The sequence below is a fragment of the Rhinopithecus bieti genome, unplaced genomic scaffold (assembly GCF_001698545.2).
Source record: "Rhinopithecus bieti isolate Rb0 unplaced genomic scaffold, ASM169854v2 scaffold_61533, whole genome shotgun sequence".
Classification (NCBI taxonomy): domain Eukaryota; kingdom Metazoa; phylum Chordata; class Mammalia; order Primates; family Cercopithecidae; genus Rhinopithecus; species Rhinopithecus bieti.
Genome location: NW_016823925.1, coordinates 1,372,326 through 1,516,504, shown reverse-complemented (window position 1 = coordinate 1,516,504; position 144,179 = coordinate 1,372,326). Strand labels below are relative to the sequence as shown.

The 144,179-nt window shown below is 38.8% G+C and overlaps 1 protein-coding gene and 1 long non-coding RNA gene across 2 annotated transcripts; one reads left to right on the top strand and one right to left on the bottom strand.

Moving 5' to 3' along the window:
- Nucleotides 1–54,212: 54,212 nt before the first annotated feature.
- Nucleotides 54,213–118,948, top strand: HTR2A (5-hydroxytryptamine receptor 2A). The gene is made up of 4 exons (XM_017862063.1): nt 54,213–54,615; nt 55,051–55,794; nt 58,686–58,886; nt 114,845–118,948. Exons 2-4 carry the CDS (start codon nt 55,383–55,385, stop codon nt 115,648–115,650), a joined length of 1,419 nt encoding a protein of 472 aa, XP_017717552.1. The 5' UTR covers nt 54,213–54,615; nt 55,051–55,382; the 3' UTR covers nt 115,651–118,948.
- Nucleotides 92,778–96,924, bottom strand: LOC108521969 (uncharacterized). The gene is made up of 3 exons (XR_001883322.1): nt 96,840–96,924; nt 94,979–95,120; nt 92,778–92,983 (listed from the first exon to the last, which is right to left on the bottom strand). It is a non-coding gene; the product is annotated as an uncharacterized LOC108521969 (long non-coding RNA).
- Nucleotides 118,949–144,179: the final 25,231 nt, after the last annotated feature.

Genomic DNA, 144,179 nt, shown 5'->3' with positions numbered 1-144,179 from the left:
CTAATAGGAAACAATTTATAGGGATTATGAAATGAAGGTAGAAAACCAACAGTCCTTGGATGAAATTTAAGAATGACTGAAATAAGGGAATGGATCCTGAAGACAGGCCAATTCCTAAAACAGACAATGCTTTGTGTTCTGTTCAGAAAATCAAATACTCTATTCTAATAATATACTACATAGTAGTATTATGTGATATTCAAAGTATATACTAGAAGTAGATTATGCATCATTACTCTTTATCATCTCATTTTATTGAAGAGGAAGACCTTCCTCACAGGAACATCCTGAATAGGGATATCGCTACCACAAGGTACTCCATTAGAAAGTGGGGAATTATGGCCTATCTCAGGGCATCATGTATCTCCAATAAGAATTTTAAACTTCCTTATCTCTATCCTCTTCCATGTTTTTTTGTATGAGTTGTATTAGTTAAAGAATGTCATGCTTTCTTGGAGAAAAGAATATCACAAAGTGCAGGATAGTTAAGTAATTCCAGAAGGTTTTTTAATTCTAAATTTAGTCTCCCTCTTACATATTCCTGAGAGTTTCTGGCATAGCAAATTTTTAAAAATACAACAGTAGTCTTTAGCTCTCATCAGCTCTTCATTTATTTAATTGTTGGTTCAATGTCTTTTCTCTTTAACTAAATAATAGCCTATCTCATGAAAAGGACTTCTCATTGCTATATTTCAAATGCTTAGCACATAACAGAAAATCAATATATCTTTATTAAATAAATGAATTAAAAAATTAATAATCAATGCAGTCATGAAAAACTCAGTCCAGAAGTCACTTCTGACTTAGTCTGAGAATCCTCAGGCTTTTCTTACATAAATGTCAAATAACATTGATTCTCTTCCTTACAATATCTATATTATAATATCCAAGCACCTCCTTTGGGCAGTTGTACCTCTCTCTGAAGCTCCCAAGAAACGCACGTCCTGGCCAAATATAGTTCCCCTCCTGAGCACAGATACAGCTCATCTTAGCACTGTGGATATTTCTCATTTGTCCATGTGACATGTTCTAACACCAAATATGCGGAAGTTTTCCCACACCAAACAATTCTAATTCTCCGACTCCAAATGAGCATCTAACAATTCTGTTCTGATATCATCTCCTGGGGTTAGTTCAGACCCCATGAATTAAGAGCTCAATCATGCCAGACTGCGACTCGTATTTCTGCTCAGTCAACTATAAGTTTGAGGGTTCCTACAACCTTCCTCTCAGGTGTGATAATATGCTGTAATGACTCACAGAACTCAGGTAAGCACTTTATTATTACCCCTTTATTATAAAGAAACACTCAGGAACAATCAAACAGAAGAGATGCACAGGGCAAGGTATGGGGAGGCAGGCACAGTGCTTCCACGTCCTTTCCAGCTATACCATTCTTTCAGAATTTCAATGTCTTCACCTACCTGGAAGCTCCCCAGACCCCACTATTTAAAGGACTTTATGGAAGTTTCATTATGTAGGCATAATTAAAACGTTGGCCATTGTTGATTGAGCTCATTACCCAGACCCTCTCCCCTTCCTAGAGGTTAGGAGGTGGGGCTGAAACTTCCAAGCTTCAAATCAATGTTTGTTCTTCCTGGTGACCAACCCCATCCAGAAGCTAATTAGAAGTCTACCAGGAGCTGAATAAATAATGAATAAATGCTAATTTATTCATTAGCATAAATTCAGGTACGGTTGAAATGGACTTATTGTGAATAACAGAAGGCGCTCCTATCTCCCTTATTGCTCAGGAAATTAAGGGTTTTAATAAGAGCTTTGTGGGGAAAGATCAAATATTTTGTCTTATTTTACCATACCATGATTGTCACTTTTCAACTTCCTCTTACCTGTAGTACACTGAAAGGGGAAATATGATCCCCTATTTGTGCTGAAATCCACTATTAAGCTATAGCATAGAGCATTATCGGGCTCCTGGATACCAACATGGCCTTAACGCTATACATGGCTCATTAACATGGCTCACTAGAGACCCAGTATAGCCCCACCCCAGGAACCTGGTCTGATTTCCCTAGCAAGAATTTTTCTGGAAGATAATTTATTAAGAAATCATACATCATGTGTTCCACGTTTTCCCCTTCAAATTCCCACCAAATGACTATAAACAAGACTTATACATCCTGACTCTATCCACCTTATGACAAGCTCTTTGCCTATCTAGGCCTATCCTTCTTGGTTGAAACAGCCCTGAATGCAGCCCATGAGTATCCTTGGGCATTTCTGGTTTTTTTTTTTTTTTTTAGCATAGCTAAAACTTAAATAGTATCTACTACATGCCAGGCACTGTACCCAATGTTTTACTGATACCAAATCAACCTTTAATGAGGAAAGAGAGAGACCCTCTCATATTGTTCTATATTGTTTTATGCTCAGTACCTGTTTTAAGAAAAAACAATGAAGTAAAACCAAGGACACGCAGCCCAGCGCCAGGCATGGAACCAGGCCTGGGTCTGCCTGGCCTAAATCCAGTAGTTAAAAATCAACTCATGACTTAGAAACTGATGTTGCTGACATTGTATAGAAGAGCATTGTGAAACTCCCTGCCCTGTTCTGTTTCACTCTGACCACTAGTACATGCAGCCCCTGTCATGTACCCCCTGCTTGCTCAAATCAATCACGACACTTTCATGTGAAATCTTTAGTGTTGTGAGCCCTTAAAAGGGACAGAAATTGTGCACTCAGAGAGCTCGGATTTTAAGGCAGTAGCTTGCGGATCCTCCCAGCTGAATAAAGCCCTTCCTTCTACAACTCGATGTCTAAGAGGTTTTGTCTGCGGTTCGTCCTGCTACATTACAACAGTCCTTTGAGGTAGGCACCATTATTTTCTCTATTTTCCAGATAAGTAAAATGAGACACAAATTCGTTAAGTAACTTGTCCAAAGTAACACAGGTAGTGAGTAGGGGAGGCAAGGTTCAAATCCTGGCAGTCTGGCAGCAGAATCCAAGCTCCTAACTACTAAGGTAGTAGACCAGGTTCTACTATGGGGATCGTTGCACTTGCAAGCAAATTAAATCTTCCATATTCTACTGAGTGGTTGTAAGAAGGAAACTCAGGCTTGTTTTCTCTTGCCCAGATTCCCATTGAAGGAACCTAGAGGACTATACCTTACAAACCATAAAAATCTCGTTAGATAGGTTTTTTTTTATGAACCCAATCTTACTGACTTACTTTGCAATCTGACTCTGATGTAACATCACACCACAAATAAAGACCCTGATTATTCTTTTGATTATTTGTTCCTGATTTATTTTCAAATGGTTGCCTCAAGGCCAACAGACTGAAATGGGCTTGCAAACCTGGCTTTTGTGAAGGAAATTTGCATCTGTAAAGAATCTCCATTAATGTAGCCATGACTTCCCTTACTAGGCCTTTCCTAGATCTAGGGGAGATTGAGTCTGACACCTTTCAATGTCTGAAAAGAGACATTCACCATCTGTTCTCTCTGAGGGCTGCTGCCTATGAGGATTCATCTACATAACAAGGCCACCATTGCTAGCCAAGCCTCTTCCTTTCTCCTTCCCATAACTCTTCTTGCCACTAAAACCTGTTTTGGGCCATGATCTGAGCTTGCATTTATTCTGTAACCTCAGGATGATATATAAGCTTTTGAACCTCATTGACAGGTGGTGTTTTCATTCTGAAGGCTGTGTACACATTAATAGGAAAAAAAGGCATACAAATTTATTTAATCAATCTATCTCATGTCAGTGATTTTCAGCAAATGTTCAGAGGGTCAAAGGACCCTATAGTCCCATTAACTCAAATCAAGCACACTTTTCTGCTGACTTCAAGTCTTTAGATAATAACTCAACTCTCTCAACCAATTGTCAACTGAAGGATTCCTACCTATGACTTGTAAGACCTTGCTTTGAAATGCCCTGCCTTTTCCATTCAAACCAATGTATAGCTTCCATGTATTGATTTATTATTTTACCTATAATACCTGTCTCCTTGAAATGTATGTAAACCAAAGATGTGAGAGAAGTCTCAATCAACTTAGAAAGTTTATCTTGCCAAGGTTAAAGATGTGCCCATGACACAGCCTCAGGAGATTCTGATGACATGTACCCAAAGTGGCCGGGGTACAGCTTGCTTTTATACAATTTAGGGAGACAAACACATCAATACATGTAAGATTCACATTGGTTTCATCTGGAAGTGCAGGACAACTCAAAGCAGGGGCTTCTAGGTCATAGGTAGATTAAAACATATTCTGATTGGCAATTGGTTGAAAGAGTTATAGTAGAAAGGAATGTCTGGTTTATGCCAAGGGGTTATGGAGACCTAGGTTTTATCATGCAGATGAAGCCTCCAAGTAGCAGGCTTTAGAGAATAAACAGTAAATATTTCTTATGAGACTTAAGGTTTGTGTTGATGTTAATGCTGGAGGGGTATAATGAGGCATGTCCAATCCCCAGTTCCCATCATGGACTTAACCAGTCTTTCACATTAAATTTTAGAGTGCCCTGGCCAAGAATGGAGTTCATTCAGATGGTTAAAGGGGGCCTTTAAATTTTATTTTTGGTTTACATGTATAAAATGAAACTGTATCCTGATCACCTCAGGGGCACTTCCTCAGGACCTCTTGAAACTGTGTAACCCCAAGCCATGGTAATTCATATTGGTTCAGAATAAACCTCTTTTTTAAACCTTTTTCTTGTTTAGAAAAACTAAAGTACAGCTCACTGCCAGTGGTCATTTAATTTTACATAAACACACTCTGAAGCAAATCTGACTGATTTTCAATGTAAAAATAAAACATAAAAAATTGTGCTTAGAGTTATTTCTAAACAGAACATCAGAATCATCTGAATCATCAGAATCATCTATTTCAGAAAGATCAGATTCATCAAATGAACCTTGGTGATATGGTTTGGCTGTGTCCCCACCCAAATCTCATCTTGAATTGTAGCTTCCATAATTCCCATGTGTTGTGGAAGGGACTCAGTGGGAGATAATTGAATCATAGGGGTAGTTCCCCCATACTGTTCTCATAGTAGTAAATCTCAAGAGATCTGATGGTTATACAGGGTTTTCCTTTTTGCTTGGTTCTTATTCTCTCTTGTCTGCCCCCATGTAAAATGTGCCTTCCACCTTCTGCCATGATTGTGAGGCCTCCCCAGCCATATGGAACTGAGTCCATTAACCTTGTTTTCTTTACAAATTACCCAGTCTCAGGTATGTCTTTATAAGCAGCATGAAAATGGACTAATACATTAAATTGGTACTGGGTAATGGGGTGCTGCTGTAAAGATATCTGAAAATGTGGAAGCGACTTTGGAACTGGGTAACAGGCAGAGGTTGGAATTGTTTGGAGAGCTCAGAAGAAGACAGAAAAACCTGGGAAAGTTTGGAACTTCCCAGAGACTTGGAGGGCTCAGAAGACAGAAAGATGTGAGAAAGTTTGGAGCTTCCTGAGACTTGTTAAATGGTTTTGCCCAAAATGCTGATAATGATATGGACAATGAAATTCAGGCTGAGATGGTCTCAGATGGAGATGAGGAACTTGGGAACTGGAGTAAAGGTGACTCTTGCCATGTTTTAGCAAAGAGACTGGTGGCATTTTGCTCCTGCCCTAGAGATTTGTGGAACTCCAAACTTGACGGAGATGATTTAAGGTATCTGGCAGAAGAAATTTCTAATCAGCAAAGCATTCAAAAGGTGACTTGTGTGCTGTTAAAAGTATTCAGTTTTAAAAAGGAAACACAGCATACAAGTTTGGAAAATGTGCAGCCTGATGGTGAAGTAGAAAAGAAAAATCCATTTTCTGAGGAGAAATCCAAGATGGCTGTGGAAATTTGCATAAATAACATGGAGTCAAATGTTAATCACCAAAACCATAGGGAAAATGTCTCCAGGGCATGTCAGAGAACTTCACAGCAACCTCTCGCATCATAGGCCTGGAGGCCTAGGAGGAAAATATGGTTTCATGGACCGGTAAAGCCTAGGGACTATGTCCCAGCTGTTCTAGCCATGGCTAAAAGGGGCCAAGGAACAGCTCAGGCCATGGCTTCAAAGGGTACAAGCCTCAAGAAGGCAGCTTCCACATGGTATTGAGCTTGTAAGTGGACAGAAGTCAAGAATTGAGGTTTAGAAACCTCCACCTAGATTTCAGAGGATGTACAGAAATGCCTGAATGCCCAGGCAGAAGTGTGCTACAGGGGCAGGGCCCTCATGGAGAACATCTGCTAGGGCAGGGTGGAAGGGAAATGTGGGGTTGGATCCCCCACACTGTGTCTCCACTGGGCCACTACTGCCTAGTGGAGCTGTGAGAAGTGGGTCACCATCCTCCAGATGCCAGAATGGTAAGTCCCACTTATAGCTTGCACTGTGCACCTGGAAAAGCCACAGACACTCAATGCCATCCTGCAAAAGCAGCCAGGAGGGAAGCTGTACCCTGCGAAGCCACAGGGGCAGAGCTGCCCAAGACCATGGGAACCCACCTCTTACATTAGTATAACCTGGATCTGAGACATGAAGTCAAAGGACATTATTTTGGAGCTTTAAGATTTGACTGGCCCATTGGATCACAGGCTTACATGGAGCCTTTAGTCCCTTCATTTGGGCCAGTTTCTCCCATTGGAATGTGTATGTTTATCCAACACCTGTACCTTCATTGTATCTAGGAAGGAACTAACTTGCTTTTGATTTTACAGGCTCATAGGTAGAAGGGACTTGCCTTGTCTCAGATGAGACTTTGGACTGTGGACTTCTGAGTTAATGCTAAAATGGGTTAAGACTTCGGGGGACTGTTAGGGAGAGGCTTGATTTGTTTTGAAATATGATGACATGAGATTCGGGAGGGGCTGGAGTGGAATGATATGGTTTGGCTGTGACCCCACACAAATCTCATCTTGAATTATAGCTCCCATAATTCCAACATGTTGTCGGAGGAACACGGTGGGAGATAAATTGTATCATGGGGGTAGTTTCCCCCATACTGTTCTCATGGTAGTAAATAAGTCTCATGAAATCTGATGGTTTTGTAAGGAGTTTCCCTTTCGCTTGGCTCTCATTCTATCTTGTCTGCCGCTATGTAAGATGTGCCTTCCACCTTCCAACATGATTGTGAGGCCTCCTCAGTCACGTGAAACTATGAGTCCACTAAACCTTTTTCTTTATAAATTACCCAGTCTCAGGTATGTCTTTATCAGCAGCATGAAAATGGTCTAATACATTTGGCCAACAACTCTTTGAGAACAATGTTAACACCATGTGTAGAAATGCTACGTTTTCTAGGATTTTACATTTTTAGCAATCAAGAATTACTATATTTTATAAATGCAAATGCCACTAATAAAAAACAGAATGCTATAAATAGAATGAAGTACTTTGTTCCAAAGTCAATATACTAGAGTAACGCTAAAATAATAATAAAGGTGAGATATGGCAAAATAATCTTGGAGTAAATGCCAGAGCCACAAGCACCACTGGCAAGGTATTCCTGGAGATAAGAAAAGGGTTGAATTTTCTGTAAAGTTTATTTTTAAATTTTGTAGGAACATAGTAGGTATACATATTTGTGAGTTACATGACATGTTGATAGAGTAATATAATGTGAAATTATCACATCAGGGTAAGTGGGGTTTCCATCACCTCAAGTATTTTTCCTTTGTGTTACAAATGATCCCATTAAACTCAGTTATTTTAAAATGTACAATAAATGATTGTTGGCTGTAGTCACACTGTTGTGCTGTCACATACTAGAACTTACACAATCAAACTATATTTTTCCTTCTTCTAGAAGTTGTACAATTTTATTTTTATATTTGTCTCTGTGATCCATTTTTTTAAATTATACTTTAATTTCTGGGATACATGTGCAGAACATGCGGGTTTGTTACATAGGTATACACATGCAATGGCAGTTTGCTGCATCCATCAACCCGTCATCTACATTAGGTATTTCTCCTAATGATATCCCTCCCCTAGCCCCCCACCCCCTCACAGGCCCTGGTGTGTGATGTTACCCTCCCTGTGTTCTCATTGTTCAACCCCCACTTATGAGAACATGCCGTGTTTGGTTTTCTGTTCCTGTGTTAGTTTGCTGATAATGATGGTTTCCAGCTTCATCCATATCCCTGGAAAGGACATGAACTCATCCTTTTTATGGCTGTATAGTATTGCATGGTGCATATGCGCCACATTTTCTTTATCCAGTCTATCACTGATGGGCATTTGAGTTGGTTCCAAGTCTTTGCTATTGTGAACAGTGCTCCAATAAACATACTTGTGCATGTGCCTTTATAGTAAAATGATTTATAATCCTTTGGGTATATATACCCAGGAATAGGTTTGTGGGTCAAATGGTATTTGTGGTTCCAGATCCTTGAAGAATTGCTACACTGCATCAACAATGGTTGAACTAATTTACACTCCCACCAAAAGTTTAAAAGCATTCCTATTTCTCCCCATCCCCTACAGCATCTGTTGTGTTCCTATTTCTCCCCATCCTCTACAGCACGACTTTTTCATGATGTCCATTCTAACCGGCATGACATGGTATCTCGTTGTGGTTTTGATTTGCATTTCTCTAATGACCAATGATGATGAACCTTTTCATGTGTTTTGGGTGCATAATGTCTATTTTGGAAGTGTCTGTTCATTTCTTCACTCACTTTTTGAGGGTTTATTTTTTCTTGTAAATTTGTTTAAGTTCTTTGTATTTCCGGATATTCTTTATCCAGATGGATAGATTGCAAAAATTTTTCTCCTATCTGCATTTTCCTGTTCACTCTGATGATAGTTTCTTTGCTGTGCAGAGTCTAATTAACATTCCATTTGTCAATTTTGGCTTTTTTGCCAATTTATTTTTGGTTGTTTTAGTCATGAAGTCTTTGCCCATGCCTATGTCCTGAATGGTATTGCCTAGATTTTCTTCTAGGGATTTTATGGTTTTAGGTCCTATGCTTAAATCTTTAATCCATCTTGAGTTAATTTTTGTATAAGGTGTAAGGAAGGGGTCCAGTTTCAGTTTTCTGCGTGTGGCTAGCCAGTTTTCCCAACACCATTTATTAAATAGGAAATCCTTTCCCCGTTCTTTTTGTGAGGTTTGTCAAAGATCAGATTGTTGTGGATGTGTAGCATTATTTCTGAGGCCTCTGTTCTGTTCCATTGGTCTATATATCTGTTTTGGTACCATGACCATGCTGTTTTGGTTACTGTAGCCTTGTAGTATACTCAATCAAACTATATTTTTAAACATTCCCTCTTCCCCTAAATACCTTTCCTGCCTCTGGTAATGACCCTTCTACTCTCTAAGTTCAATTGTTTTAATTTTAGCTAAATTTTAAATTTTAGCTCCAAAAAATAAGTCAGAACATGCAAAGTTTGCCTTTCTTTGCATGGCTTATTTCACTTAACATAATGACTTCCAGTTCCATCCATGTTGTTGCAAATGACAGGATAGTATTCTTTTTTATGGCTAAATAGTACTCCGTTGTGTATATGTGTCACATTTTCTTTATCCATTCATCCCGTTCATGGACAGTTAGGTTGCTTCCAAATGTTGGCTATTGTAAATAGTGCTGCAATAAATGTGGGAGTACAGATATCCCTTTAGTGTATTGATTTCATTTCTTCACCGTATATGCCCAGCAGTGGGATATATGTGGTAGCTTTTATGGATTTCATGTGGTAGCTTTACTTTCCGTTTTTGGAGGAACCTCCAAACTGTTCTTCATAGTGGTTAATTTACTTTTCCACCAACAGTGTGTGAGGGTTCCCTTTATCCACGTCTCACCAGTGTTTGTTATTGCCTGTCTTTTGGATTAAACCCATTTTAACTGGGGTGACATGATATGTCATTGTAGTTTTGATTTGCATTTCTCAGATGATCAGTGATGTTGAGCACTTTTTTAAATGCCTGTTTGCCATTAGTGTCATCTTTTGAGAAATGACTGTTCAGATATTTTATTCATCTTTAGATTGGTTTATTATTAGATTTTTTTTTCCTATAGAGCTGTTTGAGCTCCTTATATATTCTGGTTATTAATCCCTTGTCAGATGGATAATTTGCAGACATTTTCTCCCATTCTGTGGGTTTTCTCTTCACTTTGTGGATGGTTTCCTTTCCCACACAGAAGCTTTTTAACTTAATGTGATCCCATTAGCCCATTTTTGCTTTGTTTACCTATGGCTCACACCTGTAATCCCAGCACTTTGGGAGGCCAAGGCAGGCAGATTGCCTGAGCTCAGGAGTTCGAGACCAGCCTGGGCAACACAGTGAAACCCCATCTCTACTAAAATACAAAAAATTAGCCATGCATGGTGGCATGTCCCTGTAGTCACAGCTACTTGGGAGGCTGAGGCAGGAGAACTGCTTGAACCCAGGAGGCAGATGTTGCAGTGAGCCGAAATTGACAGCCTGGGTGACAGAGTGAGACTCCATCTCAAAAAAAAAAAAAAAAAAAGTGCCCACTTCAGTGTTCTGGAGAGTTTTCCCAATGTTTTCTTGTAGTAGTTTCATAGTTTGAGGTATTAGATTTAAGTCTTTACTCCATTTTGATTTGATTTTTGTGTATGGAACAAAATAAGGGTCTAGTTTCATTCTTCTGCACACAGATATCCAATTTTCCTAGCACCATTTATTGAAGAGACTACCCTTTCCCTAATGATTAGGCAACTTTGTCAAAAATGAGTTCACTGTAGATGTATGGATTTGTTTCTGGATTCTCTACTATGTTCCATTGCTCCATCTGTCTGTTTTTTATGCCATTACCATGCTATTTTGTTTACTACAATAGCTTTGTAGTATAACTTGAAGTCATGTGATGTGATTCCTCCAGTTTTGTTCTTTTTGCTCAGAGTAGCTTTGGTTATTCTGAATATTCTGTGGTTTCATATACATTTTAGAATTTTTTTTTCTATTTCTATGAAGAATGTCATTAGCATTTTCATAGGGATTGCATTGAATCTGTAGATTGCTTTGGGTAGTATGGACATTTTAACAATACTGATTCTTCCAATCCATGAACATACAACACCTTTCCAACTTTTGAGTCCTCTTCAATTTCTTTCAACATTTTATAGTTTTCACTGTAGACATCTTTCACTCCTTTGGTTAAGTGAATTCCTAGGTATTTTGTTTTATTTGTACCTGTTGTAAACAGGATTATTTCTTAAGATTGTTAGAAATTCTACTAATTCTGTGTATTGATTTTATATCCTGCAACTTTACTGAATTTTACTGTTCAAATAGCTGTTTAGTGAAGTCCTTAGGTTTTTCTAAATATAAAACCATATAATCTACAAACAAGGATAATTTGACTTTTTCCTTTCAACATGGATGTCCTTGCTTACTCTTGTCTGACTGCTCTAGCTAGGACTTCTAGTACCATTTTGAATAGCAGTGGTGAAATTGGGCATCCTTGTCATGTTCTAAGAAAGGTTTTCAGTTTTTCCCCATTCAGTATGATACCCCATTCAGTATAGCTCCGTACTGTCATATATAACTTTTTTTATTTTGAGGTATGTTCTTTCTACACTCAGTTATTTGAGAGTTTTTAATCATAAAGCGATGTCGAATTTTGTCAAATGCTTTTTCAACATCAGTTGAAATGATCATATGATTTTTGTCCTTCATTTTTTTTCATACAATGTATCACAGTAATTTATCTGCATATGTTGAACTATCCCTGCTTCCCTGGGATGAGTCCCACTTGAAAATGGTGATCTTTTTAATGTATTGTTGAGTTCAGTTTGCTAATATGTTGTTGAGAATTTTTACATCAATGTCCATCAGCAACACTGAGCTGTAGGGTGTGTGTGTGTGTGTGTGTGTGTGTGTTTTGTTTTTGTTTTTTGATGTGTTGTTCTAATTTTGGTATTAGGGTAATACTGGTCTCATATAACAAGTTTTGAAATATTCCCTTCCATGTTTTTTTGCAACAGTTTGAGTAGAATTGGCATTAGTTCTCTCTAAATGTTTGGCAAAATTCAGAATTCAGCAGTGAAGCTCTCAGGTACTAGGCATTTGTTTTCTCTTTTTGTTGCTGGGAGACTTTTTATTATAGCTTCAATTTTGTCACTTATTATTGATCTATTCAGGTTTTGGATTTCTTTGTGGTTCAATCTTAGTAGGTTGTGTCTAGGAATTTACCGATTTATTCCAGGTTTTCCAATTTATTGGCATATAATTGCTCATAGTAGACTCCAGTGATCCATTCAATTTCTTGGTATCAGTTGTAATGTCTTGTTTTTCATCTCTGATTTATTGGGTCTTCTCTCATTTTTTTGTTAGTCTAGCTAAAGGTTTTATCAATTTTATTTATCTTTTGAAACACAAGTTTTATTTCATTGATCTTATGTATCGTTCTTTTCCTTTCAATTTTATTTACTTCTGCTCTGATCTTTCTTATTTCTTTCCTTCTACTAATTTTAGGCTTGGCATGCTCTTGCTTTTCTAGTTCTGTTATGTTGTTTCTTTGAAGTTTTTCAATTTTTTTGATGTAGGTACTTATAGCTATAAACTTTCCTCTTAGCACTGCTTTCACTATATATCATAGATTTCAGTATGTTTCCAGTATCATTCATTTCAGGAAATTTTTCAGTTTCCTTCTTAATTTCTTCATTGACCCACTGGTCACTCAGGAGCATATTGTTTAATTTCCAGGTGTTTGTATAATTCCAAAATTCCCTGTTATATTCCATTGTGGCCAGAGAATACTTTATATATATATATAATATACATATTTATACATATATTTTATATTTTTGTATATATTTTATATATTATATATTTATATTTATATATATATATTCACACATATATATACACATATATATATATTTGTGTGTGTGTGTGTGTGAGAGAGAGAGACAGAGTCTCACTCTGTCACCCAGGCTGGAGTGCAGTGGTGCAATCTTGGCTTGTTGCAACCTCTGCCCTCCTGTTTCAAGCAATTTTTGTGCCCCCATCTCCTGAGTGGCTGGGATTACAGGCACGTGCCACCATACCCAGCTAACTTTTGTTTTTATTTTTATTTATTTATTTATTTATTTATTTGTATTTTTAGTAGAGACAGGGTTTCACCATGTTGGCCAGGCTGGTTTTTTCTAGTTTTTTAAGGCTTGTTTTATGCCCTAACATATCATCTATCCTTGAGAATGATCCATATGTTGAGAAGACTGTGTATGCTGCAGCCATTGAATGAAATGTTCTCTAAATATTAGGTCCATTTAGTCTTTAGTTCAGATTAAGTCCAATGTTTTTATTGATTTTCTGTCTGAATGACCTGTACAATTCTGAAAGTGGGGTGGTGAAGTGTCCAGCTATTATTGTACAGAGGTCTGTCTCTCTCTTTAGGTCTAGTAATATTTGCTTTACATCTCTGGTGCTCCAGCGTTGGTGCATACATGTTTACAACTGTTATGTCCTCCTGCTGAATCCACCCCTTTATCATTATATAATGACCTTCTTTCTTTTTATAGTTTTTGTCTTGAAATCTATTTTCTCTAATATTAGCATAGCTATTCCCACTTTTTTTTGGTTTCCACTGGCATGGAGTATTTTCATAGCTGAAGTGTGTTTCTAATAGGCAACAGGTAATTGGGTCTTGCTTTTTCATCCATTTAACCAGTCTATGTCTTTTTATTGGAGCATTTAGTTCATTTACATTCAATCTCATTTTGATAAGTAGGGACATACTCCGGCCATTTTGGTTTATTTTCTGGTGTTTTGTGATCTTCTCTCTTTCCTTCTTTTTTCTTTTTAGTGAAGGTGATTTTTTTCAATAGTATGTTTTAATTTATTGCTTTTTATTTTTGGTGTATCCATTGTATGTTTTTTGATTTGAGGTTACCATGCGGCTTGTGAATAATATAACCCATTAAAGTCATGACAACTTAATATTGATTACACAAACAAGCAAAGAGAATACTAATACAAACTACATTTTAACTTTGTCCCCCTGCTTTTTAACTTTGTTATTTCTATTTATATCTTATTGAATGTCTTGAAATGTTGTACTTATTTTTTATTACTTTTACTCTATTGTAATTGAAGATATGAGATTACATACAATTACAGTATTATAATATTCTGTGTTTTTCTGTATACTTACTATTGCCAGTGAGTTTTACACCTTCAGATGATTTCTTATTGCTCGTTAATGTCCTTTTCTTTCAGATTGAAGAACTCCTTTTAGCATTTCTTGTAGGCCTGGTTCAGTGTTGATGAAATCCCTCACCTTTTGTTCGTCTGGTAAATTGTTTATCTCTCTGCATGTGAAGGATATTTTCACTGGATATACTATTCTAAGATAAAAGTTTTGTGTTTTTTCCCCCCTTTGGCATTTTAAATATGTCATGCCACTCCCTCCTGGCCTGTAAGGTTTCCACTGGAAAGTCTGCTGCCAGATGTTTTGGAGCTCCATTGTATGTTCTTTCTTTTCTCTGGTTGTGTTTAGAATCCTTTGTTTATATCCTCGACATTTGGGAGTTTGATTAGTTTGATTACTAAGTGTATTGAAATAGTCTTATTTGGGTTAAATTTTCTTGGTGTTCCGTAACATTCTTGTGCTTGAAAATCGGTATCTTGAAGTTTGGGGAGTTCTCTTTTATTATCCCTTTGAATACCAATCTCCTTCCCCACACCCGTCCCCTCCCCCTCCCCCCACACACATCTTCTTTAAGATGAATAACTCTTAGATTTGGCCTTTTGAGGTTATTTCCTAGATGTTGTAGGCATGCTTCATTCTTTCTCATTCTTTTTCTTTTTTCTCCCCTGAATTTTTAAATAGCCAGTCTTCAAAGTCACTAATTCTTTCTTCTGCTTGATCAGTTCTGCTGGTAAGAGACTCTGATGCATTCTTCAGTATGTAAATTGCATTTTCAACTCCAGATTTTCTGCTTGATTTTAAAATTATTTCAATCTCTTTTCAATTTATCTGATAAAATTCTGAATTCCTTCTCTGTATTATCTTGAATTTTAAGTTTCCTCAAAAAAAAAGGGGGGGGGGTATTTTGTATTATCTGTTTGAGAAACCAAATCTCTGTCTCTCTAGGATTGGTCTCTGGTTCCTTAGTTTGTTTGGTGAGGTCATGTTTTCCTAGATGGTCTTGATGTTTATGGATATTTGTCAGTGTCTGGGCATTGAAGAGTTAAATATCTTTTGTAGTCTTTGCAGTCTGGGTTTGTTTGTACCTGCCCTTCTTGGAAATACTTTCCAGGTATCTGCCTTGGAGGGCACCCCAAACCAACAATGTAGCTCTTGCAGACTTATGGAGGTACTGCCTTGGTGGTCTTGTATAAGATCCAGGACAATTCTCTGGATCATCAGGCAGAGATCCTTGTTCTCTTTCCTTACTTTCTCCCAAACAAATGTAGTCTCTGTCCTGATTAGCCTGGAGCTAGATAGGGGTGGCACAAGCACTCCTGTGGCCACCACCACTGAAGCTGTGCTAGGTCAGACCTGAAGCCAGCATGGTACTGAGTCTCACTCAAGGCCCACGGTAACCACTATGGCTACTGCCTATGTTTTTTTTCAAGGCCCTAGAGTTCTACAATCAACAGGTGGCAAGCCAGCCAGGCTTGTGTCCTTCCCTTCAGGTTAGCAAGTTCCCCCAGCTCCAGGCATGTCCAGAGATGCTGTTCAGGAGCCAGAAACCCTAGGAATCTACCTGGTACACTACTCTACTGTTGCTGAGCTGGAACCCAGGCCACAAGACAAAGCCCTTCCCACTCTTCTCTCCCCTTCACCACCACTGCCCCAGGCCTGTGGTGAGTACTGCCTGGCTAGTGCCAATGTTTACTCAAGGCCCAAGGGCTCTTCAGCTTGTGGTGAATGCTGCCAGGCCTGGGACTCCCTCTGTCCCAGGGCAGGTCCAGAAATGCCATCCTAGAGTCAAGGCCTGGAATCAGGAACTCCAACAACCCTCTTGGTGTTCTACCCTACTGTGTCTAAGCTGGTACCTAAGCTGCAAGACAAAATCCCACAAACTCTTCCCTCTCCTTTTCTCAAGCAGAAGGAGTCTCTCCTCATAACAACTACAGCTGGGAATATGCTATTACACCTGAAACCAGCATGTCTCTGAGTTTCACCCAAGGTCCACAGCAAGTGCTACCTGTCTACCACTGCTGCCTATTCAGTGTCTAAGGGCTCTTTAGTTAGCTGGTGACTAATCCTTCCAGAACTGGGTCCTTTCTTTCAAGGCAGTTGATTCCTTCTGGTCCAGGGTGTGCATAGAAATGTCATCCAGGGCTGGGCGTGGTGGCTCACGCCTGTAATCCCAGCACTTTGGGAGGCCAAGACCGGTGGATCACAAGGTCAGGAGATCAAGACCATCCTGGCTAACATGGTGAAACCCCATCTCTACTAAAAATACAAAAAAATTAGCCGGGCGTAGTGGTGGGCGCCTGTAGTCCTAGCTACTGGGGAGGCTGAGGCAGGAGAACGGTGTGAACCTGGGAGGCAGAGCTTGCAGTGAGCCTAGATGGTGCCACTGCACTCCAGCATGGGTGACAGAGCAAGACTCCATCTCAAAAAAAAAAAAAAGAACTGTCATCTGAGAGCTAGGACCTAAAATGGAGCTCCAGGACTTCTCCCAGTGCCTAGTCCTATTGTGGCTGAGCTGGTATCCATGTTGCAAGATAAAGTGCTCTTTACTCTTCCCTCCCCTCTCCTCAAGCAGAGGGAAGGAGTCTCTTTTGGAGCTGTGAGCTGTGCTGCCTGGGGTTCAGGGAGGGTGGTACAAGCCCTCCCTTGACTGCTCCAGCTGGTGTCTCACTAGCTCACATGCCCCTCACAAGTCCACTGGACCCATGCCCAGCAAAGCACCAGGACTTGCCCAGGAATTACAGTCCTTGTAGCCTAGACTACGTTCCAAGTTTAGGACTCCATGGCACTTTAGCCCACAGTGGCAGCACCTAGTGGAACTCAGTTTCCAGCTGCTGGAATGGGTGATTCTTCTCTAGCTCAGGCTGATCTGAATGTTCCTTCTAGTGGCTGCTGGCTGAGTACTGCCTGGTATTGCTTTCTACTATGAGAGGGCAACACTGAGCTCTAGTGAAAAGTCTTACAATCACTGTGTTCTGTCTCCCCCAAGCACATGGATTCTCTCTCTCTACCACATGGATGCGGCAAGGGAATAGGGAAGGGGTGGCATAGGCAGTTCAAGACTGTCTTTCCTACCCTCTTCAATGCCTTTCAGTGATATGAAGTTAAAACCAGGTACTGTGGTTGCTCACTTGGCTTTTGGTTCTTATGAAGGTGATTTTATATGTGGTCAGCTAAATTTGACGTTCTTGCAGGATGATGATTAATGAAGGCTTCCATTCAAACCATCTTGTTCTGCCTCTTCTCAGAATAAACTTCTTTCAATATGCTTTTACAGAATTTGGCTTTTCTGTCAACAGTTGTAAATATTAAATTATATCATGTATACAAAAGTATTAAGCTATTCTTTCAAGTAGTGTTGGTTTCTAATTTCCTCCCTCTACATTATTTTTTCCTCCCTTTTTTCCTTCTCTTCTTTATTATTTCCTCATTATCAGCTCCTCAAAAAAAGATTATAACAAAATGTATTGTTTTTCAATGAGAATTGCGGAAAGTGGGGCTAGGTGAGAAGTTCATCAAACAATTCAATGAGAACTCCAGAAAATAGCTTCATACCAGCTTCTACCAGATGTTAAATCTTAGGCAGATGTAAGTCACAGAGCCTCAAGGGATGCCTGTTTTGTACAAGAGTGACCAGACTTCAACATGGAGTATAAAATTAAAAATTGCAAAACACTTCTTACAGATCTCTTCTTGAAATCAAGATAACACATCTCTGCCAATTCTACTTGGTTCTTAGGGGTCTTAGAAAACATTTTTTTATGATTCCATGGGGCAAAAAATTGAGTCATTGGGATAACGTCTAAGCCTGAGAAGTAACCATCCCAAAAGACCTCCTACAAACATTTGTTTCCACATTGGTAGACTGGCTAAATTTCTCTGGTCAAGATGTGCTTCTAGTTGGTTTGCGTGGCCTGGGGACAATGTGACAAACAATGCTTCTGTTTAACCAGGACTAATATCAGCAATCTTTTCTGTTGTGAATAGAAAATATTGTACTCATATGCCCACATGAATTGGTTAGACATGTCAGCCTTCTATAATTAAAGTATTATTGCTGCTTGCCATCTTGGCTGACATACAAAGAGACAGCACCACCTTCACATAGGCTCACGAATCCAGCTCAGATAATGAGCCATTAGCTGTCCCACCCTATCCCTGTCAAACCTCAACAGTGATAAAAGACAGGTAACTAAATCTTAGTTAAGAAGTAGCTCTGAAGAATGATAAGAAAGTAACAATTGGCAGGAAGAGTAAAAGACCATAATTAGCCTATAATTCAAGAAGTAAACCCTTACCACTTAAATGTCCAATATGGTATGTTGCAAAAGATAGGATGATCACATTGTTTAAATGAAACATAATAAAATAAATGGTTACCTTTGAGAGTTCTCATTATCCACACAAGATTTGTTGGCAAAAAAAAGCTGAGGGTTGGGAAGAAAGCTGAGGCAGGGCTTGCATGACTGACATAATGTCCTCTGGAATGTGTCTCGACTTGCTGGCTCCTTGCTTCTAAGCCCTCCTAGGTGCCTATTCCCATTATCTCAAGTAGCAGAACATGTTCCATATAAATGCTAAACCATCACAGCTGTAGATAATGCAACTGCCCTTTTGACCCCCACATTCTCACCACCTGTTTCTCTGTTGGATTACCAATAAATAGTGTGGGCTTCCAGAACTCAGGGCCTTTGCAGCCTCCATGATCACAATGGCCCCCTGTTCCCACTTCTCTCTCTCTCAAACTGTCTTCTCTCAATTCTTTGACTCCACCAGACTTCATTGCCCACCACCTGCTGTTGGGTCTGGCCACCCCAACAAGATTTCCACAGTGAGGTGAAGAGAAAAACCTTTTAATATTTCCTATTGTCATTCCATACTCCTGGCTCAGTATTATTCACTCATTATCTAAAATAGAGGTTGGCAAACTATGGTCTGCAGGCCAGCCAGCTGTTTTTAATCAATAAATTTTTAATGGGACACAGTCATACCCATTCATTTATATATGGTTTACACCTGATTTCACGCTATAACCACAGGATTGAGTAGTTCCAACAGAAATCATATGACCCACTAACCTAAAATATTTCCTATCTTGACCTTTAGGGAAAAAATTCCAAGGTAGTGTCTAAATTCTAAGCCAGAGTTTCTGAATCTGGGCAAGATGGAGTAAACACATTCCTCACTGTCTCTCACTGAATTCAATTATAAAACCTGGACAGATTGCATGCAGAACCTTTTGGACATTCTGAGAAGTAAATAGTGGCAGATTAATTGGGAATAAAGATCAAAATTCAAAGTACCAACAAATCAGTGATGAATTTACCATTTTTTATCCCTCTAGTCAGAATTTCCACCACTTGGCCCCACAGGTGGGTACAGATGCAGAAGTCCAGGGCAGAACAGGATAACTGAAGCCCCATATGTCTGGCTAAAGAACTAAAATTGTTTGTTAGCTCCTAGATTCATCCAGGAGCTGTGCACATGTGGATAAGATCTTAATCAGTAAATAAAAAATTGAAAACTGAACCACTCTCTCCTAACACACAAAAAGCAACTCAAAATGAATTAAAGACTTAAATGTAAGTCCTGAAACTGTGAAATTCTAGGAGAAAACAGAGGGAAAGCTTTACGACATTGGTCTTAGCAATGATTTCATGGATATGACACCAAAATTACAGTCAACTAAAACAAACCAGTGGGACTGTATTCAATTAAAAGGCTTCTAGCATAGCAAAAGAATCATAGTGAAAAAGCAGCCCACAGGATGAGAGAAAACATTTGCAAACCATCTATCTGATAAGAGATTAATATCCAAAATATATGAGACTCCTACAACTTAGTAGCAAAAAAGACTAATAATTTAACATTTAAAACATTTAAAGACTTGAATAGATATTTTTCCAAGGAAGCCATACAAATGACCAAAAAGTATATGAAAAAAGTTTAATGTCACTGATCAGAGAAATGCAAATCAAAACTGCAATGAGATATGACCTAACACCTGTCAGAGTAGAAATTGTCAAAATAAGTAAAGACAAGTGTTGGTAAGGAGGTGAATAAACTGAAACTCTTCCACACTGATGGGGGAATGCAAAATAGTGCAGCCTCTATGGAAAATAGTATTAAATTTCCCCAAAAATTAAAAAATAGAACTGCCACATGATCCAGAAATCCCATTACTGGGTATTTATTCAAAAGAACTGCAATCAGAATCTCAAAGAGCTATCAGCACTTCCATGTTCATTGCAACATTCACAATATCCAAGATGTAAAAGCAATCTAAATGTCCATTGACAGATATATAAAGAAAATGAAATATTATATAAACTTTAAAAAGAAAATTCTGCAGTATGTGACAACATGAATGAATCTTAAGGACATAGATGAACCTAAGTTAGATAGGCCAGTCACAGAAAGATAAATATTGCATGATTCCATTTAGATGAGGTATCCAAAATGATCAAATTCATAGACTCAAAGAGTGGAATGGTGGTTGTTAGTGGGGTTGGGGGGAGGAAAATGGGGAGTTTCTAATCAAGGGGCATTAAGTTTCAATTAATCAAGATGAGTAAGCTCTAGAGATCTTCTGTACAACCTTTTAACGATAGTCAACAATAATGTATACTTAAAACTCTGTCAAAAAGGTATAGCACATGTTAAAAGTTCTTACCACAGTGAAATAAAATTTAATAAAATAAAATAATTGAACTAAAAGACAGATCTCCACCCAGTTTGGTGATCCCAAACTGACCAACAGTTGATGCACAGATGGAGTAGATCCAAAAATTGCAAGCCTTTTAAAACTGACTTAACATTGGAACCACTGCAGTTTTAAACTTTCAGTCTGACTAATCATACTACTAAAACAAAACTATTCACATTCACCGCAGGATTAAACAAGACCTAGAGTTTCACAACGTAATATTTAATATGTGTCAGATTTAATCCAAAATCACTCGGCATATGAAGAACCAAGAACTTCTCCATTCACATGGTGAAAGACAACCTACAGACATCAAAGATTAAACATTTGTTAGGATTATCTGACAAAGACTTTAAAGCTGCTATTATAAAAATGCTCCAGCAAGCAATTATAAACACTCTTAAAAGAGCAAATAAATAAAAGACACAAAGAAGAACAAATGGAAATTTTATGACTTAGAAGTATTGTCTTGGTCAGTTGGGTAGCTATAACAAATTACCATAGGTTGGGTGGCTTAAACAACAAACATTTATTTCTTGTGGTTGTGAAGACTAGGAAGTTTGAGACCAGGGTGCTGGCCTGCTCTGGTCTCTCATGAGGCCCCACTTCCTGGTTTGCAGATGGTTGTCTACTTGTTTTATCCTCACTAGGCTATTTGTGTTTCAGAGGAGGATAACTCCAGATATATATAGTACATGCTACTCAAACTACCCTACTACCCAGGCACACAGATTGATTTTTTTTATGAAGAGGAGACCACAGTGCAGAATGAGGATAATAGAACATCATTAGGAAACCGAAGAGACCGATAGCTCTGCTTTAAGCCAAAACATAACGCAAGCTGATGTGGAGCATCTTGCCAATGTCAGATGTAGAAGAGGCTGGAAGTAACCTGGACCCTGGGCCTCCCCTTCTGCTTCACAGCAGCCGAGAAAATCCCCATCACAGCCTGGGAGAGGTAGGGGATGGTCACCTCACATGGCCACCACAGCCCTTCACACATGTAAGGACCCCTCAACCTCAGGGTTTCAGAGAGAGAAGGCTGGAGTCCTGACAGCTTTGAAAGTGGAGAATGAGTTAGAGAATAAATTCTCCTCCTAGTCTGTGATCCCCTTTTCCTCCTGGGGAAGTGCAGATGTCATCGCTTAGATCCAAGTTACCTTGGTAATCTTCTCTTGCTGAGAAGGCAGGAGAACTGGCCCTATGTGGACTTTTACAAATCATGACCAAAAATAAGCAATCCTAGTAAATAATGACTTTCCTCCATATTTCAACATTGTCAGTGTGTGTATTCAAACACTATATCTAAATATTAGTGATAAAGAGTTTTTTTTTCCTATCAGCAAGAGACTTCCTTTATTTTTATGAGAATGCCATGGTGGGCTCCTAAGATGAATGTGGGTAAACTCATTAAGCAGATGTGGCCTGCTTTCACAGACCCGCAGACTCAATTACTCTACGTACATCTCAGCAGTGTGAGTATGATCTGAGCACATGCTGGCAGCCAGCATGACAACATAGTTTCGTTATTAGGAGGTGGGCAGACATAACAATCTGAGGGAAGAAACACAGGGGAAAATGTAGTCAACACACTTCTCCACTAATTTCCCTTCATAGAATATCTACCATGTTCCAAGCAAAAACAAAAATTGTTTCCAACAAACAAAACATTTTTCTTTCTTTCTTTCTCTGAGGCAGAGTCTCTCTGTCACCCAGGCTGGAGTGCAGTGGTGTAATCTCAGCTCACTGCAACCTCTGCCTCCTGGGTTCAAGCGATTCTCATGTCTCAGCCTCCTGAGTAGCCAGTATTACCGACATGCACCAACACATCTGGCTAATTTTTGTATTTTTAGTAGAGATAGGGTTTCACCATGTTGGTCTCTAACTCCTGACCTCAGGTGATCTGCCCACTTCCCAGATTGCTGGGATGACAGGCGTGAGCCACCGTGCCCATCCCATTTTTCTTTCTTGATTAGCATTCTTGTCATCCAATAACTTTGTCCTTTAAATATATAATTTTAACTGTGTGCTATAATGCAAGGTATCATTAGGACTCTTTCAGATACAACTGATAGAAACTTAAATCAAACTAGCTCAAACAAGAAGAGGAAACTACTGGCTCAGGTAACTGGAGATTTTAAGGGAGAATGCAATTTGGGCATAAATTAGAGAGCTGAATGAGGCTGCTCCCACTCTGTCTCTCCACCAATGGGCTCTACTTGTCTTTGCTTCTCTGTGTATTTACCTCATTCTTTCCTGCCTTAACTTTATAGGTTATTTTCCAAAACAAAAAGAGTCATCCTACCATCTCAACATCTGTGTTTAAATTCTTACCTCTCAACATCTGTGTTTAAAATGTCACAAGACTCTAATTCAGTCTTTTTTTTTTTTTTTTTTTGACATGGAGCCTCACTACAAGCTCCGCCTCCCAGGTTCAAGCCACTCTCCTGCCCCAGCCTCCTGAGTAGCTGGGATTACAGGCGCCAGCCATCCCACCCAGCTAATTTTTTGTGTTTTTAGTAGAGACAGGGTTTCACTATGTTGGCCAGGCTGGTCTCGAATTCGTGACCTCGTGATCCGCCTGCCTGGGCCTCCTAAACTGCTAGGATTACAGGAGTGAGCCGCTGTGCCCGGTCCTAATTCAGTGTTCTTATATCCTATGTGCACACCTAGACCAACACAGTGGTGAAAGGAATAAGGTCTCCCAATCAGCCTGGCTAGGTCCTGTGCTCACCCTAGAGGTCAGTAGGAAATAAGAGCAGGTCCATTAGAACTTCCGAACTCAAGAGACATCAGATCCCCCACTTAAAGAAGGGAGCCAGACAGACAAAAGTAATACATGTCCATTTCACATGACCAGTCCTGTGTTTAGTTAAACTGAAAAGCATATGTTAAAAGAGATGGTTAAAAAAATTTTAAAGAAAATAACAGTTTAAAATGAAAATATTTTGTTATATGTTATTCTAATCTGCTTTTATTTTGTTGTATTTTATTTTTCTTCTATCCTATTTTAATCTTCATCTTATTCCATTTCACATTTAACACAACTAGCAATCTCTTCTGTCTCAGTACGTCCATCCCCTCACTATGGAATCATTCCCAGCAACACAAACATTTTGCAACATTTTCCATCAGAAACAAGCTCCAGTACCGCATGACTTCTCTCCTGCACTTTATTGCAAAACCAAGAACGGTCTCTATTCACTATCTTCTTTCTTCTTTTTCACCTCGCATTCTATTTAAATCTATCCTAATCAGACAACTTTCAGTCCCTATATTTCCCTGAAATTTCTCTGTCAGCAAGGTCATAAAACAAGATCTATTTTGTAACTTTTATGGTCAATTCTCCATCTTCTCCTTGTTTATCGTTTAGCAACATTTGACACCCTCTGGTCAACTTGAAAAACTGGTCTCTTGGATTTCACAGATTTTTGCTTTCCTAGGTCTCTTCCTACCTCAATGACTGCATCTCTGGTATTTTTTTTTTCCAAGCTAGCCTTCCTTCTTTTACACTTTAGAACATTCCAGGGACTCTTCAGTCATCTTCTTCTCTTCATCTCTCCAAACTCCTTAGGCAACTTTTTCCAATCACATGGCTTCAAAGTACCAAGTACTCTCAAATTTTATACTCTATCCCTAATCTCATCTCTCAATTCCAGACCCATATATCCAATGACTTATTTAGCATCTCCATTTGAATGTCTAAGAAACACCTCAAATTTAACATGTCTAACATAGAGTTTAATCTTTGCCCTCCACCAGAAATACATTTTCCTATAATTTTCACATCTCATTAAATGGCAACTCCATCTTAAATGCTCAGGCCAAAAACTCCAGAGTTGCTCTTGACTTCCCTCTCTCTCTCACACCCCACATTCAGGGCATCAGCAAGTTCTACTGAGGTCTGCCTACTTCATATATCCCCCAAACTGAAGAGATCACTTTCACCAATACCAGCTAGTCCAAGCGCAGAGCACTGCCACAACCTCCAACTGGAAATTCCTTCTACTTCTCTTGCTTCCCACAATCAAATTTCTACCCAACAGCTAAAGCACTCTTCTCTTCTGAAGTCCCAATCTTATGACCTGCACAGCTCTCCATAATCTGGTGGTTGCCTATTTCTCCAACTTCATGTCCCACCACTCACTCTTCCCCTCACTTCCTCTACTCTAGCTATCCTGTACTTTATTGTTCTGTAAATATCCTAAGCCAATCACACATCAAAGGTCTCTGCATTTGCTTTTTCCTCCCCTGGAAAGTTCTTGGTCCAATTCTCATCTCCTTGTTATTCAGATATCAGCTCTAATATTATCTCTTAAGAAAGATTTTTCCTAGCCACTCTCTTTAAAATACTCCTCACCCCTCACCATTCATCACCCCCGTCCTCTTACACTGCACCATTGTTCTTCTATGCACATCACTTGGCCAAATGTTATGTGTCATTTTGTGTATTTTTTTAGTAGTCTGTCTTCCCAGATAGAAAGGAAGCTCTGTAAGGGAGAAGCACAGTTCCACTCTACTCACATCTATACATGCTCAGCCTCTAGAGTAATACCTGGGTAACAGCAGGCCCCTAATAAATAGCAATGAGTGAGGAAAATGCCAGAAGATGTTTCAGAGAAACTGGAAAAAAAATGAGGAACTGTCAGGGTAACTGGAATTTGAAAGAAGTTACAGAAAACATCCCTCTGTTCAATTAAAGAGTTTTTATCAGAGACAGAACATCACTAACCTAATTATGTTTGCAGGAATCTAACTGATTTTTAAATACTGTTAAAAAAGCACAGCAAACACTGCAGAGAATGTCAAACTCCTGACAGGAAAATGACAGTTAAAATTCATCAAGAATATGTAATGAACATCTTATGACTGAGTAGGCTATGATTAAGAGGTTGCATCTTGGAATATGCTTAAGTATCGCATATGGAATTTGATCGTTTCCAGTTATCTTTGTAAATTCATGTTATGTGCTATTTCTCATTTATTATTAAAGGTTATTTATATTTATTATTTATTTATAATTTAAAATTTGACTCCATTTTTAAAGAGAAATAGTCATTCTATGTTCTCATCTCCTTTTGTATTTAATTTGTTCATTTATACACAATCTTCAAACTGTCCAGGTATTGCTAACCTAGATAATTAATATCTTTTCTCACAAATGGAACACAACTTAGCAAGAAGGTAACAGTTCCTGTATTAGTCAGGGTTCTCTAGAGGAAGAGAACTAATAGGATAGAGGTATACATGAAGGGCAGTTTATTAGGAGAATTGACTCATATATTCACAAGGTGAAGTCCCTCAGTAGGCTATCTGCAAGCTGAGGAGCCAAGAATAGGGAAGCCGATAGTGCAGCCTTCAGTCTATGGCCAAAGACCCAAGAGCCCCTGGCAAATAAGTCCAAGAGTCCAAAAACTGAAGATCGTGGAGTATGATGTTCAAGGGCAGGAAGCATCCAGCACAGGAGAAAGACAGAGGCCAGAAGACTTAGCCAGTCTAGTCTTTCCATGTTCTTCTGCCTGCTTTTATTCAGGCCATGTTGGCAGCTGATTAAATTGTGCCCAACCAGATTGAGGGTGGGTCTGCCTTTCCTAGTCCACTGACTCAAATGTTCATCTCTTTTGGCAACACCCTCACAGACACACCCAGTAACAATACTTTGCATCCTTCAATCCATTCAAGTTGACACTCAATATTAACCATCACAGTTCTTAAAAACCTTAAGAGTATATAGTAACCATTTCCTAGAATATCAGCTCATTCAAACTCTTTTCAAAGCCTCTGCTTCCACTCTGCAAGCTGAGTTAGTAGCAAGCCATGGCATTATTGCCCTTCCTATAGACAAATAGAACAGGAGTGTACAATTAACCCCAAATGGACTATTGAGATGGTCTCTGCCCATAATTCTGAGATAATCTTCAAAAGCTGCAGCAAAGGAACCTCTAATTCCAGGAATACAGAGTAGACATACTTTATCCTACTTATCCCTCTAACTACAACTAAAACCTTGGATGCTGTACATATTTTAAAAAATAATAATAAGATAATCCTAAAAGGTGTAGAAGGCCAACTGGGTCCTTACAATCCAAGGACCAACATATTAATAATTTCTTTGTTTATTTGGGGGGAGGTGGCTGGGGTCTTATCTCAGGTATCCTAAACTGGGTGCTTCAGAAAATGGCAACTAGGAAACACCAGGAGGAACAAACAAGAAAAGTCCCAACAAAAGACTCTTTCTAACCAAAGAACCAGGAAAGGGGCAGCCTAGAAAGATGGAAAACTTTTAGATAATAACCACTCTACTAAAGTCAGATACCACAGAATACACTAGATGTGGCCCCATCTAGTGAAGGCTAAATGGAGAGTCCTGACTGCCACACTTGCAAGGCTGTCCTGAGGCACTGAAAGCCCTCACACCAAGATGGTGTCAGAGAAGGCTGAGTAGGTAGCCAGGACGTTTGCCCCTGCTGGGTGATAACAAGTCACCCCAACTCAGTGTCAGTGGAAGCCACGTGGGGAGCCTGGACTTCTACTCCCATGGAACAGAAACAAGGTGCCTTTCCTCTCCCACAATGTGGTAGTGTCAGAGGAGGTCCAGTGGATAGTCAGGATGTTCACTGTTGCATGTAATGAGGCCACCCCCTTCCCATGGTGTCACCGAAGGCCCTGGGGGGAACAGTAATGAGGTGCTGGTGTCACTTCAGCCTAGGAGGAAATCAGTAGAGGCCTAGAGAGGAGCTAGAAATCCTACTCAGCAGTAAAAATGAGCCCTACCCTCAGCTATCAATGATGGCTGTATTAGTCCATTTCCATGCTCCTGATAAAGACATATCTAAGACTGGGCAATTTACAAAAGAAAGAAGTTTGCTGGACTTACAGTTCCACGTGGCTGGGGAAGCCTCACAATCATGGCAGAAGGTGGGGAGGAACAAGTCGCATATTACATGGATGCAGCAGGGAGAAAAAAAAAGGGAGCTGCGCTGAGAAACTCCCATTTTTAAAACCATCAGCTCTCCTAAGACTCATTTACTCTTACGAGAACAGCACAGGAAAGACCCGCCCCCATAATTCAACCACCTCCCACTGGGTTCCTCCCACAACACGTGGGAATTCAAGTTGAGATTTGTGTGGGGACACAGCCAAACCATATTGGTGGCCAAGTGAGAAACCTGGACTTCTATCCCCACATGGCAGTAACAAGCAACATTATCCCTTCCCCTGAATAAGCAGTGGTAGAGAAAGCCAACTAAAACAGAAGGTGTAAATAAAATGCAGGATCCTATAACAAAATATACATATGTCAGCTTTCAAGTGAAGATCATATGAAAAAATTCCAGGAACATCTCAAACTGAATGAAAATAATCAACAGGCAACAACAGTCAGATGACAGATATGTTAGAATTATTCTGACAATTACTTTAAAGCAGCCATTATAAAAATGCTCCAAGGAGCAAATGCAAACATACTTCCAACAAAAAAATAGAGTCTCATCAAAGAAGATATAAGAAAGAACAAAATGAAAATTTTAAAACTACAAACCGCAATAACCAAAATGTAAAACTCAGTGAATGGGCTCAATAACAGAATTGAGAACTGAAAACTATAATAATAAAAATGTAAAACTCAGTGAATGGGCTCAATAACAGAATTGAGAACTGAAAACTATAATAATAAAATGTAAAACTCAGTGAATGGACTCAATAACAGAATTGAGAACTGAAAACTATAATAATAAAAATGTAAAACTCGGTGAATGGGCTCAATAACAGAATTGAGAACTGAAAACTACACTAATAAAAATGTAAAACTTTGTGAATGGGCTCAGTAACAGAATTGAGAACTGAAAACTATAATAATAAAAATGTAAAACTCGGTGAATGGGCTCAATAACAGAATTGAGCCCATCTGAGGACAGAAGAAAAGAATCAGGGAGGAGCCCACCTGAGGAGAGAAGAAAACAATCAGTGAGATCAGTGAGCTGGAAGATAGAACAACAGAAATCACCCAACCTGAACAGAGAGAAAACATACTAAAAATATATTAACAGGGCCTCTGGGACATGTGGAACCAAAAGATCTAATATTCAGCCATTGGAGGGTGGGAAGTAAAGGATAAAAAGAAAAATGCTGAAAAGGTATTCAAAGAAATAATGGCTAGAAATTTTCCAAATCTGACAGAAGACATAAATCTGCAAGCTGAGTAAGCCCCAAACAGGATAAACCCAAACATGCCTACACCAAGATACATCATAGTCAAAGTTCTAAAAACGTAGAGAGAAACACCATCTTATCTGTAGGGAAAAACAATTCAAATTACAATGGATTTATCATCAGAAATCATGGGTGCCAGAAGGAAATGGCACATTTTCAAATGTGAATATTTTCAGATATGAAGCAGAAACAAGACATTTTCAGGTGAAAGAAAGCTAGTGTTGCCAGCGGACCCATTTTTAAAATGGCTAAACAAAATTCTCTACAATTAGAACATCAACAAGGATATAAAAGATTTCAACACCATTATCCAACAGGATCTAACAGACACTTATAGAACACACCACTGAACATACAATAATTTGAAAATGCAAATTATGTTCAAGCACTCTGGAACATATAACAAGAAAGACTATATCCTGGCTCCTAAAATAAACCTCAACAAACTTTTAAAAACTGAAATCATACAAAGTACATTATCGCAACCACAATGAAATCAAACTAGAAATCAATAAGAAAAAGATAACAGGAAATTCTCCAAACTAAGCTGCACACTTCTAAGTAACCCATGGGTTAAGGAGCAAGTCTCAGGGACTACAAAAAAAGATACCCTGAACTGAATTAAAATGAAAATAAACTATATCAAGATTTGTGAGATGCAGGAAAAGCAATGCTGAGAGGGCAGCTTATAACATTAAAGGCAAACCAATGGCAATGATATTAGTAGAAGCAACCCTGAAACAACAGGACAAAAAAATATGGATAAATACAATGGACTTTTCTTTTAGTTGGCTTATGTTTGATAGTGAGAACAAAATAACACTGATGAGGTTCTAAATGTCTGTAGAGGAAATATTTAAAATATTTATAAGTTGGGAAAATTGACAAGGGGAAATAAGGTTTTCATACTTCACTAGAATTGGTAAAATGATGACACCAATGGACTGTAACAAGTTATATATACATAATATATTAGCTACAGTAACTACGAAAAGAGCTGCTCAAATGAATATATTTTAAAAGTAACATAAATAAATCAAAATAGAGTTGTAAAACATGTTCAACTAACCAACCTGGGCAGCACGGAGAAACCCTGTGTCTATTAAAAAAAAAAAATACAAAAATTAGCTGGGCATGGCCACTGCACTCCAGTCTGGGTGACAGAGCAAGATTCTGTCCCCAAAAAAGAATAAAAAGTTCAAGTAACCCACAGGAAGGCAGAAACAAAACTAAGAACAAGAAAATACAAAGAAAGAAAAAAATAAAATGAAAGGTTTAAGTCTTCCAAATTAAGAAATACAGTAAATAGAAATAATCTAAATATATCAATTAAAATATAGCTATTGGCAGAAGGAGGAGTGGCTGTAAGTACTGATGAAGCTTCTTTGCTCACTTGCCTGCCACTCATCTCTTGCTGTGCAGCCTGATTCCTAACAGGCCACAGATCAGTACAGGCCAGGGGTTGGGGGACCCCTGACTTAAAAGACACATAGTGGCAGGCTAGATAAAAAGACAAAATCCAACTATCTGTTGTTTTCAAGAGACCCATCTCACATGTAAAACACCCATAGGCTCAAGGTAAAAGAATGGAGAAAAATCTACCATGCAAATGGAAAACAAAGAGGAGGAATCACTGTCTTTGTATCAGATAAAACAGACTTTAAATCAATAAAAATTAAGAAGGACATTAATATGTACTTTAAACCAATAAAACTTAAGAAGGACATGCATTAATACATAATAAAGGGAATTACATAATGATAAAGGGTACAATGCAACAAGAAGCCTTAAATATCCTAAATATATATGCATTCAACACTAGAGCACCCAGATTCAGAAAACAAGTTCTTCTTGGCCAATTAAAAGACTTAGACAACCACACAATAATATAGGAAACTTCAACACTCCCACTGACAACATTAGACAGATAGATTATCAAAAGGTAACAAACTCTGGACTTAAACTTGACTCTTCACCAATTGGACCTAATAGATATCTACAGAACACTCCACCCAACAACCACAGAATATACATTCTTCTCATCTGCACATGGAATATATTCTAAGATCAATCACATGTTCAATCATAAAGCAAGTCTCAATAAATTGAAAAAAACTGAAATTATACCAAGCACATTCTGAGACTGCAATGTAATAAAAATGTAAATGAATATCAAGAAGATCTCTAAGAACTACACAAATACATGGAAATTAAGCAACTTACTCTTGAACAACTTCTGAGTGAACATCAAAATTAAGGCAGAAATAACAGAATTCTTTGAAATTAAAAGACAGATACAATTTACCAAAATCTCTAAGAAGCAGCCAAAGCAGTATTAAGAGGAAAGTTTATAGTTCTGATCAAATCACTTATCATCAAGAAGTTAGAAAGATGTCAAATTAACAATATAAATTTGCACCTAAAGGAACTCGGAAAAAAAAGAACCAACCAACATCAAACCTAGCAGAAAAGAAATAACGAAAATTAGAGAAGAACTTAATGAACTTGAGATGCAAAAATCCATACAAAAGAGGAAATAAACAGTTGGTTCTTTGAAAAACTAAGATAAGTAGACCACTAGCTAGATTAACAAAGAAAAACAAAGATCCAAATAAACACAATCAGAAATGACAAAGGCAATATTATTGCAACTGATCCCACAGAGATATAAAAGATTCTCAGAGACTACTATAAACAACTCCATGCAGATAAGTTAGAAAATCTAGAGGAAAAGAATACATTCCTAGAAGCACAGAATCTCCCCAGATTGAATCAGGAAGAGTTTGAAACCTTTAACAGACCAATACCAACTTCTGAAATTCAATCAGTAATAAAGAACCTACCAAACACAAAAAAGCCCAGGACCAGATGATTCACAGCTGACTCCTACCACATGCATAAAGAAGAGCTTGTGCCAATCTTACTGAAACTATTCAAAAAGGTGAGGAGGAGGGTCTCCTTGCTAACTCATTCTATGAAGCTAACATTAGCCTGATACCCAGATCTAGCAGGGACACACACACAAAAATTAAAACTTCAAGCCAATATCCCTGATGAACATAGACACAAAAATCCTCAATAAAATATTAGCAAACCAAGTGGAAAAACATTCCATCCTCACAGATTACAAGAATCAGTATAAAAATAGTCATATACCCAAAGTAATTTACAGATTCAATGCTATTCTTATCAAACTATCAATGTCGTTCTTCACAGAATTAGGAAAAACTATTCTAAAATGTATATGGAACCAAAAATAACCCAAATAACCAAAGCAATCCTAAGCATAAAGAACAAAACCAGAAGCATCACATTACCCAAATTCAAACTCTAAGCTACAATAAACAAAATGGCATGGTAGGCTGGGCGCAGTAGCTCATGCCTGTAATCCCAGCACTGAGAGGCTGAGGCAGGCAGATCACAAGGTTGGGAGATTGAGACCATCCTGGTTAACATGGTGAAACCCTGTCTCTACTAAAAATACAAAAAATTAGCCGGCATGGTAGTGGGTGTCTGTAGTCCCAGCTACTCGGGAGGCTGAGGTGGGAGAATGGCCTGAATCTGAGAGGTGGAGCTTGCAGTGAACTGAGATCATGCCACTGCACTCCAGCCTGGGTGACAGAGTGAGACTCCATCTCAAAAAAAAAAAAAAACACAAAAAACAAAACACCATGGTACAAAAATAGAAACATACACCAATGAAACAGTATAGAAAACTCAGAAATAAAGCTACATGCCTACAATCATCTGATCTTTGACAAACTAACAAAAAAAAGCAATGGAGAACCGACTTATTCAGTACATGGTGCTGAGATAACTGGCTAGCTAAATGGAGAATATTGAAGCTGGATCCCTACCTTTCACCATGCACAAAAATTAACTCAACATGGATCAAAGGTTTAAATGTAAGAACTCAAACTATAAAGTCCTAGAAGACAACCTAGGAAATACATTTCTGAACATCGGTTGTGGCAAAGAATTTTTGACTAAGTCCCCAAAAGCAATTGCAACAAAAACAGAGATAGACAAGCAGGGCCTAATTAAACTAAAGAGGTTCTTCACAGTGAAAAAAACTACCAACAAAGTAACCAGACAACCTACAGAATAGAAGATTCACAAACTATGCATCTGACAAAGGCCTAATATCCAGAATCTATGGGAAACTTAAGTCAACAAGCAAAAACCAACTTCATTAAAAAATGGGCACATAACATGAACAGACGCATCTCAAGAGATGACATACGAGTGACCAACAAACATATGAAAAACTGCTCAGCATCACTAATTGGAGAAATGCAAATCAAAACCACGATGAGACACCATCTCCCTCCAGTCAGAATGGCTGCTAAAAGGCCAAACAACAGATGCTGGTGAGGCTGTGGAGAAAAGGGAACGCTTATACACTGCTAGTGGGAATGTAAATTGTCCAGCCATTTTGGAAAGCAGTTTGGAGACTTCTCCAATAACTAAAAACAGAGCTACCTTTTGACCCAGCAATCGCATTGCTTGGAATATACTCAAAGGAAAAGGAATCATTCTACGAAAAAGACATGCACTCATATGTTCATCACTGTGCTATTCACAATAGCAAAGACATGGAATCAAGTCAGGTGCCCATCAATGGTGAATAAAGAAAATGTGGTACATAGACAGCATGGAATACTATTCGGCCATTAAAAGAATGGAATAATGTCTTCTGCAGCAACCTGAATGCAGTTGGAGGCCATAATCCTAAGCAAATTAATTTATGAACAGAAAAACAAACAAACAAAAAATAAATACTGCATGTTCTTACTTATAAGTGGGAGCTAAACATTAAGCATACATGGAGATAAATATGGGAACAATAGACACTATAGGCTACTAGGGTGGGGGAAGAAAAAGGAGGGAGGAGTTGGTCAGAAAACTACCTATTGGGTACTATGCTCACTACCTAGGTGATGGACTTTGTACCTCAAACCTCAGCATCACATAATAGTCCAACATAAGAAACCTGCCCATGTACCCCCAGGATCAAAAATAAAACTTGAAATTTTAAAAGAAAAAAGAAAAGAATGAAACAAATCTGGTTCTTTGAAAAGACTTTTAAAAATTAAAAATCTAGAGGTTTATCAAGACTGACAAAAAAGAGAAAAGACACAAATTATCATCATGAACTAAATCCAGGTTATCACTAAAACGTTGTAGACATCAAAAGAATAATAAGAGACTACTATGAACAATTCTACATGTATAAATTTGACAATGTAGATGAAAAGGACCGATTCCTTAAAAAACACAAACTACCACAGTTTGCTCAGTGTGAAATAACTAGTTTTATAGCCCTGTAACTATTAAGTTATTTGAATTCTTAATTTCAACACTTCCAAAAAATAAATCTTTAGCCCCAGATGGTTTCACTGTAGATTATGCCAAATGTTTAAAGAAGAATTAACATCAATATTACACAGTCTCCTCCAGAAAACAGAAGAGGTGGAAAACACTTCCCAATTCATTTTATAAAACTGTCATTACCAATACCAATCCAAAAAGTATCATAAAAGCCACTACAGACCAATATCCCTCATGAGCATCAACACAAAATTCTCCACCAAATATTGACAAACAGAACTCAGCAATACAAAACGAAGTATACAGCATGACCAAGTTGGGATTACTCCAGGGATGCAAAGCTGGTTTAATATAAAAAAAAAAAAAAGTAACCAACCTTATTAACAAGCTAAAAAAGAATGAATCAAGATCATATCAATGGACACAGAAAAAGCATTTGACAAACTTCAATAACTATTATAAAAACTCTCAAAAAAACAGGAATAGAGGAGAACTTCCTTGACATAATAGTTTATAGCTTACTTTATACTTAATGTTATACTTGAAACCCTGCAGCTGATATTATACTTAATGATGAAAGACAGGAATAGGGCAAAGATGTCCACTCTTACAATGCTAATTCAACACAGTACTGGAAGTTCTAGCCAGCGCAATAATAAAAAGACATAAAAGGCATAGATTGGAAAGAAAGGTAGCCCTGTTTGCAAATCACATGACTATGCCGAAACTCCCAATAAATCTTCACAAAATACTCCAAGGCAAAAGGACGTAAGTTTAACACAAACTGTGGTACATCGAGACAATGGAATGTTATTCAGTGCTAAAAGAAATGGCTGTCAAGCCATTAAAAGGCATGGAGGAACCTTAGATCATGTTACTAAATGAAAGATGACTGTCTGAAAGACTACTTACAGTATGATTTCAACTACATGACATTCTGGAAAAGGCAATACTACAGACACAATGAAACGATCAATGGATGCCAGGGACTGGAGAAAGGGATGAACAGGCAGAGCACAGGGGATTTTTAGGGCAGTGAAAAATATACTAACACTGCAATGATGGATACCTGTCATTATACATTTGTCCAAACTCATAGAATATACAACACCAGAAGACCCTAATGTAAGGCTATAAACTTGGGATGATGATGTATCAATGTAGGTTCATAGATTATAATAATGTACCACTCTGGTGGGGATGTTGCTAATGGGGAGTTAGGGGGATATATGGGAACCTGTACCTTCCTCTCAATTTTGCTGTGAACCTAAGACTGCTCTAAAAGTCCTTTTAAAAATGATGTATAGAATACATCAGAGGTAGATTTCCTTTTGTTTTGGGTTCCACCAGGGCACTCATTTTTTTTTTTTTTTTTTTTTTTTTTTTTTTTTTTTATTATACTTTAAGTTCTAGGGTACATGTGCATAACGTGCAGGTTTGTTACATATGTATACTTATGCCATGTTGGTGTGCTGCACCCATCAACTCGTCAGCACCCATCAATTCATCATTTATATCATGTATAACTCCCCAATGCAATCCCTCCCTCCTCCCCCCTCCCCATGATATGCCCCAGTGTGTGATGTTCCCCTTCCCGAGTCCAAGTGATCTCATTGTTCAGTTCCCACCTATGAGTGAGAACATGCGGTGTTTGGTTTTCTCTTCTTGTGATAGTTTGCTAAGAATGATGGTTTCCAGCTACATCCATGTCCCTACAAAGGACGCAAACTCATCCTTTTTTATGGCTGCATAGTATTCCATGGTGTATATGAGGGCACTCATTTTTTAAGGGTAATATGAAATGGCTAATTTGTGGAAATACGCATAATATTACCAGTATTGATTATAGTTGTAAACAGGGCACCTTCTCAGATCAATTGACTTGTATTTAACCTTTTGGATTGAAATGCCTTATTTTCAGTGGGAGAATCTCAAATTGTTTTCCTAGTAGTTGAAACAAACCATTTTAAGCTTCCCTTACTTTCCTTAAATTAGATCATCATGTGCAATGCTTAGAAAACAAAAGAGAATGTTTAAGAACAATGTGATTGCTTAGAGGACATCTATTTTTCAAGCTGGATACTGTGAGGGGGAATCAATTTATGTTACTGAGCTATATGAACCTCCAGTAAAACCTAATTCTTTTGCTCTTCTGCTTATGATCATCCTTAGCTTTTCATATGGCCCCCAATTAAATGCAAAAGATGATTCTGATCCCTTCTTATAAAGCAGAGGAATGATTCATTTAAAAAGTCTTCTCAAAAGCATTTATCTCAGTTTTGTTTGAAATAGCCATTACCTTTCCATCTTGAATAAAATTCAAGTTTACAAAATAAATAAGTGAATAAAATTCAAGTTTACAAAAATCAGCCACAATTCTTTCAGAACACATCTATTACATATACATATATATATATATACCTCCTTACATATTGTGAAGAGCACTTAGCCACATACTTATTTATTCTATTCAATAGTTATGGTACTCACACTGTTACACATTGGACTACATCTATAAAGTAGAACAGCATATCTCAAGATCCTCACAAGCAGTGAGAACTGTAGTGGGCCTGTTAAATGCATGCTATCTCACAGTTGTACATGAGCAAGCATGTGTTGCGACATGCAGAGGAAATCAGCAGAAATAATTCTATTTAAAGAAAAACTATGACCAGACTGGGCAACATAGCAAGACCTCATCTTCACACACACACACACAAATTAGCTGGGCATGGTGGCACATGTCTGTAATCCTACCAACTCGGGATGCTGAGGCAGAGGGATCACTTGAGCTCAGGAGTTCAGGGTTGCAGTGAGCTCTGACCACATCACCACACTCCAGCCTGGGCAACAGAGCCAAACCCTGTCAATCAAGTAATAAAGTAGAACTAGTGGGGTTGTATTTATGGGTTGTGTGTAAGTCCAATCACATCATCATGAAATTGAACAAGGAGCCGAGAGGACCATCTCATAGCTTGTGGTGCGCCAACTAAAGGTAAGCCTTTAGTGAAGTGTCAGGAACAAGTTTCATGGAAAACGAAAGAAACCAAAATGCAATACAATATTTTAGGAATTAGGAACCTTGTATTTGTACCATGATAAAATTGCATTTGAATAGAGGCATAGTAACAAAAATGCATTATGCCACACAAGCTGTGAATATAAGCATGAAACTTTGTCATATTTCTGACAGTGAGAGATGTCTGGATCCCAGAAAATTTACCTTCAGGAAGCTTGGCATATTTGTAACTCAGCAAATTATAAGAACATTGTCTCTGACATTTTCTGTGAATGGCAAAAGCTTCCAACTTGCTTCTGCGTATGTGGAAATTGGATTAAAATGGAATAGCCATTTTTGTAAGGTAAGCAATACTGCCTACATGTATCATATAAAACACTTTCCTCTTACCTCATTAAAGTGCTTTGTTCTGAAGGCAGACTGTTAGTCAGTATCATAATTATAACCCTAATTGTTCCATTTATGAAGTGCCTATCACATGCCAGGTACTATATTTGCTACTTTCTGGATGTTGTCACATTCATCCTCACAATAATCCTATGAGGTATTGCCACCCCACTTTACAGAAAAGGAAAGAGTCTCAGAATGACCTGGCTAGCCTAAGGTCACAAACGAGAGTACCATATCACCAAACAAAAGTCAAACACCTCACATATGCTTAGAAAATGGAGGAGGGAGATGGTGGTTGCCTCTGGAAACTTAAGACTGAGAGGTGGTGGGTGAACCAGCAGAATTTTCATTTTTATCTCTCTCTCTACTGTCTCATTTTTTTTTTTTTTTACAAAGAGTATGAATTATTTTGTAATAAAACAATTTAATTATTTGGTCTGAAAAACACCTGCTATATGAAAACACCAAATCCCTGAGAGCTAAACACACAACAGGCACTAAGTAAACACTAGATAGAACTGAAACAGGTTAGAATATCTTGTTCGTTTTAAAAAGGAAAGATAATGATTGAAAGTAGCTAAATAGAAATGTGTTTGTTTACACTTATAAAATATCATTAGATAATATACACATATATGTATATACACATACCCTTATATGAAGTGTAAAAAATATATCTAAGGAATGTTTAACATGGTTTGCCATAAAAAAGATCACTTATTCTCAACTTCTGCCACATAACTGAATTTCCATGAGGTTTTGTTTTTAATGAAGAAAACTTAGTCTTAATCAGGTAGGAAGTGGGACTTCTGGAGGCAGAGCTCTGTCACAGGACCAAATTGAGGACTAGTTAAAAACGAGGTCTGGAAGTATCCTCTAATTAGACATGCCCACCAATGTACCGTGTTTACCATTGCCATGGCAATGCCCAAAAGTTATCACACCTTTTCATGGCAAAGACCCAATGACCTGGAAGTTATCACCCCTTTTCTAGAAATTTCTGCATCGACTACCCCTTATTCTGCATGTAATTAGAAATGGGTAGAAATATGACTACAGAACTCCTTCTGAGCTGCTATGCCCAGCACATTGCCTGTGGGGTAGCCCTGCTCTGCGGAAGCAGTCATAGAGCCATAGCACTTCAGAGCAATTCTTTCCTAGGCAAAGCCAAGAACCCTCCCAGGCTAAGCCCCAGTTTAGGGCTCCTGTGTCCCGCATCATTACTCCAGATGGATGACCTGAATTTAAATTGCTAAGGTGGAATTAGATATAGGAATGCTTAAAAATCTTCAAAGATATTTATTGAATAAACCAATGATTTAGTATCCCTACTAAAATTGTTCTTAAAAAAAAAAAGACAGCAATTTCACTCCTAAGTATATACCCAATATACGTATGTTTATCAAAAGACATATACTAGTCTGATAACAGCACTATTCATAATATCCCCAAACTAGAAACTAGCCAAAAGCCTAGAGACAGAAGAATGGATAAATGAGAATCTTCACACAATAGAAGGTTATAAAGCAATCTACAGCTACAAGCAACAGTAAGGATGAATCTCATAAATGAAATGTTGAGAAAAAGTATCCAGATATAAAAGAGTACATAGTGTATGATTCCATTAACATAAAATTCAAGAATTAACAAAACTAATTTTTGCTGCTAGAAGTCAGGATAGCAGTTACTCTTGGAGTGAGGAGTTTAGGGAATAAAATGGAGAATAAAGAGCACTTCTGGGATGCTGGTATTTTTCTGTTTCTCAACCTGGGTGCTAATAACATGGGTATGTTCACTGGAGAAAAACTGAGCTGTACACTTAACACTATGTGCATTTTACTATAATATGTTATACAGCAATATAATAAAAGGTAAAATATATCTAAAATGTCCATAACAAAATAAACAGGAGTTATTAGGCAGTTGAACATTTTAAAATCAAGACATAATAAAATTTAAAATATATAGTAAAGGAAAGGGTGACGTAATAGGGAGGGAAGGAGTAACAGATGTAGGCATTGAGATCCTGGCACTAGAGCATGAGATAAACTCAGGCGCATCTTTTGACCTGAGGCCATCTGTGTCATAGATTCTATTTTACTTCTCTTGCAGAGTCATTGCCAGGATTATGTAACATATGTATGTAAAGCCTAACATTTGGCACTTGGTTCAATAAGCACTCATTCATCTCCATTCCTTCCTTGACTCTAAAGCAAAATATGAAAATAAGTTTCATAGAAAGCCAACTGCTATATTCTTAAATGTAGTAAGGGTATATAACCAATGTACAACTCAATATCAGTGTGAGCGTACAGAATACAACAAAACGTTGACATCAGTTCAGAATTACATAATCCCTGAGGATTTTTAGGTATTTCCAATTTGCATTCTTTTCTGCAGTGAGAACACAAATGGTGGTAGTGACTGAGCTACCAGACACACACTTTCTCCAGCATCTATATCCATGAGCTGGACAATGTAATGTCTAAGAAAACACTGGCAGTGATACACCATTCAACAACCTGGATCTGTTGTGTCATTGAAGAAAGGATGATAAAACTCAAGCAGCCAAATCCAGATGCAACAGAAAAAACATCTGGATATTGAAAGATTTCAAGCTGAATGGGAGTAAGCACTAGTATGTTCTCATTTAAAAGACAGCCCATTACCTGATGCTGCAAGGGGAGCTGGCATGGTCTGTCACAGCGCTCTGATAGTATGGAACATCTGCCCTCACCCCCAGTTCTCATCTGGGCTCCAGAGCAGATGAGACTTGGAAAAGACTGAAAGGAGCAAAGGTTGAAGTCTAAGACAAGTAAGCAAAATGTTAAATTAACTAGCATTCTTCACACAGGGAGAAAAGTTGGGGACACTTCAACAACCGTTAACTGTGTTTGAATCAAAACATCAATGATTTCTGAAGAAAAATAACAGAAATAAATAGGCAACAAAACCAAAAGTGATAAACCTTATGGTGTGGTTTTAATGCCCTGCATATTGGTTCAATTACTGCTTTCCCAGGCAAGAATGATGCCTTCCTGACTGACTTTATTTTGCTTTTAGAACAACAAATACAGTGAGGGAATAATAACTATAATTTCTGATGGCAATGAAAAAAATGCCTGGAAAGAAAAGAAAAGTAGATGAAAAGAAGTGTTTGAATAAATAAAGTTGTTTTATATTCCACAATCTTCTAATACGGTCTTGGCTACTAGGGTCTATTGCAAATGATTCTAAATGTCATGGATCATGATCATCCCCAAAATAGATACTAAGAAAATTTGGAGGCAGTTATACAGCCATGGAAGATCAATATACTACATGACGGTCTTCTAAATATCAAAAAGGATGACAAAGACAATAGTAAAATATCATAACTTTGCTCTTTACCTTGAAATCTTTAAAAACTTAATTTTCAGGCATCTTCCAAAAAGTAAATTGATTGCAGACAAACATTGGGTCAGGTCTGTGGCTAACAATTTAAAAGGTCTGTTTACATACCAAACTTTCACATGCTAACTACTAAGAGGACAGAAATGGGAGATGGAGATTTCTGACTTACTTTTAGAGTGATTATAATGGAAAACCATAGAAGTAGAGAATTAATTGTAAGGTGACAGAGAATTTGCTCTTCTATAGCAGGGGTCAGCAATTTGTTTCTGGAAAGGGAAAGATAAATACCTTACAATTTGCAGGCCATGTGATTTCTGGCACAACTACTCAAAGTTCTGCCGTAACAGCATGAAAGAAGCCATAGACAATATATAAGTGAATGAGTACAGCTGTATTCTCATAAAAGTTTATTTTCAAAACAGGTAGCAAATACTTAGCCTTAGGATCATCATTTGCCCACCCCTACTCTAGAGAGTACTATTGAAACCACCTTTCTGTTCAGTGGCATATATCAAACACCCATTTTAATAAATCTAGCCATGAGAAGATATCAGTCCTCAATGCCATATTAAAAGCTTGGGCACTTATTCTCATAAGATACTAGCTTCCTCTTTAAGTCTTCTTACACTTAGAAAAAATAGAAGACCTTCTTTCTTGATATTTAAGCACATATTTCACCTATTTTCATAAGCTTAGAAAGCATAATATCAAAACCTTAAAATGAATGAAAGATAAATGCCTGACACAAAATAGAATTCTTAGGGGAAGAAAATCCAGTCTATGTGACTGATTCAAACATGATTCATTCTGATGCAACAAGGGCTTATAATCTAAAATATGCAGGCAAATAAAAAAGAATGAAAAAAATGTCTTTTGCAGCAACTTGGATGGAACTGAAGGCCATTATCATAAGTGAAGTAACTCAGGAATGAAGAACCAAATATTGCACATTCTCGCTTATAAATGGGAGCCAAGCTATGGGCATGCAAAGGCACACAGAGTGGTATAATAGATATTGGAGACTCAGAAGGGAGGAGGGTGAGGGATGAAAAACTATCTATAGGGTACAAAGTACACTACTCAGGTAACAGGTCATTAAAATCCCATACTTAACCACTATCCAATTCATCCACGTAACCAAAAACCACTTGTATCCCTAAAGCTACTGAAATAAAATAATTACAATTAAAAAATAAAGATGTATGCAGGCAAGACAATTTTGCTCCTTTCTCCTTTCAGTGACACTATAAAAAAACGTAAGAGTTAGAAACAAATGCAGGCTCTATCTTCAACAAAATTGGTAACCTACTGTGGCCTTGAACCACCATATATGAGAAAGGGCTGCCAAATTCAGGGGAAGTCAAAAGAATTGGTGTGGGAAGATGTCAGAAGAGCATGCCTGTGGTTACAGACATCAGACAAAGCAAGCCACATCCATTTTTCCAAGAGGTGGCAAATTATGAGAGAGAACACCAACAATTCCTTTTTTGGTAACAGACTGGGGTAGGTGCACTGATGGCAAGAGCTTCCCTAATCCCATCTGGTACAGAAAAGGCAGGAGGGATGAGAAGTCAGGAAGCAGTTGTCAGTGAGTGGGACAGGCTGACTACAGGAGATGGTTTGCGTTGATTGTTGTCCTGTAGCATCAATCTCTGCTGGCTAGGGAAAAGATTAGAATCCCTCTCCCTCTCATCTGAGAGGTGGAAGGAGAATGAGGGATGAGAAATTACCTATTGGGTACAATGTACACCATCTGTGTGATAGTTGCATGGAAAGCCCAGACATCACCATTACACAATATATCCACGTAACAAGTCAGCACTTGTACCTTCTCTAAGTCTATAAAAATAGAAACACACACACACACACACACACACACACACACACACACACAGTGGAATAAGAAGCTTGACCAAACCAGCCATAAATCCACTAACACTAGGCTCTAGTTCTATAGGACCTATGGAGAAATTCCCTAAGAAAAAGAACAGAACAGAACAGAACAGAGCAGAGCAGGGGAAAAAAAAAAAAAAAAAAAAATGGCAGACCAAGAATATTCTCCCCTCCTAAAAAGTGACCATGGAGATTAAAACTGACCAAACATGACATGTATGAACATGAAAGTCTTAATCAAGCAATTTTTTGTATAAATAAGAGCTTGAAGCAGCAATTCTAAATCTCAAATAACCTCATGTAAGATTAGCGGGAATATCGGAAGGAAGCATAACAGGAGCTGGCTCATGAAGAAAAACAAAAAAGCAGTCACAGGAACGTGGACCACGTTGAAAGCAGCAAGAAGAATAGACACTGCTAAAACACAGTAAGAGACAAGGGGGACAGGATTGAGAAAAGTGACTAAGATAAATAAAAGGGAATAAAGGCAACATATACTCACTATTGGTGCCCCTAAGGAAGACAGTTTAATCAAGATAGCAAAAAGATATGTAAAAATGCAGTCAAGAACATTTTAGAGACATTCGGCCAGGCACAGTGCCTCACGCCTGAAATCCCAGCACTTTGGGAGGCCAAGGCAGGTGAATCACTTGAGGCCAGGAGTTCAACACCAGCCTGGACAACATGACAAAACCCTGTCTCTACTAAAAAATACAAAAATTAGCCAGGTGTGGTGGTGCACGCCTGTAATCCAAGCTACTTGGGAGGGTGAGACAGGAGAATCATTTGAACCCAGGAGGCAGAGGTTGCAGTGAGCCAAGATCATGCCACTGCACTCCAGCCTGGGTACTAGAGGGAGACTCTGTCAAAAAGAAGAGGAGGGAAGGAGAGGGGAGGGAAGGTGAAGGGGAAGAGGAAGGGGAGACAAAGAAAATTTTAGAGACATTCAAGAATTTTATCTGCAGATGAAAAGGGCATACAATGTTCCAGGAAAACCTGACACAAAACAACCAACAGTCATAGGCATTCTAGAAAACTTACTAGATATCAAAAGCTCAAAATGAATAAAAGAGTTTTTTGAGCATCCAGACAAAAAGCTTAAGATACCTAAATGGGGAAAAAAAGGCACTGAACTCACACCTCTCTGCACCCATATTCAACCCCAGCAAACAGTTAATACTTACAATCCTCAAGGAATGAAAATGTGACAAGAATTTTAGACTGATCAAATGTTATTTAAGTATAAAGACAACTTAGAACTGGTGTTGAACTTTAAATCACTCAGGAAATACTTTTCCATGACTCATTTTTGAGGAAACTACTAGAAAACAATCTTTAACCAACCATGAGTTAACTGGGAAGCTATAGCAAAATGGAGGGTGGGGAATATTCATCTCATTAAACTATAGGACTAAGACCAGGACAGATGTGGGAATTGTGTTCCTAAAACAGGATTTGACATTATAAGCCCTAGAAATGTTTAGAAATTATATAATTAACAAAACTGGAAAGACAAGAAAGAAAATATGTATGATGGTTTTTCCTTCTTTTATAGATATTAGGTAAAGCTGGCAAATCAAGCAGTAAAGGCATACATAGGCTTAAGAGTCAGACGATCCATAAAGACCTTGATGAGTCACAGCTCTGCACAAGGCTATGATGAATTTCCACAGTGCATTAATAGGTGAAATATTTTCTCCAAACACGTTATAGCCTTTGGATTTTCTTTATGGCAAATGATGTAAAGAGAAGTACTTAAGCTTTGTAGAGAAATTTTCTAGAAACAAGTTACTGAAATGCAGATAAAATAAACACTGATGGAAATGATAAAAACAGGGAATCTCAAACTGTGGGAAGAAGATATTATACGGGGATATGGTCACTTTTTTGACTTATGAAGATTGTGACTTCCAAAATATTGCTATATTTTAGGCCTTGAACATTTATATATTTGTGAAATTTTCATAAATATCTTTATTAGAAAACTAAGAATTTTATTTTACAATGAGAAGTTCTAATAGAGTAACTGACTGGCAGCTCATAAGATATAAAGGTATTAGAGTTGCCAGTTTAAAAAACTCCATGTTAGATGTGAAGAAAACACTAATACATTGTTGGTGGGAATATAAATTAGCATATTATTTTAGACAGCTATTTGTTGAGATCTTTGAAATTTAGCACTTGCAATCCTAATAATTTATTTAACCTGTTCAAAGAAAGACCAGTTAAATAAATTATGGTATATTCATGAGAATTCTATTACCAATCTATACATTTTTAAGTCATATTATATATATATATATAATACATATAATCATATATGTAAACACTTGTATATGCAAAGAAATATCTGAAAGGATATAAAATATGAGGAGTATGAAAGAGTTCTTTCAACATGGTTTGACTTTTTTATACTATGCATTTTATAGTTAAAATGAAATAAAGATCAAATTTATGATACAGTACCAATGTTTAATTTTTCTTTTTTAGATCACAGAATCAAACAACATTAGGGTTGGAAGGGACCTACAAGGACATCAAAGCCAACTCACTCTATGAATATTTCTCCTCCAGAGATTCTAAAAATACAGTTGTCCAGTCTTCTTCAACCTTTCTGTTCTGAGAATTCACAACCTCCTGGTGCCTAAGTATTTGTGGTTCTGGCAGGAATATCCCAGAACCAAGTCACCCTATTATAGTCTTGTACTCCAGGGCCAGTGGCCACCATGTGAGTATGAATGAAGAATTGTACTGGCCACCTAACCACTGCAAAATGCCAAGGAGCAAGGGTGCTTCCATGACAAATCAGCTTTTCTTGAAAAGGGCAGAAAAGGCTGCAACAGAGACACTATGTGGCAGCAAGAAGCAATGGCAGTAGAGGACTGATCAGTTACCTCCCCTGCCCACATGAGGTTTGGTGTAGGACTGACCTCTTTGGTCAGAGACTCCAGAGTCCTTCATCAATTTGGGGGAAAGTGGGGATAGTAACGGGCTTCAAAAGGGAGATACTAGACATCTTGTTTTAAGGGCAGATAGGAGCCCAAATGATTAATTTTTACAAATAAAGTATGTAACTATCTTTTTTACTCCAAAATTATGGAGCATGTCTTACCAGACATATTGAAATAGAATGTACAACCTTATCCTGGACAACACTATCAACCATAATTTGAGATAGAAAATAGAACAGGAAGAGTAATTTCAACTAAATTGAGATAATGTTCTGATCCATTTTAGTGGTTTCTAGGACACCATCTGAGATATTGGTAAAAAGCTCTGAGGGGATTAAGTGCCTAAATCATCACTATCAGGTGGACAGAAGGAACAATAATTTGGTTTTTAAAAGTATCTTCATGAAGTTGAAAACTTGACTTTTCCGATATACTGGGAGGCTCCCAAAGGCAGCATTTCATATTCATACTGACTGACCTGTGGCTGCTGAAGCCATTGGAATACAGAGAAAGCAAGAATCTGCTCGACCTATTCTACCCTGAAGTCAAAATTCAAGACTTCCATTCTCCTAAACTGCCACTCACCACAGAGGGAGAGCACCGGCATGAGTCAAGACCAGGGACGCCATTAGGCCATATTGTTAACAGATCACTGAAAGCAGCAAAGAGGTTAAAAATCTATCCTCTGAGTAGAGAACTCTCGTTATTTTCATTTTAGGTGTGTCTCTTTCCTCCCATAGGCTGCTTTTCTCATATAGCTGGTTTGATAAAATTGGTCCAAAAGGCTCCTCTTTTCCGTGGGAAGTACCTGAACCATCAGTCTCTCCCCATCCCTCTCAGCCTGAAGTGGGAACCGGCATGGGCTCAGAGGACGGATCTAATAGGCTGCTAGCCAGACCCTGACCAGGAAAACAGAACCCTTACAACCCAAATGGTCCTGTCTGGTTCACTACATGCCCTCTTTAAAAGTAAGAGGTAAATGTACCTTGAATATCCATTCAGCCACAAACACCTGACAGTTGGTGCCAGAACAAAATTTGGGATCCTGGCCAAACATCTTAAGTTTCAACCAACAGGCATCTGCAAAAACCGGTGAGGGTAATTCTTTGGGACTAGCAAAAATCTTTTGCCTCAAATAGTTCTACGCTTTTCTTATAAGAAAGGTAATTATCTTGCTCTATGATAATCTAAGTGATAATATATTCATTTCTCCCAAAACCTGGGTTATGCCTGGTAGTAAATTAGATATTTTGGGAAATACACTTTTAGATCACTGACTGGCTGAAGTGCTATTTACCTCCAGAGTAAAAATGTAAAAAATGAGCTCCCTGTGACCTCAAAAAAAATGTGATGCCTCGTGAAACAACCAAGTATGACTCAGACACCAGAGCCAATGTGGCTGAGTAAAAACACAACAAAAAATAGACAAGCCAAAGAGTATCTTCTGCTAATAGAGAGTCATTATTTTACGGGCCTGGGCAAAAAACATTTATTTGGGAAAGGGTCCATTTCCTATAGTGTCAGTGAAGCTGGTAAGTCGTGTTGCTCTGATCCCCTGTCCACAGGGACAGCAGGGTGACCCAGACTGGCTAATTTGAGTACTCTATTCCCCTAGCTATCATGATCATTTCAGAGATGGGCATGTGGGTCTAACCAGGGTCTTGTCTGCAAGTGAAAAATACTCTCTTGCAGAGTTAAATCCTGTTTCATAGGCTGCAGTTATGTAAAATCAGAACTGCCAACCACCACCTTTTCCAGTTACATGAAAGAAGCCATCTACAGAAGAGAATCAGGTCAGTGAAAGGGAAGCAGATTCTAGAGGTAGCAACGTAGTCCTAATAAGGTCCTTTCAGCCACTAGATCCAGCCATGCCTTAAGTTAGTCCCACCTGGGACTTGTCAATTACTTGCACATCTCCCTTGATCCTTTTCGACTTGGATATCTGCCATTTGTCTATAATAATCCTGAATAAAACAACTGCCACACCTAACAAAAACAAGCGGTTTAAAAATTTTAACTTAGAGCCAGTCTGTCTCAGTCATGATTAAAGTATAAGGTCATCTCTGACCCTCCTTTACCTGAACTTATTTTAAATATTTTTGAAATAATTATGTTTATAAACACATGCATGCTTCAGAATATTTACAAAATTCAAAATCAGCATTGAAATAAAAAAAAAATCACAACTCCTTGACCCAGAAGATATCACTGTCAACATTTGAATGTACTTCCTTCTCGTTTAGAACCATGTATCCATGGTTTTTTAAAGCTGAGAACATGGACTATAGAGCTCATTCTTATTTAACATTAACTTGTGCATGATTTCCCACATAATGAAATGCTCTTCAAGTATTATGACTCTTAGCAGCTTCACCATATTTCATTCGGTCTCTCTCCTCGAGATATTTTCTTATCTTGGCTCCTAGAACACCACATTCTTCACTTTTCCTCCTTCCTCACCAACCCCCAGTCTCCTCTGCCACGTCTTTCTTATCTCCCTTACCTCTAAAGTGTTGAAGAAGCTCCAGATTCAGTCTTTAAACTGCTTCTTCCTCTACTCGGATATTTAGGGAATCACATTCTACCTCACAGCTTTCAAAACCATGTATATACTGACAATTTCCAAATTTATATCTGCATCCTGGACCTCTGTGCTCTATTTCAGACTCTTATGTTCAACCTCTTATAGACATAGTTATTTGTCTTGTACAGACCTCAAGTTAGCATATCCAAGACTGGTCTGATAATCACCCCAAATAAGCTCCCACTGAAGCCTTGCCTATTTCTGTTAAGGACAATGCCCCATCCTTCTGTTTGCTCAGATCTAAAACCTTCAAAGTGACGCAGCTCTCTTCTTTCTCTCACGTCCCATATCCTATCATTACCTGTCATCAAGTTTTGTTGGCTCTACCTTTAAAACTTACGCAGAATCTGACCATTCCTCGCAAACCCACTAGTACTACCCTAGTGCAAGCCACACCATCTCTCACCTGAAACTGATGTTCTTGCTTCTATCCTCCCCCTCCCCTCTTGAACCCATTCAGTTGGGCTGTTATTCCAACTACTCCACTGGAACAGGTCTTATCAAGGCCGCCAAAGACTACCATTTTGACAAATTTTATGGTGATTTCTCAGTCCTTATTATACTCAGCCGATCAGGAGGCATTTCACCCAGTTGCACACTCATTCTCCTTGACAGTCTTTCTTTTACTTAAGGATTACACTTTCTCTTTGTGTCTCTCCTAACTTGCTGGATGCCCCTTTTCAGTCTACTTGACAGGTTCCTCCATACTCTCTGACCTAAAATATTGGAGTAATCCATGGCTCAGTTCTCAGACCTCTTCCCTTCTTTATCTCCACTCACTCTTTAGATGATTTCACCTAGTATCATACCTTAAATACCAATATGCCACTGGCTACTTGATGTCTCTTCTCTAAACTCTACTCATCCATGCTACTGCCAACTATTTCTTGAACAAATGAAGGCAGGAACTATGCTCATCTTCATGGTTATACTCAGCACCTAAAATACTGCTTGACACAGCAGTCAATTATCAACTGTTAAATTAATGAAAATTGTGCAACTCAATGCCACTGAGAGAAAATTAAAAAGATAGATGACAGTCATTAGCTAATTTCAAGTAGTTTTTTTTAATACAAGCCAGTGCCATAACAGAAGGCAGTTCATGATATTGTTTTCCAAGTATATGTTGGTCAGATGGTCTGACTTGTTCCAAACCTGAGAATCAGAGCACCGAAAGGAAGTGATAGATTAAATGTCAGTCAGTAAAACCTCTGTTAATATTTTTTTCCTCATTCTCAGGCCATTAGTAATGTTTGAGCAGCAGAAATCTTAGAGACATATTCTTACATATCATAGAGTAAAACAATTCTATGCTGCCAATTCATAACAAAATCAGGTATAATCAATTGAGTGAAGGTTAAGGTTGGCACTGTCTTGAAAAATTAAGCAGCTTCGAAAGGACAGATGCAACAAAGAAAAGGGACCGAGTCTATGTTCCTTTGAACAAGAAAAAATAAATAAATGTTGATATCCCAAATATCCAGGCCATTTCAGTTTCTCAGACTACAATCCATTAAATAATAATTTAATCACAGCGACATGGATGAACTCACAGATACACTGTTAAGTGAAAGAAGCCGGACATAGAAGACTGCAGAAGATGCTACAGTCTTTGCCTCCACTAGGAAGGAGGGCCACATGTTTCCATTTAAGTTAAAGTCAAAAAAGAATAGGAGGGTACTTTCAAAAATGATGAAAATGGTGGATATCTTAATTTGAGTGATGGTTACATGGGTGTGTATATTTGTCAAAACTCAGTGAATTGTATACTTAAGAGAATTACATTTTAATAAATTTAAAATATAACCCAATTTAGACAAAATAAGCATCCTTCAATGTGTGTTCTGGAAGAGGAGGAATGAAATCAATAAATATAAACAAATTTCCTTACTGCAGGATCTTTCACAGCTTTTAATATGCAATTATGCACTGTATATTTCTAAGAGGAGACTATACGATACAGTAATGTTCCAGATTTAATTGGCCAAGGAACTTTTTTTTCCTCATATACATTGACATCTATAAGGCACTACAGTTTCAGAAACCCAGTAACTTTAGCCTGGAAAAAATTCAAACAAGGGCTACAAATACCACTGAAGTCATTAAGAAAAAATTAACATGTAATTTTAAGCAATGAGTTTGTGGTGAACCTTCCAGAATGAACTAGTTATAAAATGTATTCCCATATAAGGTCCAATTAAGGACTAGAGAAATTCTGCCCAAGATAATAAATATAGTTCTGAAATTGTTGACCTTAAATTCCTTCTGGCAGTAATCAGATAACAAAGCCAGATGTATATTGAAGAACTCTAAGCTTATGGCAAGGAAGCATCATTCATCATTATATAGACAACACTTACCTGTTTTGTGTAAGACATCCAACTCAGCCAGAGATGTTATTCAAGGCATTAAAACACAGCTAAAGATGATAGGTCACAGGTTGAGCTCCCCAGGAAGCTGACTCTGTGACTGATGTGTGTGCAAGAGGTTTGTGTGGGGAGACCTCTCAGATCAACATCGGCAAGGGAGCAAGAGAAGCCAGACTGGACAAGGGGAGAAATTTAACTTGGATTTGGCACAACAAAGGCCTCGGTGGATCCCACAGGAGCACTGGAACCAAAGTTATTCAGCCATCAGGCAAGAGGGCCAGCCCTTTATATCCTCTCCTCACAGCAGACCAGTGTCTGCATGCTGGCTGCCAGAGAAGGAGCATGACCACTGGCAAGTTGGCCTCCTTGGCTGAGGGGAGTCTTCACAGAAAGAATGAAGAACCAGCTGCCAATCCTTCCAGCAGCAGGGAGCCTGAGTGTCCCAGGCCTGAAGCAGAAGGTGGGCGATGCATCACAGCGCACACTACAGCAGCCAACACACACTTGTTTCACCAAACTCACAAGGGGCATCTGCCCAGCAAGAAACCATTCGTACCTAATCTAACTCTCATGCTATTAACCAAGAAGCTCTGTAAAAGAATCAGGAACCTAGATTGTGCCCCTACTACTTTGTCCATAGCAAGTATTCATAAAATTGCAATAAAAACGACAAATAATCTTACATGGTTGCCAAAAAAGTATTTCCCAGTGTAAACCATATAAGAAACACTGATTAGTTTTGACATGACTAGAAGCCTAGCTGTTCTTCATGAGACATAATGGACTGAGATCATCAGAATTAACAGGAAAATCTGTAAAATTTAACCTCAGAAAACTTTTGAATAACTTCCTAACACTGGAGTACTTTTTAGATCACATTTCCCTTTGTTCTCTTTAATAAAATTAAATTGGTATCCCAATAAAGTAACAAGAAAGAATGAGAGGTTCTAGGTTTCTCCCTGGTCCTCCTTTTTAACAATCAATTCATCTTAATTTATGCTAATAACAATTCAATCAGAACACATCCGTTGAGGACCTTCCATTATGAGACACCATGCTTAGATACCACACGTGAGGTTTATGAATTACATCTGGGTGGATAATACAATAGTATAATATAGTTGTAATAGACATTACATCTATATTAAGGGTATAGAAATGAAGTTCAACATCTAATAGAGAAGACATTTACACAGATGTCTGTCATGCATTTATTCAACAAACATACTTAAGCACTATGTGCCCAGCTGTGAACAAGATAGACACAGTTCCTACCTTTATGAGGCTTACATGAGATGTGATGTGTTAAAATAGAAGGCTGCAGAAGATGCTATAGTCTTTGCCTCCACTGGGAAAGAGGGCTAAGGAAAGCTTAGGAACAGTAAACTTAGTAAGAATAATAGCAACTAGCCTTTACTGAGTGCTTAAAATGTGCCAGGCACATATGTAAATTTATTTGGCTTTCACATCAATCCTCTGAGGTCTTTTAATTATTAATATTCCCTACTTGCAGATGAGGAGACTTAAACACAGAGATTAAGTAGCTTAATCAAGGTCACGCAGGTGATGAGTGATAGGCCTGGGACCCAGAGCTGCTCCAGAACTGAGCAGGAATTTGCCAGATGGACACACACACACACACACAAGGAATGGTAAAAGCACTCCAGGCACAGGGAAGTACAAGTACAGAGACATAAAAATGGTCAGAAACATGTAAGTTCAGTCTGCATATAGGCTGACTGGGAGAGTAACCAGAGTCCAGGCCCGCAAAGTGGGGCAAGCAGGGTACAGGTAGATGAAGAAAAGTGTCATGTGCCCCACATGGAAGGGACTGCAGGAGTGTAGGCATGGGAGTGATGCCAATTCTGTCATTAAATAATATCAGTAAGAATATCAGTAAGAATGAAAGTGGCTGACATTCCTTGAGAACTCCCTGTAAGCCAGACATGGGCCAAATACACACATTATCTCATTTTTAGCTTCACTACAATCTTATGAGGAAAGTACCACCATTATCCCATTTTACAAGTGAGAAGACTGAGCTTTAAAGGGAGCAACTAGATGATGCCAGGTTCTACTGTTTATGAATTACAGAGCTAGGATTCAAAACCAAGGAACTCTAAGGTCTGTGTTCTCCGCTGCCTGCTCGCCAGTGTGCACGTTTGACATGGAGGGGTAGGAGGGTGGCAGGCAGGGCAGTGAGGGGGACACTAAGGCACCCACCCAGGAAATGGATGGCCCAGGTCTCGACCACAGGGTACGAGCTGCAGGCTGCAGGAGAGGACACGTGAGAAATATGCATACAGAGGTAGCACTGGAGACTAAGCGGGATCTGGCAGCCAGAATGAAGAGTTATAGATAACAGCAGCTGTCTGAAGAGGTGGTGATTCCATCACACAAGTGAATGGGTAGGAACAAGCACTGAGAGCAGGGCAGGGGGATGGAGAGTGAGGGAAGATGCTGAGGTTGAGGTCTCATAGGCTACCATGGAAGGAGCCAATGGGCAGCTGGAGATTTAGGTCTGGAACTGAGGGAAATAATCAGCTATGAAGGTACAGACTTGGCCACAAACATATTGAAGCCATGAGAGTGTCTGAATTTGTCTAGGGAGAACGTGAAGAACGGAAGGTGAGGGAACTCTAGAAAACCCCAACTATTGAGGAAAATATTTTCATGCCTGCAAAAACAGAGAGATCGAACTACTTCCTTGAGAAACCTACTTGGGAAAGGGCTTTCTTTACAAGTACGGCAAGCTGTCATTACTGGTGGGGGAAAAAGTTGGTACTGCAAAACCAACTTATTTCCTACCACATGTGAGGTTTTGAATAACATCTGGGTGGCATACTTCTGCTGAAGAAAATAAGCCATTTCAATGGCATATCTATTCAATAAAAAAAGTGCTAATAGTTTATCAGAGTTATCACCACAGATATGCCTGGCCACCCTGAACCCATGTGGCCAACGTCAGTAATTCCACTCTGGACACAAACACTGTTGGCTTTGGATGGACGTGCTGGACGCTCACAGCACTCCCAGGACGTACTGTTTTTCAGTCTTATTTACGTTCTCCCTTCACCCTTCAGCCTAAAAAATTACCACAGTGCCACTTACCCACCTTAATGGGAATCTGCACGAAAGGCCATTTCTCCAGTTTCTCTCTCTCAAAAGCAAAGGAAAACTTCCCAATATTAATATGTAGCAAAAAGAGGGAGAAGAAAAAGCCTATTTGGTCCGCCCTCCTGGCTGTTGCTACCTTGCAGCTTATGACATACACATAGAGGGAGGTCTGATGAAGTGAACGAGGCAGCCAGAGCGCTACTCCATTCCCGTGGAAACCAGGAGTCCCTTGGTGCAGACAGCTCTTCCTACTTTCCCGTGCAGTTCTTTTGTGTGACTTTGAGGGGCTCGTGAATGATTTCTAAATGTGTGCCTGCTGAGGCGAGCCGCACAACGAGGGAGGAACCCAGCCGAGCCGTGCCAGAGGAAGCCAACAGGATCCTAGCAGTGCGGGAGCTGGCTCGGCTCTTGCATGCAGTTTTTGAAGTCAGCAAAACAGAAACCAAATTACTATCATATTATGCTGGTGGAAGATCAAGAAGAGGGGACTCGACACCAGTTTAATTACAGTGAGAGATACACTTGTTATTCTGTGACTCGCTGCATCTCATGTGTGGACCCTGAAGACAAATGTAAGTTCTCATGCCGCTATATTTTATTGCTATGTAATTTTCTTTCCGGTTTGAAATCATGCTTGGCCAACATGTAATCATTTCAATGAGAATTTCTAGTGAGCAAAGTTGTCTGCTAATCTTTACTTAAGACTTTTTTGTTTTCCTTTTATTAGCTAAGCAACATTGTGGGAGCTGAAATTCCTGACAGCAGCTGTGGCAATTCAGCCTAAGAATGGCTGAGAACCGTAACCCAAAGTACATCCAATTACTATGGGATTAACACTGGATGTATTTTTAATTGACTTCCTTAATGTAGAATGTGTACATCCCCGCTGTTTCTGATTGCATGCTATTTTAATAATACTGTGGCTAAACTAGTACTAACGGCATAACCAACAAAATGAGATATAAACAAGAGTCCCAGTAGTTATAAAACTTTTCTTCTTTGTCCAGGACATTTATCTCCCCGAACGCTCAAAAAAACCTGCAACCTTTATGCTAAAAGTTCATTCTGCTTTTTTGTCCTCGCTTTGCCGAGAAAATAATAAAACCAAACAGTGGACTCTCCTAAAATTATGAATGAAGAAAACTTAAGAGCCACCACAGTTCGGTTCTTTATCATTGTAACAATTGTAATAATGGAAGACAAAAATCCAGCCCCGGGAGACCAGCATGTACACCAGTCTCAGTGTTACAGAGCATGGGGACATCAAGGTGAATGGTGAGCAGAGGCTATAACGTGTTAGTCCTTCCACACCTCATCTGCTACAAGTTCTGGCTTAGACATGGATATTCTTTGTGAAGAAAATACTTCTTTGAGCTCAACTACGAACTCCTTAATGCAATTAAATGATGACACCAGGCTCTACAGTAATGACTTTAACTCCGGAGAAGCTAACACTTCTGATGCATTTAACTGGACAGTCGACTCTGAAAATCGAACCAACCTTTCCTGTGAAGGGTGCTTCTCACCATCGTGTCTCTCCTTACTTCATCTCCAGGAAAAAAACTGGTCTGCTTTATTGACAGCTGTAGTGATTATTCTAACCATTGCTGGAAACATACTCGTCATCATGGCAGTGTCCCTAGAGAAAAAGCTGCAGAATGCCACCAACTATTTCCTGATGTCACTTGCCATAGCTGATATGCTGCTGGGTTTCCTTGTCATGCCCGTGTCCATGTTAACCATCCTGTATGGTGAGTGGCATTACTTTCCCAGCTGTAGTCGCACTGGTAATAAAGAGCATGTGCATGCCATCAGCAGATGAGATGGGGCTCAGGGGGCAAACAAATTATAAATAGAAGGCTTTATTTATAGACTAGGGTCTACTATGTTACTTATATTTTACTCTTAAAATGGGATTTCACATAAAAATCAGACAGTCTATGACCTGTGATCACTGGAGAGTTTTGTGCTTTAAAACATGTACATCCTGTGCAAAAATGATCATTGGAAAGTTTTGTGCTTTCAAACATGTACATTTAATGTAGACATTTTTATAAATTACCCCGATACAGTCATAAACCAGTAACTTACCCGTCATTCTGAATCTACTTGATTTTTGCTCCTTTATATTCCCAACCAATATTCCAGCCTTCAGGACAGAACAGTTTCATCTTTGTCACAGTTTTCAGCACTTCTAATGGAGTGATAAAGCCTTCCCAATTACCTTGGAACATTTGCAGGGAGGACATTAGTGGTGCAGTAGGTTTTATGTTAAAATATGCAGAGTCTCCATTAGAATAAATGAATTACTCCAGTTTTAATTGTTCCCTGCCCAGAGAAGCTAATTTGGAAATGTGCCTTGAATTATATCCTCAACTCTTTAAAACTGCATATGCATAAACTCCTCCAGTCTGGTTTGGAGGAGGGTGGGAAACAAATGGGAAGGGATTAATCTTGCTTTCTTCTCAACAGAGTTTGAAACAGTCAAACCTCTCAGCAAGGGACCAGAATGTGATATTCTTTCCAAATTATGAGTAATACAGCCAGATACCTCCTTAAAAGAGAGAGAGACTATTGTGACTGCTGACACAGGCACGAGCAGCAGTCACCCAGAGCTTAGAGACAGGTTATGATAGCTATCTTTAAGGGGAAATTTTCTGGCTAAGTCTTAGGGGCTAAGATTTAAAAACAATCAACCCAGCCCTGGAGAGTGTGAAGAAGGAAGGCGGTACGCAAGGGCGAGCAGGCGCCAGTTTGCACAAAGCTGGTAAAGCTCATTGCAAGTCCAGCCTTCGCTTGACCATTTAAATGCCACACCAGAATGATTTCATTCAATTTGCCTGTCCTTTCCCCGGCATCCTGGGGAAGATTCTCCCTTCCCAAACCCCCTCCCCTAGGGGTCAAACTCCAGTGGGGGTAGGAGGAGTGACACAGCAGGAACCAAAACAGCGGCTGGAGGGTGGGGTGACCCCAGGCGTCACCCGCTTGGGGAGCAAGGGCGCCCCCTGGCGGCCACCGCTCTGAGCGCAGTCCGTTCCCTCCGGAGCCCCGCCCCTCCCTGAGCTGCTCCTCCCGCCTCCCCGAGTCCACGGGGCGTGGGGCATGAGGCTTCTCCCACAAGGAAATGCCCCCTCCTTATCCCGCATCGGAAACACGGACTGAGGCCTGGGCTGCCTCCTTGCCAAGAAAACCCCTCCGAGGGGCCATCTGTTCCGAACAGAGAGAATGTGGTTTCCCCCATCAGGCGCTGCAAAGGAAAAGGCTTTCATTTCAGCTCAAGCTCTTCGCAAATAATACAAGTGAATGGATGTAAATTAGGCTTGTACCTACGCTCTTTAGTTGTCTAAGTATCTCCTGTGGCATTTTGGTAGAGAGTGTATGTTTGCGTTGGAGTTTGTTCAGCTTTGTGGGTCTGTAATAAGAAAAGTGGACTTTTAAATTTTCTTTCTCACATGCAGGCAGATCTAACTCCGCTGCTTATACTGTGATCAAAACTAATTAAAGTTTATATAACTGCTTGATCCACCTCCAAAACACAAAACCAGGACACTTTGTTTATGTCCATAAGGCACACTCTAACCTTCCTCATATAGCAGGTGACCTGCAGTGTCTCTTACATTGGAATTGTCTGGGGAGCTTGGAAAAGGCTTTGCAAACGCTTTGACATTTGATGTCCACCTCATCCCACCCTCCAAAGATGATTTAATTGGGCTGGATTTGGCACAGGCATCAGGACCTTCTCTAAAGCTCTCCAGCTGATTCTGATGTGCAGCCAGGATTGAGGGCCACCACCCTAAAGCAGCTGTTCACAAAGCGTGGTCCCTGGACCAGCAGCATCCGCATCACCCTGGAGCTTGCTAATTCAAATGCAAATTCTACAGCCTGCTCCAGACTAACTGCATCAGGACCTCCGGAGGGAGGTCCAGCAGTAAGAGGCGTGGCAGAGTCTGAGGCTCACTCAAGTTTGAGAAATGCTTCCCTAAAACAAAGTTCAGAGCAAGGACACCTTCCTTTATTTTTCTTCACCCTTGCCTTCAGCTCTCCCTACACATATCCTAAATTTGAGTTTGGCACCCAAAGCATTATTAGATCATTATTTTTCATTTTTACAGATAGACATATTCACAATCTGAATTTGTAATCATTTAGTCATTCGCACCATTGCAATTTATTGCCATCACTGTATGGGACCGGATGGTTATAATAATGACTAAGAGGTGAGATTAACCTCAGGGAAATACAATCCAGAGAATCTTGACTAAATCCTGACAGTACAGCATGAGAGGTGCTCCAGAAGAGGAGCCAAAACACAACTTTTGACAAAAGCCATTAAGAAAAGTTTTGCCAGGTGTAAGGGGGAAGAAAGAGAACCCCCAAAGAGAGACAATCCGAGTTTCCATGCCACACTCACGTAACTCCAGACGCTAGAAATTTTCAAACCCTGCATTCATCAGCCAGTGCTAGCTTATCATAGTTAAGTATAGTTGCCAGTGGGCTTCGTTTTTCAAATACTAAAAATATATTGTGTTGTCCTTTGCCATCACCTGTGCCCGTCCCAGAGCTGGAAATTGTCATAGGGTAGGGATCCGCATGCTCCAGGAGGCACAAGGTTGCTCACTGACACCAACCTTCTGCCTCATAGGGTACCGGTGGCCTCTGCCCAGCAAGCTTTGCGCGGTCTGGATTTACCTAGACGTGCTCTTCTCCACGGCCTCCATCATGCACCTCTGCGCCATCTCGCTGGACCGCTACGTCGCCATCCAGAATCCCATCCACCACAGCCGCTTCAACTCCAGAACTAAGGCATTTCTGAAAATCATTGCTGTTTGGACCATATCAGTAGGTAAGTGGGAACATATTTCAGAGTCTCATTTGAAATGACAGTTCGTGCTTTCTGAAAAGACTTGTTCCATTTTGTTGTACTGAAACCTGACATCCTCAATCTACTGTTTGGGGTGGTACAAGATACGTTACAACATCGTAATTATCAGATTCGCTTCAGGAAAGAAAAATCTGTTTATGTCACTGGCTGACAACATCAATTTGTATTGCTTTGCACAGGCAAGACTATAAACAGTAGAGCCAAAAAAAAATCAGAAATAACTGTGCTGTTTTCCCTATTTCTTACTTTCACGTCCACGACTCTAATTATTGGGTTTCCCAAAGACCTCAACTTTCATAATCACTGGACTGATGGTCAACGTAAAGATACAGACCACTTTGCTAGAGAACATAAAGCCTCTGGGCTCTAGAGAAAGGTCCCACGTGCTGAAGCTTGGAGGGAAAAGGTGGGCCAGAGGGAAGTGCCAGGATTTGCTTTGGGGCAAGGCTGCTTCTCAGTCTGCCCCGGTGTCCTTAATGACCTTCCTCCTTTTATGATACCACACACCAAAGGATTTCACCCCGCTTCTGTTAGGTTGATCACATACATTCATCTGTTGCCAGTGTTGATCTTCTGTCACACACCTAACAGTCAGAAAAGCCAAGGGAATGGAAGCTAAGGGGGCAGGTCTCAGGCAGTGAAGTGAATTGTACCTGTCAACCTCGGCAGCTTGGTTGGTAACCAAAGATTCTGACATTCATTTTAAAATCCAAAAGCCTGTCAGGCAGGAGTGTTGCACCTGCTTTTGGCCACGCTGGTGCCAGCATCTGCTAATATGAGAGACTATGAGATTCCACCGCTTGAAATCAAGGGCTTGAGTGAGCTTATCCACAGCATTAGATAATAGTACCAATAATAAGAGCCAACACAATAATACAGTATCTTGTATTTTTTAGTTCCCATTGTTTACTTTGCTGCTAGCAATGGGAACTATTACGCAATTTGAAGAGTAGGTAGCTCCATCTTATAGAAGAGGAAAAACTGGGATTCAAAAAGCAAAATGAGCTGTGCAAAGCCCCACAGCCAGTAAGCAGCACAATGAGGATTCTATTGAAGTCTGATGGGAACATCTGATGGAAACACTAACAAATCACACTTGTGTCACTTTCAAATGTTTAAAAAGTCTTACCTACATTCTGTTGTAAATTTCCCATTACAGTTGGAGATAGAAGATTCTATGGTGCTTATTTGATAAATGAGGGAACCAGAGTACAGAGGTATTGTGGCTTGTTGGGTCATATCTCCAACTTGCAGCAAGACTAGGACTCTAAACTTCCAGCACCAAGCCCTGTTCTTTCTGTACCGTCCTTAGGAAACAGTTTTTGCTCCTAGAAAATGCTTGTAGTTTCTGGGACTGTGCAAGTTGAACTCATTCTACTAGGAGCAAGAAAGTGAAGGGCCAGTAACCACTCATTCCCAGTTACACATAAAATACTCCTGGGGAACATTCTGATTTAATGGCCTAGGGTGAGGCCAGGTGATTCTAAGGAGCAGTCAGAGTTGAAGACCACTGAGACAGGTTTTCAGGGTGGTCAGTGTGATAAGTAGGAGAATCAAGAATATAATGGAAAGGGAGCAAATGAAGCTATTTATTTTTACCCTGATACACTGTCCATAGTCTTACCCCAATATACTGTGCCACCGGTGAGACAAATGCTGAGAAGGTCAACCATCTTTTCCTCAGCCACACTGACTCCCCCATCTCATTCAAGCTTCATGGTATCAACAATAGTAAGGTAACAGTTTCTGAGCACTGAATACAGACCCAGTAGTATACAAAGCCCCTTAAAGAAAATCAGCTGCAGAGAACTCAGTTGCACAGGATGATATCGCTTATAATCAGGAGTCAATATGGGTCAATCGGAGTCCAAATCCCATGCTCTTTCCACTGCCCAAAAGATAGCCAGCAAGAGCCAGAAGCAGACTATCGCCACAGGAGGCAGGCAGGCTGGAATGACTATGGTGGTGCTGGGCAGGGATCATTCATCCATCCATTTGGCTAGTCTTTTTGAGACGGAGTTTCACTCTTGTTGCCCGGGCTGGAGTGCAATGGCACTATCTCGGCTCACCACAACCTCCGCCTCTGAGGTTCAAGCGATTCTCCTGCCTCAGTCTCCTGAGTAGCTGGGATTACATGCATGTGCCACCACACCCAGCTAATTTTGCATTTTTAGTAGAGATGAAGTTTCTCCATATTGGCCAGGCTAGTCTTGAACACCTGACCTCAGGTGATCCACCCACCTTAGCCTCCCAAAGTGCTGGGATTACTGTGCCCACATTTGGCCAGTCTTGTAATGTGCATCTATTATGTGCTTGGCACCGCATAGACCAAGATGAAGAAGATATGCATTCAAAGATCTCTCACAGTAAGGTAGGCAAAGACAATTGATTCTTTTATCATTAAATGTCCCACTTTATATCTAGTGATGCTTCTTGACTTAATATCTATTTGATCTTAGTATAATTTTCTTTTTATTATCATTTTTGGATATATCTTATTTCATCCTATTACTTTCAAACCTTTTGTGACTTTAAAGTGTTAGCCTATAAGCAGCATATAAAGTTTTATTTTTAACCCAATCTTTGTCTTTTAGTTGGAGTATTTAGTCCTTTTACATATAATGTTAACTCATATTTGGGTTTAAATCTGTTATCTTACAATTTGTTTTCTATTTTCCTTTTTGTTCTATATTCTAGTTTCTTTTCATTCTTACCTTCTTTTGGACTCATCAAGAATTGTCAATCCATCATTCCCCTTTATGAGCTTTTATCCATTGTTTTAAATTACTTTAATGATTACAACATTCCTTATTGACCTTAGAGTCTAAAACAAATTATTACTTGTAACACTTCTTGGTTAGTGCAAAAACTTTAGAACCTTTTAACTCCATCTATCCCTGTTGTCTTTTGGGTTTTTCCCTGTTTACTAAATGTCTTTTTTTTTTTAACCCATAAGACATCATTATAGCCATTCTATGCAGTATTTCTCACATATTAACCCCTGTTGCTGTTTATTGTTTTCTTCACTTTCATGATTTTGCCTGGGTTCCTCATTCCTGAAGAATTTTCTCTAGAATATCACGTATTTTTTTTCTGTTTTTCTTATCCTAGGCATCTTTATTTTGCTTTCATTTCAAACACATTTTCGCTCAGTATAGAATTCTAGGTTGACAGTCATCTATTTTCCTGCACTTCATAGGTGGCAAATCCAACATTTCAGGCTTATGTTTTTTGTTCATAAGAACCCAGCTGTCAGTCTTATTGTTATTCCTTCAGAACCATCACCTTGTGCCATGCCCTGCTGCTTCAGAATATTCAGTCTCTATTTTACCAGCTTTACTATGATGTACTTAATTGTGAATTAGTTTTTGTTTTTATCCTGCATGGTATATGTATTGATTCTTAAACTTGTGACTTTGGTCACTTTGAGAAAACTCTTGGCCATCATCTTTTCAAATATTGCTTCTGCCCCATTCTCTCTCTTCCTCATGTCTGGGACTCCAATTTCATGTATGCTAAACCTTTTACCCAAGTTCCTTATAACTCGAACACTTGTACTTTTTTTTTTTTTTTTTTTGCTTTTTTCTTCAACTTTTAAGTTCAGGGGTACATGTGCAGGATGTGCACGTTTGTTACATAGGTAAACATGTGCCATGGTGGTTTGCTGCACAGATCATCCCATTACCCAGGTATTAAGCCCAGCCTCCATTAGCTATTCTTCCTGATGCTAACCTTCCCACCTCCGCTCCCCCCACAACTGGCCCCAGTGTGTGTTGATCCCCGCCATGTGTCCATGTGTTCTCATCATTCAGCTCCCACATATGAGTGAAAATATGCAGTGTTAAACACTTCCACATTTTCTACATTTTTCTTCTCTTATTTCTTTAGATAGCTTTACTGACTTTTCTTCTTCTGTTTCTAGTCCTCTCATCAGCTACTTCTAATCTGCTTAAGACCCATCTCTTGCTTTCTTAATTTTAATTCCTACACTTTTAGTTCTAGATTTTTTCATTTAATCCTTTATAGATTCCAGGTTTTTAGAATAATTCTTCATGTTTTCATCTATTTTCTTAAATATTAATCACAAGTATCTGGATATCTGTTTTCTGGGTTGTGGGATAACCTAGGGACTTCTCTTTTCTGAGTTGTGGGTTTTATTTCTTCATTCTGTCTGTTGGTATGTCTGGTAATTTTTTTAAATTGAGTACTGTGTATGCCTGGTAATTCTTTTTAATTGAATACTGGACACTGGAATAAAATGTTTGGATGTTTTGTTGATGCTGTCTTTCTCAGAGTGGAGTCTTTTAGCATTAGCAGCAGTTAAAGTAAGCACAGGTCCCCTTAATCCAATAAGGGATTGAGTTTATTTAAGGGAAGGTTCTTATAAAAACCAGTCTATTTCCAGTTTGCCTTTACACCTAGGATGTATTTTTTCGTGATCCCAGATGAAAGCCTGACATGTTCTCCATTTTGAGGAGCCCTGAACTTCAAGTTTTATATCCTCAACATCGTAAGACTACTGCTAACTCTCTTTAGCTATTCGGTCTCTCAATCTGTTCGATCAACAAACTGGCAATTGCCTCAGCAGAAAGGTAGCTCATAGTGTTATCTTGCTTTCTTGCTCTTCCCTTCATTCCACAATCTTAACTTCTTAACATCCTGGCTACCTTGGTACCCTCTCACCAACTGCTTTTTATCTCCCTGATCCCAAGGACAGGTTTGGGACCTCGAATTCTGCTTTATGTGGTACTAATATTACTCTACCTTTTTTGTTTGACTCTCCCTAAGCTATTTTCTCATCTTTTCATTTTTAATATGTTTTTTGTAGCTTTGCTTTATGTGCATTTTCACAAGTAACATATGGACAGATTTATTTTTAACGAAATCCGTTAGTCTTTGCCTTTTTAATACTGAAATTTGACCTGCCCACATTTGTGACAATCAACACCAGTTTTAGCCCTTCCATCTTATATTCGTATTTTAATAGCTCATTTTTTAAATGAACTATTTCATTCGCTGACTTGCACAATGTCTCCATTTCCTTCTCCATCCAGTCAGTTTGAATTGTTATGGGCCTCTTCCATTGCTCTCATGATTACAGTCCCATTGCAAATCATCACATTATTTCTATTAATATATCTAAAGTAAATAATCTCATTAAGTTATTTCCTCATTACCCTGAGTCCCAAGTCACAGGTTTTCCAATAATTTCTAAATAACCTAGTGGCAGAGTAGATCTTTTAAAGCAAGTCAAAAAATGCAGAAGCCATAAAGAAAAATATATACATAAACAGTTATATAAGTTTGATGTGGCTAAAATCAGTGTAAGCAAAGTATTTCAATGTATATGATCGGCAGACCAAGGGTTAATAACCTTAAGATACAAATAGCAACAGATTGAAAAAGAGGAAAAGGAAACTAACAACGAGAGAATAAGCAAACTAAAATTTCAGACAATTCACAGAAACATAACATGAAATGGACAATAAAACTTATTAAACATGTTGAGCCTCTTTAACAGTCATGGCAATATAATCTAAAACAACGCAGTAACATGTTTCACTTATCCAGTTGGCAAAATGAAGTTAGTGAAAACAGCCAGCGCTGCCCTGAATATGGTACCACATGCCCTCTCTCAAAACCCTGCTTGTGGAAATGTGAATTATTTGTTCTTGGACTATCTAGCAAAAGCTATTCAAACTTGACCTACCAATTCCACTTGAGAGAATCTATTTTATAGAAAAACAAGAGTACATGTAGTGAACTTTAATGCAGCAATTTCTTCAGAATGGAAGAAATGGAAAGGTTGGATTATGCTGAGATACATCACTTTTCTCTAAATTGCAGAATATTTTGAAGATCTTAAAAATACTGAGACTACAGTTGTTTCCATTTATCCACAGTTTCCCTTTCCATGGTTTTATTTACCCAGTTAACCACACTCTGAAATTGTTAAATGGAAAATTCAAGAAATAGACAATTTGAAAGTTTTAAATTGCCCTCCATACCAAGTAGAGGGATAAACTCTCCCACCATCCTGCCTCATATTACCCAGAATGTGAATGATCCCTTTGTCCAGCATATCCACACTGCAGATGCCATCCACCTGTGAGTCACTTGGTAGCCATCTCAGTTATCAGACCAACTGCCATGGCATCATAGTGCTTGCGGTCATCTTTATTTTACTCAATCATTTACTAATACTTTAATTCTTACTGCTGCTAAGCTCTTACTGTGCCTTATTTATAAGTTAACCTTTATCATAGGTATGCATGTACAGGAGAAAAGTCTATATAAAGTTTAGTATCCTTGGTTTTGGGCATCTACTGGGGGGGTCTTGGAATGTATGGCCCTCAGATAAGGGGGACCACTGTATTTGATATTTAAGTGAAGGAATGTTCATGATGTTAAATGCAAACAGCAAGTTTTGGGGTGGTATGCATGGTGTGAGCTCATTCTGGTAAACTAATAATATAGTGATAATATGTGGGGATATAGATATATGTATACATACACACACAAATACACACACAAGTGCTGAGAATCTGTCAAAAGACTTCACACTTATCAAGATGATTAAATTAGAAAGAATGGTAGGATTGTCATCTTTTTCCTTATGCATTTCTATATAGTTTTGTGTTTTGTTTTGTTTTGTTTTTCTTAAGACAGAGTCTTGGTCTGTCGCCCAGGATGGAGTGCAGTGGTGCGACCTCGGTTCACTGCAAGCTCTGCCTTCTGGGTTCACTCCATTCTCCTGGCTCAGCCTCCTGAGTAGCTGGGACTACAGGCGCCCACCACCATGCCCAGCTAATTTTTTTTTCTTTTTTAGTAGAGACGAGGTTTCACCATGTTAGCCAGGATGGTCTCAATCTCCTGACTTTGTGATCCACTTGCCTTGGCCTCCCAAAGTGCTGAGATTACAGGCCTGAGCCACTGCACCCGACCTGTCACAAATATTTTTATTCCAAAGTGTTTCAGATGATCCAGAATGCAGCTGTTATACCTGCATCACGGGTCAAAGACAGCTTCTTGGATGCAGCGGCCTACTTTCAAAGTTAGCAAGGATCTGACAAATTTTCACCGTGGTAACCACATCATAGATTAGTCAAGTTTTCCTGCACTCAGTACTCCTGAAATGTACTGCTGCTTTTCCCTTGCTCACCATTATCGGTGTGGTCACTTCACTGCCTGCCAAAGATTCCATCTAATTCTGAGGAAAAGGAACATAATCGCAAATCAATTGTGTTTTCTGTGTGGGAGCTTCTGAGTAAAGCAGCAATGACAGGAGATTGAAGCATTGGATTAAGAATAATCCTGGGGGGTGGGGAGGGAGGGATCCTGGTGTTCTCTATGGGTTTCATTTTCCCTTCATAAACCTACCTCCCGTGATCAGCAGTAACTGTGACTTCACCGCAACCTATAAAACGAGCACACACTTTCCTCAGGATGGTTTCCTTTCTCATAACGGACTCTTCATGATGTATCCTTTTTCCATATGCCAATGCCATGAGAAGAGAAAATAGAAGCTACTTTATTTCCTGTCTTTAGCAAAGATGTATCTCAGAAAAGGTGAAAATGACTATTTTCACATTGTCATATTCTGACAGGCAACCAAAGATACCACTTTAAATTCCTTTTCCAGACATTATTTCATTTCAGAAATACATTTGCAGTTTATGGGGTAATTTTGAAGTACTGTCGGTCTAAATAGATTTTTTTTCCCTCAAGGATAAACATGACCATGTCTTTTCTGCATTATTACTTTTGTAATGGGAGGAAAGGCAAGCTGTGTTACATTTATTTGGGGCCATTCCCCGCAAGCTGTGACACCTTACATAGAATCTTAACCTGAAGGCTGAGGTCACCGGACCTAACCTCTTGCCTTCATGCAGCTCAAATCCTACCTTCCTAGACAGTGCAGATGTTTCAGGAATCTTTGAAGGGCAGTGAAAATAAGCTCTCATTGTAGTTGTGTGCTGATTTAGTATATGGAGGTTTTAGCATCGTTTCAAGTTTATTCATGTTTAGCATCGTTTCATGGTATGTTTATGTTTTGTTTTCTATGATTGGCTGTCCATGGTTTTTACTGTAGGACTTAGGGAATATAAGCAAAATGTCTGGAGCCACACTATCTGGATGTGAATCCTGGCTCTGTTCCTCATAAGCTGTGTGACCTTGGGCAAGTTACTTCACCTGTGTCTCGGGTTCCTGGTGATAAAATGGTGATGGTAACAGTACCTATATTATGGTCTGTTTGCATGATGGATCTCTCTTGGATTCTATTTCATAGGCTAATGCCATGTGAGAAAACATAATAGATGCTGATTTATTTTGTCTTTATGAGGTTATTTTAAAGACTAAGTAAATGTAATGCTTGTCGTGTGTTAAGTTTTCAATATAATTTGAACTCTTGTCTATAAAGTTCTTGGCTTTTTCCTAATTGGTTAATTAGGGGATTAAGCTCTTTGTGTTATCACAGCTTTCTTGTATATTCCCAGTTTGTCACTTGCCACTTGACATTACTTGTTTTTTTTTCAACATGGATTTATGGAGTCTCATTTATAAATGTTCCTTTCTCTTATAGCTTCTGAATTTTGAATCATTACTACAAAAGCGTTTTCCACTACAAAGTTAAATGTTTTCTCCCATTACTTTTATGGTTTTGTTTTATAAATGTAAGTCTTTGAACCATTTAGAAATTAACCTGTGATCTAATTTTATCTTTTTCTGCATGGCCACCTACTGTCCCCACGTCATTTGTTTCCCCATTGATTTCATATACCACCTTTGTCATCTACTGCATTCCATGTGTATTTAGGTATGTTTATTGACTTTTACTGATCTACTCATTCACCAGAGCATACTTTTAATTAAGGATATTTTTTATTGTCTGATTTAGTACTGTCTCATTTTTTTTAAACTTCTCTGATCATTTTCAGTTGCTTATAGGTTTCAAAACTCAGCCTCTAATTTCCCAAAAACTACTATACTTGGAATTGCATGTAACTTTATATATCTACTTTCTAGACCTTTTGGCTGGCGTACTTTTTGCACTTTTTTTTTGGTCTTATTTTTTATTTCTTTTTTATGAGCAACCTCAAGTTCTATATGGAATGAAGTGAATGTATATAAGCAAATGTAACTACATAAAATCTAAGCACTTAGGTTGAAAAAATAGCATGCTCATTTAGGTCCAAGAGGAATGACAACGACATATATTTTCCCATGATGCCATATCTTCTGGGAAAAAAAATTCTTGAAAAAATTAATCAACTGAGGAAACCAGACTCAAAACCAGATGGTGTTCTGTGAGCCTTTACACTGGAGGACATTCCCAGCCCCACGGCCTGAAACAAACGATCTGAAGAATCCACTTGAGATTGTCTCTCCTGGGACCCTCCAGGTTTATGCCCAACTCCTTTACATGGAGATTAGTCAGAGACTATTCAGGCAACCAGGACAGAAAGGGCTTTGGGTTACCTGTCCTCGCTTCTACTGCTGGGAGATCATGTTGTAAGCTAGCATCTACCAGAATACAAACGGAAACTTGAATTCGTCCAAGTCTCCTTTGGTTTCTCTGTCTTCTCACTTTCTCTCCTGGGGGGAAGAAGTGAAATTGCCTCCATTTGTTGTACTTTTATTTTTGCCCCTGCCATGCTTCATTACCCTCCCCAGAGGTCCAGGGAGAGATCCAGGCACTGCCCCAGCCTGCAGCTGAGTGGCTTGGCATTCAGGAACAGAGATGTTCACAGCCATGTTGAGAGAAAGTGCTGCTGTCTCTAGAGTATGGCAGTGCTGGAGAGCTGTCAAGTATCAAGTGACCATCTATGCCTGTCTCTACCCTGAAACCAAGGATCTGCAGGGCCACCACTTGGTCCACCCCTTCTCTTGTCCCTGAGTGCAGTGACCCTTCCCCTCCTCTGCCCACAAATGCAGGAGAATTTAGGGACATCTCCTTGCCTGGCCAGTTGTCTCATACTTAGAAGTACAATATGGTAAAATATCACAAAAGCCTCTGCTCTTGAAAGACACGTCCTTGGCTGTCCTTCAGGACGTTAGCCCATGAGTAAGAAGTCATTTAATGACCCAGGCAGCTGAAAGCCTGCCAGAGTGGCAGCTGACTTCTCTCTGCATGGTAGACTTCAACTACAGCTTTGGGAAAACATGCTCAATAAAACAGCACTTAGCACAGCACAGACACTCCATAGCCACCGGAAACTAGTGCGAATAATTAAGAAACGATCAGGTCATAAGAAAGAAAGAAGCGCTTTTTTTCGTTTTTTTTTTGAGATGAAGTCTCACTCTGTCACCCAGGCTGGAGTGCAGTGGTGCCATCTTGGCTCACTGCAACCTCCACCTCCCAGGATCAAGTGATTCTCCTGCCTCAGCCTCCCGAGTAGCTGGGATTACAGGCACCCGCCACCACACCCAGCTAATTTTTGTGTTTTTATTGGAGACGGGATTTCACCATGTTGGTCAGGCTAGTCTCAATCTTCTGACCTCAGGTGATCCGCCTATCTCGGCCTCCCAAAGTGCAGGGATTATAGGCGTGAGCCACCATGCCCGGCCAGAAGTGCTTTATTCTTTGTTAGTCTGTTGATTTGGCCTGGCTTATGGACTATGAATTTCTTTATTCATTTGCTAAATATTCTTTCTAAGAGGAAGAGAAGGGACAGGGGATTTGTGTTGCTTCTGGCTATTTAAAGCAGAGGAACAACATCTGCATGCTGCCCCTTCATGCCCACTCCCTGCCCTTGGTCTGCGTCAGGAGGCTGTATGCTCTTGAGGCTTCCACTCTCTCCAGATCAGTCTTTTCTGGGCTAAAAGATAGGAATCGTCACCATGCGAGGAGCTAAGGTGGATCCTCTGATCAGTTTATTATCACCAGCATCCTCTGTGTCCTAGTATCCTACTCCTTCATTGGCCTAACCAAATCCCAACCAGGATGGCTCTGACAAACCAGCCTTTACTGTTGCTATACTCAAGTAACTCAGACCTGCTGGAGAAAATTCCACTCCATGAATTGGGCACACACCTATCTGTGGTTTTCAACCTCAGCTAGAATCTCTTCTTCATTGCTATCAGTCCTGAATTTGTTCTTGGATTTTTTTTCTTTTTGATATAGGGTCTTACCTGTCACCTAGGCTGGAATGCAGGGGTGTGATCATGGTTTCCTGCAGCCTCAGTCTCCCATGCTCGTGAGATACTCCCATCTCAGCCTTCCGTGTAGCTGGGAATATAGGTGCACATCACCACATCTGGCTGTTTGTATTTATTGTAGAGATGGGCTTTCAATGTGTTGCCCAGGCTGATCTTGAACTCCTGGGCTCAAGCAACCTTCCCACCTCAGTCTCTCAAAGTGCTGGGATTACAGGCATGAGCCACTGTGCCAGGTAGTCGATTTTTTTAGATTTTTCTACTTAGATCCTTTTTGTAGCCTTTGATTGCCACTGTCTAAGGCAGATAACCATTTCCCATTCTTCCCCAAGAAAAGACCATCATGCACAATTGTTTTTTTCTACTCCCATCATCCAGTTGTACCCCTGATCTTCTGTACTTCCTGTCTCTACCTCCTGTCCTTCCCGAGAATTTGATTTCTCTCCATCTCTCTTCAACTTGTGTTAATTTCCTCAAGATTTTGCCCTTGCTTTTTCCATTTTGTCACCTCTCATTCATATCTTAAAGCAACATTGTCTGCAGCCTCCTTCCCTTTTATTGTTCTTGTCAAGATCACCAAGGCCTTCTGCATTTCCAGTTGAATCCAAAAGACTATTTCAATAATTTATTCAGGTAATACACAAATACATTCTCAACATGAAAGAATCAAACAGCTCAGGACTATAGAGAATAAAAGTGAAGTTATCCTTCATCCCTCTCTGGCTCTCTGGATCAGCACCCACAGCTCTTGCATTAACCTTGAACTATGCTGTTCCTCCCCAGCGCAGAGCATAGGCAGGAGAGGAGCACTGCCAAGCAAAGCTCCCTCAGATTTCAGCCCTTGGAGAATGCCCCTCAATTCCCATCCCTGTGTATATCCTTTGATCCTGCCTTTCATGCCGATTCCTCAAAACCCTGCTGACATTTACTGCAGTTTCTTGTATTTATTTTTGTCCTTTCTTCAAGTTCTGTTTCCCTCTAAACCAGATCCCATCTGCTCTTTTCCAGAAATTCTGCCATCATTTAAAAAATACTAATAAAATGACATTTTCTTTTGGGAATTCTGTTTTATTCTTTTGTATCATTAAACAGAATTTTAGGGGTGAGGTAGTATAAACCTGTGCTCAGATACTATCTTGGTCTACAAAAACAGAATCGTATGTGTATACATACACATATATGCACACAATTATCTACTGTTACTGTTTAATCCAATTTTTTTGATTCTGTGGATTGATGTCTTCACATCTATCTTCTTCCTCAGCTCCTTCCCACTCCCTAGATCTTCTTCCTCTGTGGCTTTTGCAGACTCCTTTTCTTTTCTTCCTTAAATGGTAATATCCTCCAGGGACCCATTCTCTACCTTCTCATTTTTTATTCTTGCTTCTGCTGGGTCCTTTTTCTTTTCTTGGGTTCAGCTAGTAGAACACTGACAAACTGCTTAATCCACATCCTAGCATGAAGTGCTTCCTAGGGCTTCAACCCCCTGCATCCAACTACTTGATGGACACTTGTAGCCAGAAGTCCCCCAGACTTCTCAGGTGAAAATTTCTACTCATTGTCTACCTGTTTCTTCTCCTGAAGTCTGTCTTAGCATCGGCCATCAACATCTACTCAGCCCATTAGACTCACAGAATTCCTCTCCTCTTCCTCACCTCCACATGCAAGCAGTTGAGTGGTTCTTTTGTTTTTAACTTATTCACTGTTCCCTAGATCAGTTTTCTCCTCCCAGTCAGCCCTCATCATCTCTCTCTGGTGCTACTGCAGACATTGCCCTGTCTACAGGATGGTTGCTCTCATTCCCTGCCTTATGAAACAGGTTTAACTAAATCACTCTTCTGATTGAAACTCTTCAGTGTCTCTCTTGCCCCATAAAGTACGGATCCTTTAATGAAAGGCATGAAGTCCCCATAAATAAGGTCCTGGTCCATACCTCTATTTCATCTCTTACCGTGTATTGCCTCACCTTTTATTCTCCAGCTACAATAAATTTCCCATCATTCTCATGTCATTTCACTCCTACACTTCCATTTTTTAATCTTCTACTTGAAAAGTCTCCTCATCCTCTTGCCTAGCTGCCTTCTACTTTTCTACTTTCCTATGATTTTGGTATCACCTCTTTCAGAAAGCCTTCACATTTCCCCTTTCCTCTATAAAGGAGGTACTTGGTCTGCTTTGATTCTTCCAAAACCCCTCCATATCTCTATCTTTTCACATATTCAATTATAATCATTAGTTTATTCCCATACTAGGTCACAAATTTTCAGAGAGCAAGGAATGGAAAGCAAAGTGGAAAATGTACTTCATCTTGAGTACAAACTATATAATAGAAAATGCCTATCCAGGTTTGACTGCATACAAAAATTAGTTTCTGGAGTCTGACTCTGCAGGCACTTTAAAAAAAAAAAAAAATTGTTTCCTTATGCCCTTGGTTTCAAAAGTTTTAGGTTACTTTCCCCATACGGTACTTTAAATAAAAGCCTAACCTTTATATAAGAATAAACTACTTTTGTTTGTCTACTTAATACCACCATGTTGTAATTAGAAAAGCCTAGTTAGTAAGGTCTGTTTAAAAAAAAAGAGCTGTTGAGCTGTTGATTTATTTTGAATTTCTCCCCAACTCCGCCTGCTCCACCAAGCTGGTGAGCTTTAGTTTCAGATTGAGATTTCTTTGGGAAGCTTGCAAGAATCGTTCTCATCTGAGTTCTGCCATAGAGGAATACACATATCATCTCAGGGCAGTTTTTTTTGTTGTTGTTGTTCTTTAAATTTGATGCTTTTGGAAAATATATTTAAGAAGGGATATAATACAGCTTCTAGAGGCCTCATGGGTCTCACCCTAATGGCTACTCATTAGTGGAGTCCCCACATTTCACAGTCTAGGCATCAACTTAGGTTTAGATTACTATGTTTTCCCCTTCATCCAGAGATGATTGCACTCTGGGAAGTTGGCTTATATGACTCAAATTACAATAAACTCACTTATTTAAAATGAATGTAATAGGAACCCATTTTCCTGGATCCATTCACCTGCAGGGGACACACCTTTCTGATAAGAGAATCTTCTCAGCTGGTCATACTAAATGGTAGTGCAAAGTTAGTAAGGGTCCACAGTGGATAACGGACTATACAAGCATATGGGGGACACAGTGAGGATTCAGTGAACAAAAAGCATCTAGCAAAAGGGTTTGACAGATACATTCTCATGAACTTTTGTTAAAATTATGAATCTAAATACAAGCACACAGCAAATGGCTAGCAACTGAATGGAGAAACTGCTAACTCTAAGAGAAAGCAGAATCTGCCATTATAATAAAAATGCAGAGAACTCTGGCAAAAATTGGGGATCCAAGATGGTTGTGTCAAGAGAGAGATGCTTGAGTTGAACCTTGAAGGATGGGCAGAATTTCAACAGTGAAAATGAAGAATAGGCCAGAACTTTTGAAGATAGAATATGGAAAAAAGACATTATGATATGGCTTGATAAGCAACAGATTGAGATATATGAACTTAGATGTTCTTTAAAGGATATTTTTGTAACTCTATAACATTGATGAATCACCATTTTCCACTCTAGGGATATTTGTGATTAGATAAGCAAGATCAGTATTCTAAAATCAGAATGTCTTCCTCCCCTGGAAAGAATGCTGAAGACTTTTTAGCTGTTATACTCATCTTTTTCAGTATTTCTTGTCAATCATGAAAATTGTTATAACATATATTACTATTACAGTTCCAAAATGATCACCTGCTTTCTCTAGTTGTGCGGTGGGTATTTGTTTTTGATTACTTTTGGAGAGCCGTTTTGGAGTCCTGGATGAACAGGGAGCCACGTTTTTAATCAGAAACATTTTCAAAACGTTTCTTCTGAAGAGTCACTTCTAGGAAGATTTCTGTAGGTGAATATTTTCATCCATTTTATGTTGATCTTCCTTGGCTCATTTCAGAATGCAGCATTTTTCTGACCTTTCCTTGAATTCTAGGGCCCTGTTTAAGGGTCTATAATAGCTTTTGTTTTAACCAGGAGGAGCTGAGAAACATGAAGTATAGTGGCACTTTAAAAAGTGATGTCTTCAAAGCCAATTATCTGCTGTCTTTTAAAATTCATTTTAATTATTAATTACTGATTTCATGAGTTAGAACCATTAGCTATAGTGACATGTAAAGATGAACAAAACCTTTTGCTCAATTTATATTAGCATGTGTCAGTAAGAACCTTTAGGGTAACAATCATAAATGCTTGCGATTCTCTGCTTTTTAAAAGGTCTTTAAAATGGGAATTGATTTTCTCCTACCTTTCCCTATTTTCTGTGGGGTGGATTCATGATTCCTTTTCATATTTCAAACTTTTTTAAATCCCAAATGAACTATAAAGGTTTATATGAGTGACATTTGCAGGCTACATTCCCATCATTTATACATTGTGCAATTAATTCCCACTGTACAGATGATTCAAGGAAACCACTCAGATTATACATTTAATAAAGAACTTTTGGAGATAACCCAGTTGTTACAGAAATCAAAGGTCTGTCTACTCAGAGGTGTTCTTTCTTTTTCTAATAGACCAATTAATCCATCTGTCTTTGATAAGGGCAGTTATGTATTAAAGTTGTTTCATCTGAGAGAAGATATTCAATCCTGTCTGGTATAAAGAGAGTTGATCCTCATTTATTGGCTGTGCTTCAAGCACTGTGGTTTTATGTCTACTATTTCTACCTTAGGCGCAGTCTTCTGAATTCCCCAACCACACACCTGTGACTTCTTTACTCAAAGGAAAAGGGGTTCCTTTTGTGTTTCTCAGCTACTCTAACTCTCCAACACATTTCCTATACCAGTCCTCAAGAGTTCTACTGTAGCTCCAACCATTCTGTTCAGGCATCAGGATTCCTAATGTTGATGGAGCCATTTTGTGTTAGATGCCAGGGATGGCAAGACACCAACCTTACCCTTCCATTGTTTGTATCTGTTTAAACAGAGATGCTTCCTAGATAGAATGCCAGAGAGTATCTATTGGTTTCTCTCTGAAAACCATGCATCAGTATTCCTGACCTACAAGGGAGAAAACAAGTATGTGTACATGTATTTAACCATAAATAGGAACTCGATTATATTGGGTGAAGGAACGAATGAATAAATGAGAAGGCAGGGAAAAAGAAACAAAAGAGGGATAGGGAAATAGAAGGAGAAACATGGTTCCCTGAGAGGCCCTTGTGGTTTTCCCCTGATAGTAAAGTCATTTTTATACTAGGATGCCAGCCCGTGTTCGCCTTTTTACACCCGCGACCTTACTTGGCAAAGTATAGCAAATGAGTTTAGATGATCATCCCGGTGGTAGCTTTTTCAATATTTTCAGATTTGATGTCTGTTTCCATGGAAATAGTTTTGGCAAGGCTGGCTGTAGACAGAAGCTAAGAATGAGAGACATACCATGAGAATTTCACGTTCCAATTGTCAGGCAAAAGCTGAAAGTCGCACTTTTGTCTTTTCAATAACTTGGTGCTTTAAACTCAGCAGGAGAGAGTTTTATTAATTCCAGCAAGAAATATTTTCATTTTATTAATGAGGTTTCATTTTTGACTGTTTACATTTCTCATAAAAGTGAAAGCAATTATGGGAACAGTGTTAATAGGGAATTTTCCTCAGGGGAATGAACTTCTTTTAGATCCTGGTTATGGCCTTCAGAACTCTCCCCCTCTAGCCCTTTCCTCAGTGAACTGCCTTAGCCAGCACTTGCTCACCTGCCTATGTTTGGGGATATTTGAATGAAAGACAAGAATATGACTGAATTGTGAAAGTGAAGTGTTTCTGAACATCCAGACTAACCGTTCTCAGACAAGTTTGAAAGTAAAATAGAAGCAAAAATAATCACTCATAACTGAAGATGATTTCACCTTTGAATGAGAATTTGTCTCTGAAGGCTAACTTTTCTAGGCAAAGTCAGGAAACAATGGCAGTGGCCGGGTGCGGTGGCTCATGCCTGTAATCCCAGCACTTTGGGAGGCAGAGGCAGGTGGATCACCTGAGGTCAGGAGTTTGCGACCAGCCTGGCCAACATGATGAAACCCTGTCTCTTCTAAAAATATAAAAAATTAGCTGGGCATGGTGGTGGACACCTGTAATTCCAGCTACTGAGGCAGGAGAATCACTGGAACCTGGGAGGTAGAGGTTTCAATGAGCTGAGATCACACCATTGCACTCCAGCCTGGGCAACAAGAGCAAAACTCCATCTCAAAATAATAACAACAATAATAATAATTACTGGGAAATACATATTCTCAGGGCCCATTCCCAGAGAATCTGAGTAGGGACTAATGGGAAGCCCAAAAATTGGAACACTCTGAGAAGCACTGCCTAAACTATCCATTTAGGATTGGAGCAGACTTTTAACATCTACTCATGAATTATACTGCATGTACACTTTTTTATATTTCAGGCCTTTTGTATATAGAGATGCAAGGTATTAAACTAATAAAGATGCAAGGTATTAAACCAATGTTTTCATGTGTCCTTTTTGCACGTATACTTGTTAATGTTAGCACTTCCATTAGTAGTATACAGAGTGGTCAAATAAACAGACATAACAAATCATAATTGTAGTCCAACTTAGACATAACAAGTCTATCTAATATAGTCTATAATTGATACAACTATAGAAGAGAAGCTAGCCTGTAACTCCAAAGTTATTTTTCATAATAATTACTAATTGAGATGCAATGTATTAAACCAATGTTTTCATATATCCTTTTTGCACATACGCTTGTTAATGTTAGCACTTCCGTTAGTAGTATAGAGTGGTCAAATAAACCATGCAATCCAGCATGCTAGATTTTTAACCTCTCAAGGACAGGGGCTGTGTCTTATTTGTCTTTGAGTTCCTCACCACTGGTAAAACAGGTGCTTAATAAGTGCTCAAACTGGCCATTGATAACCAGTTCTGATTTCCTTAAGCAGGTGCACATCACTTTCTTATAATTTTCTCTCACATTATCTTTGATTTAAAGTCTACATTTAAGTGTAGTTTTCATTCCAAATTAGTCAGAGTAAAAAAGTACCGTCTCAGATTTGAAAGAACACCATGATATTTTAAAGATATCACTGTCCACTAATAAGATATTTATCAGAATTTAAAGAGGAAAAATAGAAGACACAACTAATTTCCATGGCGGTCTTCTGAAACAGTTCAGAAAATCACATCTTATGCGGGATTTGTCTAGAATGAAATTACATTTTGATAATCCTTTCCAGCTCTATAATTCCATTTTCTACTGTTGCGTTTCAACACCTAAAATTGTCAGCAAGCCTCTGAATAAAGATGCTTTTGTCCTGTTGGCAAAAGACTCTACTTCTAAGTTTCCACGTGACCCACAGAGCCATACTCCAAGCCAGTTGGGTGTCAAAAATGCAGGGAAAGATACTGAAACCTCTTATTGGCCTGACCAATACATGCAGTGTTATCTGCAACTCATGTCTCTGTGTGCCTACCTGGAGAGTTTACTAACACTTTGTAATTATTTTGAAATTGGGTTGGCTCTTCGTGTAATAAACTAAAGCCTAGACCCTATTGAAAGAGTAATGCTAAATAATGTATTTTCCAAATTGCTTGTTTATTTTCTTTTTCCATTATGGATAAGTATAGGATAGAAAACTGTTTAGTTAGCAGCCTGATCAGTGGCTCAGCAGCCTATAATAGTTAGGCAATACAATTAGACCAAAAGAGAACTGATGGACCAAAAGAGGTGGCTTTTTCCTCCAGTCTCTTGCTTCAAGTAGAATTGAATAATCATAAAAGGAGGCAATGTTTTCATTACTGATTTCGCTTTTCAGATCAAAATTGACCCACTGAATTTATGGATTTGGAATAGCTTTTTCACAAGGATGGAATAAGAAATCTGAATCAGGTTGCGTTTGCACTTCCACATTAAGCTTCTAGCATGTGCTGAAGTCCAACGACTGCTAAGTTGAAGTAATTCTCACAATGTCAGAAGGGATAATGGGTTCAGTTAATTTAGTACAAGTAAACAGCAATAAGTTAGCATCCTTTTGAAGTTATGTCTTCTAGCACCAAGCTCATGCAGGCATGTGTCTATACTACTTGGTAATGTAGAGTTTGAGGATAGATAAGAAATTGCTCTGGCATAATGGTAAGAGCAGAGTATTAAGACTTAGGCAACCTTGGCTACTGTCTGGCTTTTGTCAGCACATGGGCTGTATATCTCAGTTTTTTCCTTTGTTAAAAGAACTTGGACTACTGAATTCCTAAGCTAATTTCAAACTATATAATCTTAGTTATATATGTTGAACCTTGAAATATTGGAGTTAAATAAGAATATTTAGTGAGATCCCAAGTAAAACTCATTGTGGAATTTCTTTAGCTTTTAACTTCTTTAAATCCCTGGCTTAGCTGTAATATCACTAATCACAGCCCAATTTAGACATAACAAATCTGCATGGTAAAACAGTATATAATGGATACAACTCTAGAATAAAGAGAAGCTAGCCTGAATCTCCAAAGTTATTTTGCACAATAGATAATTACTAATAGAGATACAAGGTATTAAACCAATGTTTTCACGTATCCTTTTTCCTAAAAACCTGAATTAACAATAAAGAAACAGTAGTAGAAATGTTTTAATCCTAGCACAACTGTTTTCATATTTTGTCTGCCACATACAACGTATCTTAGCAAAGTTGCAATAATGTCATATACTGTTTTATATTCTAATCCTTTCACATAACATTGTATTGTCAATGTATTTGCTTTTCTACATGGGCTTTATAGTGACTTTAATGCCTGCAAGTTATTCTCTCGTATTGGCATAGCACAATCTGTTAACTGTTCTTCCAATTCTGTTTCTAGTCTTGACCATTAAAAATAAAGTAGCATTTTCAAGACAGTAGTTAAGCATTTGATCTGATTTATTCTACCCCTACAGTAGTCTGTCCTTTCAGTTTCACTTGCCTGTAATTATCTCAGGTACGTTTACCTAGACCCCAATAATTTCTTCACTTTTTTGTTTTAAAAAATCCTTTATATATATATTTGCCCAATTTAGAATTCATATTTTTAAAAGTCACAAATAAAGTCATATACTTTATGCAGTAAAATATATAATAGAGAATTTGCCATTTTAACCATTTCTAAGTATAATGGTTTAGTGGCATAAATTACATTCACCATCTTGTGCTACCATCACCACTATCTATTTCCAAATTTTTTCACCTTCACAAATTCCGTAACCATTAAGCAATAACTCCCCACTCCTTCCAACTCAACTCCCTGGTAACCTCTAATCTGCTGTCTCTTAATTCATCTGTTCTAGGTATTTTATACAAGTGCGATTACACAACATTTGTTCTTTCTATCTGGCTTATTTAACTTACCATACTGTTTTCAGGGTCTGTAGTATAGTACATATCAGAACTTCATTTTTTAATGGCTGAATAATATTTCATTATATATATGTACCTCATTTTATTGATTCATCTGTTGGATATGTGGATTGTTTCTGCTTTTGACTATTCTGAATAATGTTACAATTCAGAGCATTGGCATATTAATAACTGAGTCCTTGTTTTTAATTCTTTGGGATATATACCTAGGAGTAGAATTGCTAGGCCATATGATAGTTCTACCTTTAACTTTTTGATGAACTGTCAAACTTTTCTACAGCATCTGTATGATTTTACACTCCCACCATCAACATACAAGTGTTCTGATTTCTCCAAGTCCTCAACAATATTTTCCTTTGGTTTATTATAGCCATCACAGCATGTGAGAAGTGGTTATCTCATTGTGATTTTGATTTGCATTTCCCTAATGACTACCAAGGTTGATCATTTCATGTGCTTGTTGGTCATTTGTATATCTTCTTTGAAGAAATCTCTATTCAAATTCTTTGCCCAATTTTTAATTGGGCTGTTTTATCTTTTTGTTGAGTTTCAGAAATTCTTTATGTTCTGGATGTTAAACCCTTATCAAACATATGACTTACAAATATTTTTTCTCATTCTGTAGGTTGTCTTTTCACTGTCTTGGTAATATCCTTTGATGCACAAAGGTGTTTAATAATGATGAAGTCCGGTTTATCTATTTTCCTTTTTTTTGCTTGTGCTTTTGGTGACGTATCTACTTCAATCACTTTGTATTCCTTTAATCTAATTTCCCTTTTTAGTCTCTTCAGATTCCTTAAGCTACTTTATCACCATGAGTCCAGTCACTGTTTATTTAATAATGTATCCGGAAATTTTAAAAGATGTTCATGAAGTTTTATTTTTCTAACACTTCTTAATATTTTAATACATATTGAATTTGTGTGCCAATAGTGGCAGTAAATAACTTTTTTGTTCCACATTTAGAAATGACACTGTATAAGTAACTGGTGAATATAGAATATAGTTTATAGAGCACATTTAGATGCTTCAAGGATGAAAAATTGCCCTAGACTTCCTTCGGGAATTGCCCAAGGACAAATAATGGAAATGCTGCATACAGGATAAAATAGGAACTCAGCTGAACATAGGGAATTTCATATATACCCCCTGTGAGTAGGTTCTTTCAAAGAACTCCGTTTAATAGTAAAAATGATACATCTGTAAGGGTGCTAATTACCTAATTTTGAAGAAAAAAAATTAGCAGTATTTTGGGGAAATATTAGACACAGGTAATACACAGTTCCTTGAGGTGGCATTTTCTTTTGGTCCTATGAATGACCCCCTCAAATCTATGAACTTCTGAATAGTTTTACTTGTTCTTGGCAATTGCCTTTATCGTCAACAACCTTGTACAAATGTTAAATCTCAATACCAAGCTGTTAGAGCTTAACTTTCCACTTCATCTTCAGACTGCATTTCCAGCCATATAGCTGCCTTCAGTAATTCCATTCAGCTTGACCCTCTGACCCAGCTCTGGCAGTTTTGCACATCCAGGGATGCTGAGCTTTCAGATTATTTAAATGTTATGTGCTTCCTGAAGTCTGACCTTTCTAGGGAAAAGGTATTCCCATCACTTCAGAAAGATGGAAAGAAAAATGTTTAAAAATAGAGAATGTCCCTTAGTAGTCAATTAAATTCACAATATTATCTAGATTTCCAGTTGCCTAAGGAAACCAGCTACTTAAGAATTAACTATCTCTGCGGTGGTGCTGGGACATTTGATGAACCATTCTATTTTCTGCTTTATAATCTGGGTACTTTGTACTTCACTCAGGACAAAAAGTTCTAGATTTCAGGAAATCCTGCCATAACTGATGTTTATATGGTTTATTATCAGTTCTTAGATTAAATATTCTCTTTAAAAAATCTCTATCTCAAATCATAGATGTCAAGACTTAAAGGCAGGTTTTGGATTTTATTCTAGTTGCAGGCTCACACATTATCTTGCTGCAGTTTCATGGATGCTGGCAGAAGACATGAGATTCTTGGATCAGAGATTCACCACAGTACAATAGCCAGAGTATCACCACTTTCTTGCACTGGTTGTCCAAGTCCCAATTTTCACAGGGTTATGTAAAGAGGGCCACATGGCAACTACAGACACAGTGGATTGCATTACAGGAAAGAAAACTGAGCTGAACAAACCCAAATCTTCATAATGATCAGGAAGCAAACCTGACCTTTGCTCCAGATGGAGACACTATCTCCATCTTGAAAGATTATTCACTGTTCGAAAATCCTTGAAGTGAGATTCTGGAGAAATTAGCAACTCAGATTTCCATGTAGAATTGGCTAACAGTTTTGTATATTACATACAAATATTATGAGATAGCTTGGTGCATATATGCATCCTGAGATGCTTTTAACTTGTCAAGATATTTGGGATAACCTTCATTTTCCATGATGAAGGAAGTCAGTCAGCATCAGCCTTTAAATGTAAATAAGTATTTGGCACCTAGCATATAGTAGGCATTTTATGGGTAATTTATCTCTAGGTGAGGGTCAACAACCAATTTTTATTTTCAGGTTTCTCTTATTTCTGGACTTAAACTTGGAGGGTTCTTCACAGATAGGTACATGCCTTATTTCCTTCAAGCCTTTGCCCAAATATCTATTTCTCAGTGAGGCTTATCCCGATTCCCCCACAGAAACCATGTTCTCGCCCATCTATTCCCCATCCAGTTTACCAAGCTTTATTTATCTCCCTCACTTACCACTTTTTGAGATAGAGTTTCGCTCTTGTCATCCAGGCTAAAGTGCAGTGGTGCAATCTCAACTCACTGCAACCTCTGCCTCCCAGGTCAAGCGATTCTCCTGCCTCAGCTGCCCAAGTAGCTGGGATTACAGGCGCATACCACCACACCCAGCTAATTTTTATATTTTTAGTAGAGACCATGTTTCACCATGTTGGCCAGGCTGGTGTTGAACTCCTGATCTCAGGTGATACACTCACTTTGGCCTCCCAAAGTTCTGGGATTACTGGCATGAGCCACCATGCCCAGCCTACTTATTACCTTCTGATGTGTTATACAATGCATTTATTATGTTTTATTTTCAGTTCCTCTTGCTGAAAATGTAAATTCCATGAGGGTAGAGGTTTTTAGTCTAGTACACTGATGACTCTCCAGTTCCTAACACAGTATCTAGCTCAATATTTGTTAAATGAATGGGAATGGGAAAACTAAGTTTCAAAGAGACTAAGTACCTAGTCAGAATTTCCTAATTAACAAGGCAAGTCTGGGACTCAAAGCCAGGTCTTGTGACTTCAAGTGAATTACTATTTACACTGTGTACCACTTACATTCCTCAGCTGCTGTCTCCCCTAAGGCCTGAGTTGATTGCACAGCCCCTCAGGCAGTACAGGCTAGCTCTGCAAAGGGGCTGATAGACTCTAGGACAGGAAGCAGGTAGAGAAGGGAGGAACCATGAGGCCAGGCTGAGGCTGAAGGGCAAGTCAGCTTTCTCGGTAAGCCTATCGGGAAGCTTATTGCTTAATCTAACTGAATCTGTGTGGGCCTGCCTCCTGGGCTAATAGCACAGATGCATTGCTCCAAATCCTATAAATGGGAATTGTCAGAAGTCTAATCTCTCCAAGTCAGGACTGCAGATAGTAGTAGACACTTTAATAGGGAATTTTAACCTATAAAACAATTTATAAAACTCACGAATTAATCCTCTTATGATTCCCGGGATGTGAGCAAGATAAAGATAGCAGAACTTGAAAATAATGAAATATGTGAAAAATACAGCAAGTAGTCTCAGGAGATGGCTGGAGAGAACCCAGAAAAGGGTACCTCGTCTCAAGCACCCAAATGTTTCCATCACTGCCAACAACATCTAGGACTTCAACTGTAGTATCTGTACATCTTCCAATCAGTGATAAATGCTGATCAGTATCCTACACATGAGATTTCTCTCCAAATAGCACAGGCCTTGTAATATTTAAGTAAATGACCCCAAAAATCATCTTCCCTTGAATCATATAGTTCTATGCTGTGCAATAGAGTAGCCACTAGCCATATATATTGCCATTTCATTTTTGTTTTATCAACTTAAATTTAACATTCAAGTCCTCTGTCACACCAGCCACATTTTCAGTGGTCAGTACACACATGGCTGGTGGCTAGCGCACCGGGCGGTAGATACAGAACCCTTCCGTCACAGAAAGTTCCAATGGACATTGCTGCTCCAGGTACAGTCCAGGTGACACAGGACTGGTTTAGGTCAGCATCTTTACCTAGAAGAGCCAGAATTGTTTTGTATTGCTGTCTGTTGCTAGACCTTAAGGCTGAAATCTCTTATATTGCTTCTTTTCTGTTGATGAACTTTGAGCCATTGCTTCATTTCGTCCTGCCTTTCTAGACATGTAATATTTCATTTTTTGTTATATACTCACTGACCTTAAATCCTCAACAGCTCAGCCTCCTTCCTATCATTTGCAGTCTTTCTCAGCTAGCTGATGCGTGATGTTTAAGGTAGTCTACTTGCTGTTATCTCATTATTTGAGATACCAAAAATCCTGTAATTTAAATTAAAACTGCCGAGCATTATCAGTGATAATCCCAGGAAGTGAGTGAGGAGGGGTGGCAAAACATGTTCTAGGGTGACTCAGCAAGATCTGGAGGAAGGAGAATCAGTTTTGATATGAATGGTTAAGCCTTAGGCAGTAAAGCTAATGTTAACATCTGCTGGGGTTTTAGGGCATGTATTTTAAGAGCGTATTTTAAGAGTGTGTAAAATATATCTAAAATCAATATGAGGTTAGGTTGGGTAAATTTAAAGACAAAATCATCTTCCAACCTAAAAAAAACCCTTTTTATATAGTAGAGAAAGAAAGCAGCTTTATTATTGAATAAACACAAAACAGAATGTGATACACATACAGGGAATCCACTGAGGGATTGCAAAGACAAATCTCACTCGTTTATACAGCCAAACAGATGCATCCTATTACATAGGCATTCTCTAGATAAACAACTAGCCGGTCCTCAAATAAGAATTTGACAGCATCATGTGCTTCACATAGTTCATCCTAAATATACCTGGTAATTGGGGTGACCATCTGTGTTAGCTAATTAGTGTCATATAAAGGGAAAAACAAACTTCTCATGTCTTAATGACAAGAAGTAGTTTTGCAACTTGGAGGAAGAGGCTCCTCGGAAATTTAGGCTCCTACCTACTTAACGAAGCCACAAGATAGGAGTGTTGTCTCCTTTGTGTCAGAGAGATGGCTCCTTGGTTCTAGAAAATGACACTCCTGGCTTGTAAGACCTGCAAGGGCCTTTTAAAATATTTAAAATATTTTTCATCTCAAAGAGCCAAAGAAAGAATTTATAATTAGAAGGATTTTATGAACTTTTAAGTTCAGGGGGTACCTGTGCAGGTTTGTCAACGTAGGTAAACTTGTGTCATGGCACAAGTTTGTTGTACAGATTATATCCTCACCCAAGTATTAAGCCTAGTACCCATTACTTATTTTTCCTGATCATCTAACTTCCTACCAGGCCCCACCCTCAGACAGGCCCTAGTTGTGTGTTGTTCCCCTATGTGTCCATGTGTTCTCATCATTTAGCTCCCACTTATATGTGAGAACATGTATATGGTTTAGTTTGCTAAGGATAATGGTCTCCAGGCTCCATCCATGTCCCTGCAAAGGACATGATCTCATTTCTATGACTGCATAGTATTCTATGGTACATATGTACCACATTTTCTTTATCCAGTCCATCAGTGATGGGCATTTATGTGGATTCCATGTCTTTGCTGTTGTAAATAGTGCTGCAGTGAACATAGGTGTGCATGTGTCTTTATAACAGAATAATTTATATTCCTTTGGGTATAGATCCAGTAATGTGATTGCTGGGTCAAATGATATTTCTGCCTCTAGATCTTTGAGGAACCACCACACTGACTTCCACAATGGTTGAACTAATTTACACTCCCACCCAACAGTGTATAAGTGTTCCTTTTTCTCCACAACCTTGCCAGCATGTTATTTACTTCTTAATAATCACCATTCTGATTGGCTTGAGATGTTATCTCATTGTGGTTTTGATTTTCAAATGATCAGTGATGTTGAGCTTTTTTCATATGATTGTCTTTTTCTTTTTTTTCATTTTGAGGGAGTCTCACTCTGTTGCCCAGGCTGGAGTGCAGTGACAGCTTACTGCATAGCTCACGGCAGCCTTGAACTCCTGCTAATTTTTGTATTTTTTGTAGAGATGAGGTGCTGCTCTGTTGCCCAGAGTGGTCTTGAACTCCTGGGCTCAAGCAATCCTTCCACCTCAGCCTCCCAAATTGCTGAAATTTATAGGTGTGAGCCACCACACCAGGCCAATTACAAGTTCACAAAGGAAAATGCTCGAAGAAAAGAGAACTTTTCTTCTTATTCTCTTTGTATTTTTTGAGCATCAGAGCTATCACACTGGGTTCTCTTATTTTAAAAGAGAGAGTTAAGCCTTTTATTTTCAAGTATATTTGCCCTTATAGTCTTCATAAGAAATGAAGAGTTTTGTATAACCATTTATACTTTCACCTTATTTAACTAATTTTGACTAATTGTTGAGAAAATAAGTCTGAATTAAAGAGTCAAAATTGCAGTTTATTTCAGATCAATTTTGATTCTCCAATGCACATGGTAACTAGTGTTGTACCAGAAAGAATATCAGCGGGTGGAGGTCCTTGAGGTATCTTGAGGATTAAATTAAAATGTTTTATAATTAGTGATTTAAGTCATTTACACAGAAATGACTGGCAAGTGCCTGAAAAGTCTAAGCATTTTAATTATCTCCCTATAATTGTATACCATTGTAGAACAAATAGCATTTTATAGGTAGTGCAAATATAGTATCTTTCTACATGTTCTGACAATAGTGGCATTCAAATAAAGTTTTATTATATGAACCAGACATATTACAAGCTATTTATTATCAACTAGAGGGCACTTCTAGAGCTACGTAAGTTATAAGTTGTCTCACAGAGCTCATTTAGCAGAAGCCACTAACAAATACGATCTCCCAAGTGAGTGGTCAGCCAGTTTTGGTTTTCCTGTTTCTCTTTTCTGTTTCTGGAGTTTCTTATGGGACAGGAGGGGCTCTATGTTCCCCAAAGTCTCCTTTTATCTATCCCAAAATGGATTATACAATACTCTTCCCCCCTGGCTAACTCTATTGTTTTTGTTTTATTAAACTTGATGGCAAAATATAACAGATTCCCTAATACATTCATTTCCATAGAATAGGCCCTCATGTTACACAGTTCTTATCTTTGCACCCCTGGATTGTGATACCTACCACACAGTAAGCTCTTAGTGATGAATGTGATGTATATAAAAAACATCTTAAAAGGAATTACATGCTTTGAACTATCTCCTTTAATGTATAATACACCTAAGCTGATTGATTCAAAATCACATATGCGTTTCCTATATGCTGTGTACTGACTGTTGGGGTTAAGTACACTTACAGAAGTTATAGTAACTTAATTACAATAGATCTGGCAAGGAACTTACTCATATCTGGTTCTCTATTTTACAAAGTTGGACAGAGGTTATTGAGGTCCACAGCTAATTTCTTATGTAAGAAATTAACGGGATCCTGGACCACTGACCCAGAAACTGAAGGACAGGCAATAGCAAGACAGAATCTATTTCTATCTTATAAACAAGGTGGTTATCTCCATGTGCATCCAATATTCCTCATTATCTAGGGTTCTTTTGCAATATAGAGAGGTGTGAGGAAACCAAAACTGACTTTAATTTGGGAGTTATTGATCCAAAAAGTTTTGGCAATAAAGGTTAGTTAAGCCACTGAAGGGCCGTCCTCTTGGAAACTGTAAGACAGGCAAAAATGATCTCTTCCAACTCTTGGGAGTGCCATTTTCCCTCTCCCAAACACTAATTGCTCTGAAATAATCCACTCCTCAACACTTTTGTCCTGACAGAATCTCTATTTAGGCAAAGGTATTAGTTGATAAGCCTAATGGGTTCTCAGTTTTTGCCTCTTCGGAAGTGTTTGCATTTTAAACAGAAGCCAGTAAGTTCAAAATGCTTGACAGATCCAAAGAAACAAATATTTGATGGGAAAACCAGGAAGGTAAGGGAAACAATCTAAGAATAGGCCTTTCCAATGTCTCCCAAACTGGTTCTACTCAAATGAAATTGGGTTGGTGTTTCTTGTTGCTGGCTCATGTCTGAAGGTAATGGACATTAATAATGGCTTTCAGGATACGGGAAGTAAAATGCTTACAATCTAAAATTATGTAAGAAGAAAGCCGCCAACCAATGAATTTTTAGGAGAAAAAAAGTAAATCACTTCTTTTGCACTTCAGTCCAAGTTTACAAATATCAGGAAAGCTAACACAATAGAATTGTCTTATTTCTTCTCCTGTTCTTGCCTCTGAGCTTTTCTCCTTATTCCCCTCTGAACCTACCTGCTTTCCATTTATGATTTCAGTTCAATTTCCTACCAGCTATTATGAGATAACTAGGACCTTTAAAGAATAAATTTATATTTTCCCACTTAGTCAGCTTTCCATTCCTGCCTACAACAAAAACATCTGGTGAGTCTCATTTTAAGTAATCAACCTTTTCAGTATGGTGATTAAGAGATATATATCTGAATTTGCATTTCATTTGTGGAAATTCTGCCTGGGAGCCATTCATTTTTCATCAAGCTCCCTGTGCTTTACATTACTCTCTCCCTCACCTTTTCCCTGTGGTCAACCTGCCTGAGTAAACAGCTCTGTTTCGCTGGTCTCAAGCTCTGCAATGTAAAACCCTTAGCAAATCTTAATAGTAACCCATCAAATTTCATTATTTCAGCAATGCAATCTGTCAAGGTCAGCCACTGATGGCTGTTAATGGCCACTTTGTTGATAAATAGGGGGTAACTGCTATAATATTCATTTTAAGCAAATAAAATGTTCTGATTAAGAATTCATTCTGCCCAGTTGGAGTCCAATTAAGCCAGCTTCTGGATGGAGGCTCACCCAGGATCTCTCCACTTAAGGAATATATTCGCAGTCGAAGTTTGACTTTTTTCAATTAAGCTCTTCTCTCTCCTTGGAAGAGATAAAACTTTGTCTTCAATCCAAAAGAACATAAAGGTGATTGTTCTGCAATCCTCCCTTGCCACAGACCTCCCTAACTCCTAACCCTGACACAAATATGTTCACACAGACCTCCCCATCTGTTTACCCTACCTGAGGTTATGGTTTTACTTTAATATGAACTGAACTTGTTCATAATTAGCCATAGGGATCTTTTCCTATGTTACTCTATGTCATTATTATGGACGTTTCCACATATTATATAGCAACAGAAAGTAGACTCTGGGTTTGATTTAGAAGTCTAGGCAGGTATGACCTTCAAAATATTTACCAACCTGTACAGCACAGACACCAACCAAGGTGAACAAACACAGGTCTCAGTACCAGAGCTAGTGCACACTGGGCCAGGTGTTAGTCCTTAAGTTGTGGGTTGAGGAAAATTCTGAGAATTCCCTGAAAAGGGCAAATAGAATAAGTAAGGACTGGGGGACTTCCAGGGTTCTGAGCAGAGGTTATTGATTTAAGTATAGAAGGAGTTTGAATTTTACCAACCAACATAGCCATAAATATGACACTGGCTAAAAAGAGCCTTGAGAACAGGAATCTCGACTGTTCTCTAGCTGTGAACTTAATTAGTATTTATAGGATGGTGATGATATGCCAGGGCATAAAGCTGCCACTGGCTATACCTGGGTAGAAGAAGCAAGCACAGTCTTCACCTTGTATCAGTCCATTCTTGCATTGCCATAAAAACCTGAGGCTAAGTAATTTATAAAGAAAAGAAGTTTAATCGGCTCATGGTTCTGCAGGCTGTACAGGAAGCATAGCGGCTTCTGGGGAAGCCTCAGGAAACTCACTCGTGGCAGAAGGGGAAGCAGGCGTGAATGACATGACCCAGAGCAGGAGGAAGGCGAGGGAGGTGCTACACACTGGTAAACAACCAGATCTCCTGATAACTCCCTCATGAAACAGCACTAGGGGGATGGTGCTAAACCATCAGAAACCACCCCCATGATCCAATCACCTCCCACCAGCCCCACCTCCACACTGGGGATAATAATTCGACAGGAGATTGAGCAGGGACACAGATCCAGACCATATCAACCCTCAAGGACCTTATAATCATAGTGGGAGGAGAAGAATAAATATGTAAATAAAAATATACTTTTAAGCTGTTGAAGTGGTATGGATGACAGGACATAGTGTGATGATAGTAATAACGGGACCTGTTTGGAGAAGGTATTCAGGGAATGCTTTTCTGACCATTTTTTATCTCAGCTGAAACTTGAAGAATTAGCGGAATCAGCCATGTGATAGCATCTTGAGGGCTTGTGCAAATTATAGATACTTCTCATCAACAGAAGATTTTAATTATCTCATTATTTGGGAAAGAGATCCCTGCAAATACTAGTTATATTTTGTCAATTTTTAACATGTTGAATATGTTTCTTTCAAAAACCAAAGTAGTTGTGCAAACAGAACTAATTCCCAAGCCTTGATATTGAAAAAAAGGCTAAAGTGATGCCAAATTTTTCACTGCAGGTGAAAGTAATTAAAATTGCTGTTTCTTGCAGGAATCAAGAATTTGAATGTCTTAGTGACTCATGATTTTTCAGTCAATTGTAAGATCAGGGTTTATGGCGCATCTGCCCTGCTTTTCTCAGACCTGTACCTTGCCATTCCACCTCTGAGATGGGTAGTGCCCATCTCACCAAATGGTCCACCATCAACCAAGCCAGAACCCTGAATATCAACCTTGCCATCTTCCTCACCTCCCACATTTAGTCCATGGCTATAGCTGTCATTTCTGCCACATCAATATCCCTGAAATTCATTCCTTCTTCCTCACCCTCTCTGTTCAGCGTTAGATTAGGACCTGATCTTTTGAGGGGCATAAAACTAGATTATTTTAACTGGTCTGATTTATTCCCATTTCCAGTTCACACTCATGCCAATGCCAGTCTAATTTCCAAAACCCAAATATGATCAGGTTTCTCGTCTGTCTGAAATATTGTATTAGCTCTATCTCATTCCTTGGGCACAAAACATGACAGGCAGAACCCATCAAGAATTGTTCCTGGCCTTTCATCCACACCCTTCTGTACTACCTGCAATTCCTCATGGCATTTTAGTCTCACCATCATTCCCCAGCTTCCAAGCATTTCCTGCCGCACCCCTTCCCACTACTCTTCATCCTTCAAGGCAGCTCAGTACTCCTTCCTGGAATCCCCTACCCTGAGAGCTATCTGAGTGAGGGGTCATCAGATTCAGGTGCCTGTTTTCCAAGCATCTCTGCTTGGGTATATTGTATGTATATCCAAATCAGTACATCTAAAACTCAATCGTCACCTTCTCGGCAAAACTTGCTTCTCTCCAAGTTCTCAAGCTCCACTGGGAGGTACCACTCTACAAAGCTAAACTCTTAACTTTCATTTTCTTACTTGCACCTCCACCCAAACAATCACTAAATCCTGCTGATGCTCCCTGCCACTATCTTAGGAGTCCCCCACTTTTGTCCCCAGTGGCACTGTTTCTCATTTCTCACGTTGCTTACTGCAGCAGCCTCTTTACTGGTCTAGTTTCCCTCTAATCCTTCCACCACACAGGCCATTATCTGAATATTTCCATTCTCTGCTTAAAGTTATTTAGTAGCTTCTTATTGCCCTCAGGGAAGAGGTAAATCTTCTCCATGTGGCTGCTGCCTCCCTCTCCAGGCTCCTCTCTGCAGGATCCTTACCTCCTATCAAATTACTTTCAGCTCTTATATGCTGTGCTTTCTTGCCTCCAGGGCATTTATTTCATTTGTCTGGATAAGCCCTTCGTGTTTTTGAGGCCTCAGCTATCACTTTCTACAGAAAGCCTTTTTGATCAGTTCTCAAATTCAAGTCAAATGCCCCTCACTACTTATTATGGTCTGAATGTGTCTCCCCAAAATTCACAGGTAGAAATGTAATCATCAGTGTGATTATTTGGAGGTGAGTGCTTTGAGAGGTGGTTAAATCATGAAGGCAGAGCTCTCAGGAATGAGATTAGAGCCTTTATCAAAGCGGCCCTAGAGAGCTGCGTTGGCCCTTCCACCTTGTGAGGATGCAGCGAGGAGGTGCCATTTATGAAACGGGCAAACCGACCCTCATTAGACACTGAATCTGCTGGTGCTTTCATCTTGGGCATCCCAGCCTCGAGAACGGTGGGCAATAATTTTTTTTTTTTTTTAAGATGGAGTCTCCCTCTGTCACCAGGCTGGAGTGCAGTGGTGTGATCTCAGCTCACTGCAACCTCTGCCTCCCAGGTTCAAGCGATTCTTCTGCCTCAGCCTCCTGAGTAGCTGGGACTACAGGGGTGCACCGCCACCACCCCCAGCTAATTTTTGTGTTTTTAGTGGAGACAGGGTTTCACCAAGTTGGCCGGGATAGTCTCGAACTCTTGACCTCGTGATCCACCCACCTCAGCCTCCCGGAGTGCTGGGATTACAATCGTGAACCACCATGCCCAGCCAGCAATGAATTTCTATTGTTTACAAGCCACCCAGGCTGTGGCAGTTCGTTCTAGCAGCCTGAATGGATGAAGATGCTAGTGCTCCCCCCAGCACCTTGCACTGCCCTCATCCTCACATGAAATTATAGATACCTCCTACTCAACTGAGCTCCATGACAACAGGGACTGTTATCGTGCCCCTGCTGTGGCTGTTTTGGACAAGTTAGTTTAGCATTATGCCTGGCACTTAGTAGACATTCACTAAGTGTTTGCCAGATGAATGGATTTGTTGTGTAATTAGATAATGATAACGCTCTTAACCTAATCTGCAAATCCTTCATTAAGGACTTTCATCCCAGGATGGAAGTATATACATACGAGTCATCATACTAGATGATACACATGGCCCATTCAGCCTAGTGTTTTTTTTTTTTTTTTTTTTTTTTTTTTTAACTAAGAGAGTTAAAGCCTACTGGGGAAGGATTTGCTGACTTTCACTTTCACAAACTAAGGTATACCCAAGACTCACATGCATTTAGAAGACCCACATCCCAAGTGTGGGGATAGCCAAGCCTTACATCCATTTAAAAGGCTCTTCTTCAAAACCCTGCTGCATATCTACCTCTTGAATTTCATAAACTTGCAGTGTATGAATAAACACTTTACATTTTTCTTCCCACTTGCTTTGCTTGGAAAATAAAAGTAATTAGTTTTATTGAAGTGTCATTAAAAGATAAAACATTGTACTAGGTATTTGCACTTATTTCAGATCTTTTCTAAGTGGTACATTACTTTGATTATAAATCTATGAGGGATTGTTTCGCTTTTATTGCAATGAATTTTAGAAATTTAAACTGTGTACTCTTACAAAAGACACGAGAGCATATTGTCAGGGATGAAGAGGTACTTGAATCTTCTCACCCACTGTCTAGAGCACTCTTGTTTTCCTAAGATCGACATATAAACAGGGATGAAGCAGGGTAAGGGATTGCTTTACTACCTGTTCTGTCCCAAACCCACACTAGGTCTCTAATCTTACTATTTTGGAATGTCAAAGAACACACCAGTCAGGAAGAAGGTGTAAGTACAAGACAATGGTAGCCAGAGGAAAGACCATTTGCTCCAATGCCCAAAGCTGTTTCAGACCTTTGGCACCCTTACTTTTGGAGACCCCACCCACATCTTATATTATACGTAATACACCACATTAAATAAACTTAATATACTCTACTATCAGCTGATCTGGCTAGTGGACATGTTATGTTTTAGATATTGAAGTTAAATATTACTTTTTAGATTGAATTTTGGGGGGAGAAATACTTCCTTTTCTCGGTCCTGAAATTTTTGTAGCAAGGTCCTCACCTTCCCTACCGGCCATCCCACCTTGGGTCTTTTTAGGGAGGGAAAGCTTTTGGGTTCTGTCTCCAGTTTACATGCTCCCTGGCCACACAGAATGAAGAATGTCCCAGAAGCATAAGGGAAAGTCAACGAGAAAAGCAGCCTGCATACCTCCCAGTTGGGAGCACCTTCCCCATCCACCCACACTGAACTAGGAAAGTGGAAATTGAGACAGCTACCCAATGAGATTATGTCTCACACAAAGCTCCACCCACCGGAAAATATATTTGACTACATCCTGTGAAACTGCCGCTTCTGAGGGTCATAGTGGTTACATATCAGCCTTTTCACATGTTTCCACCGAAAAACTTAAGGAGTTCCCTTGAGTTTGAGCAATCTATAGTATCACTTCTCCTGGAAGGTAGAGTGAGAGAAAGGGGGGTGTACTGGTTTCCTAGGGCTACTGTAACGAAGTACCTCAAACTTATTGTCTTAAACTGACAGATTTCTTGTGTCACAGCTCTGGAAGTCAGAATTCTGGGAATCAAGATATTAGCAGGATTGGTTCCTTCCGACAGCTGTGAGCGAGAGGCTGTTCCATGCCCTCTTCTTAGTTTTGGTGGGACATTAGTCATCTTTGGTGTTCCTGTAGTTCCATCTCCCAGTCTCTGCCTTCATCTTCACATAATGTTATCCCAGTGTTGTACACATGTCTGTGTCCAGATTTTTTCTCTTTTTATAAGCTCAGTCATAGTGGATTAGGGCCCACCCTAATGACCTTACTTAACCTTAACCCGATCATCAACTAAAGAATCTATTTCCAAACAAGATCACATTCACAGCTACTGGAGATCATTTGAGGGGGCACAGTTCCACCATAACAGGGTGGGTAGGGATCTGTGATTTCCTGGCCAAAGGCATTATTCTATTGCTGTCTGGAATGCTATCAAAATGTTAAATATGTTATCACATCTCTGTGCCTAGGAGTCTCTACTGACTTCTGTTATTGGTCGTATAAGATCTTACAACCCCAGGGCAACTTTCAGCCTCAAAAGAACTGGTGTCAGAGCCAGAGCTGGGGATAATGATATTTTGTTCTGATATAGACTTCACTATTTGAAGTCCTGGCATAAAAATTAGTTCCAGCAGCTTTCACCTAAAGCTGGCCCAGGTCTGAAATGAACTAAATTGCATGAGCTCTATGTGCCCCTCTTGTAATATAAAAATCTAATAAAAGTAAATAGCAAAGTCTAATACATAATCCTAACAGAGGAGCAAGCACTAAGGTGTGGTAGCTGAGGAACATCTAAGCTTGTGCTGTGTGTAATGCTGCTTATTAGATACATCGCTGATCCTCCTGTCAACACCAGTTAATGTTTCTGTCCCATTCAAGTTGAAAATGTTCAAGTTCAGCTAATGTCTACGGGCATCTCCTGAAAGCCCATCACTCCTGGCCTTTCTTCCATTTTATCACATTTAATCCTCACAACTCAGAGAGGAAACTTGTTTTCTTAGCTAAGAATCAAATCCTGGACTTGACACTAAGTCTACTGTGCTGGTCCCCCCCACCCCCACCTATTTGATAATATTCCAAAGTGAAATACCCATGCTACTGATGACTGGGACCCCCCGGCTCAGTCACTTGGGCTAGTTTTTCCTGTAGTCTTTAGGATGGGAAGTAGAGTGGAGTTGTCAGGTCCTGTTACAAAAGTAGACTAACTGGAACTGTAGACTTTTTCTTTAAACCTAACAGAAGGAAAAGATTGGTGAATCGAAAGCTAGCATAAAAACTGCAAAAAGCCTCTGGGAAAATAGACGGTCATTAAGTCCATATATGGGAGAGAAATGTAGCCCAGAAATTTCTAGGCATACGAAAAGCACAACTGTAAAACTAAGATGTTTTAGATGGAGGAGAGCTGAGAGTCACAGGCAGTGTAGATGCTGCCTTGGAAGAGTGTCCACGCTACCCTGGACACGGACCTGCCCACCCAGTGACCATGGCAATGCAGAGAAAAAACAACGTCAGCCTAGTATCTTCTCCAGCCAGTGGGGTGCCTTCAGGAGAGGGCTGGGACTGGGGATCACAACCTTAGCAGCACATTAGAATCAGCTGGGGAGCTTTAAAACAGCCTGATGCCCTTGGCCTCACCTGGAACGCACAAAATCAGAATCTCTATGGATTTAACCCACCATCAGTATTTAAGGCTGCCAGGTGATTCCAGTGTGCTGCCAACAACCCTAGGCATGTGAAAGCACACAGCAAGGGAAGAGAGCAACCTGCTGCTTCGGAGCTCTTTCTCCTCCCAGCCCAATGGTTAGGGGATTGGGAGTCAGAGAAGGGGCCCAGGCAGATGAGTATGGTTGTGTCCAGCAAGATGTGGGCAGATGGAGGATCTGGGAGCCCACATTTCAATGCTGGAGGCCATCTGCCCCTAAGGTCCACCTTCCCCTTCTTCCTAATCAAGATCACCAGAAGGCGCACAGGCTGTAACTCCTTCTCCTGGTGTACGATATTAATCATGGCATCTTATATCCCCTGGGGGCATATAAAGTCACAAGAAAAACTTTCTAGGCATATGAGAAGCACAATCTCTTTAAGACAACAAGCAGACCAACTTTTACCTAACAATTCAGAAGTAAAGCACTATATTAAGGAGAAAAAGAAAAATCAAATAAGAATTACCAGGAACTTTATAGGAAAAAAAAAAAAAAACCCTGGAACTATTATAGGACAAGACCTAAGTAGATTAAAAAAAAAGATATAACATGTTCAAATTATTGAGATAACTTACCATTGTTAACTGTAGTACTAAGGTGTTCGTTTTCCACCAGATTATCTACAGTTTCAACAGTTTTAATCCAAATGTTAAAATTTTTTGAGGAGCATGACTAAGTGCTTTTAAAATGTTTATGGGGGAAAAAAAGTTCATTACAACCATAGCTTGTATGTGAACAGGCCAACGAAAGAAATCAAGGCTTCTGTCTCCCAGTCTGGTGCTAATTTCACCCCACCTGTCTACAGCTGTGAACTGCATTTTAATAGCACATAAAGAAATACACTGCATGCAATGCCACTCCTCATATCACAGAACAATTATCTTCCTCACAGCAAAGCTTAAAAGTTAACACATCAGTCTGAATGGCATCATAGCTCATTAAGTTTGTCCCTTTGACAAAGAATTTTTGTACAGAATACCACTCCAAGCGCACAGGGACTAAGGCAACGCTATTACCGCAGTGGAAGAGGGAAGCACTCTGTGTAAGCAGACATGGCCAGTCCAGCCAAGAGAGCCCCCCTTTGCTCACTACCTCCATGAACATGGGCACCTACAGTGCCACCCAAGTGCCAGAGCAGGAGTGAGTCCCGGCAATGCATACCAGCTCCCTAGTCCTGCTGTAGCAATGACTACAAACTGAAACGACACCTCTGCTGTTGGCTTAAAACACCACAAATTTATTACTTACAGTTTTGGAAGAGAAAAGTCCAAAGTTGGTCTCACCAGGCCAAAACCAAGGTGTCAGCAGGGCTGTGTTCTTTCTGGAGGCACTAAGGGAATAAAATGTCACTGGCCCCTCCAGCTTCTAGAAGCCACCTACACTCCTTGGCCCATGGTCCTTTTCCTGTATCTTCCAAGGCAGCCAGTACAAACTGAATCCTGCTCTTATTGAATCACTTTGACCCAACACACCTTCCTCCCTCGTCCACTTTTAAGGAAACCTGTGATTAATTGGGCTCACCTGGAGAATCCAGACATTGGGGCTCACTTGGAGAATCCAGACATGGGGCTCACCTGGAGAATCGAGGGTAGGCTCATTATTTAGCAGCCAGGCTTGATTGCAATCTTTAATTCGCATCTGCAGCTTTAGTTTATCCTCTGCTATAACACAACATACTTCACAGCTGTCCATGAGTTAGACGAGCTCTTTGGGGAGCGATTATTCTGCTGATTAGCAAATTCATCAGGTTAAACATTTTAGCAGGACTAGAGTTATTCACTTCCCTATTATGATCACAAAATGTAGAAAAGGCGTAATAAATCATTCCGGAAGTTTGGCAGCTTTATTTGGCTGATCCACAACTGCTTTCATGCCAGCGGTCTAAGGAGGAGTCTCTCGCCAGTTACTCACACTCATCTGCCTTGTAAAGTCCCTGGAAACTGCAGCTATTTTCAGAATCCTGTTTCCTTTAACAGATATTCGGGGCGAAGTGTCTTTCGGTCTGACTTACTCTAATAAGTCCTTTAACACAGCATGTATGTAACCACGCAAATTACCTTCTCCGCAGGATTTAATAGTTATGTGTTTGTGCTATAGCATCTGTGCGTGTATTTGTTTGAACAGAATGTTACAATGTACAAGGAGGCTCATTTCTTTACTCCTTTTTCCTGCATTTTCTTATAAACTATTTGGCACATTAGATTTTTACTGTGACTTCTGTTTCTTAACGTCTTTTAAAATTAGAAATTCCTGCCATATTCTTAGAAAAGTACTATGCAGAAGAAATTGAACTATGAAGATATGAAACTGTAGTTTTACTAGGAAACACACACATACCCAGACACATACACACAAGACATAGTGTTGGTACATCCAGGCTCCGTGATTCAGAATCTTTTTTGTGTTGCAGAGTATTGGGAGAATTACCTCTTTCCTGAAAAATGTATGTAGTCACATGAACATAAACTTTTGCACTCCTTTTCAAAGGGTTTCTGCGCCATCCTCACCCCCCCAGAAATCATCTATAGGTTAAGTTGGAGGAAAAACATTCAACATCAGCACAGGTACGGGACACCAATTAGGTGGAAACCATGGAAAGAAAATAAGCATTGTAAGAAATAGCATAGGAAATTTTAATTTTAAAAAATGTTGATCTTGGCGTTTTGCATTAAAGACTTGCAGTAAAAGATAACTGCTCATTAGCATTAAGTTCTTAAAAGATGGTTTCTATAGCTTCTTCATTTTTATATCTCTCCTAGGGGAAGCCATGGCCAGTCTTCCCACGGATAGCATGTAAATGGCTCTAAATGAGAAACTTACAGCCCCTGCAACACAAGCACAGATAAAAGGGGGCCTGTGCCCACAAAAAGATTTCATAGGTAGGACACCGCGTAAATTCCAGGCTCCAGATCTAAGAGCAGCAATGAAGCAGCAACTCTTCAAACAGCAACTTTTCTGAAGTGAGGAAGTTTGATCCCCAAGCCTGCATACCTGATGGTGAAAGTGTGCTGAGGCTACAGAGCATAGAAAAATACAGAATACAGAGCCAGACTGTGGCTCAAAATTCTAGTTTCACCACTTACTGTGTGACATTTGGCAACTTACCTAACCTCTCTGTGCTTCCACTTTCTCATCAGCAAACAGTGATAATAATAGCACAAACTCACAAGGTGACTGTAAGGAGTAAGTGAGCTAATCTGTATAAAGCACTTAGGATAGTGCCTGGAGCACAGTAAGCACCATATAAGTATTTGATTGTGTTATTTTTTATCATTATTATTCACTACCACAACCAAGACATAGTCCTCCCTGATGCACTGTTAGGATGTAAAGATGGAGGATTATTATTAACTAGGATATTAGAGAAAGGGCTGTGTCTATGGAGAGTCCTCAAATTAACCAGCTTTACCTTCAACTTCTATAAAGCCCTAATTTGTCAGAATTGTTAGTCTCCCAAATTTGTGAGATTTGAGCAATTTCTTGCCCTTGCCCAGATAACTAAGGTAAATGAGGAAGTCTACTAGGTAGTCATAATTGTTCTCTCCTCTTCTTTTTGGGAACTGCATGTGTTCCCAAAGGCCTTTGCATATGCTTATTCATTTATTCCAGAAATCTTTATTTCATGTTTAATATTTAAATTCTATGTGCCATGCACTGTCTTAGGAAAGTATCTGGTTTTATGGAGCTCACATTCATGTAAAGAGAGAGATGACAAGCAAATAAATAGACCAACAAAATAATCTCATACAGTGGCAAATGCTAAAGGAGAAAAACAAATCAGAGAAATGCGCTACAGAGTGACTCAGGCAGGGTGAGGAAGGCTGACTGGGGAGAGGGCATTTACACAGATGCCAAATAAGAAGGAGCCAGCCATGGGAATATCAATAAAGAGTGGTGTGTGCCTGGCAGTGGGAATAGCAAGTCCCAAGGCCCTGATGGAGTAACCAGCTTAGAGGGTTGAAGGAGCAGAAAGCAGCCAGTCCAGCTCAAGCATAGTAAGAAAGGGAGGGAGTGAGAGGAGGGGAGGAAGGAGACGTCAGCAGGGCCACATCTCTGAGGGCCTGTAGCCAAAGTAAGGAGTTTGAATGGTATTCTAAGTGCAGTGCAGGGTCTCTGAGAGTCTCAGGCTCAGAGGTACACAGGTAAGGATGGGAGCCCCTCGAAGGCAGTGGGGAAGGTCTTGTGGTAATTCAGGCAGGAGTCCTAGCGGCTTAGAGTACAGAGATGACAGTGGAGAAAGAGAATTAGACAGATTTGGTCAAAAAGTATATTTTGCAGGTAAAATTAGGAGAGATTATTAGGTAGACTTACTAGAATGCTGGTGAGTCTTTTGTAAAGGCAGGATAATGGAAAGAGACTCCTAAGTTTTTAAGCTGTATATCTGGATAGATGGTAGGACCTTTTACTGGGATAAGGAAAGGTGAGGGTGAGCAAGTGCAACCCAGAGTCCTAGTGTGGCCACATAAGCTTAGGGATGCCCATTGGAGACATCCAAGTTGAGAGGCCAAGGAGGCAACTGAATATCTCAGTTGTTCATTAGTTACTATGACGATGCTTAGCCCTTGGGGTGGAGGTTTTGTTTGTTTTCCATTTCCTATCCCCCATTTCTATTCCTGCTTCCCACGTATAAGTAATATCAGATCTCAGTAATTTCCATATGCATCTCAAAGTTCTTTACAAGTAAACACTCTTAATCCTTAAAACCCAAAAAGTATGAACTACAAAATGAAAGCAATGAGAAAGCTAACTAAACTCTTCTGATGTCATGAAAAGAACACTAGATTAGGGTTCATGAGGTCCAGATTCTAACAAAAAGTTGAAGCACAGAAGAAAACAAATCAGATGTAGATTCGAGTCTTAGCTTGTGCATTTATTAAGTATAAGGTCTAGACCAAGTTATAGAGTATCTTGGAGTCCCAATTTTCTTCATCTGTAAAATGGGAATAATAATTCCTTCCTCGTGAGTTCCTTGTGAGGATGAAATGTGCTGACATCTGTAAAGACCTATACAGTGTCTGTCACATTGTGAACACCTGTAAATGTGGGGTTTTCCCCCCACTTTTTGCCTATTAAACTTACACAGAGAGCTTAACAGCTCTACCTTGACTCATTAACTGTAAAAGAAAGCTGCTTCCTTAGATAATCGCTAAGCTCTATTTCATCTCTTCAAGAAAAATCTGTACAAGATCTTGAAAACAACCAGATAAACTTCTTGATTAAAGCTACTTTTAACCTGAACTCAGTGCATCTTTCTGCAAACTAAAGGCATACGTCGGACTGGGTAAGACAGGGCTTTCACAAGCAGAAATTAAACCATAGAAATGTCTCTCCGATGTTGCAAAACAAACAAAAACTTCTCCCTCCAAATCACTAATGTTTCAGGGTATGTACAACTTTTTAGGAGATGGAGTAAATGAAATATCATAGAGTGGTGGCTTTCATATCACTGGCTGAAAGATAGTAAAACCAAAAGCTTTTCATCTTGGGCTTCCCTGAGCTGGATGGGAAGTTTGGAGGTCTCAGCCAACCAGACTGTTGAGTGATAAAAAGTGAAACTGTGAAGAAGCTTCTAGAATCCTAGAAGCTCAAGGAAATGGTGGGTAAGACAAAAGGGAGATATAGAAGTTTAGCTTGGGTTACAAGAAGAAGTTGCTAGTTAGGGACTTTCTGTGCCCCAAATAGTGCCCAGGGGCACTTATCTATCTGCATGATAACAATTTTTATCTGAATCCCAGAGGCATGCATCTGAAACCCAAACTAAGAAAGATCCTGCCTAATCTCAGGATTTAGAACCAAAACAAAAAGTTGTTTGGGCCTTGTGGTACAAATAGTGTCAGTTGATCAGGACATGACCAGTGACCATAAGAGCAAGACCAAGATGAGAAGTCCATAAGAGATAGGAATAAAGAACCCAAAAGAAAGTTGTTGAAGCTCTAAACCTGTGCCAAGCTAATTGAATAATGAAAAATGTGTCTAGCCCACAGATCTGTTTTGTTTGGCTTGCACAATGTGTTTTGTTTTTTATGGTATTGAACTTGATTGCCCTCAGACACTATCCAGTTTACCAAGCAGCACTCCTCCTACCATCTTCTCTGCCAAACATAGCTCAATTACATTGCTACACCGGCCCTGTAAGCATTTGAGATGATAACTATCGGTACATAGTTTATATTTTCAGATGGATTCATTTTTAACTGTTAAACACTTGAACATATGTTGACTGCAGAGATGCCAGAAAAAGAGAGGAAGATCATAGGGGGGAAAAGTGGGAAATCGAAAAAGGGTAGGAATCCTAGCAGAACCATCTTTGAAAGAGGCACCCCCGCTCACTGCCCCAATTACAGCAGCTACAAATCATGTCGTAGGTCAAGCGAAGTGGGTGCCTGCCACATTTCTTTCAACTAGTTTTTCAATATTTTGGGAAATTCCCAAGAATCAAAACTCAAATTCCCACCCTTCTTTGTAGCTAGGACATTGGCTTATAGCCTCAGTTCCACCAAAGAGCAGCATGCTGCCAAAACTGCAATTTGGAAAAGAGCAAAATGAACAAACAGGAGGGGCCAGCCACCCCCATTTTTGCCAGCACAGCTGAGGTATCATGTTTCCAGGGCTTGCATGACTGAATTCCCAGTACAGAAGTGACACTAGTGACATTGTGGCAGGTACTTCTGTTGTCTTGGGCGAGCATTGATTCCATATTAACACAGACCTCTGTGCAAAGAACTGAGTCCATATTAACACAACACCTGTGGACAAAAAAGTCCCAGATTTCATATGACCACCCTTGTTCCCACAGAGAAAGTATACAGTGGATGTCTCTCTTTAGTCCTTGTTCTGCGAATCCCAATGTGTACTTTTAAGGCAATATGACATTGCACACTCATACTCAGCACCCTTGGCACTTGACTTCATTGTCACCATCCACAGAGGAGGTCATTCAATTTTCACTGAGGAGACCATTATCAGCCATTCTGGGAAACATTCTTGCTCTGCAGGACCCCCATCATGGGTGATGAACTGGTTCCATATTAACAGAGACCTATGTGCAGTGGCAAGCAATGCACAGATTTTTAAACTAAATATAAAGACAATATTAAACTGGTTTTCATTTCTGTTAGCACCAAACAAGAGTGGTTGGAGGTTTCAGCTACAGCAGAGATTTTTAGACAGAATGAAGAACTCTGGGCATTAAGGACAGCTGTAGAACATTCTTCTCTATAATTGCCAGCTGTTAGACAATACTATATTTCCTATGTAGTATTTATTTTATATTTACTATATAAGGGTAGTAATATTCATTTATATTTCTCATGATCATCTCTTGAAGGGTACACTGTTAATCCCCATTTTATGGGGGGGAAAAAACTCAGATTAAATGACTTGCTTAAAACCAGAGGGGATCTAAATTTGGGCTTTCCCACTGCAAACTAATAACTTTTTTCTCCTATATCAGTGACGTTCCAAACATATTCTGCAGGTTCCCGGGGATCCCTAAGATCCTTTCATGATGTCCAGGGGGTCAGTACTGTTTTCAAAATATAGTCATGCATCGCTTAATGAAGGGGATATGTTCTGAAAAATGGATCATTAGGCAGTTTCATCCTTGTGTGAACCTCACAGAGTATACTTGCACAAACCAAGGTGGTATAGCCTGCTCCCCCCATAGGCTGTGTGGGACAGCCTAGTGCTCCTAGGCTACAAATCTGTACAGAGTATTACTGCACTGAACCCTTCAATTGAATTGAAGACAATTACAACACAATGGTAGTTGTGTATCTAAATGTATCAGAAAAGGTATAGTAAAAATACAGTGTTATAATCTTATTCTGATCTTATGGGACCACTGTTGTGTGTGCAATCTGATGTTGACTGAAACATTTTTATGGGTGCATGACTATGATATGATGTTATTTTCCTCCCAGTCACCCTTTTAAGAGGGTAGGGAGTTTTCCAGAGGATACATACTATGTAACTTCACAACAGACTGAAGCAGAAGCAGATATATTTCCCTATAAGATCCTAGTTTTCTGCTTATATCTCTGTATCCTCTGCCTCCCTAGCCTTTTTTTTTTTTTTTTTTTTTGGAGTGATGAATTAATGAATGGTAGTGAAGGTATTAGATTGTAAAGTAACTGATTATAGACTCAACCACCTTCTCCCTCTCTAATTCCTCAAGTACCTAGCTCAGTGTAGGCTCAATTACTACTTGATTGATGGATGAAGGAACAAAACTGATCGCTGTCACAGATAGAGGAGCTGCTCGATGCTTCTGGTAAGTGATAAGCAATGTGTGCACTTGCTCCTGAGTTCACAGTTGCAAACCAGACAACAGACTGCCTCAGCCCCAGCAAGTCCAGGAGCACCTTGGCCCAGGATGCAGAGATCACTCCTGTCTCCTTGCCTGATCCCTGTCCAGATTCTGTTCATTCACAGGCCCAGCTCAGCTCCTGTGCCTTTCCCAGAGATGCCAACCCACAATGAGCCTCACACTCCGACATAACATAGGAATTTATCGATGTCATCTATTTTGCCTCTTGATCTCATTCTGTCCTGCACTGCTGCCTCCCTAAATCAATTGTGTATATTTTGTTTTCCCTACAAGATCTTAGACATCATGATTGTATTGAACTTGGGTGATGTGTACACAGGGTTCACAGTACCGTTTTCTCTAGTTTCATGAGTTTAAAATTTTCCATAATAAAAAGCTTTAAAAAAAAAAATCTTAGACATCATGAAATATCTCAAAGGTCTTTTGCATTACCCAGAGTCTCACATAGTGCTAAGTCAATTATAATCACTTTCGTCTAAATAAATCTTAAAACTTTACAAAATGATTCAGACTCATTACCTCACTGCTTTTTCACCAAAGCCTTGCATGCAAATTAGAGGAGCCCTCTTTATATTATCTCCACCTTACAGATGGAAGCTTGAAAGTTAAGCAGCCTAAGGTCACCCAGCTACTGATTAACAGAGTCTGGAGGCAAACCTGTGTCTTGTGATTCCAAATTCTGTGATTTTCCCACTATATTCATGCTCCAGTTTGCTGATACATACTTGTTTCATTTACCTGAAAGACACTTTGTGAAAAATAACGGGCCCAGATCCAGGATGTGAGTCAGAACAGACAGGAATAAACCCAGGTCTCCTGATTCTCACTAGGCACCATGTTCTACAACGATCTTTTCCCTTGTGATTTTAGCTGTTAAGGTGGTCAGCTCATGTGCTGGTTATTCCTGTATGTGGCTCCCTCAAAAGAGTATACAAATTACGTATCATACGAATACCCATTTTCCATTTTTCCACCCTATGTGGCTAATTAACAGCCTCATTACTGTGTTTTCCCAACAAAAATGAAGGGAAGCATTATGAAATTATTTAGCAATTTCAAGCTGTGTCTATAACATGTATTATAATTCCCAACTCTCTTTTTTTTTTCCTCTCTCTCATTTGTTTACCCATCAATCCTACAAGCATTACTAAGCTCCCAGTATAAGCAGAAGCACATTAGATGCTGGAATATCTTACAATACAGAAAGGAAAAGATATCCCTGCTATTAATAAGATTGTCATCTCATGAATGTAATGACATGTCTAGAGAAAAATTCTAAGATATTGAAAGTGTGAACTAGCACAGTATAATTTATTTATGGAGGTGTTGAAGGAATATAGAGAAAGAAAAATAGTTCTTATTGTAGAAAGAATTAATTTGGGGAAGGTTTCCTACAAGGGATGTGCCTTGAGATATGTTTTGAAAAAAATTGTAGAGTGTGGTTTGGAAACACGATCTCCATCTTCAGATTCCCAAAGCAGTCGCAAATAATTGTACAGTTAAAGTACAATAATGTGTTTTCTATGCAAATGTAGCCTCAAGACAGGTTGCCTCATTTGCCCATGCCCTCCAGCCTCCACTCCTAAGCCCCTGCTACGTAGAAATCCTGGAGCCCCTACTTACTGGTATAGCATTTCAGGGAAAGGAAAGGTATCAAAATCGGTCCAGGGAAAAATGAAAAGTGAGTCTCTGTACCTCTCAGTAGCTGTTTACGTTGCCCCTTCCCGATGGTGCTCTGGGCTCTTAGGAATAGCCCAGTATGGCACAGCCACCATACCTCCCTCAGACCTGCATCCCTGAGCAATCTTGTATGTCTTCCCTCCTATGGCAACCTTCCTTTCCAAGGCCTATGCCCTCAGGAGTCCTCCCTGCTATGCGTCTCTGTGCTGCTGCACCATGAACTTAGGTTAATAGTCAACCCTCCGGGGAATTATAGGTGCACAGAATGGGACCTCTCACTCTAAGAGAGACACTGCAGTACAATAGTTTCCCCTTATCCTTGGGGCTCACATTCCAAGACCCCTAGTGGATGCCAGACACTGTGGATTGTGCTGAACCCTATATATACTATTTTTTTTCTATGTGTACATACCTATGGTAGAGTTTAAGTTATAGATTAGACACAGTAAGAGACTAACAATCATTAATAATAAAATAGAACAATTATAACAATACGCCAACCTCACTACTCTTGCACTTTGGGGCCATTCTTAGGTAAAATAAGGGTTTCTTGAACACAAGCATTGTGATCCCAGAATAGTTGATATGCTGAGATGGCTACTAAGTGACTCATGGGCACAGAGCATCTGCAGCATGGATCCACTGGACCAAGGAATGGCTTACGTCCCAGGTGGGGTGGAGTAGTACAACACAAGATTTCATCACGCTACTAGAACAGTTCACAATGTAAAACTTATGAATTGTTTATTTCTGGCATTTTCCATTTAATATTTTTAGACTGTGGTTGACTGGGTAACTGAAGCCATGGAAAGGGAAAGCAAGGATAAGGGGGGACTACTGTATACCAAGCAAGCTACTGAGACACATGTGAGGGGAGGCAGGACTTGGGGGCTCCGCAAATCACACTCTGTGACTGGTTGAAAAATCTTGCTATGGGTAATATCCTCCCGAATAGTTGAAGACATAACATAAAGAAGAGAGCAACAGAGAGAGAACACCATATGACTATTGAGAAAGTCAAATAATTATGTTAAATCAGATTACAAAGACCCTGTAGCGTGGGCTGCATAGCTGGTAATTGCTCGAGCATTAGGGACACTGTAGGCTCTTGTGTAACATGATGGACAAGGTGCTTTAGGATGCTGCATACAAGCGAAGCTGGAGGAAAGAGAACTGACTGCTGTGGGTTTGGATTGTGTGCGCACCTGCTGCAACCTAACTTTCCAGACACCATGACTGTTTTTCTCCACACCTTCTAGACCAGAGTCTCTGAAATGAGACATGTCACATGTAAGACTCATTCTCCAAGCTTTCAGAGAGAATCACTCCAAAATCTGTCCCCATGATACAAATGGGAGAAAGGATACAATACTTTTAAGATGGGGCCTAATAATGTAGGACAGAGATGAGTTTTTTCCTAAATAAATCTTTACTCATGAGCATGTTGCTAGATGTGCAGCCTAGAAAAAGAGCAACTGCTGTGGGTAGATAGTGTAATATCCACTCATTAAAAAAGAAAGAGGCAAGTCTTGATTTTGCCCCCAACTTTCTGTGGCATTGAAAAGTTTTATTTTTATTATTAATACTATTTTTGATTTGTAAATCATAATTGTATCATTGATGATGTACAAATGTGATATTTTGATCAATGCCTACAATGTAGAATGATGAAATCAAGCTGACTAACATAGTCATCAGCAGAAGTTGCCTTATTACTTATGATTCCAACAACAAAACAAGGCTCTGGTAATTTATTCAAATTACATTATATGGTTCAGACTCTCTTTGGGTTTTGTAACGTATTGTCCAGGGGGGAAATGGTAGATGAAAATCAATCTTCCCTGAGACAAGAGAGATGTGGATGGGTTCTTAAGTGTTGTACAACCAATTACTGGTGGGGGGTGGAGAGAGAGAGAGTTTGTGCTGTACATGCAACATCGGCGTATTAGTCTGTTCTCACACTGCTATAAACAAATGCCCAAGACTGGGTAATTTATAAAGGAAAGAGGTTTAATTGACTCACAGTTCCACATGGCTGGGGAGGCCTCAGGAAACTTACAATCATGCCAGAAAGGGAAGCAGGTGAGTCTTACATGGTGGCAGGTGAGAGAGAGCATGGGAAGGAGGAACTGTCAAACACTTATAAAATCATCAGATCCATCTGGTGAGAACTCTCACTATCACGAGAACAGCATGGGGGAACCTCCCCATGATCCAATCACCTCCCACCAGGTCCCTGTCCCGACATGTGAGGATTATGAGGATTACAATTCAAGATGAGCTTTGGGTGGGGACACAGAACAAAACCATATCAATTGGTGTAACTGAGTGCTTATTAGTCATATTAGGGGCTAGAACTTCGTCTAAGGAAAGATCTATCTATCTCCAAGGAAATATACGTATATACAAATGTTTCAGGTTTTAGGACTATCATAGACTTCCTGAAGCTAATGTTAAAAACCTCGGAGGTAGTCATAGACTTTTGAAACTACCTTCAAAGGAACAAATCCACCATAAGAATTAAGAACCCTAAGTAGAGGTCTTGATTTTGCCCCCAACTTTCTGTGTGATTCTAACTAAATTACTTAAGCTTGGTAGGCCCAAGTTTTCATATCTGTAAAGTGAAATTTTCATCTGCCCCATAAGAAGGTGTGGGTAATGTTTTAACAATTTTGTAAAAGTCAATTTAGAGTGAATGAATATGTGTGAAAATACCTTGAAAAGTTGCGATTTATTATCAGAGCTATTCAGAATTAATCTGAGAAAAGACACATACAGTTTTTGGGTAACTGACATGTTTGTGTAGCTCTCATTTTTATGTGCATCTGCCTTGTCAACACACCGTACACAGATTAGAAGGAATTTAGCAACTCTGTATCAGGATAGTGAGTCCCATTGGCAGTTGCCCTATATATTCAATTTTTCTTTCCCTCTAATGTAAGGATTATCCTGCAGTGTTTACAGGGGGTGTTTTCTGTCAAACCACTAGTAAATTCGTTCTTATAACTTGAAAAATACAGCATGCATTAAAATTCAAAGAAAAGGTAGCAGTTTAGGGGAACAGAAACCTATGAACCCAAATTTCAATCTTTTTCACAAGAGCCCCGAAATAACTTTTGTGCCCTCCACCTCCTTTCCAGCTGAGGGCCCTAGGGACTGCCACTGTCCTGTTCCCTACAAGAGGATGGTTAGCTAGGAAGGCAATCTTCTTATTTCCCAAGAAATGTACACTGTCTCAGAAAAAGTCCAAGATTAAGAATAAAGCCAGTCCTTCGCAGCCGGCAGTTCAAAGTGAGTTATTTATGCAGCCTGTGGTAAGATGTTAACTAGAGGTGCAAAGTTTATGTGCAGGAAGTAAGCAGAGCTATGCTGAAAGAAAGACACCAACCAACGCTTTTGTGTTCTTGGGTGTCAAGGTTTCCCATTCATTTTATTGTCTGAGTTTCAGTGGAAATAAATAAAATGCTACACAGAGGATCCAATACTGATATTGAATTTTGACAGCTGTTTTCCACTCCTCAGAAAAATATATTAAACAAAATGCAGAGTCACGTAATTCAAGTTACTGTCTGTTTTGTTCAAAAAGGAAAATGCTTTATATGCAGAAATTTCAAGTGAGAGGAGATGTCAGGTCTCCAAAAACACCTATTATCAAACAAAGCAGCCAGATAATTAATGCCCCGGAGATGGCTGTGACCACAATATTGGAGATCAGCCCATGTCTTCATCTCTCTTGGTAGAGGCACATGCTTTTGAGCTGCTTATTGTACCAACAAAGCCTATCTATGTGTTCTGGTTTTTTGACATAAAATTTCCTCTTCTCTTTATAGAGTATTACTTTAACTTTCTGGTTATTCTTTCTACAACCCTTGCTGACCAGTTACTATGAGTGAGGCATGGAAAAAGAATGGTATACAATAGTATTCAGGATGTTTTTGTTATATGTAAAGATGAATAGGCCATTTAAATAACTGATCAGCTGGATTCTCCACCTCCAAATTAGTGTCCCCCTTCCAGACAGAACAACTCTGCCTGTAAGCTCTTACCACATCCTCTTGTAGAGTGGCTTTTTATCCGAGGCATTTAAGAGAGGGATTATTGGCCGGGTGCGGTGGCTCAAGCCTGTAATCCCAGCACTTTAGGAGGCCAAGACGGGCGGATCACAAGGTCAGGAAATCGAGACCATCCTGGCTAACACAGTGAAACCCCGTCTCTACTAAAAAATACAAAAAACTAGCCAGGCGAGGTGGCGGGCGCCTGTAGTCCCAGCTACTCGGGAGGCTGAGGCAGGAGAATGGTGTAAACCGACGAGGCGGAGCTTGCAGTAAGCTGAGATCCGGCCACTAGACAGAGCGAGACTCCATCTCAAAAAAAAAAAAAAAGAGAGAGAGGGATTATCTATTTCAGTTCAGATTACTCCATCACCCTTCTCAGAGACTGGGCTATTCTGGAATGGTGTGTGTGTGTGTGTGTGTGTGTGTGTGTGTGTGTGTGTGTGTCCAACCCAAGACACTATTCCAAATAATTAAAGAATTTGGCATTTTAGGTAGGCCCACATTCTGGTTAATTGAGAATTGCCACTTATGTAAATTACCAGGTTATAAGCAAATAGGGCAAAAGGCTCTCAAGGTAGTTACTTCCTTTGTATTAATTAGAAAAAGGAACACCCAAGAGTTTAATAACAAAATCACACACCTTTTTTGGATGGTTGATATCTTGTTTATGTGTATCATGGCTAATAGTAATGCTGTAATTCATCACATTTGAAAAGTAATCAACAGTTCTAGCTGTACAAAATTAAAATTGATTAAGACCCTGCATCACCCTGGCAGAAGCTAATAATTACATCAGTGTTAACTCTATGGCCAGTAGCCAAAACCCTTTTTAGCCTCTTTTGGTTTAAAAAGATATGCTATATAAAATCTAGTATATACAATCTAAGCAAAATGGATTAGAATGAAATAATGTTGATATATTTAATATAAATAATTCTGCAGAGAAAGCTACTCTCATGTTTATTGACCACTGGTAGAACATTACTGTGGACTGGGTGCTGTGCTAGGCGCTCTGCAAATTTGATCCATTTTATCCTCACCAAATGCATGAAGGTATGTTGGTGCTAGCCTCCCACAATAGATGAAGTGGGGACTATAGGAATGAAGGAGACAATTCGGGAGCCCAGAGTCACAGTCAAGACTCAAATACAGGGATGTCTCAAATGGATGAACAAAGCATCCTTTCTAATCAATGAGCAACTATGCTGTCTAACAAGACCTTGTACATGAGTACAGGAAATATATTTCACAGATCTAGAGTCAAACACTGGGAGAAAAACACTCCTCTTAGAAACCATGCCCTTACTTTTAAAATCAAGAGTTTTCTGAAGGATAAGCAAAACTGGTCAATATCCAAGGTCTCAGAGGATGTTCCCCCTTGGAAACACAGCTCATCAATCTCTTCTTGAACATTGCAAACAATGGGTCAGGAACAGAGAGGGATGGAGGAAATGAAGAGTCATTAGCCATAATAAGTGTCCTTATGAACAGCTCTGATGTCATTTATCTCCACCTTCCAAGAATCCTGGATGGGCTTGCATAGGCAAGTGACAAATATTGTCAATTAAGTCTTTGAAGATAATGGCAAATGTCACTAAGAAAGATTTGTGTTGAATATTACATCAACTCAGTGTTCTCTCCTGGTCGCAATGGCCAATGTGAGGTAACATGAGGTTAGGACAGTCATGTCTGTGCTTGGATGAAGTGGAATTCTAATGCAGAAGTTAGATTAGAGATCCTCCAAAAACCTTTTTCCAGATGGATGGCAAGAGTGAGGCAGTGGCCCTCAACTCTGGAATAAACCAGTGTTCTTGGCTGGTGCGAGACCACGTATTAGACCCTAAAGATGGTCAGAAGCAGTAACCAGGACACTCGTTATTCTATAGTTCTGAGAGTGCTGAAAATATGGGCAGGAGTTAGAAGGGAACTTTTTTTCTGACTTTTTATCCCAGGCTGTCCCTGCAATATCTACCATTTCATGAAAGAAACAATCTCAAACTAAGTTATCCAGAGTACTTGATTCATGTTTCCTCTCTTTTTTGTCATCCTGATTCTACCTTTATGGCAGAGAGAATAAGCCATCTCATGATTGCCTTGGACCAACCATCCCAGGCCAGTAGAGAAAGATACGCCTATTTCCCCAGGAGCAGAGAGGTTGTCCGTGGTGGGGGTTGGGTGGTGAAACTACACAACATGGCCGGTCGAATCTTCCTTTAAAAAGGTCCTATCATCATGTGGGGCATGGAGCATGATTAAAGGCCAGTGGGGGTTGCCTTTATTCACTTTTGCTTCCTCTTCTGCCTAATCTCTGTGCCTGAGGGAGCTTTACAGATCCCCCAACTCTGGGTGATGGAGCAATGGACCATATAGGCACATGTTCCCCTGTATTATCTCATCCTGTACCTACCTCTTATATTTGTCAATAAAAAGTCTATGGCTGTCTTGCTTTTTGTAGTCCACCCTTATAAATGTTCTACTACTAAAAATATACAACTTTTATGGGACAATTGGAAATTTGAACACTAACTCTACATTTAATATTAAGGAAATATTAAACTTCTATTTAGGAGTGAGAATGGTATTGTGAAAATATCAGGTTTGTCTAAGAGTGCACAGCTTTTAGATCTACATAATAAATATTTTCAGATTGAATGACATGTTGTCTAGGGTTTGGTTCATAATAACATGGGAGGGATGGCAGCCGGAGGACGTATGGATGAAACAAGGTTGGGACTGAGCTGATAATCTTTGAAGCTGGGTGATGAGTTCACTGTACTGGGTTTGGTTTTTGGTTTGTTAGTTGTGTGTATGTTAAAATTTTCCATAATAAAAGCTTTTTTAAAAGAATTAAAATTGATTACAGTTATTTTAAATTAATATTAGAAAATTGTATTTCTCAAAAATATTTTATGTGCAATTATCATGATTTATAATGTTAAATGGAATAGGAAGATCTAAAACATATAAGATACAAAGTACTGCATATAAAGTACTGCATATACACATTTATATGTACATGTAAGTGGAAGAAGAAATGATACAAATGTAAATTACGTTTGCCCCTGGTTGATGAGAATACATATTATTTTTCTTTATTCATTGTTATATTTTTGTACCTCCCAAATTGTCTAGAGAGAAAAGATACTATATTTATAATTTTATAGTTATTTTATATTTAAGCCATGCTTGTGACATATTATTAGATTTTTTAAAAAGATACAGAACTGTTTGTGAAAAAGAACCTCAATTCTGTTCTAAAATGTGTGCACATGGTAAGAGTGTGTGTGTGTGTGTGTGTGTATCTAAAACAAACAGCATCAAAAAAAGAAACAAATCTATATTCTAGATTTTCATAGACAAAATTAAATAAATATATAAATAAAATTAACAGCATCAGTTGTTAATTGTGGCTATCTCTAGATGGTGACGTTATTGGACATTTTTTAGTTATTTACCTCTCTGTGTGTTTCTTCAATTAATAAGTATAATATTATAATCAGAAAAATATGGCATAAAAAATTAAAGCTAGATTATAGTTCTTTGTAAGTAAAGGATTAGCTATATGGGGCAATATAACATATAAGGAACTACATAATATATATTTACAAAACACATAAGTCCAAAGGAATTTTATTTTATTTTTTTTCTATTTTCTTTTTATTTATTATTTATTGTATTTTTTTTTATTTATTTTATTTACTTTCAAGTTCTAGGGTACATGTGCTAACGTGCAGGTTTGTTACATATGTATACTTGTGCCATGTTGGTGTGCTGCACCCATCAAACTCGTCAGCACCATCAATTCATCATTTATATCAGGGTATAACTCCCCATTGCAATCCCTCCCCTCCCCCTCCCCAGAAATAGAGTGTGTGAATGTTCCCTCCGAGTCCAAGTGATCTCATTGTTCAGTTCCCACCTATGAGTGAGAACATGCGGGTGTTTTGGTTCTCTTCTTGTGAAGTTTTGGCTTAAGAATGAGGTTTCCAGCTGCATCCATGTCCCTACAAAAGGAACGCAAACTCATCCTTTTTATGGTTTGCATAGTATTCCCATGGGTATATGTGCCACATTTTTCTTAATCCACTCTGCTCACAATGGACATTTGGGTTGATTCCAAGCTCTTTGCTATTTGTGAATACAGTGCCACAATAAACATACGTGTAACATGTGCTCTTTGTAGTAGAATAATTCTATAATCCTTTGGGTATATACCAGTAGTGGGGATGGCTGGTCATATGGTTACATCTATTCAAGATCCTTGAGCGAATTGCCAATACTCGTTTTCCATAAATTGGTTGAAAACTAGTTTACAATCCACCAACAGTGTTAAAAAGTGCTTCCTATTTTCTTCCACATCCTCTCCAACACCTGTTGTTCCTGATTTTTTAAGATTGCCATTCTAACTGGTGTGAGGATGGTATTCTTCATTGTTGGTTTTTCATTTGCAATTTTATCTTGATGGCTTTTAGTGATGATGAGCATTTTTCATGTGTCTGTTGGCTGTATGAAATGGTCTTGAAGAAATGTCTGTTCATATCCTTTGCCCACTTTTTGAATGGGGTTGTTGTTTTTTTTCTTGTATATTTGTTTGCAGTTTCTTTGTTAGATTCTGGATATTAGCCCTTTGTCAGATGAGTAGATTGCAAAAATTTCCTCCCATTTCTGTAGGTTGCCTGTTTCACTCTGATGCGTAGTTTCTTTGCTGTGCAGAAGCTCTTTTAGTTTATTAGATCCCATTTGTCAATTTGGCTTTTGCTGCCCTTTGCTTTTGGTGTTTAGGACATGAAGTCCTTGCCCATGGCCTATTGTCCTGACATGTAACTACCTAAAAATTTTCTTCTAGGGTTCTTTCATGGTATTAGGGTCTTACATTTAAGTCTCTAACTCCACCTTGATTAAATCTTCGTATAAGGAGCTAAGGAAAGGAATCCAGTTTCAGCTTTTCTACTTTATGGCTAGCCAATTTTCCCAGCACCATTTTATTAAATAGGAATCCTTTCCCCATTTCCTGTTTTCTCTCAGGTTTGTCAAAGATCAGATGGCTGTAGATGTGTGGTCAAAGTATGCTAAGCTTTTAAACAATGTTGATATAAAATCTTTTCAATAGCCAACATTAAGTGGTGATGCTCTTGCCTTCATATACTCAACTCTTTAATAATCATGTTTCATTTTCTGTCCCACTCCAGGTATATCCATGCCAATACCAGTCTTTGGGCTACAGGATGATTCGAAGGTCTTTAAGGAGGGGAGTTGCTTACTCGCCGATGATAACTTTGTCTTGATTGGCTCTTTTGTGTCATTTTTCATTCCCTTAACCATCATGGTGATCACCTACTTTCTAACTATCAAGTCACTCCAGAAAGAAGCTACTTTGTGTGTAAGTGATCTCGGCACACGGGCCAAATTAGCTTCTTTCAGCTTCCTCCCTCAGAGTTCTTTGTCTTCAGAAAAGCTGTTCCAGCGGTCGATCCACAGGGAGCCAGGGTCCTACACAGGCAGAAGGACTATGCAGTCCATCAGCAATGAGCAAAAGGCATGCAAGGTGCTGGGTATCGTCTTCTTCCTGTTTGTGGTGATGTGGTGCCCTTTCTTCATCACGAACATCATGGCCGTCATCTGCAAAGAGTCCTGCAATGAGGATGTCATTGGGGCCCTGCTGAATGTGTTTGTTTGGATCGGTTATCTCTCTTCAGCAGTCAACCCACTAGTCTACACACTGTTCAACAAGACTTATAGGTCAGCCTTTTCACGGTATATTCAGTGTCAGTACAAGGAAAACAAAAAACCATTGCAGTTAATTTTAGTGAACACTATACCTGCTTTGGCCTACAAGTCTAGCCAACTTCAAATGGGACAAAAAAAGAATTCAAAGCAAGATGCCAAGACAACAGATAATGACTGCTCAATGGTTGCTCTAGGAAAGCAGCATTCTGAAGATGCTTCTAAAAACAATAGCGATGATGGAGTGAATGAAAAGGTGAGCTGTGTGTGACAGGCCAGTTGCCATGGTAACTGTGGAGGGCACACTGAGCAAGTTTTCATCTATCTGGAAAAAAAAATAAGAGATTGGAAAAAATTAGACCAGTCTAGTGGAACCAACGATCATATCTGTATGCCTCATTTTATTCTGTCAATGAAAAGTGGGGTTCAATGCTACAAAATGTGTGCTTGGAAAATGTTCTGACAGCATTTCAGCTGTGAGCTTTCTGATACTTATTTATAACATTGTAAATGATGTCTTTAAAATGATTCACTTTTATTGTATAATTATGAAGCCCTAAGTAAATCTAAATTAACTTCTATTTTCAAGTGGAAACCTTGCTGCTATGCTGTTCCTTGATGGCATGGAATAGAGTTGGTTACCTATTGCTGTAAATAAAAATAGCTATAAATAGTGAAAATTTTATTGAACATAATGGTCTCTTAAAAAAATCTCTTTAAAACTTACTATGGTATATATTTTGAAAGAAGAAAAAAAAGACACTAAGGTCAGTGTTACAAAATCTGTATTGCTAAGATAATTAAATGAAATACTTGACAACATTTTCATTCCTGCTTTTCATAGATACCATTTTGAAATATTCACGAGGTTGCTGCATTTCAAGTTAATTCTCAGAAGTGAAAAATATTTCAAATGTTATTCAACAACTATTGCTGCTTTCTCTTCTACTTCTTGTGCTTTACTCTGAATTTCCAATGTGGTCTTGTTTGATATTTGTTCTTCTAGGTAAACTAGCAAAAGGATGATTTAACATTACCAAATGTGTTTCTAGCAACTGCTTCTCTAAAACAGCACCATAGAGGTATTTGGTAACTTGCTGTGAAATGACTGCATCATGCATGCACTCTTTTGAGCAGTAAACAGTATATCGATGTAACTGTGTCAGGATTGAGGATGAACTCAGGTTTCTGGCTACTGACAGTGGTAGAGTCCCAGGATATCTCCATAAAAAGCAGGTGACTTTCCTAGGACACTCGTCAGGTAAATTGATGCTTTCAGATCCATTGGTTTATACTATTTATTAAAACCATTCCGCTTGGTTCCACAATCATCTATTGAGTGTACATTTATGTGTGAAGCAAATTTCTAGATATGAGAAATATAAAAATAATTAAAACAAAATCCTTGCCTTTAAACAAAATGGCTCGGCCAGGCACGGTGGCTCATGCATGTAATCCTAGCACTTCAGGAGACTGAGATGGGAGGATCACTTAGGCCAAGAGTTCAAGACCAACCTGGGTAAAAAAGTGAGACCTCCCTGTCTCTACAAAAAAAAAAAAAAAGTAGCTGATCCTGGTGGCACACAACTGTGGTCCAAGCTACACGGGAGTCTGAGACACAAGGATCACTTGAGCCCAGGCGCTCAAGGCTGCAGTGAGCCAAGTTCACATCACTGCCATTTCCTCCTGGGCAACAGAGCGAGACAACTATCACAAAACAAAAAAACAAAAAACAAAAGACTAAACTGAAATGGTCTTAGTCAAAAAATATAAAGACTTATTTTTAGAATCCTTTCAACTTATTTCCTTCTTACCTGGTTCAGAAACAAGTTTGTTTCAACAGTGAGAGTAGTTTTCAAAATAAGTTCTCTTGATTGGTTACCAACAAACAACAAATAAACAAAGGAGGGGGAAAATATCACTTGAGGCTTAACATTGCAATTAATTTAGAAATATACACCTCAATCTCAACCCGATTTATAACTACCACAGTTTTGAGCAAAATTTTATTATATTTCTCCAAAACTCACTCATTTCAGTATTACTCATTGGCACTGGGCGCCCTAATAGAAAAGCAGATATTATAATATTTCGTTGAAATTGTTACTAAAGAGAAAAAGAGATTAACAACAGTTAATCCACTTTGATATTGTAACACTCAAGGTTAAATTACATGTTGTTATTGGAATCAGTGTTAGATATGTGATTACAATGCTGAAGCATTTCTATTGAATGAGAAATAGTTTTTGCCCTAAACCTTTGGAAAAAGCTACAGATTTGAAAACTAAAGAATGTGGGAAGTGTCACTGTGTAATTTGGAAATGCATAAATTCTAATTATGTCCTCATAGATATGTTGAAAGATAGTTCACTATTTCGAAGATAGAATGTGTAAGATGCTGCTAGTACCAAGGTTGCATTTGAACTGAACTACTCCTTATGATTATACCATACTAACTGATAAAAATATAAATGTTAAAATGTCTCTGCTCTAATGTATTTTGCCTTCACTTATAACACTGCACATTTCATTTTATATTAGGGAAAATATTACAGATTCTACCCCCATATACTCAATCTTGATCAGAATGAACATTAATGTTGCCTGATAGATGTCTTTTGACTACCTATATATTACAAATGTATATGTGTTTTTTTAATTCCATAAGTATCTATTCAAGTGTATACTGTATAGGCAAATGTGTAGCTATATATATGTACAGACATGTTCTCATGCACTTTATTCAATATTTATATATTTATATGGAGGAAAAGCAAGTCAATGAAAACACTCAGTATATACACACGTGTGCATGTTTGTATCATGTTTATTTAAATGTGAATTCATGTTCTAATATTTCTATGACCTTCCATTGCTGAAAAGCAGATTAAAGTGTAACAAAAATATCAGCTCTTTAAATAAACTGGAAGTTAATCTAATTTTGTGGAAGAACTTTAAGACAAGTCTATGAGGATGGTGAACACAATGGTCCACATATATAGTTTCTTGATCCTAAATAAAATGGCACCTTTGGGCCCTTTGTTTAGTTTGGCAATTTTCTGACTACTCTGGCTTTTTAAACAGACTCACACCTAAGTGAAACACAGTTGTCAAATGATTTATGGATCTATGATTAAAGGACTCACTTTTAATCAATACTATCAAAACGGAGTAACAAACCTTGCTCTACTTTAAGTTGAATGATAGATTCCTCTATATTTAAAAAAAAAAAAAAAAAGCAAAGCAATTAACTGCCATAATTAGGGAAAACTCAGTTTAAAGCGTACTTCATCTACTTGGCCACAGCGCCATCTCATGGTAATTTTTTAAAGTGCTACCGTAGCCAAATTGAACTAAGTCACTGTACTGCTTTTAGAAAAGGGTGCTTCTCCCATTTGTGCATCAATGAGACACATCAATGAGACATATTTATAAAGTGCTAAATTATTCCATGCCATATGTAACAAATACAGTGAAGATTATTTTATGAACTTATTTTAATCAAGGCAATGCTAAAAGTTTTTCAAGAAAGAATAAATAACTGTAAATAAACTATACTCAAAAATGAAAGCAATTTTGTGTGAGTCCATAGCTGTGTCTTCTAAAGGGAATTACCCCAAATATTCCAGGTCATCAGACTCAGAACTCCAGGTATCATCCTGATATTTGAGAACAAAAAAAGCCTGTGCTTCTGGAAGTCAGCCATGTCACAGAGCTAGGATCCATCCGGTTGGATTAGCTTTATCACCATTACCCAGTTTCTAGTTATCTGCAGTAGAAATATCCTCCATGTTTGATCACTATGTCTGGTTCCACAAAGCCTAGGAACATAGAGAACAACTTCGGTGCCTTAAGAGATGTGCACAGGTGCTCGTGGTGTACACCAAGACATGCACACAGGTGTGCATATGCACAGATGCATTAACATACACACACTCTCTCTCTCTTTCACAGGAGATCATTTTGGGAATTAAAGTAAACCAAGGAGGCATGGTGTCATTTAACAGTTACCCTCATTCATCATTTCATCTTTAACTGCAGGGAAAGTATATTGAGTACCTATTGTGTGCCAGGCGTTAAGCTGGTTGCTTTTCTTCTTTACCAAATGGAATTTTCACAACAGTCTCACAAGGTAGAATTATTTTTCTTTTTTTACAAATGAAGAAAACTGAGATTCAGAGCAGTTAGTAACATATTCAAAGTCACACTGCTGGCAAGAAAATTGGCAAGTTTAAGCCTGGGTCATCTGACTCCAAAGCATAAAATATTTTCCCAACCTCACACAGTGCAGGGGAAAGATCACCTGTCAAAACCACAACAGGAGAGTTCCCATGTTGGCTTCTCCATTCGCTGCTTATGTGAGTTGGAACCAGTCTCTTAACAACTCTGGGCCTTCATTTCACTATCTGTAAAATGGAGCTGCTGGTACTCATCCTGGCTAACTGACAGAGTAGCTTAGACAAGATCATGCCTCTGGCTGTGCTCAGTAACTTGTAAAACACCATGTAAACGTAATCAGTGTGTTATTAAAAAGGAAAAACTCCAAAGCCTCTGTAAATTATTAGCCATCAGAGCAAATTCTAGCCAAAACTGTGGGATAGGCAATATTATAATTCAGCAGCTTCTGCTACTCTCTTGGTGTTTCTCTTTTTCAAGAAGTTTACTGCTGCTTTGTCCTCACCTTAATGCAGATCTCCCTTCTTTGGTGCTCTTTCTTACAACTTACATAAAAACTTTCCATCCCATGTGCCATTCCCTTGAGTGTCAACTCTCTGGAAGACTACTACTAAGTAACTGAAGCTGATATGCTATTGTGTGTCATTGACATCTCTTCAGCAGCCCACCATGATGACAACCCAAAAGGCAGAAATCAAAGGAAAAATGTTAAGCATGAAGGAGACAAGTGAGAAGAAAATTTGGGGATGCGAAATATTTTCTTGGTATCCCTCAAATGACCAACAACAACAACAAAACACCTTCAAACACTTCATAACTTATATAGTGTTATAACTTAATATTGAATTTAATCCACAATAGTAATGATGATTTTGAAAGAAACATTCAGGACTTTGAAGATTTCATTCTAAACTGAGAACATTAATGATGTATTTGTCCCAGCAAATATGCAATGAGACAAGACTTCTTTGTGAATTTCTGATTATTTTGGCATGTGGCTTGCTAAAACAAATGTTTTCTTTTTTTTTTTTTTTCCTTAATGGTTTACACACTCCAGTCTTAAATCTACTCTTTTTTTTTTTTTTTTTTTTGAGGTGGAGTCTCACTCTGTCACCCAGGCTAGAGTGCAATGGCATGATCTCACCTCACTGTAACCTCCGCCTCCTGGGTTCAAGCAATTCTCCTGCCTCAGCCTTGTTAGTAGCTGGGATTACAGGCACGCACCACCATGCCTGGCTAATTTTATATTTTAGGAGACATGGGGTTTCACTGTGTTGGTCAGGCTGGTCTTGAACTCCTGACCTCGTGATCCATTCACCTCAGCTTCCCAAAGTGCCAGGATTACAGGCATGAGCCACCATGCCCGGCCCAACTCTGACTTTCTTTTTTGATATTAACACCAGTATGTCCATCTCAGCCAATGTTTTATGGGAAGTCTTCATACCCAATTGGAACCTTTTTTCACATGGCCCAATCACAGCAGAAGACAGACAGGAAACCGAGTTCCAGCCTGCTGCTGTTGTCTGAACTTGGACAAATCTGAGCTTTTCCTCCTTGAAGCATATAATACAGGACTTGGGGCCAATGATCTCAGCAAGGAATCTCTTCTATGTCTATGCTTATCTGAACACTAGAGAGTCCAGACAAGGCCTTGTTGAACCAAGGCACAGCTTCAGGTACGAAGGATAATCTGGAATGCACAACCCTCACATTTTCTTAAATTCTCTAGATGAATTTCAAATAAATGACAACTTCATCTTTTATATGGGAATCTTATGACATAAATTCTAAATGTCTAAGAAGTTTCTAAGATAAGAGGCCAGGAGGCAAGTACCAACATAAATGTTTGTCCATTGGCATTTTCCTCACTCTTCCGCACAGTTTCATAACTACTACAATATTTTGGATTGGCCTGTTTAATAACCCTCAGGCTTCCTGAAGAACAAGTGTTTCTACTATTTGAGTTCAATTTCCCTAAAGGGTTAAAATTTAAAAGCCCAAATAGATTTAGAAGTCATGGTGCAGAGAAGATCTCCTTTTTAAAAGCTAGATTTATGTTGACAGTATGCCAAGGTCACTTAAGTTTTTCATTTATAATTGAGATTATGAGATCTTAAAAAAAGTACTTATTCTGTCTTCTAGAAAACAGCACAATTTGTACTTCCTGTCCTACACTTATTTCAGATATTGAAAAGTAATATGCCATTATTCAGATAATCTTGTCTTAATCGGGGTGACCCTAAGAGCAGAGTTAAGACTTAGGTGCAGGTTATTTATGCAGGAGATGACCTGAAGGAGCCAACAGCATTAGAGAGGGAAGAAGTAAAAGTTCATTTAACTGTGTGTTCAGTGTGTCACATAAGCAAAAACTATACTCAAATTGGGTTGAGCAACTAGTGCTGCAAACTTATTTATTCTCTTAACAGGTTTGCTAGTGAGAGTCTGCTATGTGTATGTTATATGTAAGACCACTAAGTGTGGGAAGTCTAGAGATGGAATTACTCTTTTAAAAAACTTGAATAAGATCCTGGGTGGGGAGATTTTTCTGCCTCTTTGCAAAATGTTTATTTCATTGAGTCTACCAACTTTGTCACAAATTAGCCTAAGTAATATAAGATAACTTAACATGCCTACCCAGAGATGCCACGTTGCGTATGATAAGATGTCCCTTAAAGCATTCCTACCACCTGATGCTGATGTTTCAGCCACTTTGGACGCTGGACACTGGTGAAAGCAAAATTGTGTGAGCCAATGGCAAAAGTGTTAAGAATATAGAATTTTAAAATTAGTTTTATGAGGAAAAAATGAAAATTAGATAGAAAGTTCAATATCACTATCTCCAGGTTCCATTGTTAAAGTTCTGCATTCTAAGACCTAGGATCACAATGGGGTATATAAAGAAGAATACATAAAAGATGGGAATTAGTCAACATACACAAGCAATCCAAGAAGAATTTTTAAAAAGAAGAAAAAAGGAAATGAAAAAAATAGACGATGGTAAATATCAAAACAAATGTGTTCAGCATGTACACATGTAATGATGTGTCTCTCTGATACTCTAAAAAGGGGATATATTTATTAGTCTTTAATTTCTAGAGACAAGATGGTGAGTTTTTTTTTTCCAAATTAGCAGAAAAATAGGAAATGTTAGTTATTCACAAGTGATTACAATTATGACAAAATGAAGACAACTAAACATTTCCAAGACTGAAGAACAAGAAAAGTGATTTGCATGAAAATGTAACACTACATTTATTCTTTCACCAGAGAACTTGACTATGATTAATTATTCCTACACTTCTCTAAAATAGAATGTGGAAGCTATGACTCACTTTTGGTCCGGCTCCTCTCCACCAGGTAGACCTGACTAAGTCTGAAAACATATTGGAACCACTCAAAAAGAAAAAACTCTTGTCAAACTTACAATTATTATCACTGTCATGATGTTCGAGTTACTTCAATTTATGTGAAGCATCAAGTTACTTCAATTTATATGAAGCATAAAAAATAAAATATTAAAACTGCTAGTGCATTTACATAACATTCAGGTTTGAGAAATTTGGTTTAATAACTTTGAAAGACAAAATAACTATTTCTGACTTAGATGAGAATTTTTTTTATTTGACTTAAATACCAGCTTCTTTTGCTGATAGCTTTAAGTGGTCCTACTTGGTTCTAAGAATTTGAGCAAAGTACAGCTAGTCACTTGTAGTGGGCAATTATGTATACATAAAGCATAAACTAGCAATGTTTTCACATTTTTTGAAACAGCGAGATCAAATCCAGAAACATCCAATCTATTTATCTTACTACAACAAGGAAACCATAAGGAATGTCAGAGGAAGACACTAAAGTTGATACTTATTGAGCAACAATTTTGTGCTAATTTCACACATTTAATCACCAAAACATGTCTATTTATGTATCATTGTAACCACAGAGGAAACTGAGTCTCAAAGGTAAATTTGACCAATTCCACCAAGCTAAGGAGAAGAGTCAGAATTCAAGCATGACTATGTGAATGATAAACTTTTACTGTTTCTTATTTCCACTGTGCTAAAGATCAGAAAATATTTTCTATAAGGAGCCAAATAGTACATGTTTTAGGTTCTGGTGTAGTACGAAAACAGCCATAGACAACAAGCAAATGAGTGAATGTGACTATGTTCCAATAAAACTTTATTTACAAAAACAGACTCTGGGTCAGATTTGAGCCTGGACTATATAGTTAGCTAATCTCTGGACACTACCATCCAACAACAGCAACAATAATTACCAAACTACAACCACAACAACATATACTACTACACTGCTACTACCATCACATCTATTTATTTGAGCCCTTAGTAAATGTCAAGTATTATGTTAGATATTTTAGTATATCCTTACAATGCCAACACTACACAGTGGATATTATCATCACCTCCATTTTCTATATAAGGAAATTAGAGATTAACCTACCCAAGCTCACACATAGTAAGTAATAGAGCTGGGTTCTGAATCAACATCTGTATTCTCAGCCACTTGCTCTATTTCCTCCCTAACCCAAAAGAATGAAAGCACATCTCTATCGTGGCTGCATTATGCCTGTGACTGCCTTGCCTTAGACTAAAGAGTGAAGCTTAGCAAAGCTTTAACTTTGGGAAGGATATAGTTCCTTCTAAAGCCTCCAACTTACAAAATGCAGGGTAAATTAGACTTTGTTGAATAAACATAATTTCAACCCATAAGTGTTGAGAAGTGGTGATCAGCAACATGGTTAATTCTCTAAAGGAAATTCTTGAATCATAATATATTGATTGCTGTCTTTTCTCTTAGCTCAACTTGCACAGAGAATGCATCTAATATTAACTTCCTCCTAAATGAAAGGAAGAATGTATAAACTCTATGTCCTTTATATTTGTAGAAGAATGCTCAAAAATAAATTTCTTATATGCTCTTTCTACTTCCTGTGCTAATCAATAAAATAATAAATTTTGACTGGAAAAAATACTATTTAAAATAAATGTTATAGATATTAATACAAATCAGGGAGATTGAAAAATCTCCAAGTTCCTTGGGAGAACATGGATCTTATTGTCAGAATACACATGGAAATGACAAAATAGGAATCATTGTTTTGAATCAATGTCAAATAGGCCTCACAGAAGCTCAGAGACACATAACCTAGTACAGACCAAATCAAAGGCTACCAGAGGGATGCAGGCACAAGTTCCTCCATTTTCATCAAAGGCCTCAATCATCCATAGGACTCAGTTACTCTCTCTCAACCTGTTTCACTTGGTCTCTTTCACTCATGTTGCAGGAAGTCAGGAACCCCGAACGGAGGGACTGGCTGAAGCCACGGCAGAAGAACATAAATTGTGAAGATTTCATGGATATTTATTAGTTCCCCAAATTAATACTTTTATAATTTCTTATGCCTGTCTTTACTGTAATCTCTGAACATAAATTGTGAAGATTTCATGGGCACTTATCACTTCCCCAATCAATACCCTTGTGATTTCCTGTACCTGTCTTTAATCTCTTAATCCTGTCATCTTCTTCCTAAACTGAGGAGGATATATGTCACCTCAGGACCCTGGGATGATTGCGTTAACTGCACAAATTGTTTGTAGAGCATGTGTGTTTGAACAATATGAAATCTGGGCACCTTGAAAACAGAACAGGATAACAGCAATCTTCAGGGAACAAGGGAAATAAGACTTGGAACCTGACTGCGCCGGTGAGCCAGGCGGAACAGAGCCATATTTCTCTTCTTTCAAAAGCAAATAGGAGAACTATCGCGCAATTCTTTTTCTTAGCAAGGAATATCCCTGAGAAAGAGAATGCGCCCTGAGGGTAGGTCTATGAACGGCCCCCTTGGAGGCGTCCATCTTCTATGGTCGAAGCCGAAGGGATGAAATAAGCCCCGGTCTCCTGTAGCTCTCCCAGGCTTATTAGGACGAAGAAATTCCTGCCTAATAAATTTTGGTCAGACAGGTTGTCTGCTCTCAAACCCTGTCTCCTGATAAGATGTTGTCAATGACCATGCCTGCTGAAACTTCATTAGCAATTTTAATTTCACCCCATCCTGTGGTCCTGTGATCTCACCCTGCCTCCACTTGCTTTGTGATATTTTATTACCTTGTGAAGTATGTGATCTCTGTGACCCACACCCTATTCGTGCACTCCCTCGTCTTTTGAAAATCGCTAATAAAAACTTGCTGGTTTGATGGCTTGGGGAGCATCATGGAAACTGCCGACATGTGATGTCTCCCCCGGACACCCAGCTTTAAAATTTCTCTCTCTTGTACTCTTTCCCTTTATTTCTCAAGCCAGCCGAGATGCCTAGGAAATAGAAAAGAACCCACGATAAATATCAGGGGTGGGGTTCCCCCGATACACTCATCTTGCCTCTACCAGCTGGTTTCCATTTGGTTTCTTCTTACATATAGCCTGTGCTCACTTACAGTCCACCATGACCTCTCTACCTCATGGACTTTCATCTTCTACAGCTGCCACTAATTACATGAACTTCTCTATACTGACTTGTGTAGATTTCTAAGAGAGAGCTAGTTAGGTCAGTCCGTGTTCTCCCTACATGGGCAGAGACTTTGTTCCAAGCTTCCCCTATAGTCTACTGACCGGATATGGCCAGTTGCCTTTCCCAATCTAATCAGCTGTGGTGGGCTATGCAGAATATTCCCCCAGCTGAATCTCTTGACAGAAGAAGAGTTTTCACACAGAGGGCTAGGGTATATCCATCACTGGATCTGAATGCTAATCAATACCTTATCTGAAAAGAGAGAAAATCTATTGACTTACTCTTCTGGCAAGGGTAGTCACTTCTTTCAATTAGCACTCCCTTTTCCTACTTTACATTTTTGCCTTCTAATGTAGTTATTTCCAATTTCCTATCCACAGGTTGACACTTTAAAGAATATAACCAAGAAGTGAGTCAGCCAATTTTCTTTTATGGGGTTATCTGCAAAATAGTTGTTGCAAAACACACCCACACACAGACACACACACACAGAGAGAGAGAGAGAGAAAGAGAGAGAGAGAGAGAGAAGCTTGAATCTGAAATCCTGGGAAAACAATGGATGGGAGGTGAACCAACCTCAATGATGCTTTTTCAGGGCTTGCCCGGGGAATTGTGATTTGATGACCTCAACAAGCAATCAGAGTGCACCATGATTAAAACAGCCACGTTATAATGTAATGAAAATTGAACACTCTAGAAAAATCTGCCAAGCCCCAGTGGAGGAGAAAATCATTTAGTAGCTGAAACATTTATGTCATTGGGGCAACAGAGTCCTACAACCCTTGGATCCACCAATGTTACAATTCATAACCATGAGAACAAAAACATAGGATGACCCCTGTACCTGCAGCCCCCTGGAGGGTGGCCAGATTATGCCCGAGAAGACCATGGATTTAATTCCCTACAAACCAAAACTCTAAGAATAAATTAGGGAATTGGATGTTAATAAAAATAAAGGAATAAAATATTTTCCCTTGTAGTACAATGAGAATTAGTTATTTCATATCCGTTAGGTTCAAAACAATAAGAAAAAATTATGCAATAGAGCTTGGGTACTTTACTTTTAGAGAATATTACAAAGACAAAGTTCATAGAACTTCATAGAAGTTCATAGAACTTACACGAGGTTGTTATTTTCAATCTAATTCTAAAAGATTTAGAAGGATGTTTGAAAGAGCATGGCCTTAGGAGTTACATAGACATTACTTCAAATTCTCTATTTAATTTACTGGCTATGTAAGAAAATTACTTAAACTCTATGAGATACATCTGCTAAATGGGGATAATAATGTCTTGTGGAGTTGCAAAAATTAGAGGTAATTTATGAAGAGCTTCTCGAACAGTCTGACCTATAATAGAATTTAATATGTGATGGTTATTAACATGACTAGCTAGAGGAAAAAGAAGTAACTGCCTCTCGGTGGGGACTTCCTGACTATAACCAACAGAAAGGAGGGCCAAAATGAGGACAAAGAGACCTCTAGAGCTAATGTGCCTGAAGCAAAACTACAACGTGAGGTCTGGCAAGGTTCTCAAATGAATCTATCCCCATTTGTTTCTCCCTTGGTGTTCTTATAATAAGGTGGGTTATCAAAGGAAAACACAATCAACAAAGACAAATGCTGTATGATCTCACATATGCAGATCTCACTACTGCTTAGAGAGTAGATCTTAAGTGTTCTTACCATCCCACACACACACATACACAGTAACTATGTGTGGTGACTGGTGCATTAACTAATTTGATTGTGGTAATCATTACACAATACATATGTATAGCAAATCATCTCATCATTCATCTTGAATATATACAATTTTTATTTGTCAATTATATCTCAATAAAACTAGGAAAAAATAGGAAATGTACTTTATAATTTTTCTAGAAGATTCACTATATATTTTAAGATAAAACTCCTGGAAATTCCTGCTATAAAGAAGCAAGTTTAACTTAAAAAAAATCAATCACTGTTTTAGGCCCTTTTGCAAGTATGGGTGTAAAATGAGAGGTGTCTCCTTTCCCTGCCTGCACCTGTTTCTAAAGGTCTACGGGCTCCTTCCCACAAGGGGCCAGGTAAACAGGTCTTTCAGTCCTGCTGGGGTTGTGGCGTATCAAAAGGATATGGAGACTAATGCTTTAACTGAAGTTGGGGGTGATAGCCTGACCCCAAGGTTATCCTGAGACTAGGAAAAGTATAAGCTAAGAACTTTGACAAGTGAGAAAGCACTGCACTCTCCCCCATCTGGGACCCTGAAGGTTTGTAAGACCTCTACCAGGCTGTCAGTGAACGGCAGAGGACAGAAAATCAGACACCCTGGCAAAAGAGCTCCAGGCCTGAGCCTGACACAGAGACAGTGAGCCTCCCAGCTTCCCACTACATGAGTACCTCAAGGCTTCTGGACTACAACCTTCAGATTTTTGTAAAGTAACGGTGTGAGGTCCCTGGCAACAGTGACCACAACGGGACCTTCCATTGACCTTTGGAGACAAAGGAGAAATCAGGTTCAAACTTATTTCATTTGGAAAAACAAATTTTCAGGGTCATTATTTAGAGTAGTAATAAAAAGGAAGAATGAAGAAGTTATATTTCCTTTTCAAATCTGTCCTTTGATGATATAATAGATTATCAGTCCTGTCTGCTTGAGCAAAAGGAGGCTGCATTCCATCCCAGTTCAGCCATCCCTGAGCAGAATAATCCCCTTCTAAGTGGAAAGTTTTATACACTGGCTGACACTGGCTGGGCATCAGCTGTCAAGCAATCTCAGCCTTCCAGAACACAGCTATATAGAGAAAGGAGTGAAAAGAGCTTCTGAGTAGCCAAAATAGTTTTCGTCAAGACCCACAGACTCAAGTCTGTCCTTAATACCTCCATAGGCTCTGCTCCAAGGTTCGAGGACATTAATAGAAGCAGAGCCTATGGGTATAATAAGCAATAGTATGTTGCCTGCAACTTACGAACTTTAAGTTCCATGTGCCCTGGAGTTGTTGTGAGGATAGGGTGATGAAGTGCTATTAATTACTGTTGTATTGTTTGTTATTGCAAAATAAATTAGAAAATAAGATTGGAAAATGGAGATGAAACAGGAAATAAAGAACAGCTGAGGTAAGTGACCACCATGGTCAAGGTGTAGGCAGTAAAACTACAAAGTAGGGTAGGGACGTGGAAGAAAAGCACCTTAGGCCTAACAGTTTCATTTTTGGCAACAAATCTCACATTCTTCAAAGGTCCCCAAAGCTAAATTCTCAATCTTCAGAATCCCTGGAGAACCGGTTTAAAATGCAGATTTCAGAGATCCCTTCCCAGAGATTCTATTTGGATCCTATCTAGAATTGACCCCAGGAATCTGAAGTTTTTTTTGTTTTGTTTTGTTTTAAGACCCTAGTGTTTCTGCAACAGTTAGTCCTTGGACCACTTTTCGGGAAGCATGGACCTAAAGGTAGAATTGCACCCCAGTTATTCATTCCTTCAACTAATGTTAATTTAAAATACACCCAGGTACTGAGAATTACAGAGATAGCAATGGCAAAGGCATGGTCCCTGCCTTCAGGAAGCCCACAGCCTACTTGGAAATACAAACAGGTAAATAAAATCTGCAAAGGTACAAATCTGCAAAAGTGTGATCAATGCTATACTACATGGACATAAATTTATATATGTGTGTGTATATATATATGTGCAGATATATACACATGCATATATGTGTGTGTGTATACACATATACATAAATGTGTGTGTGTGTGTGTATATATATGTATATACATATAAAACACATAGGTAACCCAAAAAAAGAACAAAAGAGAATGATGAATTCTACTTCAACAGGTCTGAGAATCTTTTGTAGGTGAAGACGTCTTGGAGTTATATCATGAACAACAAATACAAATTCATTAAGCTGACATGAGGGAAAAAGCATTAAGTAACAGGTAAGTCCAGAGGTTGAAAAAGTGAAGATGTTCAGTGAACCTAAAGTCTTACATTGAGAGTGAAGGAGAGAGAGAAGGGAACAGCAGAAGATAAGGTAGAACTGTACAGGTAGGGGCTAGATCAAAGACAACTCTAAATTGCGAACTTTCATGTTAGGAATGTCTCCTGCGGTCAATATAAGCCATTAAACAAAATAGTAAAAAAAACAAAACAAAACAAAAACATGTAATCAGATTTGTACCTTTGATAACTAGGGCCATGGAAAGTATCCTGTAAAGGTAAAGGAATTGATGGTGAAGGTGTCAACAGTTGCAAATGCACACGCCAGGGCCTTTTCTAAAGCAATGGGAGCAGGAGTAGAGAATACAACAATGTTGAAATTGTTTGGTAATATAAAGGATGAATTGGAGAGGGGAGAACTTGTTGTGTGATGCCCTCTGGAAACTATTATACAACAGGCACACAATCTTTTAACCTCAATTCCAAAAATCCTTTATCCTCAATTCCAAAGCCAAAAGTTCTAAAAACTAAAAAATATTGACTAACTGATTTGGTAGCAAAACCTGACTTGACCTAAAGTAATTTTGACAAAACCTGCCCTGAGCTGATAGGAAAATATGCATAATTTTAATTATCCCACTTGATGTAATTATTTATGTTTCCATTCAGAAATACGAAAGTATATGATTCCTGGGAGATGTTCAAGATCCTGCTGGAGATGTTATGAGGAACGCATGGTTTGGCGTTCAGAATACCTTCCCACAATCAGAACAATCTGAATTCACAAACATATATAGCCCCAAGAGTCTTGGATAGGGGATTGTGGATCTATGAAAAATAAAGTGAAGACACTGACTTTCACTACCCAAGAATGAGAAAGAATAAACGAGCCACAAGATTAAAGAACATTCAATGGGAGTTTAGACTACACAGTAGGAATGCAAATTATTATTTTTTTAAAAAATAGTACTCGAATGGGTACTTTACACCTATCTAGAAAATCCACTTGTCCAGAACCTCTCAAAACTCTTCAAAACTAGATGAGCAAAATGAAAACAATAATGCCTTGTGTTGGTGTAGCACTTTAAGGCTTACAAAGCTCTTTCCTAAAATTATTCCATTTAGTCCTCTAAACAACCCTAAGGCATTTTATATGCATGTGCTCATAGACTTAGCAAAATCTTAATTTCAAAAGGCATTCAGTTTATTTTACACATGTGAAGTTTCAAAATTGTATTCAATACTAGAAAAGACTCTAGTGCAAGGAAAGGCTTGATATCCTAAGAAAAAGAATCTATAGAACCACATTCAGCCTAATTAGTTCTACTCCCACATCAATGTGAAAAATGTTGAAGTCTATACTGAGTTCACCAAATAATACAGCATTATTGGACTGCTGGAGAAAAAAATAGCAGCCCATACCTCCCTCTCTTCAAGTACTTTATATGGTTTGATCACTATTTTCATTTCAATCAGTAAACTTTTCTTCCTTCTAAAAAATGCACAATGATCTATAATTGTAATCTATTAACTTCAATTACATTTACATCTCAATTTCCTGAGGCAATAATAAATTTAATTGTTTCATTCTTGATTGCATTTTCTTTATAATGCTATATTTATCAGATGGTTCCATGGCACATGGCATTCTCCTTGCCAATTGTAGATACTAAATATTTGTCTGAATTAATCCACATCTCTGACAAAGCTCATGTTAAAACTGCACACATTGCCTAAATGAAACAAAATGTGTCCTTTGCAGAAGTTGTCAGTCTTGCTTATAACTTTTTCAGAAGATATACAAATAACATAAAAACATATTGTCACTGTAAACTATTCAAATATACAACAGCTCACAGCCAAATGGGAGGGTCCTTTTTACAGCTGTTCACTCTCTTCTACTTCACATCAACAGTTTAATGTAAGTCACTCCATCCTCCATACTCCTTCCTTCATTCCAGGAGTTCAAAGAAATAATTCAAATGTTTTTCTCTTTTAGGTTCCCTCTCCTCTCCTCTCCTCTCCTCTCCTCTCCTCTCCTCTCCCCTACCCTCCCCTCCCCTCCCCTCTCTCTCCCTCTCCCCCTGCCTGTGTGTCTGTCTTTCTCCATACATTTGATATCTTCTCCATCAGGAAGTCCTGTTGGCTCAGTCTTCAAAATATATCCATCACCCCACACCAAAACCACCATCAACTCTCACAGAAATGACCGAGTAGCTCCCTTCCTGGTCCCCTGGCTTCTGTTCTTACCCCACCCAGAAAATCTGTTCACATCACAACAGCCAGAGGGACCCTTACAAAAATCAATCTTCTGCTCAAAAGCCCCCAATGGCTCCCCATCTCATGCAGAGTAAATGCCTGAGAAATTCCTACATAACCTGCCCAACTGTCATCTCTCTGAGCTTTTCTGTAACTCCCTGAGCTGTGAGCAGCCACACTTGGCTTCCCAAATGTTCCAGAATGTGAAACATAAGTGGCCACTTTAGGGCCTCCAGAATGAATGCAGCTCCTCCAGCACCTTGATTTTAGCCTAAAGGACTCATTTCAGATGTCTAACCTCTGGAACTGTAAAACACTACATTTGTGTTGTTTTAAGCCACTAAGTTGTGATGTTACAGGATCACTGGGTGTCACTTTTTCTGGCTGGAACTGTGACCACAGCACCTTTGCCCAAGTTCTTGTCCTATGTCCTGGAAGAATGAGGTATGCAGACAAGTAAAGGTTGAAGAAGAAGAAGAGTTTTATTTGGTGTTAGAACAGTTCAGAGGAGTGGGTAACTCTTCTCTGTAGGCAGGTCGTCCAGTCAAATGTTCAGCTCTTAACAGAGAGGAGGCCCTGGAGAGGGTGGCTCTTCTCCTCAGGCAAGTCATTCCAATGTCTCTGCAGGTCTTTGAAGCTCTCAGCAGAGAGGGTAGCTCCTCTCTGGCCCTCCCATTATCTGCAGCTCTCAGTGGAGAAGATACTCCTCCCTGCAGCTGCTGGTCGTCTTCCTCATCTCTCTATCCTCTGCTCTCTTAGTTGTCTGCCCATCTTCTGCCCTGCTCTGGCTGGGCCCAGGGCTTTTACCGACCTCATAGAGGAGGAAGTGAGCACTGATTGGTCCATGGGCGGCCATGGGCAGCCCAGAAGTGGCACCATAAGACCCAACTCCAGTCCTGCAGGGATTGGCAGCCAGGACGGCAATCTTCAGGCCTTCCCTGGCCTGAAGGTGGGGCCTCACTGGGGATCTGCCCTCTTCCACCCAGTACTCTGTCTGCCTCCCATAGCCATTCGTGGCCCCGGGGTTTGGCCCCAACCCGGCTCTGAGATCAGAGCAGGCAGGAGTGGAGAGAAGCCAGGCGGTGGGAGCAGACACCCCTGAGCCTGCAAGGACCAAGGGGATGAGTCCTTCCTGGGGCTCCCGAGGGTCCAGGCTGCAGAGATGCCCGGGTCTTGTGCCTGGGAGGTCAGCTGCACCCATGCGCACACGCCCTCCCAACTCAGAAGGGGCAGGGCTCCTGGGCGGCTGTAGCCATGCCCTCCTGGCGGAGACTCCTGCTTGCTCCGTAGAGCGGGAGGCCTGGGTCTGCAGCTGCGGTTTGGGAGGCTGCAGCAGCACAGAGAGCTCCCTCACCAACTCAGAAGGGGCAGGGCTCCCACTGGCTCCATGGAGTGTGCAGTCTCAGCCGTGCTTCCCTGCTGCAGCCAGCATGATGGCAGCGGCCACTGCCATAAATAATTTGTTACATTAGCAATAGAAAACTAATACAAAATCCAAACTTCATTTCAGAGTAGCCACAGGCAAGCATCCCTTCTAGACACAAGTGGGAAAAGTGCTTCCAACTTTTAACTTTCACAAAGTTCCTAGTGAATGTGTGGCTTGTTATTTCTGTTAGTATATGGCAACTGAAAACCTGGCCTATTCAGTAGACATAATGTGTAGACAACCGGGTATTCAAATAGAGAAGGCAGAGAGAGCAAAAACAATTTTATCCAAAAGTTACTGAAAACCTTCCATGGGGGCAGACACCATAACCATGGTAGGCACTGTGCTACTACAGAGTATAAAAGAAACAGATTCATTCAAAAATTGAGTTTATGATCTCAGAGACCAAAATACATGCCCCTTTATCAACTAAAATGGACCCTAAGTTTAAAGAAACAAAAGTTACTTACAAGCCGAAGGTTCAGGACTCAGCCAGCATGCAACTTCCTAAATTCCTACAACTACAAAAAAAAAAAAAAAAAAAAAAAAAAACACTTGCTAAACTCCCTAACAATAGGAGCTATCAGGCAAAATGTCAGACCCTCCCCAACTCTGATTCACAACCCAGAACACTGTAATTCTAACTGGACAGAGGACTGGCCTTGGAAACACCATTTCCTGATAAGCAACTGCAAAGCCCAAGCCAGTCTCGGCCAGCTTATAGAGACTGCACACAAATTGGTTGTTTATCCTCTAGTACATCTTTTGATGTAAAGAGCCAAATTCCACCCCATTTTAATACTAAAACCTTGCCCCAAGGCAAACATGGACTGTATATTACATGTGTTTACCTATTGTGCATGCACTTTACTCCCCTTGTAAATATGTACAGATTTTCCCCAAACCTACTCAGTGTGTGTGATTCTGTTATGTAGCACAGACTTGTGGGAAGTAAAAGCAACCTCTTCCTTCCCACTTCTGAGAGAGAGCATCTTCTCACACCAGGGACTGTCTCTTCCCAGCACGCAAACTGATATGACCAATAAAACTCTCCTTTCTACTTTATAGCCATCCTGGTGGTACGTTGGATGATAAACTCCTAACAATGGTTATTAATAATTAACCAGCCAACTAGAAATTATTGATCATCTGCTGCTCAATATTATGCTACATGCTGAGTGACACAAGCATCAGAACAGGTTCACAATGATGTGAGAACAGACTAGTAGACCAGAATGAACAATGTGAGGCAGGATCTATCGAGTTTCCATGGAATTATAACAGGAAGTCAGTGTGGACTAGCAAGAGTGGGATGGATGAGGAGGGAATATGAGGGCACCTTAGGCAGGAGAAACAATAAGAGCAAACGTGTGAAGAGAAAATGAGCATAGCAGGAGGGAGGGATAATGAGGGAAATAACTTGGTTACAGCAGATGGCCTGATAGGGAGCAGCAGAAAATAAGGTTGGACAGGTGTAGCACAACTATAATCTTTCTTTAAAGGCCAGGCAGAGGCATTTCAACTTGATGTAATAAGAATAGGGAACTGTGGCAGACTTTTTTTCCTGTTTCATTTTGAGGATTTGCAAATATCAAAAACAACTGAAAGAACTGTACACTAAACACTGTCTATGTATCACATGGACCCTCCATTATGTATTACTACATTTGCCTTATCTCTATTTGTCCTAGTACCTAGCTATCAATTATTTTTCATTTTTGTTTTTTGGCTTTTTTTTTAAATGGTGGTAAATTTTCAATTCTTATTCTTCCAGATGAATCTTGACTCATTCTGCCAATTTCCACAAAAATACCCTTGGAATTTTGATGAGGATTACATAAAACTTGTAAATCAATTTAGAAGGAATTTGCATTTTTTTAATTATCTGTTTTTCTTCCCAGGAGAATAGCTTCAGTAATGTTTTGTGTTTTATGTTTTTTCCTTTTACTGATTTCTCAACTTTATGATGCAACTTATTCTTAGGTATTTTATTGATGATGTGGACATCTTTTTTTCCCCTCATTTAATGTTTCTAGCTGGTGACCCAAGTCTTTCCTTTCATGCCCATGCTTAGCCAGACTTTGTTCATTTTGCTTGTTTCTCTTATACAAGGCTCTATTATTACGTGGGCTCACAATGCCAGATGCAGAACTGAGAGGAGTAAATGGTCTATGCACACAAACCAGCATTTTTCCTCTACGCACACAAACCAGCATTTTTTCCTATGCACACAACAAGCATTTTTCTCAACAGCTCATTTGTCAATTATTTTTCAGAAAATCCATATTTCTCAGTACTTATATACTCTTTTGCTAACCTAACATTTGGGAGAACAATTCATTCACAAAAGTTTCAAGAGTCAGGGAAATAAAAGACTTAGAAGTTGACAAAAGAATATAGCTAAAAGTAAATATACGTCCTTTGATAGCTGGTAGCATCCATTTCCTGAATCAATCACTTATTTTCTTCTGAGAGAATAAAAAGCTGGACTACAAAGAATGGTTATTCTAAATTAAAGACAAAAGATAATGGGTGTGATAAAATGTTCATTTTCATCTAAAGTAGAAAATCAAATGGACAGCTCTGTGGCACATATTATTAACAGCACAAGGCCACATTTTTCTTTAGACATAGTCTTTAATTCAGCTATGAATGAGCAGAAGTTTTAAAAAACATTGTAAGTTTCAAAACTAAAACCAATAAAATTGGGAATCTTATTGCTTCCTGTTCCCTCATGTTCACTCCCTATAGTATGTTTTATAGGTAGCCCTTTTTATTAGATTTTGTGTATCCTTCCAATATCCACTAACACAAATACCTACTTTTATTTCCATTTTATATATAAAAAGTAGCACACTGCATACATCTACACTTGATCCATACCTCACATTTTTTAAACTAGAGATTGATCCATATTTCTATACACAGAACTACCTCATTCTTACATAAGGCTGTATAGAATCCCATTTTGTAATGTACCTTAGTATATACAGATATTCAGGTTGTTTTTCTTGTTTTGGTGTTATAAATAATGTTGCAATGAATAACCTTGGAGGTATAATATTTAATACATTAGCAGTCATATCTGTAAGAATAATTCCACTAGTACTGGGTCCAAATATTAATGAATTTTTAATTTTGACAAATATCATAATTTGATTTCCATGGTGTTTTTTTCTACCTCGTGCTCCCATCAACAGTGTGTGAAAGAATTTGCTTCTCCATGGCCTTGCCAACAGTGTGTTGTTAACTTTTCAAATTTTGTCTAATAGGTAGAAAATGGTATCTCAGTGTGGTTTTAATTTGTATTTCTTATGATAAGTGAAGTTGAGCATATTTTCATACCTTGAAGTCTCACTTGCATTCATTTTCCTGTGAAGGTCCATGTTGTTTGCCATTTTTCTATGGGGTTATTTCTAGATCTTTTTCTGCTTGATGTCTAGGAGCTCTTTATTTCTGAGGGAAGTTAAATTTTAATTTATGCTATGAGTTCATTATCTTTTTCTGTTTTTTCCTTTTTTATTTTACTTATTGTGCTTTTCCCTTATGCAGAAATGTTGTTTCTGCTGTTGTTGCTGTTGCTAATGTAGTCAAATTTAATGCATACGTTGGGTGAGTGTTATGGCCACTAAATAGGAATTGTGATTAGAAGGACCTTCTCTACCTTAAGGTTACAAATAAATTTGTCTATCATTTCTTCTAGTACTTTGATGGTTTTATTTTTAAATTTTAAATCTTTGATGTTATTTGGTATTTAATATTTTATTAAGAATATTTTATTTTATAGTTTAAAATTATTACCTAAATCAGGGAACTATTCAAATTATTCGCTGAATTATTAATTTTAACCTTAATTTACACATGGGGAAGTGAGCTTCACTGTGTTTTTCTGTCAGAAAAAAACAAGGCAGCCCTTCTCTGCATGTGGCAATAATAGTAAACCAAATGATTACAAGTGATTTCAAAGAAGTGAAGAACAAAATAGCTCATATTAGTTTTAAGCAAAGATATGATCCCTCATATTTTGAATTCAGTTTGATTATCATAATTTATGGTAAAACGCCAGTGGACATGTGTAGCAATTAGAACTCTCATACATTGTTACTGGGGATACAAAATGTTACGGCCACTTTGGAAAATAATTTGCCAAGTTTCTTATAAAGTTAAACATACCTATCATTCAACTCAGAAATCTCACTCCTACATCTTCACCCAAAAGAAATGAAAATCTAGGTTCACACAAAGACCTATATGTAGATATTTATAGAAGATGTATTCATAAAAGCCAAAATCTAGAAATAATCTAAGGTGCATAAACTGGTGAATCGATAAATACATTTTGATACATTCTGACAATGGACTAACACTCAAGGATGAAAACTAAAGGAACAGAAATTACATCAGTGTTTGCCAGGGGCAGGAGGTGGGAGAAAGGATACAAAGAAACTTTTGGGGGGAAATGGAAATTTTCTGTACTTGTACCTTGTTTGTGGTGTGGGTTACATAACTACAGATACTTATTGAACTATGCAGTTTAGAGGTAAGTTTTGCTATTTATAAATTATACCTCAGTAAACATGATTTTTTAAAAAAGACAGTGAATATACTCTGATTACCACTACCAATTATGACAGAGTAACTAGCACTGTACCTGTCCTTCCGCTGAAGAAAATTCTACCCCTAGCAAAATGCAGCAGTATGTTTTCATGTACTGAAAAACAAGCAGTGAAGCACGGTGATCCTTGAGAAAAGGAAAACCACAAGATGAGTCCCATAATTGCCCAAGTTTTTTTCTTAGTGGCACCCTCCTGCCACAGGTCATAAAGGTGGGGCCTAAGTACAGCAGTGATATTATTGACCTGAGGAGGCAAAGATTAGAGTTCCGGGCTGCTGAAGCAGCTAGAATTTGTGAAAGTATCTGAGAAGAGGGAGCTATACAAAGTTGGTTCCAGAATTCTGCATGAGGATTCACAGGGGCCCTTGGCTAGGTCTGACACAAACATGCACAAGACAAGACTTCATGAGACCAAACAAAGATCATGTGTTTTAGGGCTGAGTGACACCAGAAGTTATGCAACACTGGAAGATATTAGAGTCCATCCCAACCAGAGTAGAGAGATGTCACTGAGCATTTCACATATTAAATTGTCACTCAAGAAACACCATATCATAGGAATAAAAAGCATATACCAGGCTAAGGGGTATGCCCTAAGAATAAATTCAAACCAAAAGTGACCTGCCTACCATCAAAAAGGTCTGACAGGACTAAAAAAATAAAAGGATTGTCAGTAAATGAAGTGCCTACTGATAAAAACTCACTACCCTGGAGACAATACAGCATAATCCAAACACCAAACCACATGTCATTAGCATTATCCAACATATTACCACAAATTATTAGACATGTGAAGAGAAAAGGAAAATGTGACTCATAATTAAGAGAAAAATTAGTCAGTGGAAACCACACCCAAGATGAACAAGATGGCAACATTAGCAGATGGTACTTTAAAATAGCTGTTAAAAATGTTTGAGGACTTAAAGAAAAACATGGTCATAATGAATGAGCAAATGTGGAAAATCTCAAGAGAGAAATGGAAGATATTATAAATTCAAATAGAGTTTTTAGACCTGAAAAGCATAATATTCTGCAATAAAGTATTCATTAGGTGGGCTGGACAGCAAATTGGAGACAGTAGGAAAAAGAATCAGTGAACTTGAGGATAGATCAGTAGAACTTATTCAACCTGAGGAACAGAAAGTGAAACTAACTTTTTAAATTTAATGGAGCCAGGGTGACTTGTGCAATAATGTTAAAACATCTAACATTGGAATTCATTTGGAGGAATAATTACAGTTCCACTAGAAGAGGAGAGAGAAAATTGGACAGAAAAAAAATTTGAAAAAATACTGTGGTCAAAATACACCCAGATTTGGTTAAAAATATAAATTTACATATTTAAAAAATTCACTGAAGCTCAAGTAGAATTAATGAAAAGAAAATCATTCCTAGGCACATCATAGTTACATGGCTGAAGACCCAAAAAGAAATAGAAAATCTTGAAAAGCTGCCAGAGGAGAAAGGGAAGACACACTGCACACAGGGGACAACATTACAAATAAATAACTAAATTGTCACCTAAAATTATGGTGGCCAGAAGACAATAGAAAAACATTTTTAAAGAGAAAAAACAAATGGCAACCTAAAATTCTATATCCACCAACGAAAATATTCTTTAAAAGTAAAGACAAAATGAAGGCATTTTTTTCAGTAAACAAAAATTGGGAGAATTTGTTATAGGCAGATTTGAACACTAAGAAAGTTACAAGATCTTCAGTCTGAAAGAAATGATACCAGGAGGAAATTAACATGTATTGGAAGAAATGAAGAATACTGAAAGTGGCAAATATTAAAAGGATGTGTTATTTGCCACTTCTTCTCTTAATTATTTTATTATGACAAAATGTTTGCCTATTTAAAGTAAAAGTTACAATACTACTTCTATAGCACACTTCTATAGTTTTATAATGTTTGTAGATCTAAGAGTCATGATAACAAGAAATAAAATAATGAGGAGCAGGGAAATAGAACTATACAGTTACAAAGTTCTTACATTAAAGTGATATAATATTAAATCAAAGTTCCAGATTACATGAAGGTTTCAGAATGCTCAAAGACAAAAAAAGAAACTATAACCCCCAATGGGAGATGCATACTGTAAACTAGCACCTTGAAGACTCGGTGACATCTTTTGTTCAACCTACCATTCCCACATTTAATCATAGAAACATAAACCTAAATACTATCCCACGGAATTGCAGTTTCTCAATCCCACTCTGAGAAATGTGGGTGGGACCACATTTATAAAGAAAGTTCATTTACTAGCCAGTTTGGTAATATGATAAAATTTAAAATCAGATATAAATTGTTTTGTGAGCTCTAACTTCACCTAAGTGTATTCCTCAAATATACAAGCCTATGAAACTCCAGAAAATCGGCAGTTTTGCAAGAATTGTCCTTTCTATACCAGTCAGTTCAAATATAATGATAATGTTGCCACTATTCCCTTCCCACTTCCAATAAATTTAAAATAATCTTGGCACTATTTCCCATTTCTTCCATTCCAAATCAGGTTCTGGTTTATAAACATCTCTCCTCTTTTTCTCATGTTACTATCTCTGCTAAGTCATTTCACTCATATATCTTTTAAACTCTATTCTTTCTTCCCCTTATTGATTTCTATGAAAACACGTTTAGATCTGGCTCTTTAATCCTGTCTCTTATTCACAGCATAATGCTTCTAGAGGGTTTCTGCAACATTGCTGACTTCCAGGTTATATGAATTACTTTAGTAGGAGATGGACTGGAAAAGGTCAGAATTTAATAATTATTGAGACATTTTGGCTGTGTCTTCTCAAGTAAAACTAGTGTGGGCTAAAAGCTGTTAACATTTACAAACAGTAATCAGGTTCCATTTTGTGGGACAAATATTGCTTTTTTGCAAGCTTTGTTCTGCTCCAAGGAATTAGGTTTATCTAATATTTGAGCTGGAGCCAGATCACCTGGCTTCATAGCAATCTAACCTTAAGCTTTATTTCTAGCTGTACCAGTGCTTTGACTAAGGTCATGTATCTCCTTGTGAATCAGTTTATAAGCTCTAAAGACAAAATTAACTTTATGCAAAGAAATTTGATGCTGTTAACTGAGTTAATATATATAAAAAAATTTGTTTTACTGAGAAATAATGGTATTTTCCCATGCTTTTAGAAAAAGTAAGCTTGGGCTATCATTCACACCTGTAATCCTAGCACTTCAGGAGGCCAACGCAGGAGGATCATTTGGATCCAGTAGTTCAACACCAGCCCTGGCAACATAGCAAGACCCCATCTCTACAAAAAAAAAAAAAAAAAAAAAAAATTAGCCAGGCATGGTGGCAAGTGCCTGTAGTCCTAAGCTATGTAGGAGACTGAGATGGGAGGATCATTTGAGCCCAGGAGGTCAAGGTTGCAGTGAGCTGTGGTTGCACCACTGCACTCCAGACTAGGCAACGGTGAGACCCTGTCTCAAAAGAAAAGAAAAAAAGAAAAAGTAAGCCCTGTGAAAGCAGAGACTTTGACTTGTCTATTTCTTCATTTCCCGTATCTAGAAAAGTACTATGCATATGGTAAGCAAGCAATGATTATTTGTGGGTGAAAGAATAAATAAATGGATAATAGTGTAACTAGAGATCCAGAGATATAATGAATGAATTTACTTTGCCCAGTGACAAAAAATAAAGCCATATTCTTGCACCTAATTTTTTATATTTGTAAAATTAGTTCCTTATTGTTTTCATTCGCTGTGACTAGGGGAAATTATTAATTTGTTCAGTCTAGAGTGCTTTGATAAGAAAAATAATGTATAGGATCAGTATCTTCATCATGATTATTGATGAAGATTATTATTATCGGCAGTATGGAATGGCAGTTAAGCACACAAACTCAGAATTCCAACTAACAGAAGCAAATCCCAGCTCTGACATTTACTAGCAGATAGTTCTCAAAAGAAGACATTTATGCAGCCAACAAACATATGAAAAAAAGCTCATCATCACTGGTCATTAGAGAAATGTGAATCAAAACCACAATGAGATACTATCTCATGCCAGTTAGAATGGCGATCATTCAAGAGTCAGGAAACAACAGATGCTGGAGAGGATGTGGAGAAATAGAACACTTTTACACTGTTGGTGGGAGTGTAAATTAGTTCAACCATTGTGGAAGACAGTGTGGCAATTCCTCAAGGATCTAGAACCAAAAACACCATTTGACCCAGCAATCCCATCACTGGGTATATACCCATAGGATTATAAATCATTCTACTATAAAGACATGCACATGTATGTTTATTGCAGCATTATTCACAATAGCAAAGACTTGGAACCAACCCAAATGCCTATCAGTGATAGACTGGATAAGGAAAATGTGGTACATATACACCATGGAATACTATGAAACCATAAAAAAGGATGAGTTCGTGTCCTTTGTAGGGACATGGATGAAGCTAGAAACCATCATTCTCAGCAAACTAACACAGGAACAGAAAACCAGACACTACATGTTCTCACTCATAAGTGGGAGTTGAACAATGAGAACACATGGACACATGGAGGGGAACATCACACACCAGGGCCCGTCAGGGGGTGGGGGTCTGAGGGAGGGAGAGCATTAGGAGAAATACCTAATGTAGATGATGGGTTGATGGGTGCAGCAAACCACCATGACACTTGTATACCTATGTAACAAACCTGCATATTCTGTACATGTATTGCAGAACTTAAAGTATAATTTGAAAGCAAGAAAGCAAGAAAGCAAGAAAGCAAGAGAAAGAAAGAAAGAAAGAAAGAAAGAAAGAAAGAAAGAAAGAAAGAAAGAAAGAAAGAAAGAAAGACGAAAAGGAAAAGAAAAGAAAGGAAAAGGAAAAGGAAAAGAAAAGAAAAGGGGTCTTGCTATGTTGCCCAAGATAGACTCCATCCTCCCCCCTCAGCCTTCAGAGTAGCTAGGACTATAGAAGTGCACAACTATCCCCAGCTATTGAGAAAGTATTTTTGAGTTTAGTGAGTGAAAGTCAGAACTGATTTTACCTAGTTGATAAAATATTTGTAGAAGGGACACAAAATTAAATCAGTAGCAAAATAAATGTATATGTAACTATGAAATGTAAATTCTATTTTCCCATGATATTTGGAAATTGGAGCAGCCTCCCATATCACATTTTCAAAGTAACACATAAAAACAAAAACAAAAAAATAAGATCTCAAATACAATCATGTCTCAAAAACAGAGAATCAGAGGCATAGATTATCTCAAGGTGTCAACCTAGAGTCATATTTTATCAATGCAAAATGTTAAAATGTGCAAAAACTCTTCTATAGTTAGCTCTGTGCTATAAAATAAGCCATTAGATGTTTTATTAAACATAGTTTATAAAACAAAAGTAGATTAAACCTAAAATAAGCTTTTGATTACTTCTAGACTCCTTTGTCAAGCACAAAAGTAAACAGCAAAATAACCCACACTGAAATTTTAAACTGCTTCTAGGTCATACACAAAACCACTACATATTCAGCCTAGCCCCTAAATCATCTGTATTGCAAATTAAAGACATAACTTTTATCAATTAATTTATAATTTGACCCTCCTGCTCCATCTTCTAAAATGATTGAAGGGCAATTAATTGCAATAAGAGCCAAACATATCCCCAGAAAGAGAGAAATGAGAAGTAAAAGAGGAGAAAAGAAAACCTTTATTTAAACATTGTAATTAAAGTAAATACTGTAATGCTACAGTAATGGGTAAAACTTGATTCTGAGCATCCTAAAACCAGGACAAAGAATAAAGTACAATTCATAGTTCTAACTGATGGACAGAAGTATGCTCATTTATCAGGAAAACAAACTTTCATCTAGACTGTTAGTGCTAAGAGAAATACTTATAGGAGACTTTGTAACCAG

Excerpts from the sequence above, each read along its gene's own strand:
- HTR2A (XM_017862063.1), top strand. The coding sequence starts at position 55,383 with ATGGATATTCTTTGTGAAGAAAATACTTCTTTGAGCTCAACTACGAAC. Across the intron at positions 55,795-58,685 it reads CATGTTAACCATCCTGTATG|GGTACCGGTGGCCTCTGCCC; the intron begins GTGAGTGGCATT and ends TCTGCCTCATAG. Across the intron at positions 58,887-114,844 it reads TGTTTGGACCATATCAGTAG|GTATATCCATGCCAATACCA; the intron begins GTAAGTGGGAAC and ends GTCCCACTCCAG.